The sequence below is a fragment of the Pezoporus wallicus genome, unplaced genomic scaffold, assembly GCF_028554395.1.
Source record: "Pezoporus wallicus isolate ANWC-B61680 ecotype Strahan unplaced genomic scaffold, APGP_CSIRO_Pwel_v1 contig_161, whole genome shotgun sequence".
In the NCBI taxonomy this organism is placed as follows: domain Eukaryota; kingdom Metazoa; phylum Chordata; class Aves; order Psittaciformes; family Psittacidae; genus Pezoporus; species Pezoporus wallicus.
This window is the reverse complement of record NW_026642654.1, coordinates 196,998-333,183: the sequence shown is the minus strand read 5'-3', so window position 1 is coordinate 333,183 and position 136,186 is coordinate 196,998. Positions and strand designations below refer to the sequence as shown.

General features: G+C 47.1%; 1 protein-coding gene and 1 long non-coding RNA gene across 2 annotated transcripts in view; one reads left to right on the top strand and one right to left on the bottom strand.

Moving 5' to 3' along the window:
* The first annotated feature begins 70,472 nt into the window (after positions 1 to 70,472).
* LOC130611215 (uncharacterized) lies at positions 70,473 to 111,069 on the top strand. The gene is made up of 2 exons (XR_008975193.1): positions 70,473 to 70,692; positions 110,959 to 111,069. It is a non-coding gene; the product is annotated as an uncharacterized LOC130611215 (long non-coding RNA).
* Positions 111,070 to 130,156: 19,087 nt separating this feature from the next.
* Positions 130,157 to 136,186, bottom strand: part of SDC1 (syndecan 1) — a 25,457-nt gene continuing 19,427 nt past the window's right edge. Inside the window, exons 2-5 of the mRNA XM_057431766.1 lie at positions 134,816 to 134,897; positions 133,307 to 133,797; positions 132,957 to 133,086; positions 130,157 to 132,422 (exon numbers count right to left, since the gene is read on the bottom strand). Coding sequence (XP_057287749.1) covers positions 132,256 to 132,422; positions 132,957 to 133,086; positions 133,307 to 133,797; positions 134,816 to 134,897 — 870 coding nt within the window. The 3' untranslated portion in view covers positions 130,157 to 132,255. The remainder of the gene's footprint in view (positions 132,423 to 132,956; positions 133,087 to 133,306; positions 133,798 to 134,815; positions 134,898 to 136,186) is intronic.

Below are 136,186 nucleotides of genomic sequence, written 5' to 3'. Positions count from 1 at the left end.
TGGAAGTAAAAATGCTGTTATGTGATTGTTGAGAAATATTTATTTAATGTCTTGGATAAGTTTTCAGGAAAATATGAGTGAATAAGAATTTTGTGTGTTTGTTTTTCTCATTCATAATATTATGTATGAATTAAAGTATCACTGTAAAATAACTTGTACAGATAGATTTAATTTTCCATTACTCCAACAGCAGTTCCAAGGACAAATTTACCTGCAGTTTTTATTTCTGATTTTCAAGTGCTCAAAATGTAATGAGTAATTAAAAGCTACCTGCAGAGAAAAAAAAATCAATAAATTCAATAAAACTAATTAAACTTTCTCCTTGCATAATTCTTAAGGTTTCACAATTCTTCAGCATTTCTCGTTTATATATGACAACAACTGAGTCAGAGACTTCAACGCACTTTGCTATAAGCTTATTTGGTGCACAGTCCCTGTTTGCTTTATGATTATGGTCATAAGATGATCTACATCCAATTAAATTTCTCAGTCTGTGAATTAGATATTCATTACACACCCCTGATGACTGCATACAGCAACATTGCATAATTCCTTCATAAATCTTATCTGAATGAATGAGTTGTTGAATAAAAAAGTGATGTAAAGCTTAGACCTGCCCTTTCATACATTATACTTCACTACACAGTTTCGAGAACCAGCAGCTGGGAAAATGAGACTCTGCTTTCCCCACAACACCTGGCGAGGTAATGAAGGAGCACTCAGGGTCATACTCTGACTCAGTGGTTATTATGCAAGCAAGGGACTTGTATAGGTACTTGTTAAGGAGCCAGAATTTAGGCATTTATATTGAAGCCCGTATTCTCTTGGCATTTATTTTGATTTCATAGCGTTTATTTTGGGGTCAATAAGGCTTCTGCCCACAGAAGGGAACTGTTGTAAAATCTAAAAATAAAATTGTATGCATGGCAACATCCTGGCCCTATAAATACAGAGAAAGCCTATTTGTTTCTGTGGATTTATGGCACGTGCATTTGCTGTGAAACTGGTATTCCCACGTGCATTAACCCATCATGCTGCCATTGAAAACTAGCATGCCTGATGCTGAGATCGTGTCAAACTACTTGTTTCGATGATACTGTAGAGGAATGAACTTTTAATAAGTAACCTTGCTTCTTCATGGTAGTCTAAGTCACAAGGTCCAGTAAATTTCCTACAGAGTGCTGTACCACATCGCTGCATTACATAAAATCTCATCTCTGGTGTTTCTCAGTACATTTCCAAGGGAAGTGAAAATAATGCTTACTGACCTGCCTTTGGGTGTGAGCTCTGCTGAAAGCAGTTACAGCTGTTAACAATAAGCCCTCAGAAACCTGTCCCACTTGAAAACCTGTCCCTTGCTTTTCACAAGACCAAACAGGCAGAACAGATAAGGGCAACGATTTCAGCTTCCCATCCTCTGAGTCTGCAGGAATGGCAGAATGGTCATAATCCATCTGATATTACTCACAATAGTGTATCCGATATCCAGCTCAATAAATTAAATGTGTTTACCTACAGGTAGATGCCCTGATACTCAAGTCTCACCAAAAGTCATTTCTTGGTGGTTTCTTCTATTTCCTTGGACAGTAAGAACGTCAAACCTGGAGGTTAATTTTGTCTTGCTTTCCTCTGGAATTAGTCCACAAGAGACTGTGCCAATTGTCTTAGATAATTCCTCTGCCACCTCTTTCTCTGTCAGCAGCCTGGTGAGATGCCAGAGGGCCAGGAAGTACATGTGGACTCATTGACAGTGTTCCTATTCATAAACTGCTTCCATGCATTGGTCAAGTGTTTAATGGGAAAGTAGGCTTGCAATGGTGTTCAATCCCCAGGGGACAGTGCACAGCCTGGCAAGAGCTCTGACCAGAAAAGTGGTTTCTTGTTTTGCAACAGGAGGAGACCAGTGTTTTTAAAGATGGAGAAAGAATATGAGCAAGTGAGAAGCCCCCCACTTACTCCAGCATAGCCAGATGGTCAAGGTCCTTATGCCAGGTGTGGTGAGAGGATGCTGACACATTTTACATTTAATTTTACAAACAGTACTTTTTTCCCCTGAGAAAAACCCAACCCACCTTTAGAAATGTCAAATCTATTTATAGATCTAGGTTAAGTTTGGCCAAAAATATTAACCCTGAAAATAATGGAGGCATATTTTTTAAAAATATTACTTTTATATTTGCCAATCACAACTTTTCACTTTTCATTATATTTTAAAATTTTCCTAAATTTACCAGAGAAAGCCTTTGAAAGGTTGAGTTCTATCTCTCACAAGAGTCTGAGAACATTGTGGTTTAGTCAAAAAATATCTTAGATGGTAGCAAAACTATTTATCTTCTTTAGAAACCCCAAATTTCTGTTTCCTTGGTTCAACCCAAGCCAAAACTTCCCCTCAAATTGTTCATTCAGCCTCTGACTAAATGGGAAATGTGTTTTATTTATACTCAGATTTAGGTTGCAGACAAAAGGTCAAGTCCCTGTCCTCATGTCCAGCTATTTGTAGGGAGGACATTTGAACTCTGGTCTAGGCAAAGGTGCCTGACACTGACCTGTTAGCTACCTCAGTTGAATATACTTCTCTTGTGTGAAGCAAAAAATCTCCACTTTTTTTCCCCTCCAAGGTAGATACACATGTTCTAGCACATGTTCTAGCAAACCATTTCAGTTCATACTAACCGAATCTTCAAATACAGAAGGTTTCTGGAGGAAACTTAACCATTTCTAGCTGCCAGGGTACTTGTGGGGCAATTTCACATTTCACCAAGGGAAGAAGCTGTCACAGAGGTGGTAAATGAAGAAATTGTTCCCCCAGGATTGCTCCCCAAAAAGCAGACTTGCTGGGGCAAGCAGAGATTCAAACCACCTTGACCCCATGGGAAGGGACAACATACCAGACGTCTGTCTGTCCTCGCAGCAATGCAACCAGGACTGTCAGGGCCAGCATTGCTTACAGTTCCTATAATTCAAAAAAGCACTTGACGTAATAGGTATCCCCATGGGAGTGTTTTCCCAAGGCAACACAATGTGAGAGTTCTGGAGCCCATGTAATGATAGCATTATATTTCTTAAAGTTTTTGAGAAGCAGTATGAGATGCAGAAGATAACCTGGGTAAAAGTTCAACCATTTCTGGCGAAACACCCTCACAATTAAAAAGAGGAATTAATTGCCCCACAGTCAGGAAGGATAAAGAAGTTCTCATTTGCTTTCCTCCTACATAAATAACAAAGAGAAATAAGGAAATGAGAATCTGAGAAAGAAATGGCTAACACGCTGATTTTATTTCACTACGTTGTTTGTTGCTAAGCTTAAGTGATGCAGATCCAGTGTACATGAGTGAGTTCACCACAGTCATTTACAGAAGGAAGAGGAGGTAGGATTTGCCCAAAGTGTTTTTTTTCTGGTGATAGAGAAACAGATTTAAATAGGATTTATTCAATGAAGCTGCTCCCCTGAAATATAAGCCCAAATTCACAAATTGCTAAGTCCCAAAATCTCTGCTCTGCCTGAGGATGGGAGGGAGGCCCTTTCACCACATACCCAGGCCAGGGTTTTTGTGCTGTGTTTTTCAAAAAGCATAATCTTCGATGCAATACACTTGAATTCTTGGATGCTTTCCCCTTCCCTGTAAAGTGAGGATGGGTAAAGACCAGATTTATGTGGTACACAGAGGACAGACAATGGGAAAACAAAGGCAAAACATCCTTTAATTCGTGCCTAAACACATAATAGCTGATGCCTCTGCAGCCATGAGGAGGGCTGCTCAAATATCACCCACAAGTTGTAACAGTTCCAGGCTATGCATGCAGCAGCAGATTGATATTTTTGTTGTTGTTGTTTTGGGTTTTTTAATATGAACCAGACTTCTTCAACAGCGAAAGTCTCCATTCCTTCCCAAGACTACTCCTGTCAACTGTTGGTCCAACCCGATCCCCCTTGGGCTGCCAGCGTGTCCCGGGCCCAAAGACAGCCTGTCCCAGCACTGGGTGCTGAGAACTCTTTGTTCTTCTCCCAAGTCATCCTCAGCACTGCTCCAATGCTTCTGTTCTCCAGTGAAAGACCAATGGTTGTTTCCTCGCTCTGAGAACACGTGATGTATGTGAGTGAGCTGCCCGCAGAACATGAAAACACACATAAGTAAAAAAGTAAACCCCACATTTTTTACTAGGAGAAGGTGAGGAGAACGTAAAATACTCAGCGTTTCTCTTGACTACTGTATGTCCATGAATCACATCCTTGGGAGCAAGGCAGCCTGAATGGGGGGCACTGCGAGACAAGTGTTCACAGGGTCCTGCTGTTAGGTTGGTCTGCCATGGATTTCACCTCCCAGCTTCTCTCACACTCCAGTATCTCCATACTCAAGAGAGACATTTCTTCACTCCCAGGCTGAGCCAGCATCAGTGCCTGTAATTCAGCTGCAACTTCAGCCAAGTCAGACCAGCCCAGATTTTGTACCGTGTCACATCTGCCACCCACAGAGAGCTCCAGATCCATGCTTGCACATGGGAGAAAACACGCTGAAAGCTACAATGACCATGGCCCATCTTTTAAAAATGTGGATGCTGTGAAGAGCTCATTTAATCCTGTGTTCATGGGGATGGGACACTGCTCAAAGGGAGCTTTTGTAGCACATAATAAGAGAGAGAATATGTCATTGGACCTGGTGGGGAGGTGTTGAGGAAATACAAATATGGATTATAATAGCACTTGGCAGTCCTGAACCAAATGCAATTAGTTCATGATGTAAGGACCTTCGAGGCTAATATCAGTGCCAAGTTATGCCGAGGGACAAGGAGGAGAGGTATCAGTTACAAACAAAGATTTCCAAGCTCTTTTAGATATCACTAGCGCTGGTGTCATTGCAGCTGTCCAGGCAAGAGGTGTCCTGGTCTGCAGTTTCAGGGGCATAGTGTGTGCTGGTAGTGAAGACTTAAAGGGAGAGAAGGGAAAGAGAGGGGTGTCCTCAGGAAACACTGTAGGTAGGAAATGGCTCTACCTTGTCTCAGGTTGGCTGTTTCTCTGACCCATCCTGCTTTCCTGCCCCAGCTAACATCTTGTGCTCTGCTCATCCTTTTCCCTCTTGCTAGTCCCTGTGTTTCCTTTCCTTATCCTCCTTTTGCATCATGCCTCACCCTGCACCTAAGCACGCATCCATCTTCTCAGGCATCAGATGGCTATCATCAACCACGTTCTCCATTGCAAAGGGGTCACCAATTCACTACCTACACTAATTTTTTAGCCAACATCTCTTTGCATTACATCAGTTTTGGACATTTGGTAGAGTTATAATCCTCTCATGGATCATGTATTATTTTATTACCAAAGCCATCATTGTTACTTACATTAGTCACAGCTGTAAACTTTACATTTTTTGGCCTTGTTACAGTGAAAACACATAATAGGAGACAACTGTTGCATCCAGAGGGCTTGTAAGTATAATGGCTGGTTTTCTTGAAAGTGTGGAGTCCACTGGTGAGCCTGGAGAAGAGCCACCTCCAGTTTCTCAAGGGATCTCTGGGCACATGGCCCTGAGCTGAGGAGGTGGCATGAGAGTGACGACCTTAGGTGGGAGCAGGTCCCCAGCTGTAAGAAAGAGATGTTACTGCATAAGCCACAGCAACCCATGGAAGAGCCGGCTGCATGGAGATTACCAGGCACCAGCCAGTAGCAACTGGGGATATCTGCCTAGCCTGAAGGTTCCATGAGGATATCATTCATCAGCAGTGAGTCTGGGATCATTGTCCATGGGATGTAAAGCCCTGGAAATGTCCTGACCAGTCACCCCACTGAACCATCCTGAGCACAGGCATGCTTCAAGGGGAATGTGACCAGGGTGGAGAGCAGCAGCTGTCCCTTTGGCAGCATCATAGCTGCAAGAAGGAAGCTGGGTCCAGGCTAATACTTCAGTAACTAGGCTGAGGATCTGGGCTGGGGCTTGTTGACTGTTAATTCAGGCTTCCCAGACTAATGCTTCCTTCTGTTTCCTTCCCTCTCTTCCCCTTAATAAAATTCTTCTCATTTAAAACACTTTGCTAAAGCTTGCTACTGTGTCTGGAAAACACTGTTTAATCCAGGATGCACAGAGATGGTCACTTAGCTTCCAAAGTTTCTGCATGGGAGGTTGAGTCAGGTTTGCTCCAGCTTTCGAGGAGGCATAGTTCAAAAATGGACCCAGCTTAACAGCACATGCTGAAAGTGTTACAAAAGTAATCAGACAAGACCAAAAAAATGAGATGACGATGATAAGGTGAGGGATACTCCAAGGATCCCTCACCAACTCAAGATATCCTTTGAGTCTCTGACCCAGCTATGGGTCCCTTCCAACTTGAGATATTCTATGATTCTCTCATCCAGAAGACCATCAACAGCAGAGTGCAAAAGATATCTTCTGCCTGACAAGATATCCATCACGAGGCTGAGTGGACAGGGACTGATCCTAATGGATCAGGTGTTTGGGCTCAGTTTGAATACACCCAGTAGTCTCTTACTCAGCTGTTTGAGAAGCCTCTTTCTTCTTGCTATTGTCCCTTCATTTCTTCTGTTGGAAGTTCTCACGCTGCAGTGCCACTACCTGAGAAGACTCACTGTCACTGACGTAAACGTGGCGGTAAAGGTAGGATGTTAGATATGTCCTGGAAATTTATTACCCTGTTTGCTTTCTGTGCTCTGCAAAAATGTTAAAAGATGATAGAAACCAGCGCTGCATCCACAGAAGTTATCCACCCATGAGCTCCTCTAAAAATGCAAAACTCACGTAGACAAAGTTTCAACACTTAGAATGGCAGAAAGAAGAGTAATACAAAATATGTAAATCAGCACTGGTAGCCCTTGATATTTGTACCTCTCTATGCTTTGAATAGAAGAAATAAGGATAGTATTCCTAATTTTTAATCATTTTAATTAAAACCAATATATGATTTTCTTTGTCTGTCTTTTTAAATTCAGGAAATTTATTGTGAATTTAAAGATTAATCCTTTAGGAAGTCAGGGTAGGTTTCAGCTCTGTATTAAGACTCCTGAACTTGTGTCTACAAGCAAACCATGCCTTTTACATATCATGGTCAGCAGACAGCTTGTAAGTACAGGCAGTGAAGCCCAATAAGCAATTCAGGTCACCATTCCCTAAGGCTATTTGGCTCAGTTGGGTTGTCCAGACACATGTCCTGGGGTCCACGAGACTTTTATGTGGTGCTGTGAGAAATGACACAGCACAGGAAAGGTCCAATGTCTTTTGCACTGTTGACCAGAAGCCAGAAAGGGCACCAAGAAGGTCTCAGGTGATAGGAACTGAACTTTTCCTTTGACTCACGTGTTGACACCTAGATGTAGACAGCCCAACTTAGTGTCATAAATTGAATCTTGCTTTTTTATAGTGACTTACTGCCTCCTGCTAAGTTCTGATGTCTGAACTGCTGCTGAGAGCCTCATTTGTTCTTATTCTCTCATGTCCTGGAAAAATGAATCTTACGATATGAATAAAAAAATAGTTCAAGGAATGCTTCTTGCCCCATAGACTAGAGTTGTGGCACACCTCATGGCCAAAGAAATAAGGAACCTTCTCCCCCAAAACTGAGCAGCCATATCCAAAATGCCTGCTGTCAATGGTGTCTAGTTCCTGAACCCTGCCTGAGCTGTGGCTGTGAAAGTGAAAGCTGACCTGGGTTGGGGATGAGTGATGGCCAGCCCACTGGCGTCTCTGCACTTTGCTAGTCTATCTGTATCCTCTGTTCAGAGTGATGCTTTTCAGTGTTACTGATTTCAGTGTTATAGCCACTTTTTATAACAACATGATTTTTTAAGGCCAGGATGATATGTGACTGAAATTTTCTAAAATATGTGTATTCTGTATAATGAAGGGAAAATCTCAACCACAGTGTTGCTTCACTTAAATCAGAAGCTTTCCATGGATACCCAGCAAATGACAACTTTACTCAGCTAAGGCAAACTTGCAAAGCCCAGGAGTACTGGGTTTTCTGAGAGCTGACTGGGTTTTGCCCTTTCATCCCACCTTGGCTTCACATTGTAAAAATGCAGATGCTTAGGAAATTGCCTCCAGGTGTTGAGTGATCCAAGTTTCACAAAAATAATAAACCTTAATCTGAGACAGATGACCTTGTTGTCAGCATAGGATCTCTGGGTCTGCAGAAGAGAATTTAAAACGGTCTTTTTGCTTTCCCTTGCTGCTGCTGTAGTGCTCTTTGGTGAGTCTCAGAGAGACTCAGAATTGCTCCATTTTCTTGGGCAAAAGAGTATTGCAATACATACAGAGCACAAGGCTGGTCTGAGGGTTTTTTGGAGATATGTGAACTAATGCTAAACCCCTCATTCAGATGCTGTCTGCTAAGTTAGTCCTGGCACTCCGGTACTCAGTGTGGAGGAAAATGTGTTTTGGAGGTATGCAGTTCACATAAAACCAGTGACCTGCCCTTCATTTCTCTGGACATCTTGTGAACCAAAAGCACCTTGGTGTCTTCTTTTCTTCAACTAGAAGAAAGGTTAATACTATTTTGTTTTCTTTTGAAGATTCAGTGTTGGTTGATTTATGAATGAAGTCGGAAAGTCTTTACATAGAAGCTCTCTATAATGCCAATATTTTCTCTAATGTCTCCCAACAGATCAAACTATGCGTTAGGGACATGTGGTGCACATCAGCAACTGCTGCCCAAGTGTCTTTATGGCCCATACAATATTTACTGTACTGAAAGTTTAACAGTGCTGGAAAACATGCATTGTAGATACAATTTCATTATAGAAGTTGTTTAGAGCCTGCTAAAACCTTAGTCAAAGTATATGGGTTTTTTTCCTCTATAAAATCCCTGAAGACTAGTATCAAATTAACATTCAGAATGCAAGAAATACTTCCAGCACTTGGAAAGAGTGAAGAGCATTCTTCTGGGATCCCCAAGATGAGATACTAAATCTGGTAATGAACTTGCACTTGTTTTGCTATTACAGCAGACATTGAGGAGTAGCAATTGGGTCCCTATACATCATCACCGTCAGTAACAAAACACATTAACTCAATGCTGCTAATGAGCACTGGATGAGCACTGGAATGGGAAGCTATGTTGACATTTAAAAGGTCCCTGTTATCAAGCTCTGTGCTGCCTAATTGCAAGGGTTGTGTGGGAAGCGCTGTTTCAATGTATCTAGTACGGACATGACTGGCAGGAATACACTACCCCTATGGAATGTCAGTTACTGCAGGAAACAATTATCCTTTCTGAATATTCAGAATATGTCAAAACATTCTTCCTTTTTTTCCTTTTAGGGCTCATCAAAGCTGTGAGCGTGTCAACATCATTCCACCTACTCGGAGGCGGTTCTGGAATATCTGATTCACAGGCATTTCTCTTGCTTGGTGTTGAACCTTGTGCAGCCATAACCAACTCAAGCCTCTGCCAGTAATGCAGGCAAAAATTTATTTTGCCAAGCAAAGGGCGGTCTGGTCAGCATACTCCACCATTACATTCCTTTCCCCTCCAAAATAGGGTGCCCGTGTCCAAATTTCCTATAGCCCTGGACTATGCTCATTCCCAGACTGTACTATGTGTCTGGGAGAGGGCTAGTTGACCAGGCCAACTGCATGTGAGGGACTAGCCTAACAATTTAATAATGTAGGTGGTCACATTCTAGAGTTTGGGTCTGGGTCCTTTAAGTTACTTTAACTTATTAGCAGAGATAGAGCTCATGAGTAATAACAACAGGATCACCCATTCAACTGGTCTGATGGAATATTATGGACTATTATGTCTCACATTACTTTCCTTCTTAGGGGTTTGCCTAGGGCGTCTCTACTAGGAAGATATCCAATCTTGATCTGAAAACATCAAGAGGCAGAGAATACAACCCTACTTTTGGTAAGTAGTTCCCAGGATTAATTGCTCTTACTATTAATAATGCATGCCTGAGTCTCTTTGTATGAATTCGTCTGGCTTCAGCTTCTAGCTGTTGATTCCTGCTATGCTTTCTCCACCAGATGAAGATCTTTTGCATACGGTATTATCTTCTTGTGGTGGTAGTTGTATGCTTTAATCAAGTCATGTCTCCATCTTTTTGATAAGGGAAGCAGAGAGATCCCTTCAAGGCTTTCACTAGAGAGACATTTTCTCTCATCCTCTCTCTGACCTGTCTCCAACTTTTTCCATTTAAAATATGTGCACCAGAACTTTTTGCACTCTGCCAATATTAGGCTTACCAGAGCAGTGGAGATAGATAAGATCAGATCCCCACTCCTACTCACTACTTCCTTGTTCATATATCCATGAATTACATTATCCCCTTTTGCTTTACACTAGGAGCTCATGCTGCTGCCCTTAAATTCAGTTTGCAGCCCATGACTTCCATGACTATCTAAACAGTAGGCTTCATTCCCTGTTCCTAAAGGAGTGCCTATACTAAAACACAGCTTTCAAATCAGTTCTTCTGCACTGTCTGTGTTACAATGTCCTGGGAGTGTGCTGCAAAGTTAAATCCTTGAGTTGCTCAGGTAAGATTATTGGGTATGGAATAAAGAAAATAAGTAAGAATTGTTCCTTAGGAAATGAATGGCAAAATTCACCTTAATATTGATAGCAGTGGGATCAGCTCATGGCATTTGTTTCACCAATATGAACCTGTAACTAAATTTTCCAGGTCTGCTAAAGGTGAAATCCATGCTGCTCTAATCCATTTCTTTACATACAAGGTCTTGTAAGTGCTGTAACCAGTGAACATATGTCTACTCCTTCCCACTGCTCCTGACAGTATTTTCTCATCTTAGAAAAGAATAAATCAAATCTAACCTGTCTTTCCAACGAAGATTTTCTGCTTGTTAAAATTTGAGAACTGCTGCATGGATTTCAGAGTGACAGGCAGAAAGTATGTAATTCATCCCAAAGGCAAGTGTAGTCTACATGGCAAAGCCAGCATTACAAAGGTTTTCAAGTCAAATCAGAGCTATTCTTTGAAGGACTCTGATTGTGCAATCATCAAGGCATTTTTCATGCTGGCAAGAAAACACAGAAAGCAGACTGATCTGGTGCTTTTTAACAGGTAATTTTAGATATGTAGATTGAAAGAATAGCCCTGAAACTTTTATGTGAGTGATCCTTACATCCTTCGTCTTACTGATTTTGATGGGAGTTTCTGCTCAGAAAAGGATTTCAGGATTTGACTTGTGCCAATATTTTCTGCTTGTGCTATTTTGCATTTAAATATGAGGTCACATTAATGTCATAACACCAAGAAATCAGTCTTGTGGCTCATTTACAGGGGACAAGCATCTAAAAGTCTACAGATTTTTGTGGCTAGCCAAGGATTACAGTGTAAACCCAACCGCAATACATATGGATGCATGAAAGAAGAAAGTACATTTAAGTTAATGTAAGTCTGTTGATTCCCCTGCACAATACACTTTATATGATATTGCAAGAGCTCACAAACTCTGCCACTAAACAGGAGCTGGTAATTCTGAGGAATGCTACAATTTGTGTCTGACACTACTTTTAGAGACTACCTGTGATCAGTTTTCATGTAGCTGTTATTGTCAGGTGCCCACATCAAATTATATGCTTATTATTCCCAAAGAACTGGGATGCACCTCACTGCACGTGGGAAGAGTGACATTTCTCCAAGCCTCATGAGGCAATGGCTCTTAGTGAAGACTGAGGACAAGATTAGGATGTTTGTGGAGACTTGTACCTCTGCAGTATGAATCTCAGTATGGTTTATTTGTGCTGTGCCAGGTCCCTGTAGCACACCCAGTATGCGAATGCCTCTCAGTGATACTAATCAGCTCCTTGTCAAATTGCATTTCAGATGCAGTTTGCAGTCAAAGAGGAGAACTCATCCCTCTCTGATGGCCAGTCCAACATGTTTCCATGCAGGCATGTTCTCTTGCACTTTCTAAAAGTTCAAAACCAGCAAGTAAAGACAATCCTGTTTTATATAAACACAGCAAGAACACAAACATGAAAACCTATGTTAATAACTGTTAATAACTGTAATCTATAAGCAAAGGATGCTTTTTTCCTGTCAATGCAGTCGTAGCTGTCCCAGTGGCTGAGTGACAGTAGGGTGTGCTAGCCCATGGGAAACCTGACCCAGGGAGTTCCCACACAGGTGACTGAAATGAGGCCACACTGCCTGGGGATCTGTTGAGAGATCAGTTATATATCTCAGTCCACCAAATTCTATCTTCCAAAGTAGTGGTGTCAACTCATGGTTTGGAAAACAGTTAGAAATAGTTTTTGGATTCCTCAGATGCTTAAAAACTTGGTGTAATTCCTCCACTGAGAAAGGAATCAAAATAGCTATATGCAGAGTATCACATACCAGCCACAGGCATGCCTGGGAAGCCAGTGCGTGGTGTTCTGTAGATGGATCATGTAGAGAGAATAAAATAAACCTGGCCAGCGGAGGTCAGATATGGATTTGAACAGTTTGATAGCAAAAGTTGTTCAGAGATATTCATTTGTCTTGATATTGTTTCTTAGTACTTGGGAATGGAGTGTTGTTTGGTGCTAGTGTGCAGAGCAGGTCTGCTTGTCCTTGAGCCATTTCAGTTTACTGCTGTCTGTGATTATATTTCCATCATTATGGTATTTGCTATGTTTCACTTCCTAAGTACATTTTTAATGTTAAATGTTGTATTTTGACTCAGTGATGAAAATTATGCCAAGTGGAAAGTCATAATTTATAAACAGGACATACAGACTTCACTCCCTTCGTCCTTTTTGTGTAATTTTTATTTTTATTTTTTATCTTTTCTTTCCTTTTCTTTTCTCTTTTCTTTTCTTTTCTTTTCTTTTCTTTTCTTTTTTATTTTTTTCTTTTCTTTTTTCTTTTCTCTTTTTTCTTTTCTTTTTTCCTTTCCTTTCCTTTCCTTTCCTTTCTTTTCCTTTCCTTTCCTTTTTTCTTTTCTTTCCTTTTCCCTTCTTTTCCCTTCTCTTTTCCTTACCTTTTCTCTTTCCTTTAACTTCCTTTCTCCCTTTCTTCCTTTTCTTCTTTTGTCTGTCTTCTCTGTCTGTCTTTCTTCCCTTATCTCTTTCTCTCTTCATGCCCTTTTCTCAGGCAGCTCACAGGCCTATTTTGTGAACTTGGGTACACTGGATGACATAGTTACACCCACAGATTCACCCTCCCTGAAACCATTCACAGTTAGACTTGTTGCTGCATGTTTCTCTCCTTTCTGAAGCTGAACAAATCACACAGAAAGAATTGAAATAACTTAGATTTCCTTTCTAGCATTATTCAGCTGCCACAATAACTGAGAATAACTTATTCTTGACTTACATATTATGCAGATACAGAGAGCAGCATACATTGCACAGAGGTGGGAAACTGAGGTGGGTTAGTCACAAGTTATAAATATCCCGTGGCTGTTCTAAAGGAGCCAGGCACCAAACAGGTCCAGGTACCCTAGCCAGGGCTGGGGCAGTGCCCGGACACCCACCAGCAGTGTGCAGCCACAGCTACCCAGCCTTTGCATTTGTGGTGTTTCTCAAATGTTTGTTTGAAAACAGCCCTGAAGAAAATGAAGACAATGTGCTAGCCTAAGCATCCACTTTTATGTGTGTGTATATATATATATATATATATATATATATATATGTATGTAAGTGGTGGGTACTGGTAAATATTGAAGCCAAAGTAATTTACTCCTTGTACCCCCAATGACAGAAGTGAAAATGAATGTTAGAATAGAATCATATAATACCATGTTGGAAGGAATATCAGGGATCATCTGGTCCAATGTTTCTTGGCAAAGCATGACTATATGTCCCAGTGCCTTGTCCAGCCACATTATAAATGTCCAATGCTGGAGAGCCCACCACTTCCCTGGGAGATTATTCTAATGGCTGGTTGTTCTCTGTGAAAAATGCTTATGGTCCACAGGGTGGTTTCTTTAATTTCCATCTTAACTGCAGTTCTTTGTGGAAATATCTACCAGCAACAGTTTTAAAAATGAAGTAGTGCGTTTGTACAGCAGTTATTTCCTTCTTACTTCAGATTCAGCATCTTTTGTAAGGCTGCAGGAGAACTATTTATTTTTTAGAAGAAGCGTACTCAGGCCAGGAAAGAAAGCGCAGCCCTGGGTGAAGGGCTGCCCTTGACAGCTGTTTGCAGTTTTCATCATGAGCATCCTAACAGGAAAGAAATTCATTCAATTTAAATTTCTCCTTTAAACCATGCTTTGTTTGTGTTATATATTTTCCTGATATAATTTCCTGACCTCAAGAATTAGAAGAATTAAGAGGAATTAATCTGGAAGAGTAGACCTCCTCTAACGTTTTATCCTTCTGCAAGTCACACTTAGAGAGAGTACCCAGATTTTTGTCTCTCAGAAAGTAAGGCTCTACATAACTAGGAATATAATATCTTGAAATTATAGAGCTGTAGGAAAGTCAGGGTAAGAGGGGAATAAAGGACAATGAGACCTTTTGGCTCCTTCTAGATTAGTAAGCAGCTCTCATTGCAGAGACCTGGAAAAGGAAATGCAGGTAGTTCCCACTTCCAAATGTCTTGTTCTGAGAATTTTATGTATGTGTATGTTAGGGTACTGCCCACAGACCTTAACCTACATTGGGACTACTTGGTGTAAGTGAGTGAGGAAGTAAGTCAGTGAGGAAGAGTGCTGGTCAGCCAGGACAACCCTGCTTTTCTGCACTTCCAGGCTAGTCTTCTGTAGGCCATGCCTGAAGAACATGTGAGGTGATGTCAGATGGACCTGGCTACTAATAAACAACTCCTGTTTGTGTATAAAGGTCTGAGAATTGCATTTCTAATAAATGCTTGAATTGTTGCCTTTATTATCCAGCACTTTAAATGTAGATTGAATACTTCAGTATGATTTACTACAGTACCTTATGCCTTGACTAATGAAGGCTGTAAGTATGTGTGAAAAACAGGTAATATAATTTGCAGAAAGAAACATCTCAGTAAATGCCTAATTACACCACTTAAACTGTGCTTGCTGGAGCCTTGGGCTATACTCCACTGCTTGAATTTTTGTAACTCAACATTACAGCTGCTTAAATCCATGCCAGGAGCAGCATTGGATCTGTCAACCAGAGAGGGAGGCTTCATTGTCCAAAATTATAGATGCGTGAAGCCTCAGATAGCTTTTCACTCTTAGCTGCTCTGCTTCAGTATTGGAAAGCCTGTGTGAAAGACCCAAAGCTCAGTTGTAGAGTCATACCCTCATGCAGTATGTACAATAGTGTCCTGGGTTCAGCAGTAGCAGTCATGGTTTTTTTCCTTTGTGTTAGCTGGTGCAGTGCTGTGTTTTGACTTCCAGCCTGAGAACAGTGTTGGTGAAGTCGATGTTTTCAGTTGTTGCTAAGTGATGTTTACCCTGACCAAGGACTTTGTGAGGCTCATGCTCTGCCAGGGAGGAGGGGAAGCCGGGAGGAAGCAGAGATGGGGCGCCTGACCCGGGCTAGCCGGGGAGGTATTCCATACCACAGCACGTCATGGCCGGGGTGGGGGGTAACTGGGAGTTACCCGGAAGGACACGGGCTTCCGGGTGGAACTCGTTTTCTTGGCCGGTGGTATCGTATTCTCTTCCCTTGTTATTTTCCCTTATCATTGTTGTAGTTGATAGTAGCGGTGGTGATTTGTGTTGTACATTGGTTGCTGGACTGTTCTTGTCTCAACCCATGGGAGTTGCACTTTTTCGATCCTCCTCCCCGTTCCTCCGGGAGTGGGGGAGAACCCCGGGGGGGTGGGGGGGGAGACGGACCTCGACTATTGTCAGCTCGGCACCACTCACTGGGAGTGAGTGAACAAGTTACCTGACTGGGTTTAAACCACGACAAATAGGTATCACTAGTACATGTCTGGGTTGTGCAGTACAGCAAAAAGGCATCCTGCTTGTGATTTTATTCATATTTTGAGGGTTCTGGTGCCAGTCCCACACCCTGAACAAATCAGTGAAGACATACCAGCCTAGGCCATTGTTGGAGTTTCAACTAAATTGGTAATTGGTTGCAGAAGTTTTCAGTACAATGCTAGAAGTGTTATCTGTATAATCATTGAGATCTCCTCTCCAGTGCGCTTCTCAAACCAGTTCTAGCTCTTTAACTCAACTAGCAGCACAGTTTCTTTCACCGTTAGATAAATTCTCCTAAGGTATCTTCAAGTTGGGAATATTTCCCTGAAAATAATTCCATGGGCATGACTATTCCAACTTCTTTTGGAAGAAAAAAAGTTGGTTGCAGAGAAAGTGATCAAGTAATGTGTCAACAGGAGAGTCAGAAATAGCCATAAACAAAGGAGTTTTACCCAGATCTCCACATTGTCTTTCACCTTCTCAGCATTTTAGAGAGTTTAGGGAAAAAAATTAATGAGAACATGTTTTTTTTTCAGTACTCCCATTAAATTATGCTTTCTCAGTCAAAACACTTGTTCTCAATTTACTAAAATTGAGCTGAAAATTAAATATTGCTCGTTCCATGCAACTTGCAGTGGTGGGTGATCATAAAACAAAGCTAATATGCTTTGACATTAAAGATAACCTTGGCATATTTTTATCACAAAAGACTCAGTATTTGGGGGATGTGAAATATCTTCCTAGAATTCCTTGCAGATGGAGAGTAATGATACATCCCTCCACTTCCTTGCATGGTTTAGGGTTGCTGCATGCTGTTTGAACAGCTGCACTTGTCCCATCCCTGAAGGTGGCTGCAAGTCAGTGGAGGAGGAAGCAATCTAAGAATATATCATTCTAAAGTGACAGACAAGATGAGTTATTAAGTTTTTATTCCACTCATAAACCCCTTGTTTCTGTTAGTGATACTGAACATGCTGTCATGACTGAAGAGTTTCAGCAACTCAGAGCAGTGCTCAGTGCATCTTGTCATGTAACAGAAAGGTTTATTTTCCTGTCCCAGCTCAGATTTCCTAATATACAGATCTCTCTAAACCCCCTTTAAGCCAGTAAATACATGATATGTGGCCCCTTAGAAAAATCCCTGTGTAATTTCTCCCCATATTTAGTAGCCTGAAAGGTGTAAGGCTCAAACCCATTATTTATTGTGAAATTCTTGCACAGGAACCTCTAAAACATACCTCTTCTTTGCTCTGGGCAATCTTACTGATTCACAGTGAACATCTCAGTGGAGAGATGTGCCCTTGGTGGAGATATTCACTGTCAGTCAGTTTAGTGGTATTTGGTTCAATCAGTGACTGGCATATGGCAATGAATTTAAGCAAATTTGGTTAGGTCTGTGACAGTTGCACTGATCTGGTCAACATCCCCAGGTCTGGACACCTCCCTGCCCTCTTTGCTGAAGCTCAGCTCACTGTTCACCTGTTTTCAGCTTTGCTGTGTCTCACTAGGACTCCTCATGGGACATGTCAGTCATAGACTCCAAGTGGAATCAGCTTCACCTAAATTTCAATATGAAAAGTTGGTATTCAGCTCTCTCTGTCACCTGTGGTGTCAAAGGAGCACTCTGAGGAGATATTTTTCCTATTCAAAGGGAAATGCCAAAGTTAGATAAGAAGAAAAGTTTCCTGCAGCTTCCTATTTTACCTCTAATGACTTTAAAGGATGCCCAGAAAAGCAGTTGAGACAGGGGATGAATTTTACGTATTTGAATGTAAGTGGTATGAGATCTGTCATCTGTGTCTCATATTCCTTCATGGAGGCACACAAGCCCATTGCTGCTGGCCCTTACCATACTCACAGCTCCCAGGCAGAACATTTCAGTCGTTTAAATACAGATAGCTATCCAGAGGAGGTGGTAAGTTTGTGGAGCCACAGCACACATCTACAGGAGCACACAGCAAGTTAGCACTTACATATAGAGACAGGCAGGCTTTGCATGGGGTTTGTGACTTTTCATCTCAAAGACTGAAAAACAGAGGTTCAGGTGGTTTAGGAAAAAATAAACTTACTATTTCCTTAAACCTTACAATTTCCAGAAGCTCATCTGCTGGAGGCCAGCAGACAACAGTGCCAGATGACAGCAGTTCCTGTCATTCCCTCTCTGCTTCTTGTTGATCAGCTCCAAGATGCTGTGATCCACAGCCCCTTCCCTCCCAGTTCCTCCACAGAAGTTCACATCTGAAGAACTAGTTTGCACCAGGCAGTGAACACTTTTTCTCTCACTGCCCCTTCTTTTAAAACCACAGAGGATCAGTAATTCCCCATGGCTGGTCCCATGCTCTCAAATTTTCCCTTCTCTTTGTAAGCTAGTTTAAAATTGAGGCTAAAAAATAGCAAAGCCTCTTCTCCCCTTACATTTATAAAGTGACATTTGTGACATAGAGTTTGTAGACTCCAAAATCATTTCCATCAGCTAAGGGAACACAAGGAGCTGCACAGACTCCCTGGGGAAAGGTAAGCTAGAGGGACGGACATCACATCACAGCGTTTGTGGTCTTCTGATGGCAATATAGACTATTGAATCCTGGGTTTAATACAGTCATCTGAAAAACTGCAGAAAAGTAATTTTTCTTTAAAACCCTTTTGGTCAGATATAAACTGAGTTTTCTACATGTATAGTGAATATTTCTTCAGCTTAAAGAAAATGTGAATGTATTGGATGCACAGGAAGATGTGCAGTGCCTTTACCCTAAAAGCTTATCTGAGGGTCACCAAAAAAAAACCCTGTTTCAGTTTTAAGAAAATAATTAAAATATAAAAACAATACATCCATGCAGTCTCTTTGACCGTGCACTTCACATCTTTTCAAAATCCATGTCAACCTAGCAAGTCTCCAAATACTTCAAAGCAATCTCTAATGCACCTGGCAAGTACTGGAGATACGACTATTATGGATATATAGTTTCTGGCATAATAATTTGGGTGTTGGATCTTAAAGAGATGAAAATTCTAAATTGAAACCCTTTCAATCACATCTGCATTTCAAAGATGTTTCAGATCTGTAGTATACCACTGTCCCACCACAGTGGACTTGCTAAAACTCCCAGCATAAATGCCACATACACTTTGGAATATATTGTGATTTAAACCAGCAACTAGAAAACAAAGCAACGTGTGTTTCTCAAATGGGTAATGTAGACAGATTTGATGCATATTATATACAAAAATAAATCCTTTTATGCTATTTTGCAATATTTTATTTGTTTATCAAGTAAAAGGTATCATAAAAGAAAGCCAAAAAGACAAAACTAACCAGAGCTAACCAAACCTGAAATACTGGAAACCCACTGGGAAAAGAGAAAAAAGGAATTTCAGTTATTTTACATAACACATGGCAGCATAACAGAGAGCAGCTGATGTTGGAAGCCTAAGGGAATTTTCCTGTGTCTGAAGAAAAATAAAACTTAGGATATATAGAACGCCCCATTAAATGAGTCTCATTAAAAGAGCGTCATACTTAATGTACAACTTAATGTACAGCTTTTTTCATATGAATGGTGGATTAAATACTGTCTGCAGCAGCATCCCTCTCCCACTCTGGATGTTCCTAGCTGGTTTGTCCCACTAGTCCCCATACACACATGACACTAGGCTTAAGGTTCATGACAGGAATAAGCCAAACCACTAAGGCAAATAGCTTGATTTGCCTCAGCAAAAGGTCATATGAAGCTAGGTACAGTAAAAGCTAAGATTTCTAAACCTGAGTGTCTTAGCTGAGCAAGATACATTATGTACAAAGGAAAATAAACTGCAATAAGGAAGCCCCGAAAAATAACAGCATAGAAAAAGGAAAGGCAAACATGAATAATCTCATGCAACAGCATGCTCGTGCTGCTTGGAGGTTGATGGGCTCAAGTCATTTTGGGCTACATGGGTATGAATGTCTGTCCCTGTGCACAGGGGGTTTCTGGGATGCCATTTGGAGTACAAAGAAAAAATAGCTGCTGATCTAGTGCCACTTTACCTAGCACTGAACATACCTCTGCTATAACTGTTAAAGTAATGGGTAGTAATTATTTCTCCTGAGTACCTTATTGCACCAAAAGAGAAAAGTGATTATTATTAACTAGATTCACTATTCAGTAAAAGCTACGTGGGGGAATTTTCCATGTACCAGTCTAACTCCATTCTTATTGAATCAATGTGTTATTTTTTTTTCCATGGATTCAACTAGAAGCAAATCAAGGCCTTATATCTTTTAAAACACCCAACTAAGGAAGGAAGCTTTGCCATGTTGAAAATGATTTTTCTAGACTTTGAAAAAAAGTGAAGATTGAGTAGCGTCAGAAAGAAATAGGATCAGTATAAAAACCTTGATGTCAGCATTCCTAATGGGGAATTCTTCTTCCATCCAAGTCATAAGAAGCGGTCTGTTGAGTGGTGCGCTCAGTATCATTTTATTCCCAATATAGGTTCCAGATGTGTGACTCTCATCCCAGATCTTACCCATTACTGAGACAAGGGAAGGGCACAGTTAGCTGTTGCAGCTGGCCATTTACAGGTAGAAATGCTCTGTTGTGGTGGTGCTCTGGCCACAGTGCTTCTCCTTTACAATTGCAAGGCTATACTAGCTCAAAGCTGATGTAGCTTATAGTGGGATTTTTCTTTTCTCAGGGATTAATTTTTCCACTCACTTTTCTCCCTTTTATTTCACCTCTTTACTCTGTTATTTTGGTTTGGTAATTTTCAGTTCAACTGATCTTAATGGAAAAACACTTGGAAACAACAGTACGGTTGTTTTTTAATTCTGTCAGTGTGCTTATCATGGAAACTAGCAATTCAAATAAATTTTACTCAATAAGTAACTTGTGAGCAACAAAGCAAATCCTATACAGGATGCAGGGATTTTTAACCAGTGTAACCTACCTAAAAGTTCAGTATGGAGCAAAGAGGGCTAAATCACTTTGACACACTGGACCTAAAGGTACCTTTCCAACTATCCTGTCTTCTTACTAGCTCTACAAAATCTTCCTCAAGACATTTTTCATAACCAAGACCAAGAAGAAATCCAAGAAAGCCCTGTGAAGACCACTGAAGAACAGGGAGGCCAAAACCATTCTGCACAAGATGCTCAGGCTTCCTCTGAACTTGTATTAGGGTGGTACAGGATAGTGGTCTCTGGGGGTTTTGGTTTGGACTCATCTTCCAGGTAGAGGAGGAAGGTGATGACAAGGAACTCTGGCATTATTATGAAACCATGGCAATCTGTATTCCCTCAGATTTCTAAATATTAGGAAAGTTGGATTAAAATGGCATTCTTTTTCTGGAAAGGAGGACAAGAAGAAAGTATGGGATGGACAAACATACATGGAAGGGGTGTGCAGTGTGCACCCCTTGCCTGTGGCAGAGCAGCAGACTTAGACTTCATGGAGGCTGTAATTTTGCCTGCTGTTGCCACTAGATCCTAATAACCAAACCGAGCAGGGATTTTTTACACCATCTGAGGCATTCCTGATCCCCCTCCACATCTAGTGAAAACTTAATAGCGTGAGAAAATGCCTTCCTGTAGCCTACTGTAAACCACATACAGAACAGGAGCAGATGGAAGCGGCCTGTCCTCTGACCAATGGAGGGGGTCCACCAAGATGCTCCCTGACAAAGGATGGAAGCATAAAATGATGACAACTTTGTAGGGTGCAGTCTTTAGTTGATGAGGGTGAAGCCAGCAGAAACTGCAGAGGCCATGGATTAATAACTCTTGGTACTCAGATGAACGTAAGCAGAGGGAGAGGGAGGGCTGCTTTTCCAAAGCCTTTCCCCCATACAGATGCTAGCAGTTAAGATTTCTGCAGGAGCCAGGAGCTGCAAAGTTAACACATCTGGAAGTTTCCTGATGCCTGAAGTCAGGCCTTGGCAAACAATGCTCGCTAGACCGAGCAGGCTCTGCTTGGGTGCTTTTATTGCACTTGGACTGATTCCAAGCTCTGCTCCTTGATTAATTGCACTTTTAAAAATAAAGCTCAAAACACTTCCCAGGAAGTTTGGGGAAGGCAGAGTGCTTCGGTGGCACCAGAAACTTAGTGTTCAGTGCAGTTTTCATTAGAGCAGCCCCAGATACAGCTTACATTAGCAACAGCTTCATCTGATGTAGGATCTTGAAATCCCATTTCATCATGGAAAGGGTGCTGAGGGTTTGGTGTCTCTCCTCCTTCCAAACCTCTCCAAAATCTTCCAGACACAGCAGGGCGGCAGCAGGTGTTGGCCAGGCTCTCTCTCCCCATCTTGTTTGTGCAGTTAAGTTTGGGACCAGGACTGTACTTGAGCTTGAGATTGCTCTGACCCAGGTGTAGGACCTTGCACTTGGCTTGGTTGAACTTCATGAGGTTGGCATTGGCCACCTCTCAAGCATGTCAAGGTCCCTCTGGATGGCATTCCTTCCCTCCAGTGTAGCAACCGACCCACACAGCTTAGTGCCATCAACAAACTTGCTGAGGGCACACTCAATCCCACTGTCCATGTCACCGACAAAGATGTTGAACAGTGCTGGTCCCAACACCTGAGGGACACCACTCATCACTGATCTCCATTTGCCATTCACTGACTGCATTGCTCTTTGAATCTCCATTGCTGCCACTGACTGCAGCTCTTTGAATGCAACCATCCAGCCAATTCCTTACCCACTGGGTGGTCCATTCATCAAATCCATGCCTCTCCTGTTTAAAGACAAGGATGTCGTGTGGGAGAGTATCAAATGCTTTGCACAAGTCTAGGTAGTTGACATCAGCTACTTTTCCCTTACCAGCTGACACTTTAACCCCATTGTAGAAGACCACCAAATTTGTCAGGCATTATTTTCCCTTAGTGAAGCCACGTTGGCTGTCACCGATCACCTCGCATTTTCTGTGTGCCTTAGCACAGTTTCTAGGAGGATCTGCTCGGGAAACGGGAGAGGTGCCTGAGGACAGGAGGAAAGCAAATGTCACTCCAGTCTTCAAAAAGGGCAAGAAGGAAGAGCCAGGTAACTATAGACCGGTCAGCCTCACCTCCATCCCTGGGAAAGTGATGGAACACCTTATCCTTGGTGCTATCTTAAGGCATATCAAGGATAAGAGGGTTATGAGGGGCAGTCAACATGGCTTCACCAAGGGGAAATCATGCTTGACCAATCTCTTAGCCTTTTATGAGGAAATAACACGGTGGATGGATGATGGCAGAGCGGTGGATGTGGTCTACCTTGACTTCAGCAAAGCATTTGACACAGTCTCCCACAGCATCCTCACAGCTAAATTGAGGAAGTGTGGTCTAGATGATCAGGTAGTGAGGTGGACTGTGAGCTGGCTGAAGGAGAGAAGCCAGAGAGTTGTAGTCTATGGGGCTGAGTCTAGTTGGAGGCCTGTAACTAGTGGAGTGCCTCAAGGGTCAGTACTGGGACCAGTATTATTTAATATATTCATCAATGATTTAGATGAGGGAATTGAGTGTACTATCAGCAAGTTTGCTGATGACACTAAGCTGGGAGGAGTGGCTGACACGCCAGAAGGCTGTGCTGCCATCCAGCGAGACCTGGACAGGGTGGAGAGTTGGGCAGGGAATAACTTGATGAAATATAACAAGGGAAAGTGTAGAGTCCTGCATCTGGGCAGGAACAACCCCAGGTTCCAGTATAGGTTGGGGAACGACCTGTTAGAGAGCAGTGTAGGGGAGAGGGACCTGGGGGGTCCTAGTGGACAACAGGATGACCATGAGCCAACGCTGTGCCCTTGTGGCCAAGAAGGCCAATGGCATCCTGGGGTGTATTAGAAGGGGAGTGGTTAGTAGGTCGAGAGAGGTCCTCCTTCCCCTCTACTCTGCCCTGGTGAGGCCACATCTGGAATATTGTGTCCAGTTCTGGGCCCCTCAGTTCAAGAAGGACAGGGACCTGCTGGAGAGAGTCCAGCGCAGGGCAACTAAGATGATTAAGGCAGTGGAGCATCTCCCTTATGAGGAAAGACTGAGGGAGCTGGGTCTCTATAGTTTAGAGAAGAGGAGACTGAGGGGTGACCTTATTAGTGTATATAAATATATAAAGGGGGAGTGTCACGAGGACGGAGCCAGGCTCTACTCAGTGTCAAACAATGATAGGACAAGGGGTAATGGGTACAAACTGGAACACAAGAGGTTCCACTTAAACTTGAGAAGAAACTTCTCAGTGAGGGTGACAGAACACTGGAACAGGCTGCCCAGGGAGGTTGTGGAGTCTCCTTCCCTGGAGACATTCAAAACTCACCTGGACACATTCCTGTGTAACCTTATCTAAGTGTTCCTGCTCCGGCAGGGGGATTGGACTAGATGATCTTCTGAGGTCCCTTCCAATCTCTAGCATACTGTGATACTGTGATCTTGCCAGGCACCAAGGCAAGATGACCAGCCTGTAGTTCCTCAGGTTGATGGTGGAGAGGCCAGAGGCAAGAGTGAGAAAAAGAAGACAGTGGGTACTTTTCATCTTCATACTAGGATGGAAGAAGGCTTGATCTCTTGGCTATAAAAACAAACATGTATTTGTGGTAGAGAAAGGGCCAGCTTCTCCAGGTGCTGTTGCTATTGGTGGAGGTCTACAGATTATGCTGCCCGAGTGGAACTGGTGTGAATTGAACAGAGGCCTGAAAGCCAGGGTCATGGTAACTCATTAACACGTAAGGCAACGGGCTGTGAAGGGCCACTGTATATCTGCTACAGCCCCTCCGGGGCATCTGCATGAGATGATCTGCATTTAGTGTCGACTAAAACTCATACATCCACAAAAAAGCCCCCCTGCGGCCAGTCACTCGCTTGCACAAGGAATGCTCAAGGCTTTTTAGCACTCTGTTAGCACCCAAAGTTGCTCCAGGAGCTGGAGAGCTACCTGTCAGATCTGTGCAAGGGTCTGCTTTACTGTAAAACACAGAAGCTGTATTTTTGTACAAAGGTCAGCAGGATGAACAACAGAAGATGTGCTGAACCACTGGAAAATTTTACAGGCAGGCAGCAAGAAAGGGAGCAGCGGACTGCAGGCACCCTGTGCTTGCCCTGACATTCTCTGCAAGCACAACAGCAGCACACACGCAGGCTTCCAGGTTGTGTTGTGCCAACACAACACAAAGCCTGCGGGGCCCTGCCACCACAAGACATTGCTGCACATCACACACTGAAGTGAGAAAGAGGTTGCAGATGCATGAGAACCAGGCAGCAGATTGGTCATCCTGTGGGCCTGTGGCAGGCTCTCGGTATCCCTGGGCTTCTGGCATTTACCTCCTTTATCTGGTATGTCTGAAAAAACACCCAGATTGGTAGACATCAAGTCAGGAGCTCTGTGGGTTTATTTTGCAGCACATCCTGAGATCTGCTCCCTTTCTCCTCTAGCCCCTTAGCTTCTTTTACTAGACTGACTTTGCATCTTGTATCATGTTAGGACCTGATTCAGAAAATACTTCAACCTACTCAATTTTAATACGCTGCAAGTCATTGTGTTGCAATCACAGCTCACTGCGTGTAAAGCTCATCACATGTGCTGGCACTGGCAGAAGAGTTGCATGCTCACAAACCCTGGGGTAGGGGTTCTGCCTCCCCTGCAGCAGCTGGTCAAGAGCGGTCTCTTGCAATGCTTTTTTGGATACACCACCACCCAGTGAGCAATTTGGCTGGGGGATTCTGGGCCACTGTTTGCAACGCTACTGCATTATTTCAGGTTTGCTTGCACCTCCGGTGTCTTTTGTAATCTCAGTTTGGCTCTTTGCTGCATCCACAAGCTCTTTACTCCATTTTTACAGGGCACCAAGCCCCAGGGTTGGGTGTGGGGTCAATGTCCGGGTGGGTACCTGCATGTTGGTGCAGCTGACTGAAATACCATTGGGAGAGCATGCCTTGTCCCAGCGACTGAATCACACAGCATGTATGGCAGGCTGTGTGGTAGCTGCTTGCAAATAATAGTTTCCTCATTACAGAGCGCTTTATTTTTAGCTATTTAACCATCATGCACAGATGCCTTATCAAGGTGAGGTCTGGAGTGTATGGGCCTTTGTATGGACAGTGCTCCTTCAGAAATGCCTTCTGGCTGCAAAGTGCCCAGAGGAAGGGACTCATAGAGGGACTTACCCAACTCAGCACCACCAAAGGATCTGGTCCCATTACCCTTCTCTGAAAATCCCTAAGCTGGATTTTCATGGGTTTATCCAGCAGTAGGGCCACACTGCTGAAGGATGCTTGACAGCAGACACCTCCTGTGTGTAGTTACAGTTCCATGCACAGCTGGACCTATGAATGCTACCACAGTGTTGGTAATCATGACAAAAATAATACCAGGGACTGCTCTGGAACCAGGGTGTTCAGCTGTTAGCTTATTTCTCTCTCTAGTTCATCCCTGAGTACTCTTTCCTTTACCTGCAGCCCCGAAGGCACGAGTCTCCAAGGATTGAGGCCATGTTGTATGCTGTTTTGCATATATATCAAATAATAAATTAACAAGGAAGGGATTTTCCTGAAGCAGATCAAACTTCTTATTAGAGGCATCTGGTAAGATATCAGCAATCACTGTACACATGTAAAATTGCAGGTGGAACAAGCCCACACATGGAAACACCACTCTTTGTAAGTAAGAAATTACAATGTTGTTTTGTTTTTCTGTTTCACTTTCCTCTCAGGAATTTCTTTCTGCTTCCATGCTTTATCTTCTGACCAAATTTCATAGTGCATGGAGTAGATGAATGTGCATGGGAAACACTTGGCACAGCCTGCCCTCTAGCCACCCAGGCGTGAAGCCCTTCCCACTGCTCAAAGTCACTGTCACACATTTCACCTGTGGGTCACTAATGTTCATGATGTGGCTTGTAAGCGATTAGTGCTTGTTCACATAGCTTTTATTTTTTTCCCCTGCTCCTTCTGATTCAGCTGATTTAGATGGCAAACGGCTTCCTTGCTCACTTACCCTGCCATTAGTCACAGTCATGCAGTTAAATCGCCATCCTTCCAGGGGTGGAGAAAGGACAAGGAGACAGAGGCAAGTGTTTAGTAATCAGGGATGGGAAAGCTGCTCTAGGGGTAGTCAATCACTCTGTGATTTCATAGCACCTTAGAAGGGAGCTCAAGCCACTATCTGGCACTATCTGCCTGAGCATTTCACACAGGAGGTGCTAAAAAGGGATGCTGCAGATTTAGGTATAAGCATGAGTTGGAAATGAGCACCAGCACACCAGGGAAACAGGCTCTGCTAGCTGTCTTGGAAGGTGGGGAGCTACTGAACAGATCTCCACGCATGTCTTTGAGAAATAAATTTCTGCTTCTCAGTTTGGAGCAAGCTACCACCTCTTGCCATATTGTGGCCTTCAGATGCATGGGGCTGGCACGGCTGTGGGCATCCATGCCATATGAAGAAACCATTCCTAGTCTATTTGCTGACGGCTGGGGCTTGTGAGGCCAGCCCCTGGGCATGGCAGGAGAGAGTACTGAATGGTCTCATCAGGCAAGATGGCAACCCCTTCTCCAGCAGGAACAAAATTGCCCAGGGGAGAGTCCAAGAATGGAGCACACAGGCAGCATTGTTCATTGCAAATGGTTTGCATCTCTGGGACTCATCATACCATGGGGAGTTTCTCTGTATTTAAACAAGTTTAGAGCACTTGGGAACTCTGCTTTAGCAGAGTGAGCTGCCTGCAGGCATACACAAGGAATGCTGGAAGGGCCCCATGTTGACCAATGCTGACTCTTAAAAGCCCCCTTGAAGTTTTCCTTGTCTCCAGTTCTCAGGAAGGTCTGCTACCTTCTTACTGACAGCAATGAAGGTCCTTCCACCACAGCACACAGGAACAAGACATCCTAACCACGCGCTTGCATTTCTTTCTTAGTGTTTAACTGGGATTGCAGCCAGATGGGTACTGAAAACCAGTTTCCAAGACCAGAATGTGGGTCAGCAATAATCTAACCTGACCTCCTGTGTAATCCAGGTCAGCCAGTTTAACATGGTAATTCCTGCAAGGGAAGCATTAGTCTTTCTGGCTGTGCCATGAACTCTGTTCAGCCCAGTAATATGTGGTTGAATTAGGTATATTCAGTCTTAGGTCTGAAGCAATGATGACTTTTCTTCTCCCATGTTAGATAAAGGTCTGGTTTGTTGCACTAGATTTTTCTCTCCAGCTACATTCAAGAAATGTTCAACAGTTAGATTAGAAGAACTATATCCCACAAGTTAGAGGTATAATTTGGATGTGTACAAATATATTATGCCACTAAAAGTTTAACCCTGAAAATTCCCGAGTAAAAAAAGACAATGATTACAATTGTGGTGATTTCTTGCAGATGACTGCGAGTTATTTGTGCACACAGTTGTGATTCAGAGACTGTAGGAGTTGGGTGCAAATAATACAAAAGTAAATTTATGACTTCCTTCTCCACTTCACCCCTCTGACCTTGCTTTTCTCCTGCCTCCTCTGATGTTCTGGTTACCTGAAGACTTGTGAAGGGTGCTGGCAAAGGGACTGAGTGCACCTCAGTGAGTTTACTGATGACACCAAGCTGTGTGGTGTGATCAACATGCTGGAGGGAAGGGATGAAGGGGATGCCATCCAGAAGGACCTGGACAGGATGAGAGGTGGGACAGCGCAACCATCATGAAGTCCAACAAGGCCAAGTGCAAGGTCCTGCACCTGGCTTGAGGCAATCCCAAGCACAAATACAGGCTGGGCAGAGTCTGAATTGAGAGCAGCCCTGAAAAGAAGGACTTGGGGGTGCTGGTTAATGAGCTGGGCTTGTTCAGCCTGTAGAAGACTCCAGGGAGACCTTAGAGCAGCTTCCAGTACCTGAAGGGGGCATATAAGAAAGCTGGAGAGGCACTTTTTACAAGGACATGTAGGGATAGGACAAGGAGGAATGGCTTTAAGCTGAAAGAAGGGAGATTTAGATCAGATATTAGGAAGAAATTCTTTACTGTGAGGGTGATGAGACCAGGTCTAGTGGAAGATGTCCCTGCCCAAGGCACGAGGTTGGAATTAGATGATCTTTAAGGTCCCTTGCACGATTCTATGTTTCATGGAGTATCCACTTGTGAAAACTGAGTCATGTTCTCCCACAAGAAGTTTTTTGTTAGAGTGTCTCATTTCTTGCACATTATGAGAAAGAAAGGTTGTAGTAAGGAGATCAAAGATCTTAATATGACTGCACCACTTGTTAAATGACCAGAAGGACAGAGTCTTTCCAGCAGAAAGATACTCCAGAGTCTGCTCCCTGCCTGCCTTTCAGGATAAATGAGTTCATATAGAAATACATCACCTTGAATGCACCACAGCCATATGTGCAAGTTTTGTATATATCTACGGTCATATTTACTCGACTATTGTATGCAAACAGATCCCTGCGAATACCTGTGCTGCTTGAGTTTGAACAAAGAGCTGTCCGTGCCTCATAGCCTCCAGTAGAGGTGATCTGTACGTGTACTTGCACACACACATACATGCATCAGCTTTCCCTCTATTAAATGCCAAAGAAAGGGATCCCTCCTCCGTTGAGCAGCAGGAAACATGTTTCCATCATGTTGGGCTGGATAGACCAGAGAGAGGTGCAGACATAAAACAAAGCTACCCTGATTTTGAAAGAGGACAAAATCTAATTCAGCAAATATACACACAGGGCCCAATACTGCCCTTAGTACACCTGTGATCTCCCTTTGTGTCATTGGCAGAATTTAGTCCATAAAGTGAGCTGGTATATTTTCTTTTGGTCTTTTCTAATTCCTCTCCTTCCCATAAACATGGCTGCATTTTACCTAGAAGGTCACGACTGCTCAATCTGTGGCCTTTGGCATCTGTGTAAGCATCTGAGAAAACAAGCCTATTACCAGTTAGCTTAAATTACTAAAGCAGAATCTTTCCCTCCACCAAGGCCAGTGAACTGAGAAAGGCTGAAATCCTCCAGAGTGGTTTTAAATTTACAGGTCACATTGCTGGGGAAAGAGCCTGCAACAAAAGCCAGGGGAGGAATGAACGGAAGGTGCCTTCTCCTTTCATATTCATCCTCTAACTCCTAATTTCTCATTTCATTTCCTTTTCCATGAGCAAATGGGGTGAATAGGTCTCAGGTCATCTGAGATCAAGGAAATCCTATTGCAATATATATCACTTGTGGTATATTTTGGTCACATAGGCCTTGCGACATTCAAGGAAGGAAACAACTGAAACATCCTAAAAAAAATAACTTGGAGAAACCAAAAAGAAGCAGCACTCTATAGAGTATTTCAGGCAGGAATTACACAGCTTTCCTAAAAAGCCATTTTGCCTCTTATTCATGGCATGGGGAAGGAAGAGATGGGAGGCTTTTTGTTCTGCACAAGCTGGTGATGAACACAAAACGCATGCTTAAATCAGGAATCGGAGCCAATTTTTTTCTGAAACCAGCACCCTAGGCGGTGGGTCAATCTTGCTATCCCAGCTTTATGTGTGAATGTATAATAAACATTTAGGATAAAGGGAAGGGGTTTGGGAAGGGGCTGACTATTATACTCCCTTTGCCCTGTACTTGTTTTTCCTGGGGCTTTCCTGGTCCCACAGGGTTGCAGAACTGGGTCTGGCACTTAGGCTGCTTGGCTCCTGCTCCCAGTGGCTGAGCCTTCATTTTTCACAATAACTCCACTACTGTGGGTTAGACTGTGGTCTTCACACCAGGCTGTGTAGTGATTTATCTCACAAACAGCCATGTCACCTGCAGCAGTGGACATTGCCCTGCTCAAAAAGGGAGAGTGAGCACATTGGTGACTAAATCCCCCTTAACATAGCACCTCTCCTCTTCAGCAACCCATGCCTGGTTTTAGACATGCCTCACAGTCCGGAGGAGAAGTAAAAATTAGAAGGTTATTACCTGGAATGTTTCCTTCAGCAGCCGACCTGGTGTAGAAGTTCCTGCCGTACCACCCTCTGGCTCCTGCTTGCTTATCTTTGCTGTCTCTTCTAGGATGGCAGTCTTGATGCAAGGCTGTGCTTAAATGCAGCATCACTGAAAACATCCCTACTGCAAATAGAAATATCCTGTTCTGAATCAACACAGCTGAATGGGTAGTGAGCTGCTGCAGGTGAAAGCAAGCAAGTAGGATTCACATGAAGGGCCAATCTGAAGCCAAACAAGCAGTATATAGGTGCTCACTGCGGTTGCAGTGGGTCCCTGCAATAACCCTTCAGTCAAGAAATATGTTTCAAATAATATGGTGGGCAACTGGATGTTGGATATTTTACACCTCATTGTTCAGCAAGATTTCTCTGTAAGGATCTCTAAGGGGGTGTTATAAACTGTTCACACTGTGCTTGTTACCAGGCCCCATGGCAATATATCCTACAGGGGTCTTCAATAAAATTAAGGTTTTAGCCTTCTTCAAAATAACTTTTGACAAGCCCTGTATATAGCCTTGCTCCTCCAAGATTTTCATGGTCCTGTGTCCCATAGGTTCACAAATGGACACATACACTGATCCTCATAGCACAAATGCTTCTGAAAAAGAGGGTTCTGCCATCGTATAGTTTTGCCAGTTTTCAAAGGACACTGGACACCAACTGCCATCTTTTTTGAGGAAGCATTCATTCATAGACCTTCAGTAAGAAATGCTGCAGGTGCCCCGTAAAAGATTGGTGAGATTTTTTTCTCAAGCCGTTCCAATCACTGCAATAACAGCTGTATCCAGGCCTGAAATCCTGGGTTTAGGGATGCAGCTGCACCCCTCTGTATAAAAGCAGTGACTCTGCAGGCATCCTGAAGTCACTGAGTGCTAGAGGGCTTTCTATCTTCTATTCTTCCAGGAGACTGCAGCATTGTCTTGTATTGGAGCTGCAGCCACAGGCATTTTCTAGGGATAGAACTGGTGCCAGAGATTTGGAGACATGCTGATTTCCACTGTGCTTTTCTGGACTTTGTTACCTTATAAAAGAAGCAATCAACTTTCTTGCAAGAGAACAGGGCTTTGCATTATTGCAGTATTTTTCACTTCCAAATCACTTTGCAAACATTAAGCAGTGCACCCTCAGAACACACCTCCAGGGGGCTGTTGGTATGCTTTATCTTAACGTTACAGTTGTATTTAATCAAGCAAACAGGAAACTAGTTTCTCATCAAATCTCCGTTTTCTGGCCCTCAGGTTAGACCCACAGGCACAGTCCCATTCTCTGTCTGGCTTGGGGTTGGTCTCTAATTAGTCTGGATGGCATCACTACAGAAAAACATCCTAGAGAATAATCTAGGGGCAGGCTGCGAATTCCAGCACCAGGCTGCAGTGACTGCATCTCGTGGTTTTAATTTCAAGCGCAAATGTTCAAGCTCTTGGGCCTTTGCAACCTTCTCCTGTCAGCCAGTCCTACATGGTGCATTCACTTTGCAGCTGCAGCTCAACCTCCTTGACAGAATGGCTTGTTTTAAAGGCATCTATTCCCTGTAGTTTATAACCACACAGGACAACAGAAAACGACCTGGTGATAAAATGTGGTGGTAGTAATCTCTCCCAAAGCATACTTTCAAGCTCCATTAGCTATATAGTCAATAGTGAAGAACAAGTACAGATGTCAGGGAAGCAGCAGGATGGGGGAACTGACACCTTGGCTCCAGAGGACAGCAAAATGTCCCATGTGCTGCCAAGCTGCTGCTTCACACTCTTTGGAGAATCTAAATAATTTTTAGTGACCACACGGTGTTTTCTCACCCATCCTGCATCAGTGTATTCATGTGTCCATATGCAGAGCTGGTTTTAATTTTAGTGAATAAAATATAGCCATCTGACCACCGTCTGAAGCTCCTAAATAACGTTCTTTCTGACGAAGCACACTCACTTTTTACATTACGTTGTGATGTGATTTTCCTGGTGCTTAGAAAACTGAATGAGTCACCAGCTTCAAGTCCCATACTAGTTGTTCATATCTCCTGGTGAGGATACACAGCAGCAAAACACTCTGGGATCATTTTCACATTGCATTTCCCAGAGGCTCTGTATAAGTAAAAGGGCTGTGAAAGCCCCCTGACTGTTCATGACTGCTTTCATGAGGGCAAAACCCAGGAAGCTGGAGTGCTTAGTCTCTATGTCTTGTATGTCAATAGCCTTTTAACACGAGATTTTGAAAAAGGCCAATGGCTCACTTCAAAGGAAAATCCCACCATGGGATTATAGTTCCCGATTATCAGAGACTCTTTAATCTGAACATCATGGTGTATCTGCTGAGAGGTTAAACCCATTAATACTGTCCAGGTTTCTATTTAACATTCAGAGTCCAAACATCACATCGGAAAACATGCCAGTGCTGTTGTCCTTGCTCCTGTACCAGCCTTCATGATTAACACATCCACCACGTGTGTTTGTACAATGCATAAGACAAATAAAAGCTGGATTTCCCAAACTGCAACCACAGCAGAGTCAATGAATTTACAAAGATTGGTGGAAAACTCCACGTCAATGAATGTCTTGCTTATGCAAGATCATTCGCATATCTGTATTTCCTACTGCTGTTAAGAGTTATGGCTGTAATCCTACATGAATAGTATTTAGTGTTTTAACTGCTGCTAACCATCAGGCAGGCAAGATGGTGCAAACTTCATGGACTGGGCTAGTGTGTGATCTCACTTCATTACACAATAGTTTTAGTAGCCCCAGTGGTGCAATGTTGCATAGAACAAGCTCCAAGGAGTTTTGGGGGTTATAGGCAGTCCTGAGGAGTTATTTTATGTCATGGGAGAGAGAAGTGGGAATGAAGAGGAGTTCAAAGTCTGGATTACCATAAGGCCAGCAAAACACATTCCTGTAGCCTGCAAATGTATGAAGACATCATACTTGGCTCATTTCCTTTTCTCTTGCCTGTAGCAGGCACTGCTTTGGCTCTGCTTTATTTGTGGTACATCAATGTCTCAATCACACGTGACTGTGGGGCCTGATCCTCACCTAGTAGGTAGCTCTCTTGATGCTGGCAGGTCTGTCTGAATGCTAGCCAGTGATCAGGCTGGCAGCTCTGTACTAGGCAGGGAAACACTATTTCCATGACTTTATATCTTTTGCTTATTGGCTTTTTCCCCCCTTTAAAGGCATTTACATTTCAGACATAAAATAAGCTCAGATTCAAACTTATTTTGGATCAGGTCTCTTCCAAAATGTTTGTATTTTAATTTTCTATTCAATTTTCCTATAAAATGGATATGTCTGTCAGGAAGAAGTGTGAAGGGCAGGCTGGGCTTAAATCCACCAAATTCAGTTTGGATTTATATCAGCACCAAATGGCTGCTGGGGTGTGAGGCAATGGCACCTGAAGGCTGAGGGAAGAACCCAGGTCCTGGGGGAGATGGGATGACAAAGAAAGACCAAGAGCAAAACCAGTGCTCTGCAAAATGGGGTTCCTGCCCTAATAACAGGAAGGTACAGAAGGAAACAGTACTGTTAACCCGCCCCTCCCAGGGAGTGCTGATCAAGACACACAGCAGGTATTTTGCTCTCCAAGCCTTTGCCAGCCCTTGTGTTTCAGAGCCCCTCTGCTGTTTCAGGGCTGACCCCAGCAGCTTCCTGCTGCTGAGGATGGGGCTGGTTTGGATGCCCTGGCCAGTGTCTGCACTTGCCTCTGCTGCCCCTGCATATCATACGCTTCCTCCCTGAAAGGTTTGGGTCAAAATGAGCCAACTTCTGCAGTCCTGCAGTTTAAACTCTTCAGACCACTGCTACTAAAATCCATTGAAAAGCAACTACCCAAGCACATGAGCTGACCTGAGAGCACAGCTTCTTACCTTTTTCCTACCAAAACAGCTGCTCCAGCATTTTAATCATTGTCAGTTCAGGATCCAGTAGCTAATATCAGAGATTACTTTTATCTACTGCATAATACCTGCATTTTTTATGCCATTTGACTGGATTTTTGATGATGTCTCGTGTCATAATGATGTAGCATTGCCATGGTGAGCACAGTCTTTAAAAGAAATCTCACTCCCATGTGTGTGCTCAGTGCTTTGCAGAGCTTTCATGTTTACCAAAACATATCCTAATGTCCCTTCTGGACCTCCCTGAGAGCCTCCATGCAGTTCTTTAGTTATCTGTATACATTTGTCCTTGAATCAGATGACTTCTCCGTTCCTAGACAGATTACACAAACTGTTCCTTACCCAGACGCCATAAGTCTTTCTGCCCACAGAAATTGCCACACAGATCTTTGCTGAGTCTCTCTTTGTATAAATGAAACATGCCCATATTTCTCAAACTCTTGGTCATTTTCCCTGATTCAGCTACATGTCAATGACCTCTGTTATGACATGGACATAATTTCAAACAACGTATCTGCAGCTGAAATCCTATTTAATAACTTTTTTCTTATTAAAAATGTATGCTCTAGTGGGTGAAAGAATGAAATTACTATGATGGGTTTTGTGCTCTGTTAGCAGCTCTGAGCTGATTTAACACAGGCCGGCTCACATAGCCTCTTACTCAACGTTTTCCATGGATGGGGTGCAGGCCAGCCACGTATGCGGAGCTTGTGGGTTTGTGTCATGTGCGATGAGGCAGGAGAGGATGGAAGGAAATTCATGACACCTAACTGAGGTGCTCTAGTTATAACCCTAATTACCCAGTCTCTTCTTCTAATCACTGTCTAACCTGACTCCCTTCCCTCTCTCAGAAGGACATATTTGTTTTTCCCACATCATTCCCCACAGCTGGTACAAGAACAGCTTGACTGTAAATGTGGTGACCTGAGAAAAGGCATAGTATATGGGGTCCATCTTCATAGTATAGACCACCTCCATGGGTGCCGTAACAGAAGTGAGATTCCCATGCTCAGCCCAATGAAACCCAGTTGTTGTGGTTTAAACCCAGTCAGGTAATTCGTTCGCTCACTTCCCCCCCTTTCTTGCCCTCCCCCTGCTCCCGGAGGGATGGAGAGGAGAATCAAAAGAATGCAACTCCCACGGGTTGAGATAAGAACAGTTTAGTAACTAAGGTATAACACAAATCACTACTGCTACCACCAATGATAATAATGATAAAGGAAATAACAAGGGAAGAGAATACAACACCTCAGCACCAGCCGACCGATAACTCACCCCCCCAGCCCCGACCAAGCTCTGACCGATACCTCCTCCAACCCTGCAGTCTCCCAGCCCTTCCGGCTAACTCCCAGTTACATCCTGGGCATGACGTGCTGTGGTATAGAATACCTCTTTGGTCAGTTTGGGTCAGGTGTCCTGTCTCTGCTTCCTCCCGGCTTCCCCTCCTCCCTGGCAGAGCATGAGGCTCACAAAGTCCTTGGCCAAACCAAAACATCGCTATCAGTTCTGTTCCCAGGCCGAAAGTCAAAACACAGCACTGCACCAGCTACCAAGAAGGAGAAACATGACTGCTACTGCTGAACCCAGGACACCAGTGGAAACAATGAGATTGGGAGCAGTAGCACACGACAGTCATTCCAGTTTTACCAGTAAAGCATCGGTTATTGAATTAATGGTGTTCAGTTTTCTCCACAGAATGGTTTCCTCCAGAAGATGATCTCCTTTATGTTCATAATGACTTTGTTTCCAGAATGGCTCTCTCCCTGTGAAAAGGTAGCCTGTCTCATACTTGTTATGGTCAATAATACACACATCCTTGAGGAGAAATAAAAGCTTTTTCACAACTTCTTTACCCTTACTGAAGCCTCCTCTCTCCCCATGCTATGATGTATATTACATCTGCAATACAGTACTGTTGTGTTTATAACCTGGAGTATCTGCTTTCCCAAATCTCTGTCTTTTGAAGTTCTGCTGTTGTCCCATGTCCTGACCTGCTCTGCTCCCACGAGCACAGCATTCTCCTTGCCTCATCCTCTCTATGTGGGTAGCTCATGGTCCTGCTACACTCCAGTGTTTATCTTGCAACTTGCATAGTTCACAGAATCATAGAATAGACCAGGTCAGAAGGGACCTCAAAGTATCACCTAGTCCAATTTTCTGTAGGAAAGGAAATCTAGACCAGGCTATCCTATCCAACAGCATCCTGTCCAACAGCATCTTGAACACCTCCAGCAATGGAGGCTCTACCACATTCCTGTGGAGGTTGTTCTACTGTAAACTGTTCTTTTTTTTACATCATGAAGAAATGTCTCCTGGTGCAGTTTGTACACTTTGGCCCTTTTCCATGTTGCTCCTTATAAGAAAGACACTCCATCCTCTTTGTAGCAGCCCTATAAGTATATAGGAATACTGTGATGAGATTCCCCTGAGCCTTCTCTTCTCCAGGGAGAAGGGACCTACCTCTTTCAGTCTTTTTTTGCAGAAGTCCTGTGTTCACAGTGTCTGCTGCTAGAAGTATCATGTTTATACAGGATCTCCTTGCACAGCCTGTGTTTACTGCCCATGACTCTGCCATTACCCCATGTTTATATTCTGTGACCCATATTTACATACTGTGACATCCGAGGCCCTGCTGCCTGTTCATGGTTTTGCCTTCCAACATCTGTCGTTCAGTGCACCTTTGCTCTTGGGTTCAAAGTTTAAAATGAAATGTAGTCATAAGTGGAAGATAAAGAAACAAAACTGAAACAAGACACCTATATCCTTGCATACTTCTGCTGATGTCCTTGATATGAAATGATCTTTCCATCCTCCTTGATATGCAGCCAGTGGACCCTTTGTACTGTGTGGGATGCAGAGATCAAAACAAGCACATTTAATGAGCTCATTCCTAATAATATTTTGAAGTTGTCTTTTTCTAGTGTATCTGTCTATCTGCTAAATTCTCTCTGGCTATACTTTGCATTTCTCTCATTAGAAACATGCTCTTCCAGGCAGGCCACTGACATTGCAAAGAAAGTTAATGCCCTCAATTGGAAGCTAAAACATAATTTGAGGGGCCTAAACTCACATTCATGCACACACAAAGTTACATACACACAGAGTTAAAGCTCTCAAACATGCCTCTATCTCTTTAACCCAACCATCTCACCAAAATTTAGGATCTTGTAAAACATTTCAGTTACATGGAGAAAACTGAAGACAAGTTCAAACATTTTTACACCATCTTGTTTGCTGTAAGAAAGTACAAAGTCCTGAACACAGGAGCAGTTAAGTTACTGTTCATGCACAACTGGCTTTATTTTAATCACAATTCCCAAACTATGTGAGCTCTTCTGAGATTTTTTTTCCCTGTGCTCTTTCCCCAGCAATACGTGGCTGTGATTTCTCAGGCTGTTTGCCTGCCTTTCCTGCAGCTTCAGAGCTGGGGGTCTCTGCTGCTCCTTCTCAGTTTCATCTGTTGCTCTAGCTGCACATCCAGAGTCCAAATGGCCCCTGGAAAAATTTCTTTACTGGGATCTATCAAATTCCCATGTTATCAGTGCCTTTCTCTGTGCTTACATTGGGCTTTTGAGGCTCCTAGTTTCCTAAAAGACCTTAATGGCATCTCACAGTTAAATTAAACAAAGGCTGGGGAAGATGTGCTGGCTGGGAGCTTTAGCTAAACCTTCATCACAGGTTTATGGTCTCACAGCCAACCTGCGCAGTGGCATCCCTTTCCATGTGCTGGGGACACACTGGAAAGGCTGCAGCCAAGTCTCATTCAGTGTCCTATCATGTTGTGGCTGCTGCCAACCCTCCCAGAGCCTGCTAGAGCAGGGCTCTCTATAATACCTGCTCCCCCTGTTATTTCCCTGGAACTTGTAGTTTCTATTAAAATGCTCTCAGTCTGTCTTTTGGGGGGCTGAAAAGAGATATAGACAGCTCATGCAAGACACAGATCTGACACAGTCTTCCCACAACAGGGCTAGGCCAGGAAGGGGTTGAATGATTTCTGCAGCCACTGTGGTGGTTGGGAGGGATGCCCATAGCTCCCAGCACTCAGGGAGCAGAAAACGCCAGATTTCAGTCAGACCTGAGCTCTGGCTGTAATGAGGATAATGACCTGTACTTTAAAGAGCTTGAGTTCGTCAACATTTGCAGTGTGTTGCTCTCAAACTCAATTATCATTGCTACACATTGTCCTGCTACTTGACCTAACTTACAAATTGCTTCTTTCCATCCCACAATGATTTGGAGCTACAAATAAGCCAGGTTTCATGAAAGCATGAAGGGTGCATGCTCAGAGGCATCATCCACACCTCTGGTCACACATATCCCATGCCATCACTCACTTATCTTTCCTCAGAGCCCTGCAGCTCACATGTGGCTGAGGGGTGTGTAGTGCATAGTGCCCATTGGGTACATAGACCACAGGTTGCTTTTTCCAAGGCTGCATCACAAGTGCTGTTAGAAATGTGCCTTTTGTTTCCTCAAAATTGACGTGGATACAGTGTGCAGCCATAGCTTTCATTATGTGCTCTTTTTTTCCCCCACACTGTGGAAAACTGTACTGTAATCAGAATCCTTTCACTCTTAGTTTTGATAATTTAAGAGGATTGAGCTCACATTTCTCATTGGAAGAGTTTTTTTCTCCAGTGCTCAACTAGTTCCCATGACACATTTCTTGACTTTTCCAGTTTGCCAGTGTACTTTTAAAAAGGACACCAGAGCTGCAAGAATTTTTCCCAGATCAGCTTTAGGCAATTAGAGAGAGGCAAGATGTCTTCTCTGCTTCTACTAAACAACTTCTTTGCTTGTACAGACAAAAACTGCTTTATCTTGTCACTTTGGGAGCTCATGTTGAGTTGCTTGTCAGATAGGACCCCTAAATCCTTCCAGCTTTTCAGAGGCAGCCTCATTCTGCAGATGGTCAGCTCTCTTTGCTATGAAATCTGTAATTTTCCATATCTCTGATTTAAAACACATGTTGTTTGAATCAGCTTAATTTAGCACTCTCCGAATGATTCTAGATGACAGCCTTATCTTCATCACTATTTATCATTCTGTCAAACTTCATGTCATCTACAGTAAATTATCTCAGCAGTGTTTCTTATACTTGCTTCCAGAACAGTGCAGAAAGTATCAAATAGCATTGAGCATATACTGATCACTGCAGTTCATCATTAAATGATTCCCCATTGACAGTCATTTCTTGAGTTCTATCAATTACCGTGTTCACAATCCAATTCATGCGTGCTTTATTCGTGTTGTATGCTCTTCCTTTTAATTGTTACAGGAGTACCAAGCTCTAAAAAGCTGTGTTTATCATCACCACTCAGCTCTGCAGTCCCCCCAGTAATGAAATCAAACTAGTCTGAAAAAGACAGTGCACCATGTGTCTGCTTTTAATTGCGTTTGTATTGTTCCCTTCTTTGCTAACTGAATCTTGCGAATGGAAGCATTCCCGTTACCTCCTCTGAGAGTGGTGGGGTAGCTGGCTTGCAGTTACACAAATAATCTTGATTTCCATGTGACCACCTTCACATGGGCCCATTTCCAGCCCACTTGAACTTTCCAGCTTTTCCAGTATTTATCAACATTGTGCCAGGTCTACCTACCCTACCTCCTTTATGGCTTTTGAGTTGAAGTTATCTGGACCTGCTAATTCTCAAGCATCTTCACCATTGTGCTGTTAATGGACTGAGAAGCCATAGAAACCCACTGTTCTTTTTCTTGCCAATACAGAAGTACTTATTGAGTGTTTTCACTTTCTTCTGTGGAGCTCCCAAAAAGAGATTTCTGACTGCAGTTTTACAAGGAAGTTACGAAGTCTGGTCCCTATGCCAAGTTCCCTGTTCATTTAGTGTGTTTTTGTCTGGCTCAGCTCTATCTGGATATAAGCATGTTGGCAAATAGGACTGGCAGAGACTTGCTGTGATATAATCTTGTGGCATTATGATATAATCCCTTTCACAAACTGCTTAAACTTAAAAGTGACTGGATTGTTTGTTTCTCTGGGAAAGGCTCAGAGAACCTCATTCCTCTGGAAGAAACATCCTTCCAATTTCCAGCCTAACCTTATTCATGGCTAGCTTACAAATATTTTGCTGCACCAACATTTTCCTTCTTCTTAAGCATCTTTTCCATCCCTCTTATGTACTCCTGGATTGTATAGCAGCCATATTATACAACACAGTCTTTGATGTGATCAGTTAAAGAACCAATGTGTTTTGGTTTCTCCATGTCTAATAGACTCCCTGTTCTTCCAGCCATTCAAGCTATTCTTCTCTGAACTTGTTCCAGTTTGAATTCTTATTTCCTTGGCCTTAGAATGACCAAATGAGGTCTTATCAAGGCTTTGCATAACAGTACTGGTATTTCCATTTTTTTTGCTGGCAATAAAAAGTCCGTCCCACTTTTATCTTAAACACCCTAACACATGTGTTCTTGCTTCTCACTATGGGGTGGAGACACTAAGGAGATGGCAAGAAGCGTAAATGTACAAATACTTATGAAATAAATCATGGACTGTGATTTCCAAAATCTCCACAGTATCTTAGGCCCTAATCTCAGTTTCAAGGGTGTTTCAGCTCTAGTGCAGTTCTCTGTAGTGTTTAGGCATTGGATGCACATATGGGACTTAAAATCAAATTCTGGTAAGACCCCACCTGCACCTTTAGGTCCCTAAAACAGCTGACCTTCTGCACATGGAGTACCTTTTAAAAATGATTTCAGCTTCTAGGTCACTTAAACATTTTATTAAATAGTTCCTTTAGAGGTCATACAGTGGGCATGGTGTATAAGTCTAAGAGCAGTTTAAACAGGATGCATTAGTACTGACTAATCATGACTGTACGGAAAGTCTTCAAAGTATTTGAGTAATAAAAGCAACAGCAAAATTTTCCTTAAATAGTCTTATACCAGGAAAAAGCTAGCAGGGGTTTTCCACTGAAGACTAAAGGATAGTTCACTGACAGACCTTGACACAGGAAAGGAACCTTTGTAGGTTCCCTGGTCTTCTCATTTGCGTCTACTCTGGCAGTTGAGTGCCCAGTATTTTCGTGCTATTGGTTTTCCTCTTTTTATGTCATTCTTAAATCATAGAATCATAGAATCGTTAGGGTTGGAAAGGACCTTAAGATCATCTAGTTCCAACCCCCCTCCCATGGGCAGGGACACCTCACACTAAACTATATCACCCAAGGCCTCATCCAACCTGGTCTTGAACACTGCCAGGGATGGAGCATTCACAACCTCCCCAGGCAACCTATTCCAGTGCCTCACCACCCTAACAGGAAAGAATTTCCTTCTTATATCCAACCTAAACTTCCCCTGTTTAAGTTTTAACCCGTTACCCCTTGTCCTGTCACTGCAGTCTCTAATTAAGAGTCCCTCTCCAGCATCCCTACAGGCCCCCTTCAGATACTGGCAGGCTGCTATGAGGTCTCCACGCAGCCTTCTCTTCTTCAGGCTCAACAGCCCCAACTTCCTCAGCCTGCCTTCATACGGGAGGTGCTCCAGTCCCTTGTGGCCCTTCTCTGGACTTGTTCCAATAGTTCCATGTCCTTTTTATGTTGAGGACACCAGAACTGCACACAATACTCCAGGTGAGGTCTCACAAGAGCAGAGTAGAGGGGCAGGATCACCTCCTTCGACCTGCTGGTCACGCTCCTTTTGATGCAGCCCAGGATACAGTTGGCTTTCTGGGCTGCAAGCGCACACTGAAGCTGGCTCATGTTCATTTTCTCATTGACTAGCACCCCCAAGTCCTTCTCTGCAGGGCTGCTTTGAATCTCTTCTTTGCCCAGCCTGTAGCTGTGATTCTTATCACCCTATACCTTGCAGAAAATTGTCCATTCTCCCATTTAGCAGGATTCAGGTTCCCCCACATAGAAAAGGAATACCCGAAGGCCAGCAGGGAAGAGCAGAGGCAGAGGATGGTCCCTGTGTGATGAAAGCATATGTGTGCCTTAATTCAACTTCCAGGGAAAGCAATGGAGGGCTTTGAGATACACATCTGTAAAATCATGAAGAAAGAGGGTCAACTGAGAATTGTTTGCTTTCACTGTCAATACAAGATCAAAACAAAGACAAGAGATGTAAATTCAAAACACATAGAATGACATACTTCCTTACACTGCGACACTGTGTTTGAGTCTCTAAGCTATGGGCATGTGTAGGCTGATAGAGTACATGGGGCAAGCATCACTGTACGTTTGCATTTTCCTTATATTTTTTCCAAGGTGTTCATTTTTGTCACTATTGTCCATTTTTGTCACTATTGGAAATACGATTATAGGCTAGGTGAGCCTTTGTTTGGAGCTGGCATGAATGTCTTCTGGTGTGGTGTAGGTGGATGCCTGCTCGGCTTTGGCTGTGCTATGGTGTCAAACACAGACTGCTGACCTACTTCCTTATAATGCTGCATGAATGGTGAAACATGAGGGAGATTTTGGTGGAGCTGTTGTTGTGTCTGGCTCCTGTCTGTGGCAAATCAGTATTGTAGCAGGTCACTGAGATCAGATGCATTTCCTGTCACAACCAGCTTGTGTTGCCATTAATTATCTTGTCTTTGCTTGACCATAGTGTGCCATGGTGTTTGCTGACTCCTCTTCATCTCTGACAGCACAGCTTCATGTTACAAATAAACCAGTTTTGGAAGCAGTTGGTGTTTAAAACAGTGCACAGAGCAGCTTTGCTCTCCCCTCCATCCTTGGCTGCACAGTCCCTCTCCACCTCTCCCCTGCCCTGGCACTTACCTTACTCCACAGTAAGCTGATTCAGGGATTCAGTCCCTCAGAAATTATTCCTTATTTTGTGGGGTTACTGTTCCTATGGGTTTGCAGCACAAGGTGGTTCACAATGAGGTCAGAGTCCTGCCACTGGTTTACAGGAAACAGTGGGAGAGGATGGGAAAGGGGAACAGGAGCACACTTTTCATGAGCCGTTGCTGTTAGTTTGGCTCTGCATCATGAGCCCTCACCCCAGAAAACTCTGATGGAGAGTTAACATCTGTGTCCATACCACTTTGCTGTGAAGGTTGCTTACTACAGTCCTTTGAAAGATGATTTTGAAAAAAAAAAAAAAGAAAGGATCTTTTCCTTTCTTTTCAGCCCAGGCATTCATTTCCTAGAGACAAAGACAATTGTTAGTCATGTCTGCATGGAAGACCTAGGGAAATTAACACTATTTTAACATACAACTATTCTTAAATTAATGTGGATAATTAAACAGCCCATAATGAACTTTATGGTAATATTTTTCAAAACAGACAATCAAACCTTAACTACACTTCCATTAAAATATTGATACAAAGCCTCTGCTCTAATAATGTCATATATCTAACTGCAATTTCAAGCATTTAATCAGACTAGTTCTTCAGGTTAATAGATCAGCTTGTATTTTATGTTATTATCTTTATGTTATTTGAAAACAGCAATTATTGAAACTTGATAATACTCCTGCCAAGTCATTTAATAGCATTATACCAATGATAATGGTATTGATAATGAGGTCCAAAGGGGTTTGACAGTTTTCCCTCCCATTATAATTCCCTGAGGGGGCAAAGGTGGCTATACTCCAACATTGTGCATCTCTGCCTGGTGCTTAAAGCTGGTGACAGTGACCTGGGCCCCGAAGTAAGGTGACCAAATTATGATAAAAGAGTCAATGATGTCAAGCTCAGTGTGCTTGGACTCAAGCAAAAAGTAGGTTGGGACAGTTTATACCGGGAAATCTGATCACCTAAAGGTGGACACTGCTGGAACCCTATTGCATTTCAGAAATACTTAGGTACTTCTAACTGGTGTAAGACAGAAAAGAGGAGTGGGATCAAATAACACAGAGCAAGGTCCAGACTGCTGGCACTGATGTCTGTGATGGGCTTGGGCAGGACCCCAGTGCCATGAACTGGCAGGTGGCTGCAATGGTGCCAGCCTAGCATGGGCACCAACATCGGGATATGCTCCAAGATGCTCCAGGATGCAGGACCTTTCCATAAACCTGCTCCTGTGGCAGCCAGGGAAAGCTTTATATGGGATTATGGATATGACTACCTATGCGCACTGTTGTTTGTTATCTTCATTAATTTCTCATGCCATGTCGTGTGGTTCTGCTCATCCTACTCAACCTCCTCTCAAGCCATGGTCTACTTAAGGGCCTGGTCATTTGTCTGCAGCCCTAACTCAAGGTGAAAAGGCCAGGAGACAGTCCAGAGAAACCACACTATAGCATCCTCAGCACTTGACTGAGTGCAAAAACACCACAGCTTGAAGAGGAGCCGGCAGTGCTCTCAGCAGGAGCTAAACCAGTCTAGGTCTGACCTTGTTCTCACCATGAGCAGATGGAAACACATCTTTCCCTTGCCAGGAGTATTTCGTATCATTAGGCAAAAATAAAGCTAGATGAGGAAGGCAAACCCAGGTCTTGTCACCTGCAGCTGTGTGTCCTACAGTGTCCAGCTGCCGCTAACTCATTTCTTCCTTCTCCCAGCAGAACATCTCTTGTCTGACAGCAGCAGATTGCTGTAAGTTTGTAACTCCTCTGGGGACTTGAGGGGTGATCCCCAGTGTTTTGGCCTGCCGTGGCCAAGCAAAACAACTCTCACTCCCAGTTTCTCCAATGCCTGCATTTTAAACCAGATTACCCCTGTTCTGCTAGTCATCCATGTCCGGTGGAGTGCCTCACTCTGGAATCTGAATGCTGAAAGACTTTTGAATGTCAAAGCTCAGTATCTTCCACTGTCCCAGCTTTAGACTGGTTTAGATAGGGCTTAGAAGGTCTGAATTATGCAGTTTTGAGCCCCCAGACAACCTTCTTGACTTTTCCAGCACATGCCAGTGGTTGACTGTCTGCTTTACCAGATCATTCTGTGATTTGGTTGTGACATTGCTGCCAGAACTTGCCAGAGTGGCAGGGGATGTAGTGAGTGCTTACAGGAACTACAAGGGTGATTTGATGGAGGGTGCTTGAGAAGTATAAAGTGATATATAACCTGCAAAACAAGTTTAATGAAATGCTTTAAATTGCTGTGTTGTGTAACCACATTAACACAGCAGCACCAACACCAAAACACTCAGCTGAAGCTAGGATTTTCCAATCTGGGGTAGGCAAAAAGTGCTAAGAATTCAACCACCTCACCCACATTACTGAATATGCAGAAGACAAGGAATCAGTTGCTGATTTTTCTGGTAAAATAGTCAATACAGCTTGATAATTACTGCTACTTATTTCAGCAAGGTGCACCAGACTCCCCAGGGCATGGTTCTTCACTTTTCTGCATCACAGAAAGAAGGAAGAGGATGGAGAAGGGTATCTCCCCCACTGACCTGCCTGAGCCAGAGCTTTCCTTTTTCCCATGAATGAGGGTCTGAATTAGCCCACATCATATGAGTGACTCCAGATAGCTGTCCTGGATGACCTATACTTCTCTCCTAATTCCAAGTCCTCCCAACTAGCCAAGTACTTTTTGCAATGTGTTCAACTCAAAGGTACAATTTTTCTCTATTTGGATTATACTCATCTGCATTGATGAGAAATGATATGATGGATATTTTAGAAATTCCTGGTTTGGGAGGTAACTTTCTTGCACAGGTAACAGTCCAGATTTTGGTATCGTGTCTAAATCCATATACCTTACTCTGATTTAAGCTTAACACTGTGTTACCTGAACATCTTTCTACAAAAGACTGCTGATTTTCATCGTCACTACAAAGGGGCAATGGCTGGATAAAATCAATTTCCCATTCAGTGAGATGGAAGGAGACCTCGGGCTGAAGCTATGGCTGGAGATGAGCCTTTTTTTGCCCTTTGACAGTCTAATTTAGAAGCAGGAAATTCCTCAAAATAACCATCTTCGAGTCCAGCTGAGAGCTGGCTGATAAAAGTGCTGTGAAACATTTAACTGTGCATAGCAGCAGAATATTAAGAACAGACGTGGTCTAAAAAAATCAGCTACACCTAGAATGAGCACAAACCTCTGCACAGCATCCCTGCCTCCAGCTGCATCCAGCAAGGGCTCTGCCCATCAGCGCTAAAGTGACTGGAGCTGCTCTCTTCCTGATGGCACATGGGAAGAGCTGATGTTACCCCTTTACTTGGGAGCTGCTTTTATATCTGGTTGCCTGTGATGTAAATGCTCTCAGTCTTAGTGCCTGAGAGCACAGACAGGTGATCATGCTGCAGGAGCCATTCTGCCATGGCTGTTAGCACCCAAGGACACACGAAGAGCATGAGCTGCATGGAGAGGTAAGACAAACTGACATACACAGCCCTGCTGTTGCAAGGGAAGAAGCAGGCTGGCAGTTCTTCCCATAGGATTTACTGCTCTTTATTTACCTGGAAATGCCCTAATCATTGGTTAGATACGAATAGGAACTACCTCGAAGTTGGGAAGTGTTTGGGATTGAAACATCATTTGAGGATCATTACAGGAACTGGGTGGAATGTGAGTACACAAAACCACACTTAAGTTGCCCAAAAGACGACCCTATTTTCCAGGGTGCCAATTATTGGGGTTTTCCAGGTACTGACAGCTCAGAGCTTTCAGTGACTCTAGTTATTCATTACAGCATTTCTGACAGTTAAGTTTCTTTTATCTGGATGCCTTGAATAAGGATTCAGGAGTTTGGAATTTCACTCCAGGTCCTGGAGTTTGGGAATTCACCCACTCATAGTATTTCCTTGCTGCCTGGCTCTTATTCCAGGGCCTTATGCTTCAGACGTACATTACTTACTTTCTCAGCAGACTAAGTTTTCGTATCTTTTAGGTGTTACCTAGCAGATATTTTTTTAGAAATTTTGTTTAGTTAAACCTATCAAGTGTTTTCATAATGAATTCAAGAAAAAAAATAATTGAGAGTTTAATTTCTTTGCGCAGAGGTTAGAGTAGCTCAGTCAATTGTCTCCTTATGAACCAGTGGATGGGAATGGGATGGTTTTGATTGCTACCCAGAGCTGGCTGGCTGGCTCTGACTCACTGCAGGCAGTTTTAAGTACAGCCACTGAAGTATTCTGAGTTATAAGGAGACGCACAGCATCTGACAGTGAGAGGTAACCATGCAAAGGATGTTACAACCACGAAGGCACCTTAGGCATAGTTCCTGGTGGACAGCAGGAAGAGGGCACAAATATACCTATGTAATTCTTAATTAACTACAAAAAGCGGCTGGGTCCCTTTGCTCCTCCCTCCCCCTCTTCTTTCCCAGACCATAAACCAAATCTTCAGCAGGTATACACTGGCACAGGCTCTCTGACTTCAAAGGAGCTGCATCAGTTTGAATCAGCAGAGATTCTGGCGCCATATGGCCCTAATTATGTTAATGTGAGGCCCAAAGGATGCCGTGCAATAATAAAAAGGAAATACTGTGTAATCCATCATAGCTTTGGCACTCAGGACAGGACTTTCAAAGGTATTTAGGCACCAAAAGAAGCAGATAGGTGTGTAGGAGATTTTCTGAGTTCCATTTCCCCACGATAAAAGTTTATTTCCTTTCTACCCCAAACCAGGCTTGAGAGTCCCTGCAAAGGGGGAGAAAGCACTCTCCAAAAGTGACCAGGGAGAGATATTTTATTTTTATCACCAGGGAAATGAGAGATACGTTTCCAAAGTGGACCTCTAACTACTTTGTCTCTAGACTTATTACCTCTGCAAGTGCTCAGCAGGGTACCAGCACTTGCAGCCCAGTGCAGCACCAGTGCCTGCTGACACCTACAAGGGGACGGGTAAGTCTGATGCAAGGCATAGCTGGAACGAAACCTTGGCAGGAGGTAAGGATCTCAACAACATGAATGATTCAAACCAGGCTGCCTCACCCCAAGGAGCATCTGCTGCAGCATAAGACCATTAGCACAGGTCCTTGCAGTTCCATCCTGGTGCACGGAGCTGCAGGAGGATATTAGGAGGACAACTGCAACATGTTCCTGTGTTTCGGCAAATGGAAACCTTCCGCATCCTGAGTTCTCCCAGGCCTATTGGTATGGAACACTTCAACATCATGGAAACTTCCTTTGATTTTAAATCCAAACAACTAACCACTGCTATTCTTGGACATTTATATTAAATTTTCCTCATATTTTCCATCTCATGGATGATTAAAAACAAATTATTGCATTAAGGTGTTTGAAGTTAGGATACTCTGTGCAGCACTTGTTTGTTTCTAAGTCCTCGTCAGGAATTTCCTGCTCATCTGGTTTTACATTGTCTTTACCTAAAACAAATTTTCATGGAGGACTGAAATAGTCCCTAAATAGTTTAAAATGGGTTCTCCCATTTCAGGCTGTTTTCTAAAACCTGTGTAATCTTTGTCTTGCCAGGTAATGAAGCAAGATTGCTGAAAGCATACTCAGTTGCCCTAAAGGAGTGGGAAACAGATTGCTTAATACGGCAAGAGTTACATTCCACATAATGATTTTCATGGTCATTTTTCATTGTTCTGATGCCTTTACATTGGTGTTTGCTTATAGTGTACTTAGGAATTATGCAGCTCTGATGCTGTAATAACCTGGTAGGCAGCTGGATAAATTCCCCTTAAAAAATAAAGTCACCATTTCACAAAGACTTCCTAGCATGAAAACATGTTTATTGACTGCTTGCATTTGGTATAATTTGTATTTTAGATACATCAGTGTTAAGAGGTTAGATGCAAAACCAGTGCATGGATGCACTTGCTGTGAGATGCTGCTGCCCTTCTGAAGAGCATGCAATAGCAGATGCTTTTGCTTCAGTTCCCAACATGTACTAATGTGTCAGAGGCACACATTACCCTTAGGACTAGCCAGAAAATGTGGAAAGTGAAGAGTAGGGTAAACCAAGCAGTCAGGCTGCTCTCCCTGTACATGCGAGGATAAGGTTTAAGTCTCTACTCTGCCTGAGCCAAAACAGTTAATGGAAATAGTGTTCCTGAAAGCTGGCAAACACTTGTCTGCTCTGCTAGTCTGCAATGAGCCTCTCTAAATTTAATCACTTTTTCTTCTTTTTTTTTTCTTTTTTTTTTTTACTGTTAAAAGCAGCTTTCAAAGGAGGGTTGATCAAAACCAACATATTACTGAAAAATACTGGATTTTGTGTTTTGACATGGTGAACAGACTTTTGTTGTTATGATCCCAGATCAGTTCTGGGCAAGTGCAGAGAAACATGAGGGAGATTGACCTGTATTCCTTCATGTAGAAGGTGCAAATAGCCCTGCCACCTGGTTGCAATAGAGCTGCTTTGATAATAAACCATTAAATTACTGATGGTGCCCTATGAGATAAAATATCCCAAAGGACATTGTCAAAATGTACACTGCTAATAGGATCACAACTTCTTACGATTTTAATTTCAGCAAGTGAACATTTACAAGATGAAACCCCAGTCATGCACATTTTTTGATTGTAACACATGTAAGCAATGTTTCCCCTTTGACTCGTTATTTATTGGCATAAGTGTTTTCAAGATCAGAACAGTAACACCTAACTAACATGTTTTAAGAGAAAAATAGCAACAACTCATATGCAAATCTGTATAGTTTCTGAATATTTCTATAAAGTACCTGAAGTTTCTATATACTGCACAGCACGAAGTAACACACACCTGCCTTTAAAAATTCACAGGACTTACTGACTTTTACTCAACTGAGAAAAAATGTGAGGAAAAAAAGTTACAGCAAATTCCTCAAATATTTACCAGGCGAGACATCAGTAACAAGACCTTAAATAGGCTTTTAGTTCCGCAGTGAGGTATTTAAACAGTGGCTTGATTTTAAAAACTGCTGGCAACAGCACTGCTTATTGACATCTTTCCTGAAGATCAAACCACAAACTTAGTTTGTTACTATAGACTAAACCCCTATAATATTTAGGCATCCATTTGGAACATTTTTGTTGCTCCTTCCCTTATGTGACATTTCATCCTTGTGTTTGGGTAGCACATGATCACCTAATTATCACAAATGTTTTGCAACACCCAGCTATTGTGTTTCCTTAATTCCCCAACCTTCTTGGTTTTACAATACACAGACAAATACTGCACTGAATAGCTACTGGGGACCTGGACAATGATGGTCCATTATTACGGAGAGCAAGTGTATGTAAATATCTCTTTTGCATTTCCCATATTTTGCAACCACTTTCTTTTCCTCTTCTTATGTCATAATCTCTGCAGAGAGCTCTGTGACAAAATCCTTAGTACAATTAAGATAAATAATTCATTATGATTCATCCAGAACAGGAATAACTGTGTGGACTTAAACTAAAACCAGAAGTTTTTTCCCTAGCACAGGCTTTATCAAAAAACAGACATTACCTCCCCTCTTGCCTCAAGACTCCTGAGATTCGTAAATCACATGGACAAGTGTAGGCTGAATTTCAGGTATCTCTAACCTCAGTGAGAGACTGGGGGTGAATCCAGGCATAACATAGGAGTTTCACTTCTGGCCCCACTCCTGGAAAAACAAGGGATTTTAGCTTTTATTTGATATGACATGGATCATACCTTCAAATCTGACACATGAAAAAAGGTAAGGGCTCCAGCTGAATGAGAAGGGCTGTAAGGAGTCTAAAATACGAGCAAATCCAGGACGCTGCATTGTAGTCACTACACAGTGTAACTTCCCTTACAAATGTATTCATTATCATATTAAAATCAGCTAAAGTTTTTGCCCCCACAGTCATACTGGCACACTACAAGAGAGCATAAGGATGGCTGCACACAACCACTTGGGATCAGACATTCACCTGGTGCAGTGTCTTCGCACTGTTACTGTCCCTGTCTGCTCCAGGCAGGCAATGGGACCAGGGCAAACATTCAGCCAGCTTGCCCCACTGTGGTCTCCAAGCCCCTCTTCTCATGGAACAGGGCCTCCTGGTCATTTAATACACATTGTGGACTTTCATCTCACACGAATTGGTTCAGCTACTGTTTTGAAATCACGTAAACGCTTAATATCCGTAAGGTTTCATGGATAGGTTTTTTTTTCTGCTTAAATGCACCTTGTTCAAATACCTGCTGAGGGGGCCCTTCCACTTCTACTGTGTTCTCTAGGAAAAAAAAAACAGGAAAACTCTTCTTTGTGGATACCAAAAGGGAGTTTTTAAAGCTTCAAGCCATGATTTGTATATTTATGGGCCCATGGAAAAGGCAAAAATATTCCAGAGCATTGGAGGGAGCAAGCAGAGGACTGTGAGAAGCCCACTAGATTCCATCACACAACAATGCCAGGAGCTCATGGAAAAGCAGACCCTGTTCAGGTCGCCAGCTCCAGGTGAGCTGGTACTGGCAGAGGTGCAGCACTAGCCCAGATGACTGCTCACAGAAAGGTAAGACCTTCTGGGTGGATGGTAACAGCAGAGTTTCTCAAATGGAGCAAATCAAAACCTTGGAGAGGTCAGGAGGAGTTATTTATGCTGAGAGGTAATGTTAGCTGGAGAATAATTGCTTTCAGATTGCTTTTGGACAATTACTTTTTGGCTGCTCTTAAGACATTGCTTTTAGGTTGACCTCTCCAGGTTCATCTGGTGCTGTTCTGCCTCTTTATTAGTTACTATTAGTAACTGTAGCCTGTAGCTATGGGGCAAAGGAGCACAGGGGAGAAATAAAACACAGGAAGAGATGTAGAGGGAAGAGCTGTAGTCGGGAGGGTCTGCTGCAACATTGCCTTGGCCAAAACGTGGCTATCTCTCTCTGCAGAGCAGAGACATTCAGACTGACCTGTAGCTATGCCCAAAGCTGAGACCACCAGACTGGCAGGAGAGGCTGAAGTGATGCAGGCTCACCATAAGCCACCTAAGAGTAAATTGAGATGGCGGAGGTAGCTTAGGAGGATAAATGGCAGCCTTGGCGAGCTCAGAGCTGTGAGAGCAGCAGCTAAGAGCCTTCTGTGGTTGCTGCTGCTGGGGCAGAGGTAAATCCCTGGTGCAGCTGCTGGGGACAGGCAGTGGACTAGACATTACCCAACGAATTTTAGCTTGTTTTCAACCTTCAAACTCATTGTAAGTGCCAATTGGCACCAAGATGGACGTGTCATTTGTTTCCTAGGTATCTGATATTTGTGTGAGGAATATCTAGTGGTTGAGCACGGCCTGTCTGGATTGGGAAACAGCCGCTGCCAGAAAGATTTTATTATTTTGACTTGGTTTGATGTGCTGATGTGCGGTGATGTGCTGATTTCAGACCTCTCTGATTTAGCAATGACATCTCAGACACGCTCCTGCGGCAAGCAGCTCTGCTGGGGGAGGTTGCTACTGTCCCCAGCAACTGGTATTGCTCCCGCTGCTGGACATCATGGCTTCTGCTGGGCTGCTGGCACCTGAAGTCCCCTGAGCTCCCAGATGTGGGACCTTGTTGATAGGCTGGTGTCATACATAGACAGCTTTGACAGAAAAGAGCCAGGCAGCTCTCACATGGCTCTGCAGGGGACAGCATGGTCCAAGGGCTGCCCAGTGAGACAGGGACTCTGAAGGACTCCTGTAAGCGGCGAGGAGAAGCAGACAGGCCAACCCAATATGGGTGATAAGCAAACTTCTACCTTATTTGTGACGCAGTTCACATATATATAGGAGTGGTATTCAGCCACTCCTCCTTGGCACAACAGTATTGGTTAGCCCCACACAGCTTCCTCCACATTCTTCTCCCATGTCCGCTTTCTGGTTACCTGTGGGGGCCACCCCCTGCCTTGCTCGCACAGTCCTCCAGGGCTCTATGGTCCTGCTCTTAGAGTCATTCTGCAACAATTCCCCCCTTTTTCTTTGTGCGAGCAAGGCATTGTGGGTTATTCTGTTCACCTGTTTTATCACACAACTATAAACAAGTCTAATAACTACAATGATTAACCTAACAATGATACATAAGTGCAATAATTTAAACAGCAGTGTTTGACTCAACCTGTAATGCCCCGTGAAGACAACCATCTAGTTATTCTTAGGATATTGCCCATTTACTATTGCTGGGTAAGCTGAGCCAGGGTTCTCAGCTCTGCGTGTATCGAATTAGCATAATCAGAGAGACTTATACAACACATTCCATCAAACTCTTCACATCCATGTCCCTGTTCCAACAACAAAAGGTTCTGCAGTGTTGCATGTCTTACAGAGTCAACATTAAAACAAATCAGAAATTGCCTTCGATATAGAATTGTCTGTTTTAGCAACTCAGCAACCCAGTCTGCTTAGTTGCGCCAAGGCCCCAGCTGAAGCACTTCCAGTGATTTGGCATATTATGATTGGATACATGTTTTGAAGACCCTTAGTGACTAAAATATAATTGGTTAAACACAGGTGTGAGAACTCAACCTTGAAAGCTTGCCAACAGTCCACAGTCCTCATTAACTTGGTGAAATGTCTGTACACCAATGTGCGCAGCATGGGAAATAAGCAGGAGGAGTTGGAAACCTGTGTTAAGTCAGGAGACCACGATCTGGTGGCAATTACAGAGACGTGGTGGGACAGCTCACATGACTGGAATATAGTCATGGAGGGCTATGTCCTTTTCAGGAAAGACAGGCCAGCCAGGAAGGGTGGTGGGGTTGCTCTTTATGTGCGGGAGGAACTACAATGCACCGAGTTCTGTCCAGGGACAGATGATGAGCTAGTTGAGAGTCTGTGGGTGAGAATTAAGGGGCAGGCTGGCAGGGGGGATACTGTTGTAGGTGTCTGTTACAGACCACCGGATCAGGGTGAGGAAGTTGACGAGGCCTTCTACAGGCAGCTGAGAGCAGCCTCACAGTCACAGGCCATGGTCGTCGTGGGGGATTTTAACTTCCCTGATGTTTGCTGGAAGGACCACTCGGCAACCCAGCCACAGTCCAGGAGGTTCCTCCAGTGTATGGATGATAACTTCCTCCTGCAAATGGTGGATGAGCCGACCAGGAGAGGGGCGCTGCTGGATATCATCCTCACTAACAAGGAGGATCTGGTTGAAGCAGTAAAGGTTGAGGGCTGCCTTGGTTGCAGCGACCACGAGATGGTGGAATTCAGGATCTTGTGTGGCAGGACCAGTAGAGTAGCAAGTAGAATTGCAACCCTGGACTTTAGCAGGGCAAACTTTGGCCTTTTCAAGCAATTGCTAGGGGAAATCCCATGGGCAAGGCTGCTTGAAGGTAAAGGGGCCCAAGATAGTTGGTTGACATTCAAGGACTGCTTTTTCCGTGCTCAAGATCGGAGCATCCCGACACGTAGGAAGTCAAGGAAGAGGGCCAAGAGACCTGCATGGCTAAATAGGGAATTGCTGGGTATGCTCAAGTGGAAGAGGAGAGTTTACAGGTCATGGAAGGAGGGGCTGGCCACTTGGGAGGAATATAAGGCCGCTGCTAGAGGATGTAGGAAGGCAGCTAGGAGGACTAAGGCATCCTTAGAATTAAACCTGGCGAGAAGGGTCAAGGACAGCAAAAAGAGCTTTTTCAAATACATGGCAGACAAAACTAACACCAGAGGCAATGTAGGCCCACTGATGAACGGGATGGGTGCCCTGGTGACAGAAGATACAGAGATGGCAGAGTTACTGAATGCCTTCTTTGTCTCTGTCTACTCTGCTGCAGGCAGTCCTGAAGAGCCCTGTACCCCTGAGACCTTAGATGAAGTCAGGCTGACGGAGCGGTTTGCCTTAGTCGATGAGGAATGGGTTAGAGATCAGTTGAGCAATCTGGACATCCATAAATCCATGGGTCCAGATGGGATGCACCCGCGGGTGCTGAGGGAACTGGCGGAAGTCATTGCTAGACCACTCTCCATCATCTTTACCAAGTCTTGGGAAACGGGAGAGGTGCCTGAGGCCTGGAGGAAAGCAAATGTCACTCCAGTCTTCAAAAAGGGCAAGAAGGAGGACCCGGGTAACTATAGACCGGTCAGCCTCACCTCCATCCCTGGGAAAGTGATGGAACACCTTATCCTTGGTGCCATCTTAAGGCATATCAAGGATAAGAGGGTTATGAGGGGCAGTCAACATGGCTTCACCAGGGGGAAATCATGTTTGACCAATCTCTTAGCCTTTTATGAGGAAATAACACGGTGGATGGATGATGGCAGAGCGGTGGATGTGGTCTACCTTGACTTCAGCAAAGCATTTGACACAGTCTCCCACAGCATCCTCACAGCTAAATTGAGGAAGTGTGGTCTGGATGATCAGGTAGTGAGGTGGACTGTGAACTGGCTGAAGGAGAGAAGCCAGAGAGTTGTAGTCTATGGGGCTGAGTCTAGTTGGAGGCCTGTAACTAGTGGAGTGCCTCAAGGGTCAGTACTGGGACCAGTATTATTTAATATATTCATCAACGATTTAGATGAGGGAATTGAGTGTACTATCAGCAAGTTTGCTGATGACACTAAGCTGGGAGGAGTGGCTGACATGCCAGAAGGCTGTGCTGCCATCCAGCGAGACCTGGACAGGCTGGAGAGTTGGGCAGGGAATAACTTGATGAAATATAACAAGGAAAAGTGTAGAGTCCTGCATCTGGGCAGGAACAACCCCAGGTTCCAGTATAGGTTGGGGAACGACCTGTTAGAGAGCAGTGTAGGGGAGAGGGACCTGGGGGTCCTAGTGGATGACAGGATGACCATGAGCCAACACTGTGCCCTTGTGGCTAAGAAGGCCAATGGCATCCTGGGGTGTATTAGAAGGGCAGTGGTTAGTAGGTCGAGAGAGGTCCTCCTTCCCCTCTACTCTGCCCTGGTGAGACCGCATCTGGAATATTGTGTCCAGTTCTGGGCCCCTCAGTTCAAGAAGGACAGGGACCTGCTGGAGAGAGTCCAGCGCAGGGCAACTAAGATGATTAAGGCAGTGGAGCATCTCCCTTATGAGGAAAGACTGAGGGAGCTGGGTCTCTATAGTTTGGAGAAGAGGAGACTGAGGGGTGACCTTATTAGCGTATACAAATATATAAAGGGGGAGTGTCACGAGGATGGAGCCAGGCTCTACTCAGTGGCAAACAATGATAGGACAAGCGGTAATGGGTACAAACTGGAACACAAGAGGTTCCACTTAAACTTGAGAAGAAACTTCTTCTCAGTGAGGGTGACGGAACACTGGAACAGGCTGCCCAGGGAGGTTGTGGAGTCTCCTTCCCTGGAGACATTCAAAACCCGCCTGGACACATTCCTGTGTAACATTATCTAGGTGTTCCTGCTCCGGCAGGGGTATTGGACTAGATGATCTTTCGAGGTCCCTTCCAAGCTCTAGCATACTGTGATACTGTGAATTCCAGCCTCTTATCTTGCTTGCTTAAGCTTCTTTGGGCCTCTCATGGCCTTGCTGTATCTTTCAGGACTATTCAAAGTTTATGTACCAATTATGCATTCTCCCGTGAGAACACTGTCTCCACATCTTCCCCCTTTACGCTTTATATACGGTTTGGATGACCCTACTTGAGCAGGGGATCTGGGCTAGATTATATCTCCAATATATGCCAACTAGAGGCTGCTGGGCCTGCCCCTTTTTTCTGCTGTGTGGCTCTCTGGTAACAGGCTGTATAGCTCTCTGATCCTTCACATCAAGGTCTGGCATGGCATGTGTCCCCACCGCTCCGCGCCTGCTGGGTTGCGGCCAACAGCGGAGCTAAAGGTTCTTCTTGGTGGCAAACACAGAAGCCAACCCCATCTTGCCCTTGATTGTGGTAGCAGGCATTTGGTCAGCCTCAGTCCTTGCACCTTGTTGTCAATGCACAGTTTCACCTGCTTCATCCAGTAACAAGTCGCTACTACAGCAAGGCACACACAAATTTACATTAGCAGAGTAACTATTACAGGGTGCAGCAGCATGTTGAAGATGCTGATGGCAGTGAGGGACTAGCCAAAGAAATTTCTTACCAGTAGAATTCTCCCCCCCCCTCTTAAATTTGTTCCATCACCTGTTTTATAACACTACCATTGTATTAAAATTTTTCTAGCTTTTGCCTTAGCATTTTTCTAGCAGCTACTGCGAATTTCCATACTCTAACATATCTTTTACAAGTGACAAATCTATACAAGGTGCAGTTTCTTATTAGCAACTAGCTAGTAAATACAGGTGGTTTTATACACAAAATCACAACCTCTAATAATAGCTACTTTACAAGCACACATATTCAGGATGTTACTTTTCATTTGTCCCCAAGTGATGTTTTGCAGTTATTTGTTCTTTCTCTTCCTCTATATCATTCTGCTTGGGGTATTCACGGTCAGCTCCTGTAGCTGAGGCATCAGGTTTTTCCATTCGTCTGTCCAGCTCATGGCAAGGCTTGACAAACTTTGCAGGCAGTCACCATGGACCTGTAGGCAGGAGGACACAAATATACCCCCTCCCCCAGGTTATCAGTTCTTCAGTTCTTGAGAAGTAGACAGGTTAGACAGTTAATGTAGCAAGTTAAATGTAGCATCATTACTCTCTCTCTCCCCCCCATTTTTTTTTTTTTTTTTTTTTTTTTTGTCCTGCTGGGCAGCAGCTATAGCGGCCTGCCTGCCTCAGCAGCAACCATAAATACCCGCCGGCAACTGCACCTTACGTTAACCCTTTCATGCCCGAAATGTTAAACAGCTACCCATTGAAAGCTTTTACATGAACCCAACAAGAAAAATACGCAGAACACCGTCTGCCCTCAGCACACACACACACACACGTATGGGATCCCACAAGCACACGCCACACAACTACAATATTTGAAGCACAAAATCCAGACAATCATTACTCCCACTACAGTCCCACGTACAGAACGTGGCACAAGGACCCTGTGGAGACTAACAGAAAAACGGCTCCGAGAAGCATCATTGCAGTGCGAGGTGGCAGGCTCAACCTTAGCGGGCGTCCCCGCAGAGGCTCTGCCTCCCCCACATCGTATGAGGCTTGGGCTTTTATACTGACCAAAATGCACACTCATTCCGACACAGGTGGCCAGCCTGTGCTGGAAGAAGTGGCCAGCAGTATCTACAAAGGTCTCCAAGGGTTGATAGAAACCTGGACATACTTATAGTTACCAACTTCTAGTTCATAAGTATCACAGAGAAACTGTATGGGCTCCCCCTGTCACTTGCAAGAAAAAATCATAACATATACAGCTTGAGTATGAGAGGATTTTAACGCATACGTGGTCACTGCTTGTCAGGCCTCCTTAACTATTTTGAGATCAAGAGCTTCCCACTCTTTAGCCCCCTGCTGTGTAGCAAACACAGGATATGCAAAGATGCCCATTGCAGAAAATTCCCCAGTAATGATCGCATCCTTGGTTACCCATTGTTACAACTGAGAGTCTCCAGGGCCAGTAAGTCTGAGCAGACCGACCCGGGAGACAAAGAGTCAGGGTCTGGAAGCAGAGGATATAAATCTGGCTCGGATTCAGGGGATTCGGGGGCTGATCCTGCGCCGAACTCAGGGTCTCCGTTGCTCGCAGCTGTGTCTTTCTTATCAGATGTATCTCTTTCGGTATGTAGCCATCTGCAGACCTGGCTCCTCCGTGACTGAGTTAAAAATTTTTTCACTCTAGGGCGTAGTGGGTTGGAGAGGCTCGCGGTTCCTTTAAATCTCCCGCTCGCGCATGATCTCTGTTTTCTACTGCGTGCTTCAAAATGGCGCTACAATTGATCCGGCGCCGAGGCACCGCCCTCTTTCTTTCGGATTTCTCGACATTTATCATGTGTATACCTTCTAATATACTTTCTCTGTCCATTTCAAAGTCCCTACTTTCGGAACTGGGGTGGTGGGGGAGCAGGGGGTTACACCTCCTCCGCGGCACCTTCTGATGGAGGGGGAGAAAAGGAAGGGGGGGGGGGGGTGGGAAACCATGTGCTCCCGCGAGTTGGGGGGGGGAAATGAGTTGTAATCTTCCCCCGGTTTCAACCGACCGGGGACGTCTGCTCCTAGTTTCTCCGTTGCTACCGCGGCAGTTTTCTTTTCCGCCTTGTAACTTTTTATACAGTTTATTACTTCTCTCCGTGGTTTACCAAGTTTCTTTGCCGTTTTATCATTATTAAGCATTGAGGCAACTAGTTCTTCACCAAACTTTCGCCACTCACTCTCCTCAAAAACTGTATTAGGATCTACAAAAAATCTCTTAGCCTTCCCTACAGCCAGTAGACCTGCTAGCTGCTTTAGAGTCTCAGGCTCAATTCCCCGCTTTTATAAAAAGCACTGTAAAAAGTTCAGGGCTCAATTCCCCGCTTTTATAAAAAGCACTGTGATAAGTCCAGGGCTACCTCTCGGTCCATTTTCATGGCCAGCCTTTTCCGGATCATCTTCTTCTGGATCATCCTGTAACCTCGGTCTCCGGATCGGCCTCCTGATGCAGCAGTGTCGGGTTCGCCCCAGCGGTGGATTCCTTTCGGTTAGTCCAAGCACCCGGGTCAGTCACGCCACCGCAGCAGCATTGCCCGCGCTTCCCGGCCGCTGCCGCCGGTGCCGCTCACTCGCCGTTCCGGGTCCCCGTTAAACCGGGGCCCTGTATCCAGATCCCCATTAAGCGGGGCCCTGTATCCGGGTCCCCGTTAAACCGGGGCCCTGTAATCCGGGTCCCCGTTAACCGGGGCCCTGTAATCCAGGTCCCCGCTAGTCGGGGCCCTGTAATCCGGGTCCCCGCTAGTCGGGGCCCTGTATCCGGGTCCCCAGTGACCAGGGCCCCGTAGTCCGCGTCCCTGTTCGGGTGCCATTTGTAAGCAGCGAGGAGAAGCAGACAGGCCAACCCAATATGGGTGATAAGCAAACTTCTACCTTATTTGTGACGCAGTTCACATATATATAGGAGTGGTATTCAACCACTCCTCCTTGGCACAACAGTATTGGTTAGCCCCACACAGCTTCCTCCACATTCTCCTCCCAGTTTCTGGTTACCTGTGGGGGCCACCCCCTGCCTTGCTCGCACAGTCCTCCAGGGCTCTATGGTCCTGCTCTTAGAGTCATTCTGCAACAGACTCCTAACTCTTCATTATGGAAGGGGACATGCTGAATGTTTGCAAAGCCATGCACAGCTTATGGGGCAGGCAGGGATGGATTATGTCTTTCAGCACAAGTCCTTCATCATGGGACACAGAGTGAAGGGTGGTGGAAAACCAGGGGACAGACTTGGCCAGGCTGCAGTGGTGGGATGGCAGTGACACCCCCATATTGACAGCAAAGGAGGTGTAGAAGCAGCAGAGTTCCCAGTAGTGGTGTCAAGCCCTAGCTGCATTTAAAAAAAACCTGTGGTCAATAGAAAGATGACTCAGTATCCTCCTTCATCACTAACTAGAAGCATCAGGGGATGGTGCTTGCCTCTGAATAGAAAAAGAATCTAGTGAAATTTCCAGGGAGGTCTCTCTATTTATTACTTCTGCAATTTACCTAAAAACACCCAGCCTCTTTAATGCAAGCTGCAAGCACTGCCATTTTTAAATAAAAGTGGCACTAATTCTGCTACAGGAACAGCACCTTGGCATTACACTGCTCCAGCATGCAACATACACACTGCTTAATCCTTCACTAAAGCATAACTCTTCAGCAGAACGGACTCTCCATTTTCTAAATGTGGCTTCCTATAGCTACAGCTGTAGCAGCTCAATCAGGATGTGTGTACACACGTGTGCTTCTGTGCAGGCATACATGAATCTCTCAAACTTGTTTCTAAATCTTCCTATATGAAAGAAAATTTATTTTGTGGCAGGGTGTAAAAAAAAGAGAGGTCATTTATTTTGTATAGTAATTCTATGGGAGATGAGCGCAGACACTCTTCAGAGGCTTCCTGAATCGAATTGCTCAGCTTCTTTTCTTTATGCTTACTAATTGCTCTGTGCAGCTGGTTTTATTTAAGAGGTTAGCATTTTAAAGTTGAAATGAGGACATATTGCAAATTTTGCCCAACGTTCACTGTGCTATATACTCTGCACAGCAGGTCAGACTTTTAATCATAGGCAAGGGCTAAAAAAGACAACTGGTGCAACTGCAGAGACACATGAGGATATGGCCAGACAGAGGAGCTTAGAGCTGTAAACAAAGCTACTGTGCCAATGAAGGACTTGCATATTGCAAAATATGTTAGCTCGATACACCCCTTTGCACTGAAGTAAGCAAGCAAAAGTACTGTTGCAGGTAAGGAAACCCTCTAATGCCATCAGGAACACACGCTTGACTTACTTGCTCTGTCTGGTAGAAGATTTGGACAGGCTTTTCACCCAGAGTCAGGAGGTGCTGACTCACAAGTTTGGTGTGGTGCTATAGGAGTGTCACTGGAGCAGATGCTGAACACACAAACCCCAACCTTTTGATGCTGTTCCCAGGCAGCAATCCTGCCCCCAGTAAATGTATTGCACGTGGAGGGGCTCCCTGCAGCACAGAGCTGTCTGAACAGTTTGGGGTCAGTGGAGAGCTGGTCTGTGCTTAATAGTCCAAATGCAATCCAAACAATATGAATGCATACACCACCTCCAAAAAAAAAAACTAGAAAACTAGAAAATCTTCAGGTTATGGATCAGATGACACCAAATCATAGAATCAGAATGGCCTGGGTTGGAAGGGGCCTTGAAAATCACCTAGTTCCCCTGCCACCTTCCACTAGACCAGGTTGCTCAAAGCCCTGTCCAGCCTGACCATGAACACTGCCAGAGATGGGGCAGCCACAGCTTCTCTGGGCAACCTGTGCCACTGCCTCAGCACTCTCACAGTGATGAATTTCTTCCAAATGTCTAATCAAAATCTACCCTTTTCAGTATAAAGCCATTACCCCTTGTCCTTTCACTACATGTCCTTGTAAAATGTCCTTCTCCAGCTTTCTTGTAGGCCCCTTTAGGTATTGGAAGACTGTTACAAGGTGTCCCCTGAGCCTTCTTTTCTGGGCTAAACAAGCTGAACTCTCTCAGCCTGAACCCATGTCTCAGCTTGAAAACGCCATATACTTTATTTTTTGTTTTCCTATGACTCCTGTTATTTCTGGTAAATACATTCAATAGACAAGTCATTCAGGAACAGAAAAGTTTTGATACAGCTTTCCTTTCATATGGCCCCTCCTTCCCACCCACTTTTTGAAATTGTGCAAATACATTAACAGATTACAGGCTTAAAACAAAAAAAAAAACAATTTCTCCTTCATCGAGATAGTTCATACAGTAGATGGTATAGGTGTGTCATAATAAGTCTGCTACAAGACAGCAGCCTTATTATGAATCCAAAATTATTTCACCAGTCCAGCCAGTAGTGCTTGCTCATATTGAAGGCTGTAGCATTTCTACCACTCACAAACAGGCTGCTTTGCCCTTGGGAAAATGACAGATCAGGAGAACCAAGTATGTGCAGCCACCTTCCTTCTCTGTTTAGCACTGTCCAAGGAACTGGTAATGTAAAAGGAATTAAAGGAATCAGTGTCTTAATCCCTTGAGGATTTTCAGTCTGTAAGTGTCGTGGTTTAAACCCAGTCATAAAACAGACCCACGCAGCAGCTCTCTCAATCCCCAACCTTTCTCCCCCCTGCTCCTGGAGGGATGGGAAGGAGAATCGAAAGAATTCAAATCCCACGGGTTGAGATAAGAACAGTCTAGTAACTAAGGTATAACACAAAACCACTACTGCTAGTACCAATAATAATAATGATAAGGGAAATAACAAGGGAAGAGAATACAACCACTCACCACCCACCGACCGACACCCCGAGCAGTGATCTAGCCCTTCTGGGTAACTCTCCCCAGTTTATATACTGGGCATGACATGCTGTGGTATGGAATACCTCTTTGGCTAGTTTGGGTCAGGTGTCCTCTCTCTGCTTCCTCCCGGCTTCCCCTCCCCCCTGGCACAGCATGAGACTCAGAAAGTCCTTGCTCAGAGTAAGCATTACTGAGCAACAACTGAAAACATTGATGTTACCAGCGCTGTTCTCAGGCTGAAAGTCAATGACTGCTGCTGCTGAACCCAGGACAGTATCCACCCCTTATTCCACACTATTCATGTCATGCTCAGATCCCACATTTTCAATATACCACAACTCTTATCTCATATATATATACACATATATATACATCCACAGAGAGAGAGTGAGATCATTCCTTAGTCCATGGACCAATCCCTAAAAAAGCTGCTGAGTCTATCTGGTCCATGATGTCGGGCTCCATCTCTTGTAACAGTCTTTCAGAGCAGGAGAGGCTGTGTGCAGTGTTGGATTGTTGCCTGCTGATGCTGATTGCTCCTTTACTGCAGAACTCGTCTGGTTCTATCAAAGTTCCTTCTTTGCTGAGATGATGGTTGGACGGAAGTCAGGGCCGGGCGCTGGTGACCTGAAGACATCTAGTTGGTGGGCTATAAAAGCGCTACATAGCAGGCAACAGCAAACAATTGAGTTCATTGGCTGTTTTCCCCTAAAATCAAATCCCCTTGAGGTACATATCAGACTTCCCCATCTTCCCACATTACCCACCAAGTATATCCAGGTCCCTGAGCAAAAGCAATCCCACGAGTGGGTTTGCCTTTACCTGAAGCGGGAATAACCCAGACTGTCTTCCATTCTTTAAGTGCACCACAGGAACTTTGTTGCCCTTTTACAGTATGCAAAAGTTTAGACTGGGCTGAGCCAGCCCTGTTAGCAGATCCTCTGGTGTTGACCAACCAGGTGGCTTTTGGTAAACATGTATCCCAGTGTTTGAAAGTTCCCCCACCCACTGCTGTCAGTGTAGTTTTTAATAGCCCATTGTACCGTTCAATTTTCCCAGAGGCTGGTGCATGGTAGGGGATGTGATATACCCACTCAATGCCATGCTCTTTGGCCCAAGTGTCTATAAGGGTGTTCCAGAAATGTGTCCCATTGTCTGACTCAATTCTCTCTGGGGTGCCATGTCGCCACAAAATCTGTTTCTGAAGGCCCAGGATAGTGTTCCAGGCAGTGGAGTGGGGCACAGCATACATTTCCAGCCAGCTGGTGCTTACTTCCACACATGGCGCTTGCCTTGGTGGGTTGGTGGGAGTGTGATATAATCAATCTGCCAGGCCTCTCCATATTTATACTTCAGCCATCATCCTCCATACCAAAGAGGCTTTAACCGCTTGGCTTGTTTAATTGCAGCGCATGTTTCACACTCATGAATAACATGGGCAATAGTGTCCATTGTGAAGTCCACCCCTTGATCACAAGCCCATCTGTGTGTTGCATCTCTGCCCTGATGGCCTAAAGTGTCATGGGCCCACCAGATCAAAAATAATTCACCCTTATGTTGCCAATCTAAGTCCATCTGAGCCGCTTCAATCTTAGCAGCTTTATCCACCCTTTGGTTGTTTTGGTGTTCCTCAGTGGCACGGTGCAGAAGCCCAGGTGGGTTTACCTCTGTGTTGACAGTTGCTCTGCTTCCATTTCTGCAACCACCCCCACAGGGCATTTGCCACCATCCATGAGTCAGTATAGAGGTAAAGTACTGGCCACTTTTCTTGTTCAGCAATGTCCAGGGCCAGCTGGATGGCTTTCACCTCTGCAAACTGACTCGATTCACCCTCTCCTTCAGCAGTTTCTGCAACTTGTCACTGGGGACTTCCACCTCCGACGCTTTCCCACAATAGGGCAGGACCCATCAGTAAACAAGGCATATTGCTTTTCCCTTTCTGACAGTTGATTATATGGTGGGGCCTCTTCAGCACACATTACCTCCTCCTCTGGTGACATTCCAAAATCTTTGCCCTCTGACCAGTCCATGATGACTTCTAGAATTCCTGGACCACTGGGATTTCCTGTTTGAGCTCGTTGTGTAATTAGTGCAGCCCACTTACTCCATGTAGCATCGGTTGCATGATACGTAGAGGAGACCCTGCCTTGTGACTTCCAGCCCAGCACGGGCAACCAGGGTGGCAGGACGAGCTGTGCATCAGTTCCAATCCCTTTATAGCAGCTCAAGCCCCTTCATAGGCTGCCAGCATCTCTTTTTCAGTTGGGGTATAGCTGGCCTCAGATCCTCTCTATCCCCAACTCCAAAAGCCAAGGGATTGACCTCGAGTCTCCCCTGGAGCTTTCTGCCAGAGGCTCCAGATTGGACCATTCTCCTCAGCTGTGAGGTAGAGTACATTTTTTACATCTGTCCTGGTCCTGCCTGATCCAAGGGCTACTGCATGAACTATATCTTGTTTAATTTGCTCAAAGTCTTGCTGTTGCTCAGGGCCCCATTTAAAATCATTCTTTTTTCCAGGTCACATGATAGAGAGGGCTTACAATCAAACTGTAATTCAGGATGTGCATTCTCCAGAACCCCACTGCACTCAAGAAAGCTTGTGTTTCTTTCTTATTAGTTGGTGGAGACATTGCTGTTATCTTGTTGATCACATCTGTGGGGATCTGTCTACATCCATCTTGTAATTTTATTCCCAAAAATTGAATCTCCTGTGCAGGTCCCTTGACATAACTCCATTTGATGGCAAAACTGGCTTTCAGCAGGGTTTGGATTATTTTCTTCCCTTTCTCAAAGACTTCTTCCGCTGTATCGCCCCACACAATAATGTCATCAATGTATTGCAAGTGTTCTGGAGCTTGCCCCTGTTCCAGTGCAGTCTGGATCAGTCCATGGCAGATGGTAGGGCTGTGTTTCCACCTCTGGGGCAGTCAGTTCCAAGTGTACTGGACGCCCCTCCAAGTAAAAGCTAACAGTGGCCTGCACTCTGCTGCCAAAGGAATTGAGAAAAATTCATTGGCATTATCAATCATGGCATACCACTTGGCTGCCTTTGAATCCAGTTCATACTGAAGTTCTAGTATGTTCGGTACGGCAGCACTCAATGGTGGTGTGACTTCTTCAGTCCACGATAGTCTACTGTTAGTCTCCACTCTCCATTAGACTTTCACATTGGTCATATGGGGCTATTAAAGGTTGAGCGGGTCCTACTGATCACTCCTTGACTCTCCAGACTATGGATCAGCTTATGGATGGGAAGCAGAGAGTCTCAGTTGGTGGAATATTGCCACCGGTGCACTGTTGTGGTCGCAATTGGCACTTGTTCTTCGACTTTCAGCAACCCCACAACAGAAGGATCCTCCGAGAGACCGGGCAAGGTGGACAGCTGCTCAATATCTTCTGTCTCCAAAGCAGCAATACCAAAAGCCCACTGATACCCTTTTGGGTCTTTGAAGTAGTCTCTTCTGAGGTAGTCTATGCCAAGGATGCATGGAGCCTCTGGGACCAGTCACAATGGGGTGCTTTTGCCATTTTCTCCCAGTCAGGCTGATTTCAGCCTCCAGTACAGTCAATTCTTGGGATCCTCCTGTCACTCCAGAAATATAGATGGGTTCCACCCCTTGACAGCTCGATGGCATCAGGGTACACTGTGCACCAGTATCTACTAGAGCCTTATACTTCTGTGGGACTGATGTGCCAGGCCACCTGATTCACACAGTCCAGTAAATCTGATTGTCCCTTACCTCCACCTGGCTGGAGGCAGGGCCCCTCTAATAGTCATCACGTTGGTTACTTACATCTTGTTGACAGGGATTAGTCTTTATCACAGGAGTTGAAGTAAAATCAGATCTTACACTCCACCTGAGAACCTGCTCACCAGAGACTGAAGCCACAGCTCTCATCAGCCTTGACCTTTGTTCTCCTCTTCAATTCATGCACCCGTTCCCCCATAGCTGAGGTAGGTTTTCCATCCCACTTGGTCATGTCTTCCCTGTGATCCTACAGGTAAAACCATAGGGTGGCGCGTGGCGTATACCTTCTATATCTTCTCTCTCGAACAGTAGGATGACTTTTGTTAATAGCTGAAACGTGTTGGTACACGTGAGGAGCTAGATAAATCAGATCATCTCTCAATTGTTTGAGGTCCTGGGACAGTTTTTTCACAGCTGAAATGATGGAAAATGTGAGATTGTTTTCAGACTCTCAGAGTTTATGAATCATTTCATCCACTGTTAGTGGTACTATGTCATTCCAGGTTACTGTTGCCAATGAATGGGCATATGATGACAGTGCATTCCATGTAAATTTCCACCACATGGGTCATGTACATTCGACTTCATCTGGATCTATGGGTACATTCCCATTATTCAGCTTGATGTGATAGATCGTCTCTACAATGGCTGATTCCCTCAGAGACTGGATGCCTTTCTCTAGAGTAGTCCACTTGGCCAAATGACTCATAACATTATCCTTGTATGGAAAGCTTTCTTTCACAGCTGCCAAGATCTGCTTCCAAAGGCTGAAGGACATATTTCCTGTTGCAATTGCTTTTTCAATTCTCACTTCTCTAGCAAGTGATCCCAGCTGCTTGGCTTCCCTACCTTCTAGTTCTCTTTTTAGAACTATGCTCACAGTCCAGGGATTATACCTGTGTCGTGGTTTAAACCCAGACAGGTAATTTGTTCACTCACCCCCCCCTTCTTTCCCTCCCCCTACTCCCGGAGGGACGGAGAGGAGAATCGAAAAGAATGCAACTCCCACGGGTTGAGATAAGAACAGTTTAGTACCTAAGGTATAACACAGATCACTACTGCTACCATCAGTAATAATAATGATAAAGGAAATAACAAGGGAAGAGAATACAACACCTCAGCACCAGCTGACCGATAACTCGCCCCCCAAGCCCGACCAAGCTCCGACCGATACCTCCTCCAACCCTGCAGTCTCCCAGCCCTTCCGGCTAACTCCCAGTTACATCCTGGGCATGACGTGCTGTGGTATGGAATACCTCTTTGGTCAGTTTGGGTCAGGTGTCCTGTCTCTGCTTCCTCCTGGCTTCCCCTACTCCCTGGCAGAGCATGAGGCTCACAAAGTCCTTGGCCAAACCAAAACATCATTGTTATCAGCTCTGTTCCCAGGCCTAAAGTCAAAACACTGCACTGCACCAGCTACCAAGAAGGAGAAACATGACTGCTACTGCTGAACCCAGGACAACCTGTCATTAAAACAGTACAATCTGCATTCAGATAAAATCTAAATCTAACTGCTCAGCAGAGACAAAAGGAAGAATAAATAGACCTCTCACCTGTGAAACATCACCCATCTGCTGGGTGGGGGGGAAGTTCTCAGGTTCCATCTGATCTCCCAGCTTATCTCAACCACTCATCACACCACTTGATGTTTTTCATGTTTACCTTTATGCAGCTTCAACAGAGCTCAATATAACACATTTCCGTAAAGGGACAATAAGTAAAAACACTCCACACTATATCAGAAATACACAGTACACATAAGAGTTTATTATTCACATATTTCCTATATATGACTCTGGGATCATCTCAGGATTACTTTTCTGTTTCTTCCTCCAGAACTTACAACCTGGATAATGTGAAGGTGACCCAGAGAACTACAGACCAGTCAGTCTCACCTCTGTGCCTGGCAAAATCTTGGAGCAGATTCTACTGGAAGGCATGCTAAGGCACATGAAAAACAACAAGGTGGTTGGTGACAGCCAGCATGGCTTCACTAAGGGGAAATCCTGCCTGACCAATTTGGTGGCCTTCTATGATGGGGCTACAGAACTGATGGACAGGGGTAGAGCAGTTGATGTCATCTACCTGGACTTGTGTAAAGCATTCAACACTGTCCCACACGACATCCTTGTCTCTAAATTGGAGAGATATCAATTTGATAGGTGGACCACTCGGTGGATGAAGAACTGGCTGGATGGCCGCATGCAAAGAGTTGTGGTCAATGGCTCAATGACCAGCTGGAGACCAGTAACGAGGGGTGTCCCTCAGGGATTGGTGTTGGGACCGGTCGTGTTTAACATCTTCGTCGCTGACATGGACAATGGGATTGAGTGCGCCCTCAGCAAGTTTGCGGATGACACCAAGCTGTGTGGTTTGGTTGATATGCTGGAGGGAAGGAATGCCATCCAGAGGGACCTCGACATGCTTGTGAGGTGGGCTGATGCCAACCTCATGAAGTTTAACCATGCCAAGTGCAAGGTCCTATACCTGGGTCGGAGCAATCCCAGGCACAGCTACAGGCTGGGCAAAGAAGAGATTCAGAGCAGACCTGCAGAGAAGGACTTCAGGGTGCTGGTCAATGAGAAAATGAACATGAGCCAGCTTCAGTGTGCCCTTGCAGCCCAGAAAGCCAACCATATCCTGGGCTGCATCAAAAGGAGTGTGACCAGCAGGTCGAAGGAGGTGATCCTGCCCCTCTACTCTGCTCTTGTGAGACCTCACCTGGAGTATTGTGTGCAGTTCTGGTGTCCTCAGCATAAAAAAGACATGGAACTGTTGGAACAAGTCCAGAGAAGGGCCACGAGGATGATCAGGGGACTGGAGCACCTCCCGTATGAAAACAGGCTGAGGAAGTTGGGGCTGTTCAGCCTGGAGAAGAGAAGGCTGCTTGGAGACCTCACAGCATCCTTCCAATATCTGAAGGGGGCCTATAGGGATGCTGGGGAGGAACTCTTCATTAGAGACTCTAATGATAGGACAAGGGGTAACGGGTTAAAACTTAAACAGGGGAAGTTTAGATTGGATATAAGAAGGAAATTCTTTCCTGTTAGGGTGGTGAGGCACTGGAATAGGTTGCCCAGGGAGGTTGTGAATGCTCCATCCCTGGCAGGGTTAAGGCCAGGTTGGACGAGGCCTTGGGTGATACGGTTTACTGTGAGGTGGCAGGGGGGTTGGAACTAGATGATCTTAAGGTCCTTTCCAACCCTAACTATTCTGTGATTCTATGATTCTATATATAGTTTGAAACCAATTGTTAGTGCAGAATGTTAACTGTTCTTTAACTGTTTATTTGCTAGGCCAGGAGCACCAGTGAAAAAATTGCATTAAGCATGTTTGTTTTTTTTTTGTTTTGATAAGCTTATCATTTCTTATTAATCGAGCCCTTAAGCAGGTGTTGATAGTGAATATGCAAAACAAAGAAGGGGGAGATGTGGGGAGTAAAGGCAATAAGATTTGCTTGAAACGGTCCTATCTGGAGCCTCTGGCAGAAAGCTCCAGGGGAGACGCAAGGCCAGCCCCTTGTCTTTTGGAGTCGGGGATAGAGAGGATCTGAGGCCAGCTATACCCCAACTGAGAAAGAGATATTGGCAGCCTATGAAGGCGTTCGAGCTGCTTTGGAAGTGACTGGCACTGAAGCACAGCTCGTCCTGCCACCCTGGTTGCCCGTGCTGGGCTAGAAGTCACAAGGCAGGGTCTCCTCTACATATCATGCAACCGATGCTACATGGAGTAAGTGGGCTGCACTAATTACACAACGAGCTCAAACAGGAAATCCCAGTGGTCCAGGAATTCTAGAAGTCATCATGGACTGGTCAGAGGGCAAAGATTTTGGAATGTCACCAGAGGAGGAGGTAATGTGTGCTGAAGAGGCCCCACCATATAATCAACTGTCAGAAAGGGAAAAGCAATATGCCTTGTTTACTGATGGGTCCTGCCCTGTTGTGGGAAGGCATCGGAGATGGAAGGCAGCTGTATGGAGTCCCCAGTGACAAGTTGCAGAAGCTGCTGAAGGAGAGGGTGAATTGAGTCAGCTTGCCAAGGTGAAAGCCATCCAGCTGGCCCTGGACATTGCTGAATGAGAAAAGTGGCCAGTACTTTACCTCTATACTGACTCATGGATGGTGGCAAATGCCCTGTGGGGGTGGCTGCAGAAATGGAAGCAGAGCAACTGGCAACGCAGGATTAAACCCATCTGGGCTGCTGCACCGTGGCAAGGTATCGCTAACTGGGTGCAGAATCTGGTGGTGAAGGTACACCATGTAGATGCTCATGTGATGCAAAGAGTTAACAAATGTACACAGAGGTGTTAGGGTTGAACCACTTGCTTAACAATGTTTCTGCTTGCTCATGCTTATCCTAGGTGGTATTTGCAATGTACAAGAGGATAGGTCAAACCACTTACTTAACAATGTTACTTCTTGCTCATGCTTATCCTACTTACAATGTACAAGGGGAGTAAATCAAGACGCTTGCTCAACAATATGATTGCTCACTCATGATTATGCTAGAACAAGATATAAGGACATAGCTATTGTCAAGAAGAAGGGACTGTATCTTGATTCCCGTCCTTTGGACGCCTCCGTGTATGCTAGAACTAGATATAAGGACATAGCTATTGTTAAGAAGTAGGAACCGTGAGTTGATTCCAGTTCTCTGGAAGCCTAGGCCCACTGAAATTGGCGCTGCACTTTGGAAAAAGACCAAGCCTCCAGAGATCATGCGTAACGACCAGAGGTGAAAAGTTCCGGCTCGAGGAAGACTCATTTACTTCATCTTGAGACCCTCGCTCGCGACCAGCAGAAGCCACTGCGCAGGTGCAAAAGACTTCTTAGCTCATAATACGAAGCGGGGATAGGACATGAATATGTACGGGCTTGTTGTGCAACCTCATGCATACGTATAACGTTAGAGGATAAATGTTAAGGGGAAAGAACGCTAAGGTGCGCATGCTTTTGGAGGAATTATCCCCCATGCGCCTCAGCGCTGAATAAAAAGCATACCTACAACTTTAACTAGTTGTGGAGTCTATCTGCGCATCACGTGTTCTCAAGAGTCGGACCACTGAAGAACACCAGAACAATCAATGGGTGAATAAAGCTGCTAAGATTGAAGCGGCTCAGATGGACTTAGATTGGCAACATAAGGGTGAATTATTTATGACCCAGTGGGCCCATGACACTTCAGGCCATCAGGGCAGAGATGCAACACACAGATGGGCTCGTGATCAAGGGGTGGGCTTCATAATGGACACTACTGTTCATGTTATTCATGAGTGTGAAACATGTGCTGCAATTAAACAAGCTAAATCATTAAAGCCTCTTTGGTATGGAGGATGATGGCTGAAGTATAAATATGGGGAGGCCTGGCAGATTGATTATATCACACTCCCACCAACCTGCCAAGGCAAGTGCCATGTACTTACTACCATGGTGGAAGCAACCACTGGCTGGCTGGAAACATACACTGTGCCCCATGCCACTGCCCGGAACACTCTCCTGGGCCTTGGCAAACAGATTTTGTTGTGACACGGCACCCCAGAGAGAACTGAGGCAGACAGTGGGACTCATTTCTGGAACACCCTTATAGACACTTGGGCCAAAAAGCATGGCATTGAGTGGGTATATTACATCCCCTATCATGCACCTGTCTTTGGGCTGTTAAAAACTACACAATAGGTGAAGGAACTTTCAAACACTGGGATACACGTTTACCAAAAGCCACCTGGTTGGTCATCACCAGAGGATCTGCTAACAGGGCTGGCTCAGTCCAGTCTGAACTTTTACATACTGTAGAAGGGGATAAAATTCTGGTGGTGCACTTAAAGAACTTGTGGGGGAAGACAGTCTCGGTTATTCCCGTTACAGGTAAAGACAAACCCACTCGTGGGATTGTTTTTGCTCAGGGACCCAAATATACTTGGTGGGTAATGCGGGAAGATGGGGAAGTCTGATATGTACCTCAAGGGGATTTGATTTTAGGGGAAAACAGCCAATGAACTCAATTGTATGCTGTTGCCTGCTATGTAGCGCTTTTATGGCCCACCAACTAGATGTCTTCAGGTCACCAGTGCCCGGCCCTGACTTCCCTCCAACCATCATCCCAACAAAGAAGGAAATTTCACGAAACCAGAGGAGTTCTGCAGTGTCATCAGCAGGCAATGATCCAACACTGCACACAGCCTCTCCTGCTCTGAAAGACTGTTACAAGAGATGGAGCCCGACATCATGGACCAGATGAACTCAGCAGCTTTATAGGGATTGGTCCATGCACTAAGGAATGATCTCTCTCTCTCTTTGCATGTGTGTGGATGTATATATGTATATGAGACAAGAGTGGTGATACATTGAAAACTGTGGGATCTGAGCATCATGTGATGCTCATCATGGAATGAGGGGTGGATACTGTCCTTGGTTCAGCAGTAGCAGTCATTTTTCTCCTTCTTAGTAGCTGGTGCAGTGCTGTGGTTTTGACTTTCAGCCTGAGAACAGCGCTGATAACACCAATGTTTTTAGTGGCTGCTCTGTAATGTTTACTCTGAGCATGGCCTTTCTGAGTCTCATGCTCTGCCAGGGAGGAGGGGAAGTCGGGAGGAAGCAGAGACAGGACACCTGACACAAACTAACCAAAGAGGTATTCCATACCCATACAACACGCCCAGGATATAAACTGGTGGCAGTCACCAGGAAGGGCTAGATCACTACTCAGGTCGGGCTGGGTATCAGACAGCAGGTGGTGAGCGGTTGTATTCTCTTCCCTTGTTATTTTTCTCATCATTATTATTATTGTTGGCAGCTGCAGTGGTTTGTGTTATACCTTAGTTACTGGGCTGTTCTTATCTCAACCTGTGGGAGCTACATTCTTTGGATCCTCCTCCCCATCACTCTGGGAGCGGGGGGTGGAAGGGCGGGGAGTGAGCAAGCGGCTGCGTGGTTCTGCGTTGCTGGCTGGGCTTAAACCACGACACCTTTGAGAGCTGGGACCTCGTTAAGTAGACAGGAAAGCCTTTTAAAAATATTTAGTTTGAATACACAGTCCTTGTTGGCTGTGAGATTTCCTGAGCTATCAAATAGTAGATTTGGTCTGGATTCAAAGCCTGATCTCCAGCACAGTCTGAGACAAGGTGTGACGTGTTCTCCTGCAAGAGATCCCAGCCTTTTTACTAGACTCTGGAGGGCCGGGAAGGACGCATGGGTCCTTTTGCACCTGGACTTGGCACTACCCTTCTTGGTGAAAGATTCTTGGGAAAAATGTCTGCTTGATTTCAGCAAAAATTAACCAAGCAGCCCTGGCTTCACTGAACGGTTGGGCATAGCCGGGGGGGTGAATGTGGCTGGTAACCCTTTGTCACTAATGAACTCATAAACCATGAAAACACACATTTGCCAAAGGGAAGGTTTCAGGAAGGAAACAAAAATTACACTCAAGTGCTGTGGTCATAGGAGGACCTATGCCTATTTTTTGCACCAGAACTTGCCCCTAGTGCCCAGATGGGTCCTTGCATGCAGTATGCTCTGTTCCTCCTGCGGTCCCACGTAAATATCACTTCCTCTCCTGAACTGCTGGGAGCCTGATTATACACTGCTCATGTTTGCTTTTTCAGTTCAGCACTTGCCTGCATTTCAGAAACAGGTGCTGTTACTTAATGGTCAGTATGATTTCTGCTGTGTCTATATGCAGAGCTAGAAACGATGCAGCGATGAGGTAGAGATACCATGATCTGAAAATGAGATGGTGAGCTTGGAAGGCCTACCTCAGTCCTGCCTCCACACATACCAGCAAGTATAGTACCCTTTGCATTCTGCTACTCAGTATATAAAATAATGCAGTCCCTACACTGACAGAATGCCATCAATTATAGTATCACAGAATCAACTAGTTTGGAAAAGACCTGTAAGATCGTAGAATCAACTAGGTTGGAAAATGCCTTCCTCAGCTAGGTTGGAAAAGAGCTGTAAGTGCAACCTTTACTCCAGAACTGCCAAGTCCACCACTAAACCATGTCACTGAGGGCCTCATCTACACGGTTTTGGAACCCTTCCAGGCATGCTGATTCCACCACTTTCCTGGGCAGCCTGTTCCAACGCCTGACCACCCGCTCTGCGAATAAATTTTTCCTAGCATCCAGTCTAAACCTCCCATGGTGCAGCTTGAGGCCGTTACCTCTTGTCCTGTCACTTGCTACCTGGGAGAAGAGACCAGCCCCCATCTCACTACAACCTCTTTTCAAGTAGCTGTAGAGAGCGATAAGGTCCCTCCTAAGCCTTCTTTTCGCCCTCCCTATTATATTAGTGACATTCATGGAGACATATATTCTGTTGTTCGTTCCAGAAAACAAACGTGTTTTAAGAAGTCCCTGTACTGTAAGTACATGGGGTTACTGGACCAGCACTAGCAGCCCCATGAGTTGGAAGTACCCGAGATGTGCCCTGTCTGAGCTGGGCCAGAAAGGTGCTGCTTCCTCTGCTGCGCCTCCTGCCGCAGCCGTGCTGCCCGGGCCGCTGCTCTAGGGCATGGGCAGAGCCCTCTCTGCCCCCCGCGGGCTGCACCAGCCCTGCCTACTTTCTTCTCTGCTGAGGGGCGTTGATAAGGGACGTTCCTGAGGGCCGGTGCTCAGGGGTGTTGCTACGGGCCGTTGCTAAGGGACGTTCCTGAGGGCCGGTGCTCCGGGGTGTTGCTACGGGCCGTTGGTAACCCTCTGTGCCCTCCTGCGTGCTAGGGCGGGTGCGCTTACGGTGACACGCGCTCCTCCCATCCGCTCAGAGCTGCCATGAACTCCCCTGATAGGCTGAGCTCCAACTGCCTCCTGTCTGTTGTGGAGGCTTCTGGAGAGAGCTGGGGCAGGCAGCACAGGGCAGGCCTCAATCCCCTCAGAGGTCTCCCCTGCGGCCCCGGCACTGCCCGGCACGATCTCCGTGCTGCTGGCTGTTCCCCAGTGCTGCCCTCTGCAGGGGCTGGCTCCCCGTCCTGCTGAGGTGTCTCTTATGCTCCTCCCAAGAACGCTGCTGTCCCAGAGTGGAGTGCAGCCTGTGTCCATAGCAGGCATGTGTCCGCAGGGTCTGCAGGCTCTTCTTGCGGGACTCTCCTCCCCCAGCTGAAAAGGCACCATTGGGCTCACTGCAGAAGAAACACATCTTGTGGGAGACCTCCTGCTCCTGACGGGGCCTGGAGATCTGGCGGAGATGTGGGGCTTTGCTGCGCTGGGGGCAGAGTCTCCTGGAGCTGGCTGTGTCCTGAGCACTTCCCTTGACGTTCTCGGCTCCTCTGTGGCGGTGGCTCTGCAAGCCACTGGGGAGCTCTGTGTTGTCTGGGTTCTGCTCCTACCATAAAGGCCTCAGCTGACTGCACAGCCCCTCCGCAGCATGCTTGGTCCTGAAGTAATCTGTGAGGATGGAGGCACGGCCCCAGAGGTAGAGTGCAAGGTGTATCGTTTATTGCAAAGATTACACGATATTTATATGCTCCCAAGCAATTAGCCAAGCACATCTGTGTTTCCCTTGCGGTTACATCGGGTGAAAGGTCTATCTGATTTTCGTATCGACATCCTCTTTCCAATTCCGACGTCCAGCCTAGACTGGGGTATCCCAGGACTGAACCAGAGAAACAGCCCAGCAGCAACAGGAGCCCAACAGGAGCTGGACACAGTGTTCAAAAAGGGCTATATGTTGTTACACAGCCATTATCACCTCCAGCTTGCCATCTCCTGCAGCCATCAAGCTTACACAGGGATTGTCTGGTAGTTACTTCAGAATGTATAAACTCATAGAAATGCTATAGTCCAAACTCCCACACTGGAAGGGATAAATCTGTCAGGTTTTGCAGAAAGTGGACCCAACAGCTGCTGGACTCCGGAGGCTGTTGTGCTTCCCAGTGTGACACTGGGGATGACCTTGCTGCGATGGAGGAGGGAGGATGAGCTCTCTCACACTGGGTTGGATTACAGTTGTCCAGTGCTCTAGAGACTTGTCACTTCCCTCGGTTGAGCTCAGCTCAGGGAGGGCCACCTCCCCCTGTTGTCACTGTCCCTGCATGAGAAACGTTGCCAGAGCTGAGTACTGGTGACATCACAGCTCGTGACAGCCCTGCCACGCCTGCATCACAAACACCAGCAGCTGTATGCGTGGCACCAAGCATGGTACAGCAGGCTTTGCCGCCAAGCTGCCCGTGAAGTGAGAGGGTCTGGAGCTGGACAGGAAGAGCAAGTGGACGCTACCTGCGTCCGGCTGCTCCTAGTCAAGCTCTCCTTGGCTCTCTCTCGCATGCTACAGGTATAGCTGGCATGCTATATGAAATGAGCGGGTTGCTCAGCCAAGTGGCCCTCCCTCTTTTCCTGCTGTTTCTGTTGCCGGTGGTTTGCTACTGCTTCACAGTGGCCATGGGGAAGCCCCAGGTAGGAGTCATAGCTGGTGCTGAGCCGAGCTCTGGCTGGCAGGGTTTGGGATGCAGCAGGAGCCCAGGAGCAGCCCCAGGGGTGGGCTGAAGGGTTCCGGCCTGGCAGGGGAGGCCATTTCCCAGCGGGGCCTGACCAGCCTGGGCCAGGAGACACAGGGCTGGTCTGGCCCTGGATGGGCTCGGGTTTCTGCGGGTGGCACTGGGCTAGTGGGGAATGTCCACTTCTTACGCACTGCTTCTTGTGCCTATTTAGGAAAGAAGACCAAAGAAGCAACAAAGCAAAGGCAAGAAGAGACATGCCAGAGGTGAGCAGCCCCTGGGCAATGGCAGATGCCTTGCAAAGACACACTCTGACCCCATATCCCACCATCCTGTCCGGGGATGTTCCATCCACTCACTCTCTATCCTCTGCAACCAGGCTTTGTCTTCCTGAAGTCTTCACATCTATCAAGGAAATGGTAAGTGGAGCCATCCCTCCTCAAACACCACAGACCCCTCCAGTATTCTCCTGCCAAGGGAGGTCCTACTGACAGTGCCCTCTGCTCCTCTGCAGCTGCTCCGTAGACCTGGAGATGAAGGCCATATATAAAACAACCTGTCAGATCATAAGAATCACGGAGGACATAACCGCATACCTAGACACGTGAGGCCACTGAGAAGGGGATGGGAGGAGGGGCATGGACAACCAACTGGGGAGGGTATGGGGAAATCCATGGACCTAGAATACGAGAGGACATGCCCTTGCAGAGGGACTGACCCCCATGGGACAAAGCTGATGCTTTTCACCCTTTTTTTGGGTGCAGAGGAAGATACTGTGCCCAGCAGGCGAGGAGGGGGACTTGGGTACACAGTGAGTGGGATCCCACAGCGGTAACAGAGCCTGCAGTCTCCTTCAGTGCAGGAAGGATGGGCCCAGGGTCCTGGGGAGTGCTGGGCTTAGTCTTTTTCTCCTCCTCACAGGCTAGATTGTGGGATGTCTGAGAGGAGCAACAGCTCCTGGACTACCATCACAGACAGTGAAGATGAGTCCTGTTCAAAGGTTTCTGTGTCTCCTTTGAGTGACAACTCGTGGCATTCCATCATGGCAAGAAATGTTGAAGTGGACAGATGCCTCGAGGCAGGCAGCATGCATCAGCACAAGCAGGATCTCCAGCTCCAGTGGGGTGCTCCCAGTACAGCTCCAGAGGAGAGGGACATGGAAGGAAGGAAAATGGAGATGCCCATGGCACAGCGCAAAAGCCAGAATACCGTGGAGGCCTTCAAAGCAGAAAAGAAACTGCAGCAGAAACAAGGCGTGCCAGCCAAGGTGGATCAGACTCTGCAGGATGCCAAAGCATCAGCTTCTCCATCATGGAAGCCACAAAAAACATGTGACATGAGTCCGTTGGTGCTTCCCAACATGCGAGACCCACCCTTCCTGGAGAGGGATGTGAAAAGTCAGCTGGAGAAACACATTGTAAAAATGAAGATCCGGCAGTGCTACGGGATGCCAAGCAAGGTCCTGGAATATGAGTGTAACTTTGGAGACCTGGCCTGGATACAAGAAGCTGCGCAGCCTCTCGCTATGCTGACGTGCAGTGTGCTGCCCTACCTCTCTCACTTTGAGCCCTGGGACAAGCGCCATCAGGGCATGAAGGCAGCAAGAGAGCACCCAGGTCCACGGGAAGAGTCTGCAGATTCGGTGGACACGTGCTCAAGAAGGATACCAACTCCGTCAGCTAAGCCACAAAAAACACATGACATGTTGGTTTTCCCCATTGTACGAGACCCACCCATCCTGGACAGAGCTGTGAAATGTCAGCTGGAGAAGCACATTGTAAAAATGAAGATCCAGCGGCGCTACGGTCTTCCAAGCAACGCCCTAGAATATGAAAGTAACTTTGGAGAACTGGCCTGGATACAAGACGCTGCGCAGCCTCCTGCTGTGCTGAGGCACAGTGTGCTGCCCAATCGCTCCCCCTTTGACCGCTGGGACAAGGGCAGTCAGAGCAAGAAAGCAGCAAGAGAGCACCCAGGTTCAGAGAAAGAGTCTGCGGACCCTGTGGACACGTGCTCAAGAGGGATGCCAACTCTGTCAGCTCAGCCACAAAAAACACGTGACATGTTGGTTTTCCCCATTGTACGTGACCCACCCTTCCTGGACAGGGCTGTGAAATGTCAGCTGGGCGGGCACATTGTAAAAATGAAGATCCAGCGGCGCTACGGTCTTCCAAGCAACGCCCTAGAATATGAGAGTATCTTTGGGGACCTGGCCCTGATACAAGAAGCTGCACAACCTACCGCTATGCTGAGGCGCAGTGTGCTTCCCTACCTCTATCCCTGTTACCCCTGGGACAGGTGCCCTCAGGGCAAGAAGGCAGCAAGAGAGCACCAAGGTCCACAGAAAGAGTTTGCAGGTGCTATGAACATCTTCTCAAGAGAGATATCAGCTCCGTCACCTCAGCCACAAAATACACGCGACGTGTTGGTTTTTCCCGTTGCACAAGACCTACCCTTCCTGGACCGGGCTGTGAAATGTCAGCTGGGGGAGCACATTGTGAAAATGAAGATCCAGCAGCGCTACGGGATGCCAAGAAAGGTCCTGGAATATGAGAGTAACTTTGGAAACCTGGCCCAGATACAAGAAGCTGCGCAGACTTCCGCTATGCTGAGGCGCAGTGTGCTGCCCTACCGCTCTCCCTGTGACGGCTGGGAAAGGTGCCCTCAGTGGAAGAAGGCAGCAAGAGAGCACCAAGGTCCACAGAAGGAGTTTGCAGGTGCTATGGACATCTTCTCAAGAGGGATACCAGCTCCGTCACCTCAGCTACAAAAAATATGTGACGTGTTGGTGTTCCCCATTGTACGAGACCCACCCTTCCTGGAGAGAGCTGTGAAATGTCAGCTGGAGGAGTGCATTGTAAAACTGAAGATCCAGCGGCTATATGGTCTTCCAAGCAACGCCCTAGAATATGAGAGTAACTTTGGAGACCTGGCCTGGATACAAGAAGCTGCGCAGCCTCCCGCTATGCAGAGGCAGAGTGTGCTGCCCTACTGCTCTCCCTTTGACGGCTGGGAGAGGTGCCCTCAGGGCAAGAAGGCAGCAAGAGAGCACCAAGGTCCACAGAAAGAGTTTGCAGGTGCTATGGAAATGTTCTCAAGAGGGATACCAGCTCCGTCAACTCAGCCACAAAAAACACGCGACGTGTTGGTTTTCCCCATTGTACGAGACTCACCCTTCTTGGACAGGGCTGTGAAATGTCAGATGGAGAAACGCATTGTGAAAATGAAGATCCAGCTGTGCTACGGGATGCCAAGAAAGGTCCTGGAATATAAGAGTAACTTTGGGGACCTGTCCTGGATACAAGAAGCTGCACAGCCTCCCGCTATACTGAGGCGCAGTGTGCTGCCCTACCGCTCTCCCTGTAACGCCTGGGAAAGGTGCCCTCTGGGCAAGAAGGCAGCAAGAGAGCACCAAGGTCCACAGAAGGAGTTTGCAGGTGCTATGGACATCTTCTCAAGAGGGATACCAGCTCTGTCACCTCAGCCACAAAAAATACGTGACATGTTGGTTTTCCCCATTGTACGAGACCAACCCTTCCTGGACAGAGCTGTGACATGTCAGCTGGAGGAGCACATTGTAAAAATGAAGATCCAGCGGCTCTACGGTCTTCCAAGCAACGCCCTAGAATATGAGAGTAAATTTGGGGAGGTGGCCCTGATACAAGAAGCTGCACAGCCTCCTGCTATGCAGAGGCATAGTGTGCTGCCCTACCGCTCTCCCTGTGACCCCTGGGACAGGTGCCCTCAGGGCAAGAAGGCAGCAAGAGAGCACCAAGGTCAACAGAAAGAGTTTGCAGGTGCTATGGACAGATTCTCAAGAGGGATACCAGCTCCGTCAGCTCAGCCACAAAAAACACGTGATGTGTTGTTTTTCCCCATTGTACAAGACCGACCCTTCCTGGACAGGTCTGTGATCTATCAGCTGGAGAAGCACATTGTGAAAATGAAGATGCAGCAGCGCTACGGGATGCCAAGAAAGGTCCTGGAATATGAGAGTAACTTTGGGGACCTGGCCCTGATACAAGAAGCTGCGCAGCCTCCCGCTATGCTGAGGCGCAGCATGCTGCCCTACCTCTCTCCCTTTGACCGCTGGGGCAAGGACGGTCAGAGCAAGAGAGCAGCAAGAGAGCAGCAAGGTCCACAGAAAGAGACTGCGGACCATGTGGACACGTGCTCAAGAGGGATGCCAACTCTGTCAGCTCAGCCACAAAAAACACGTGACATGTTGGTTTTCCCCATTGTACGCAACCCACCCTTCCTGGACAGGGCTGTGAAATGTCAGCTGGAGGAGCACATTGTGAAAATGAAGATCCAGCAGCCCTACGGTATGCCAAGAAAGGTCCTGGAATATGAGAGTAACTTTGGGGACCTGGCCCTGATACAAGAAGCTGCGAAGCTTCTTGCTATGCTGAGGCACAGTGTGCTGCCCTACCGCTCTCCCTGTGACTGCTGGGACAGGTGCCCCCAGGGGAAGAAGCCAGCAAGAGAGCCCCAAGGTCCACAGAAAGAGTTTTCAGGTGCTATGGACATCTTCTCAAGAGGGATACCAGCTCCATCACCGCAGCGACAAAAAACACGTGATGTGTTGGTTTTCCCCATTGTACGAGACCTACCCTTCCTGGACAGGGCTGTGAAATGTCAGCTGGAGGAGCACATTGTAAAAATGAAGATCCAGTGGTGCTACGGGGTGCCAAGAAAGGTCCTGGAATATGAGAGTAACTTTGGAGACCTGGCCGTGATACAAGAAGCTGCGCAGCCTCCCACTATGCTGAGGCGCAGTGTGCTGCCCTACCGCTCTCCCTGTGACCGCTGGGACAGGTGCCCCCAGGGGAAGAAGCCAGCAAGAGAGCACCAAGGTCCACAGAAAGAGTTTTCAGGTGCTATGGACATCTTCTCAATAGGGATACCATCTCCATCACCGCAGCCACAAAAAACACGTGATGTGTTGGTTTTCCCCATTGTACGAGACTCACCCTTCCTGCACAGAGCTGTGAAATGTCAGCTGGAGGAGCGCATTGTAAAAATGAAGATCCAGCCGCGCTACGGTCTTCCAAGCAACGTCCTAGAATATGAGAGTAACTCTGGGGACCTGGCCTGGATACAAGAAGCTGCGCAGCCTCCCGCTATGCTGAGGGGCAGTATGCTGACCTACCGTTCTCCCTTTGACCGCTGGGACAAGGGCGGTCAGAGCAAGAAAGCAGCAAGAGAGCACCCAGGTTCACAGAAAGCGTCTGCAGACCCTGTGGACACGTGCTCAAGACGGATACCAACTCTGTCAGCCCAGCCCTCCAAAACACGTGACATGTTGGTTTTCCCCATTGTATGCGACCCACCCTTCCTGGACAGGGCTATGATATTTCAGCTGGAAAAGTACATTGTAAAAATGAAGATCCAGCGGCGCTACGGTCTTCCAAGCAACACCCTAGAATATGAGAGTAACTTTGGAGACCTGGCCTGGATACAAGAAGCTGCGCAGCCTCCCGCTATGCAGAGGCACAGTGTGCTGCCCTACCGCTCTCCCTGTGACCCCTGGGACAGGTGCCCTCAGTGGAAGAAGGCAGCAAGAGAGCCCCAAGGTCCACAGAAAGAGTCTGCAGATGCTGTGGACACGTGCTCAGGAGGGATACCGACTCTGTCAGCTCAGCCACAAAAAACACGTGATGTGTTGGTTTTCCCCATTGCACGAGACCCACCCTTCCTGGACAGAGCTGTGAAATGTCAGCTGGAGAAGCACATTGTGAAAATGAAGATCCAGCAGCGCTACGGGATGCCTAGAAAGGTCCTGGAATATGAGAGTAGCTTTGGGGACCTGGCCCTGATACAAGAAGCTGCGCAGACTCCCGCTATGCTGAGGCGCAGTATGCTGCCCTACCGCTCTCCCTTTGACCACAGGGACAAGGGCGGTCAGAGGAAGAAAGCAGCAAGAGAGCACCCAGGTTCACAGAAAGCGTCTGCGGACCGTGTGGACACGTGCTCAAGACGGATACCAACTCTGTCAGCCGAGCCCTCCAAAACACGTGATGTGTTGGTTTTCCCCATTGTACGCGACCCACCCTTCCTGGACAGAGCTGTGATATGTCAGCTGGAAAAGCACATTGTAAAAATGAAGATCCAGCGGCTCTACGGTCTTCCAAGCAACGCCCTAGAATATGAGAGTAACTTTGGAGAACTGGCCTGGATACAAGAAGCTGCGCAGCCTCCTGCTATGCAGAGGCACAGCGTGCTGCCCTACCGCTCTCCCTTTGACCCCTGGGACAGGTGCCCTCAGGGCAAGAGAGCAGCAAGAGAGCACCAAGGTCCACAGAAAGAGTTTGCAGGTGCTATGGACATCTTCTCAAGAGGGATACCAGCTCCATCACCTCAGCTACAAAAAACACGTAACGTGTTGGTTTTCCCCATTGTACGCGACCCACCCTTCCTGGACAGAGCTGTGAAATGTCAGCTGGAGGATCACATTGTAAAACTAAAGATCCAGCGGCTCTACGGTCTTCCAAGCAACGCCCTAGAATATGAGAGTAACTTTGGAGACCTGGCCTGGATACAAGAAGCTGCGCAGCCTCCCGCTATGCAGAGGCACAGTGTGCTGCCCTACCGCTCTCCCTGTGACCCCTGGGACAGGTGCCCTCAGTGGAAGAAGGCAGCAAGAGAGCCCCAAGGTCCACAGAAAGAGTCTGCAGATGCTGTGGACACGTGCTCAGGAGGGATACCAACTCTGTCCGCTCAGCCACAAAAAACACGTGATGTGTTGGTTTTCCCCAGTGCACGAGACCCACCCTTCCTGGACAGAGCTGTGAAATGTCAGCTGGAGAAGCACATTGTGAAAATGAAGACCCAGCAGCGCTACGGGATGCCAAAAAAGGTCCTGGAATATGAGAGTAACTTTGGAGACCTGGCCCTGATACAAGAAGCTGAGCAGACTCCCGCTATGCTGAGGCGCAGTATGCTGCCCTCCCACTCTTCCTTTGACCACTGGGACAAGGGCGGTCAGAGCACGAAAGCAGCAAGAGAGCACCCAGGTTCACAGAAAGCGTCTGCGGACCCTGTGGACACATGCTCAAGACGGATACCAACTCTGTCAGCCCAGCCCTCCAAAACACGTGACATGTTGGTTTTCCCCATTGTACGCGACCCACCCTTCCTGGACAGGGCTGTGATATGTCAGCTGGAAAAGCACATTGTAAAAATGAAGATCCAGCGGCTCTACGGTCTTCCAAGCAACGCCCTAGAATATGAGAGTAACTTTGGAGAACTGGCCTGGATACAAGAAGCTGCGCAGCCTCCCGCTATGCAGAGGCACAGTGTGCTGCCCTACCGCTCTCCCTGTGACCACAGGGACAGGTGCCCTCAGTGGAAGAAGGCAGCAAGAGAGCCCCAAGGTCCACAGAAAGAGTCTGCAGATGCTGTGGACACGTGCTCAGGAGGGATACCAACTCTGTCCGCTCAGCCACAAAAAACACGTGATGTGTTGGTTTTCCCCAGTGCACGAGACCCACCCTTCCTGGACAGAGCTGTGAAATGTCAGCTGGAGAAGCACATTGTGAAAATGAAGACCCAGCAGCGCTACGGGATGCCAAGAAAGGTCCTGGAATATGAGAGTAACTTTGGAGACCTGGCCCTGATACAAGAAGCTGAGCAGACTCCCGCTATGCTGAGGCGCAGTATGCTGCCCTACCGCTCTCTCTTTGACCGCTGGGACAAGGGCGGTCAGAGCAAGAAAGCAGCAAGAGAGCACCCAGGTTCACAGAAAGCGTCTGCGGACGCTGTGGACACGTGCTCAAGACGGATACCAACTCTGTCAGCCCAGCCCTCCAAAACACGTGACATGTTGGTTTTCCCCATTGTATGCGACCCACCCTTCCTGGACAGAGCTGTGATATGTCAGCTGGAAAAGCACATTGTAAAAATGAAGATCCAGCGGCTCTACAGTCTTCCAAGAAACGCCCTAGAATATGAGAGTAACTTTGGAGACCTGGCCTGGATACAAGAAGCTGCACAGCCTCCTGCTATGCAGAGGCACAGTGCGGTGCCTAACCGCTCTCCCTGTGACCCCTTGGACAAATGCCCTTAGGGCAAGACGGCAGCAAGTGCGCACCCAGGTCCACAGAAAGAGTTTGCAGGTGCTATGGACATCTTCTCAAGAGGGATACCGCCTCTATCAGCTCAGCCACAAAAAACACGTGACGTGTTGGTTTTCCCTATAGTACGAGTCCCACCCTTCCTGGACAGGGCTGTGATATGTCAGCTGGAGAAGCACATTGTAAAAATGAAGACCCAGCGGCTCTATGGTCTTCCAAGCAATGCCCTAGAATATGAGGGCAACTTTGGAGACCTGGCCCTGATACAAGAAGCTGTGCAGCCTCCCGCTATGCTGAGGCACAGTGTGCTGCCCTAATGCTCTCCCTTTGACCGCTGGGACAGGCACCGTCAGAGCAAGAAGGCAGCAAGAGACCACCAAGGTCCAAAGAAGGAGTTTGCAGGTGCTATGGACATCTTCTCAAGAGGGATACCAGCTCCGTCACCTCAGCCACAAAAAACATGTGACGTGTTGTTTTTCCCCATTGTGCGAGAACCACCGTTCCTGGACAGAGCTGTGAAATGTCAGCTGGAGGAGCACATTGTGAAAATGAAGATCCAGCTGCTCTACGGTCTTCCAAGCAACGCCCTAGAATATGAGAGTAACTTTGGGGACCTGGCTCTGATACAAGAAGCTGCGCAGCCTCCCGCTATGCTGAGGCGCAGTTTGCTGACCTACCGCTCCCTTTTTGACCGCTGGGACAAGGGCGATAAGAGCAAGAAAGCATCAAGAGATCACCCAGGTTCACAGAAAGAGTCTGCAGACCCTGTGGACATGTGCTCAAGAGGCAAACCGGTTCCTACCCAGTCTGGGACAGCAGCATTCCTGGGAAGACCAGAAGAGATGGCCCACCAGGATGGGGAGACACCCCTGCGAAAAACGAGCTCACTCCTGTCATTGAGATAACAGTGTTTTATTGAGGGGCAAAGTCAATAAAGCAAGAGCAACAGCCTTGGGCTCGTGACCTTAGCCAGAGGTGCACTGATTAGCATTTGTTACAGGTTTATGTACTTTCACTATTGCATTAGTCATATACATATTCTAATTCCCGCGTATAAGCGGGGAATATTAGGACTGGCTCCAGGAACTTATTAGCATAATTCTCCTCCTCTTGGCGTCTGCGCACTGCTCTCTGGTGACTGTGGGCAGAGGTCTTGCGGATGAAGTAAGCGGTCTTCCTCACGGTGTACTTTTCACCTTTGTCACAGTCGGATGTCCCAGTAATCACAAAACTGGCTGAAACCAGGCATAACCCTGACTGTCAGAAATTATTGCCGCCACTAAGAGATCAGCATAGATGTTAAATGCTTGTATGAATGTCGGGTCTAGACAACACAGTCTGTCTCTGATTGCGGAAGCACTTGTGACATTGTCGGCTAAGTCACAGCAGTGCTTGTTGTGCGGTCAGTACGGCCATTGGAAAAAACACTGTCTGAAAATAAAAGCAAATAGTAAAACGGGAGCACTTGGAATTTGCTAGCGCTGTCGTAAAGGGCGCCACTATGTAAGTCAATGCTGATCAAAATTTGACCAGGATGGCCAGCCTTTAACTTTAGCGAGAAACCCCAAGCAGAGCGCGGGGAGGGGCCGCACCATGAGGACAAATTACCCCTCCTCATGGCCCCCTCGAGGAGCTGCCGCTGTTTGCCCGCCGGCACAAATGGGGATGCCGGAGTGGACCTGGCCACCTCAAGAGCGACAATAATTCAAGACACATTAGTTGTGCTTATTCCAACAGGCACATGGCCCACTCGGGCATGGAAAGGCAGCACTGTTAATTGGACGATCCTCTACAGCCATAAGGGGTCTTTTTGTGCTGCCAGGGGCCATTTGCAAGGAATTGTTGATAGTGGAGCATATGTTACAGTCGTTTCTGCATCACAATGGCCCGATCATTGGCCTTTAATGGACCCTCATGCCTCACTAGCGGGAATTGGTGGTCCAACCTCTCCAATGCAGAGCAGACAGCTTGTTGCTATTTTTGGACCAGAAGGGAGATCTGCCTCGATTAGGCCTTTTGTGTTACCTGGATCTCCTACCCTATGGGGCAGAGACTGTTTAAGCCAATGGGGAGTACGTTTAAGTAGGGATTTTTTCCTAGGGGCCACTATTTTGCAGCAGGTCCCACCTTTAACCTGCAAATCAGATGAGCCTGTGTGGGTCAATCAGTGGCCCCTCCCAAAAGAAAAATTGCTGTATGGCAGCTGTATGGAGTCCCCAGTGACAAGTTGCAGAAGCTGCTGAAGGAGAGGGTGAATTGAGTCAGTTTGCCAAGGTGAAAGCCATCCGGCTGACCCTGGACATTGCTGAATGAGAAAAGTGGCCAGTACTTTATCCCTATACTGACTCGTGGATGGTGGCAAATGCCCTGTGGGGGTGGCTGCAGAAATGGAAGCAGAGCAACTGGCAACGCAGGATTAAACCCATCTGGGCTGCTGCACTGTGGCAGGATATCGCTAACTGGGGGCAGTCACCTGGAAGGGCTAGATCACTACTTGGGTCGGGCTGGGTATCAGACAGCGGGTGGTGAGCGGTTGTATTCTCTTCCCTTGTTATTTTTCTCATCATTATTATTATTGTTGGCAGCTGCAGTGGTTTGTGTTATACCTTAGTTACTGGGCTGTTCTTATCTCAACCTGTGGGAGCTACATTCTTTGGATCCTCCTCCCCATCACTCTGGGAGCGGGGGGTGGAAGGGCGGGGAGTGAGCAAGCGGCTGCGTGGTTCTGCGTTGCTGGCTGGGCTTAAACCACGACACCTTTGAGAGCTGGGACCTCGTTAAGTAGACAGGAAAGCCTTTTAAAAATATTTAGTTTGAATACACAGTCCTTGTTGGCTGTGAGATTTCCTGAGCTATCAAATAGTAGATTTGGTCTGGATTCAAAGCCTGATCTCCAGCACAGTCTGAGACAAGGTGTGACGTGTTCTCCTGCAAGAGATCCCAGCCTTTTTACTAGACTCTGGAGGGCCGGGAAGGACGCATGGGTCCTTTTGCACCTGGACTTGGCACTACCCTTCTTGGTGAAAGATTCTTGGGAAAAATGTCTGCTTGATTTCAGCAAAAATTAACCAAGCAGCCCTGGCTTCACTGAACGGTTGGGCATAGCCGGGGGGGTGAATGTGGCTGGTAACCCTTTGTCACTAATGAACTCATAAACCATGAAAACACACATTTGCCAAAGGGAAGGTTTCAGGAAGGAAACAAAAATTACACTCAAGTGCTGTGGTCATAGGAGGACCTATGCCTATTTTTTGCACCAGAACTTGCCCCTAGTGCCCAGATGGGTCCTTGCATGCAGTATGCTCTGTTCCTCCTGCGGTCCCACGTAAATATCACTTCCTCTCCTGAACTGCTGGGAGCCTGATTATACACTGCTCATGTTTGCTTTTTCAGTTCAGCACTTGCCTGCATTTCAGAAACAGGTGCTGTTACTTAATGGTCAGTATGATTTCTGCTGTCTGTCTATATGCAGAGCTAGAAACGATGCAGCGATGAGGTAGAGATACCATGATCTGAAAATGAGATGGTGAGCTTGGAAGGCCTACCTCAGTCCTGCCTCCACACATACCAGCAAGTATAGTACCCTTTGCATTCTGCTACTCAGTATATAAAATAATGCAGTCCCTACACTGACAGAATGCCATCAATTATAGTATCACAGAATCAACTAGTTTGGAAAAGACCTGTAAGATCGTAGAATCAACTAGGTTGGAAAATGCCTTCCTCAGCTAGGTTGGAAAAGAGCTGTAAGTGCAACCTTTACTCCAGAACTGCCAAGTCCACCACTAAACCATGTCACTGAGGGCCTCATCTACACGGTTTTGGAACCCTTCCAGGCATGCTGATTCCACCACTTTCCTGGGCAGCCTGTTCCAACGCCTGACCACCCGCTCTGCGAATAAATTTTTCCTAGCATCCAGTCTAAACCTCCCATGGTGCAGCTTGAGGCCGTTACCTCTTGTCCTGTCACTTGCTACCTGGGAGAAGAGACCAGCCCCCATCTCACTACAACCTCTTTTCAAGTAGCTGTAGAGAGCGATAAGGTCCCTCCTAAGCCTTCTTTTCGCCCTCCCTATTATATTAGTGACATTCATGGAGACATATATTCTGTTGTTCGTTCCAGAAAACAAACGTGTTTTAAGAAGTCCCTGTACTGTAAGTACATGGGGTTACTGGACCAGCACTAGCAGCCCCATGAGTTGGAAGTACCCGAGATGTGCCCTGTCTGAGCTGGGCCAGAAAGGTGCTGCTTCCTCTGCTGCGCCTCCTGCCGCAGCCGTGCTGCCCGGGCCGCTGCTCTAGGGCATGGGCAGAGCCCTCTCTGCCCCCCGCGGGCTGCACCAGCCCTGCCTACTTTCTTCTCTGCTGAGGGGCGTTGATAAGGGACGTTCCTGAGGGCCGGTGCTCAGGGGTGTTGCTACGGGCCGTTGCTAAGGGACGTTCCTGAGGGCCGGTGCTCCGGGGTGTTGCTACGGGCCGTTGGTAACCCTCTGTGCCCTCCTGCGTGCTAGGGCGGGTGCGCTTACGGTGACACGCGCTCCTCCCATCCGCTCAGAGCTGCCATGAACTCCCCTGATAGGCTGAGCTCCAACTGCCTCCTGTCTGTTGTGGAGGCTTCTGGAGAGGGCTGGGGCAGGCAGCACAGGGCAGGCCTCAATCCCCTCAGAGGTCTCCCCTGCGGCCCCGGCACTGCCCGGCACGATCTCCGTGCTGCTGGCTGTTCCCCAGTGCTGCCCTCTGCAGGGGCTGGCTCCCCGTCCTGCTGAGGTGTCTCTTATGCTCCTCCCAAGAACGCTGCTGTCCCAGAGTGGAGTGCAGCCTGTGTCCATAGCAGGCATGTGTCCGCAGGGTCTGCAGGCTCTTCTTGCGGGACTCTCCTCCCCCAGCTGAAAAGGCTCCATTGGGCTCACTGCAGAAGAAACACATCTTGTGGGAGACCTCCTGCTCCTGACGGGGCCTGGAGATCTGGCGGAGATGTGGGGCTTTGCTGCGCTGGGGGCAGAGTCTCCTGGAGCTGGCTGTGTCCTGAGCACTTCCCTTGACGTTCTCGGCTCCTCTGTGGCGGTGGCTCTGCAAGCCACTGGGGAGCTCTGTGTTGTCTGGGTTCTGCTCCTACCATAAAGGCCTCAGCTGACTGCACAGCCCCTCCGCAGCATGCTTGGTCCTGAAGTAATCTGTGAGGATGGAGGCACGGCCCCAGAGGCAGAGTGCAAGGTGTATCGTTTATTGCAAAGATTACACGATATTTATATGCTCCCAAGCAATTAGCCAAGCACATCTGTGTTTCCCTTGCGGTTACATCGGGTGAAAGGTCTATCTGATTTTCGTATCGACATCCTCTTTCCAGTTCCGACGTCCTTGTTCCTTGCCAGTTCCAACATCTTCCAAATAACAGTCAGGGACGGGTCACTCTTAATTGCCTGCTGTAGTTCGTCCTTCCCATGGTTTCTGACAGGTTCGATACATTCCAACCCCCACAGTAATCAGTGAGGACACTGAGGAATGGGGTCATAGGGTTGGTCCCTGCAAGGTCTGGAAACAGCCGCAGAGCTGAGGGTCTCTTCTCGAGGGACGGTCTTTGTGCCTGTGAGGAGCTTTTGGTTAGTGGAGCGGCTGCATTTGACGGCAGCTCAGGTGTCCCCACATCCTCACCGGAGTTGCTCTGGTCTTCCATGGAGTGGTCTGCTTCTTGCACAGGGACGCTGTTCTCAAGTGGCAGTTCTGGTGGCCCCATGTGCCCCTAGGAGATACTGGGGCTCTCAGATCCCTGGCCCGATTGCCCTTGTGGGGCTCCCTTGCCCTGTGGCAGTGCCCACTTTGCCTGGCCAGAAAGGGGACGGCTGTGCCCGTCACCTTGTGTCCCAGGGCCCTGTTCCTTCCCAGCGGTGCCTGGCAGGGTCTTGCTGCCGGCTTTGCTGCCACCAGCTAATTCCCCATGCTTCCTTTTCCAGGGGGGGTGTCTCCCCATCCTGCTGGGCCATCTCTTCTGGTCTTCCTAGGAATGACCCAGCTGATTCCACAGGTCCACAGCAGCTTGCTTGGTCTTCAAGTAATCGGTGAGGACATTGAGGGCCTCTTCCAGAAGGAAGATCTGAAGTCCACTGCCTGCAGAGTCTAGAGACAGTGACAGAACTGAAGGTTTCTTCTCATGAGAGGGACACTCTTCTCCAGTGGCAGCTCTTGTGGCCCTTAGCCTGCAGGAGATACGTGGCCCTAATACTGAGGAACACTGCTAGTGAGTTGTCACCAACTAGATGTGGCACCGTCTACCACTACTCTGGGCTAAGCCATCCAGCCAGTTTCCAACCTAGTGAGAAATACACGTACCCAAGAAAAAAAACACAATTTTCACCCCAACATGAGGAAGACTGGGCCCGATTCCTGTGTTTTCGCTCACATGCTTTGTGATCTCACTCAGGATGACCTGCTCCATAACATTCCCTAGCACTGAAGTCAGGCCTCCCTGCGTCCTTGTCCCCCTCATGGGCTGATGGTCCCTTCTCCCACAGGTGTAGGGAGATAGCCCTCCCTGTCCCTGAGCTCTGCTCACCCACATTCTCTGCTGAGGAAGAGGCTACAATGTGAGTTCAGTCTATGTTAGGTAACTGAATTAAAAGAGGAAGAGCTTTGTGATGAATGCTTTGAATGCAGGAAAAGACCAGTTAATCCCACTGCTTACAGGATGACTTGTTTTTCCTGTCCATGCTCAGAAGACTTCTGAGACAGAAAAGAGACAGGAATGATTTGTACAAGCAGGCAGCTTAGACTCTAGCAACAGACCCAGGAAGTCCTGTTCTATGTCAAAAGGTAGCCCAGTGATGACAAAAGCAGCTGCGTTTATGACAGATTATGGCCACACACAGAGCTCCTGAAACCTAAAGCTATTTTCTGTCCACTTGCATGGTATGGAAAGCAGGACCTTGACAGGGGATGCAAATCGTGGGGAACCCATTTGGTGAACTGAGGGGCAGCTTACCTCTCAGCTCCTCTGGAAGATGTGTGAGGTACCATTTTAGGTAGTACGGAAGTTTAAAATTTTTACTTCTGTGGCTAAAATTGTGACATCCTGCTGTTCAAGATCATGTTGCCAGGCTAGAAATGCCCCTGTTTTTCTTTGTCACAGGGAGGGCCTTGTATGAGATGCTCAGAAATTAAAGGCATAGGCTGTGAATTACATGAATTGTTTTCTAGCTCTTCCTTTTTCTTTTTTTTTTTTTTTTTTTCCAATTAAATAAATACACTACTTTGAAACCTGCTTCTGCCCACCAGTGTACAATCTATTCGCTGTGTGGGATGCCAGCCACGTTTTAACTGTTAATTCAGTAATGCTTTTTCTGTGTGTGAACGAGAATTATGCAAGAAATGACAGATAATGCATCTCCAAGCTTTCAGCCCTAGTAATTCCTGAGTCCTAAAAATGGCTACAACTGCCTGCAGAGGACAGGCTCATGTGGTCTGAGCTCTCTGGACTCCAAAACCCGCACACTATACAGCAACCACAGGACAGACAGACAGGACATGCTACCAAGCGCGGCGGCTGCTGGCACAAGCTGCTCTCGTGCCCCTCATGAGATTGTTTCCTACCCTCTTCTAATTCATCACCGCCAGCTGCTCACATCTTCATGCACTGTCCTCCTTGATGGCCCTGCTTTATTTATTCCAGCATGAGAGTTCCATCCTGAACTTCAATTATCATTTTTCTTTTCTTGTTCTTTCTAATCAGATATAGACTTTATTTTGCAAAGGTTATTGTAAAAATACTTCAGTTCCTAGCAACAAAGTCAGCAAATACTAGCAGATTTGTTGTCCATCATGGTGGGGTGTGGCAATTCCTGAGAAGCAAACATTTACTACATCTGAATGGGTTCAGACCTCACAGCACAGGTGATGCATACTGGGTGCATGAAACAACTTCAGTTTTCAACCAAGCAAGCCAAAGGAAAGGACACTCCAAGCAGAGCATGACTGGTTTGAGGCTTTGCATTCCTTTAGTCAGTTCAGGAGGAGCCTCAAGGAGGTAATCAGATGCCTGGATGAAAGGCCACTGAGGAGGGGATGGGATCATAGCTGCAAGCAACCATTTGGAGAAGGCATGAGGAAATCCATCACCCTAAAATGTGAGGGGAAATGCTCTTACAGAGGAATTCACCTCTGTGGCACAGAGGTTGCAGTTTCCCTGCCTTTTGATGAGACAGAGATGGATGCAATGCCTAGCAGGCAGAAGGGGGCTTTGGACACACGGTGCTGGGACCCCACAGCAATGATGCAGCCTGCCATTACCATCAGAACAGGAGGGAGAGCCCCAGGACACTTAGGAGTACTGGACTTTCATCACTGCAAGTGACGCTGGCTGCTCTTCAGGGAAGTTTCTCTCCACTTGTGGATGAAGCAGACGTGGTTCATACCTCCAGCATCCAGCCTAGACTGGGGTATCCCAGGACTGAACCAGAGAAACAGCCCAGCAGCAACAGGAGCCCAACAGGAGCTGGACACAGTGTTCAAAAAGGGCTATATGTTGTTACACAGCCATTATCACCTCCAGCTTGCCATCTCCTGCAGCCATCAAGCTTACACAGGGATTGTCTGGTAGTTACTTCAGAATGTATAAACTCATAGAAATGCTATAGTCCAAACTCCCACACTGGAAGGGATAAATCTGTCAGGTTTTGCAGAAAGTGGACCCAACAGCTGCTGGACTCCGGAGGCTGTTGTGCTTCCCAGTGTGACACTGGGGATGACCTTGCTGCGATGGAGGAGGGAGGATGAGCTCTCTCACACTGGGTTGGATTACAGTTGTCCAGTGCTCTAGAGACTTGTCACTTCCCTCGGTTGAGCTCAGCTCAGGGAGGGCCACCTCCCCCTGTTGTCACTGTCCCTGCATGAGAAACGTTGCCAGAGCTGAGTACTGGTGACATCACAGCTCATGACAGCCCTGCCACGCCTGCATCACAAGCACCAGCAGCTGTATGCGTGGCACCAAGCATGGTACAGCAGGCTTTGCCGCCAAGCTGCCCGTGAAGTGAGAGGGTCTGGAGCTGGACAGGAAGAGCAAGTGGACGCTACCTGCGTCCGGCTGCTCCTAGTCAAGCTCTCCTTGGCTCTCTCTCGCATGCTACAGGTATAGCTGGCATGCTATATGAAATGAGCGGGTTGCTCAGCCAAGTGGCCCTCCCTCTTTTCCTGCTGTTTCTGTTGCCGGTGGTTTGCTACTGCTTCACAGTGGCCATGGGGAAGCCCCAGGTAGGAGTCATAGCTGGTGCTGAGCCGAGCTCTGGCTGGCAGGGTTTGGGATGCAGCAGGAGCCCAGGAGCAGCCCCAGGGGTGGGCTGAAGGGTTCCGGCCTGGCAGGGGAGGCCATTTCCCAGCGGGGCCTGACCAGCCTGGGCCAGGAGACACAGGGCTGGTCTGGCCCTGGATGGGCTCGGGTTTCTGCGGGTGGCACTGGGCTAGTGGGGAATGTCCACTTCTTACGCACTGCTTCTTGTGCCTATTTAGGAAAGTAGACCAAAGAAGCAACAAAGCAAAGGCAAGAAGAGACATGCCAGAGGTGAGCAGCCCCTGGGCAATGGCAGATGCCTTGCAAAGACACACTCTGACCCCATATCCCACCATCCTGTCCGGGGATGTTCCATCCACTCACTCTCTATCCTCTGCAACCAGGCTTTGTCTTCCTGAAGTCTTCACATCTATCAAGGAAATGGTAAGTGGAGCCATCCCTCCTCAAACACCACAGACCCCTCCAGTATTCTCCTGCCAAGGGAGGTCCTACTGACAGTGCCCTCTGCTCCTCTGCAGCTGCTCCGTAGACCTGGAGATGAAGGCCATATATAAAACAATCTGTCAGATCATAAGAATCCTGGAGGGCATAACCGCATACCTAGAAACGTGAGACCACTGAGAAGGGGATGGGAGGAGGGGCATGGACAACCAACTGGGGAGGGTATGGGGAAATCCATGGACCTAGAATACGAGAGGACATGCCCTTGCAGAGGGACTGACCCCCATGGGACAAAGCTGATGCTTTTCACCCTTTTTTTGGGTGCAGAGGAAGATACTGTGCCCAGCAGGCAAGGAGGGGGACTTGGGTACACAGTGAGTGGGATCCCACAGCGGTAACAGAGCCTGCAGTCTCCTTCAGTGCAGGAAGGATGGGCCCAGGGTCCTGGGGAGTGCTGGGCTTAGTCTTTTTCTCCTCCTCACAGGCTAGATTGTGGGATGTCTGAGAGGAGCAACAGCTCCTGGACTACCATCACAGACAGTGAAGATGAGTCCTGTTCAAAGGTTTCTGTGTCTCCTTTGAGTGACAACTCGTGGCATTCCATCATGGCAAGAAATGTTGAAGTGGACAGATGCCTCGAGGCAGGCAGCATGCATCAGCACAAGCAGGATCTCCAGCTCCAGTGGGGTGCTCCCAGTACAGCTCCAGAGGAGAGGGACATGGAAGGAAGGAAAATGGAGATGCCCATGGCACAGCGCAAAAGCCAGAATACTGTGGAGGCCTTCAAAGCAGAAAAGAAACTGCAGCAGAAACAAGGCCTGCCAGCCAAGGTGGATCAGACTCTGCAGGATGCCAAAGCATCAGCTTCTCCATCATGGAAGCCACAAAAAACATGTGACATGAGTCCGTTGGTGCTTCCCATCCTGCGAGACCCACCCTTCCTGGAGAGGGATGTGAAAAGTCAGCTGGAGAAACACATTGTAAAAATGAAGATCCGGCAGTGCTACGGGATGCCAAGCAAGGTCCTGGAATATGAGAGTAACTTTGGAGACCTGGCCTGGATACAAGAAGCTGCGCAGCCTCCCGCTATGCTGACGTGCAGTGTGCTGCCCTACCTCTCTCCCTTTGAGCCCTGGGACAAACACCATCTGGGCCAGAAGGCAGCAAGAGAGCACCAAGGTCCACGGGAAGAGTCTGCAGATTCGGTGGACACGTGCTCAAGAGGGATACCAACTCCGTCAGCTAAGCCACAAAAAACACATGACGTGTTGGTTTTCCCCATTGTACGAGACCCACCCTTCCTGGACAGAGCTGTGAAATGTCAGCTGGAGAAGCACATTGTAAAAATGAAGATCCAGCGGCGCTACGGTCTTCCAATCAACGCCCTAGAATATGAGAGTAACTTTGGGGACCTGGCCCTGATAGAAGAAGCTGAACCGCCTCCTGCTATGCAGAGGCACATTGTGCTGCCCTACCGCTCTCCCTGTGACCCCTGGGAAAGGTGTCCTCAGTGCAAGAAGGAAGCAAGAGAGCACCAAGGTCCAGAGAAAGAGTTTGCAGGTGCTATGGACATGTTCTCAAGAGGGATACCAGCTCTGTCACCTCAGCCACAAAAAACACGTGACGTGTTGGTTTTCCCCATTGTACGAGACCCACCCTTCGTGGACAGAGCTGTGAAATGTCAGCTGGACGGGCACATTGTAAAAATGAAGATCCAGCTGCTCTACGGTCTTCCAAGCAACGCCCTAGGATATGAGAGTAGCTTTGGAGACCTGGCCCTGATACAAGAAGCTGCGCAGCCTCCTGCTATGCAGAGGCACTGTGTGGTGCCCTACCGCTCTCCCTTTGACCGCTGGGACAAGGGCGGTCAGAGCAAGAAAGCAGCAAGAGAGCACAAAAGTTCACAGAAAGAGTCTGCGGACGCTGTGGACACGTGCTCAAGAGGGATGCCAACTCTGTCAGCTCAGCCACAAAAAACACGTGACGTGTTGGTTTTCCCCATTGTACGAGACCCACCCTTCCCAGACAGGGCTGTGAAATGTCAGCTGGACTGGCACATTGTAAAAATGAAGATCCAGCGGCTCTACGGTCTTCCAAGCAACGCCCCAGAATATGAGAGTAACTTTGGGGACCTGGCCCTGATACAAGAAGCTGAACAGCCTCCCGCTATGCTGAGGCGCAGTGTGCTGCCCTTCCGCTCTCCCTGTGACCCCTGGGACAGGTGCCCTCAGGGCAAGAAGGCAGCAAGAGCGCACCCAGGTCTACAGAAAGAGTTTGCAGGTGCTATGGACATCTTCTCAAGAGGGATACCAGCTCCGTCACCTCTGCCACAGAAAACACGTGACGTGTTGGTTTTCCCCATTGTACGAGACCGACCCTTCCTTGACAGGGCTGTGATCTGTCAGGTGGAGAAGCACATTGTGACAGTGAAGATCCAGCAGCACTACGGGATGCCAAGCACGGTCCTGAAATATGAGAGTAAGTTTGGCGACCTGGCCGTGATACAAGAAGCTGCGCAGCCTCCCGCTATGCTGACGTGCAGTATGCTGCCCAATCGCTCTCCCTTTGACCGCTGGGACAAGTGCCGTGAGGGGAAGAAGGCAGCAAGAGAGCACCCAGGTTCACAGAAAGAGTCTGCGGACCCTGTAGACACGTGCTCAAGACGGATGCCAGCTCTGTCTCCTCAGCCACAAAAAATACGTGACGTGTTATTTTTCCCCATTGTACCAGACACACCCTTCCTGGACAGGGCTGTGAAATGTCAGCTGGAGGAGCACATTGTAAACATGAAGATCCAGCGGTGCTATGGTCTTCCAAGCAACGCCCTAGAATATGAGAGTAACTTTGGAGACCTGGCCTGCATACAAGAAGCTGCACAGCCTCCCACTATGCTGAGGCGCAGTATGCTGCCCTACCGTTCTCCCTGTGACCGCTGGGAAAGGTGCCTTCAGGGCAAGAAGACAGCAAGAGAGGGCCAAGGTCCACAGAAAGAGTTTGCAGGTGCTATGGACATGTTCTCAAGAGGGATACCAGCTCCGTCACCTCAGCTACAAAAACCACGTGACGTGTTGGTTTTCCCCATTGTACGTGACCCACCCTTCCTGGACAGAGCTGTGATATGTCAGCTGGAGGAGCACATTGTAAAAATGAAGATCCAGCGGCTCTATGGTCTTCCAAGCAACGCCCTAGAATATGAGAGTAACTTTGGAGACCTGGCCTGGATACAAGAAGCTGCGCAGCCTCCCACTATGCTGAGGCACAGTGTGCTGCCCTACTGCTCTCCCTGTGACCGCTGGGACAGGTGCCCTCAGGGCAAGAAGGCAGCAAGAGCGCACCCAGGTCCACAGAAAGAGTTTGCAGGTGCTATGGACATCTTCTCAAGAGGGATACCACCTCTATCAGCTCAGCCACAAAAAACACGTGACGTGTTGGTTTTCCCCATTGTACGAGACCCACCCTTCCTGGACAGGGCTGTGATATGTCAGCTGGAGAAACACATTGTGAAAATGAAGATCCAGCGGCTCTACGGTCTTCCAAGCAATGCCCTAGAATATGAGAGCAACTTTGGAGACCTGGCTCTGATACAAGAAGCTGTGCAGCCTCCCGCTATGCTGAGGCACAGTGTGCTGCCCTAATGCTCTCCCTTTGACCGCTGGGACAGGCACCGTCAGAGCAAGAAGGCAGCAGGAGAGCACCCAGGTTCACAGAAAGAGTCTGCAGACCCTGTGGACATGTGCTCAAGAGGCAAACCGGTTCCTACCCAGTCTGGGACAGCAGCATTCCTGGGAAGACCAGAAGAGATGGCCCACCAGGATGGGGAGACACCCCTGCGAAAAACGAGCTCACTCCTGTCATTGAGATAACAGGGTTTTATTGAGAGGCAAAGTCAGTAAACAAGAGCAACAGCCTTGGGCTCGTGACCTTAGCCAGACGTGCACTGATTAGCATTTGTTACAGGTTTATGTACTTTCACTATTGCATTAGTCATATACATATTCTAATTCCCGCGTATAAGCGGGGAATATTAGGACTGGCTCCAGGAACTTATTAGCATAATTCTACTCCTCTTGGCATCTGTGCACTGCTCTCCGGTGACTGTGGGCAGGGGTCTTGCGGATGAAGTGAGCAGTCTTCCTCACGGTGTACTTTTCACCTTTGTCACAGTCGGATGTCGCAGTAATCACAAAACTGGCTGAAACCAGCCATATCCTTAGTATTTCTGAGAGCTGGCAAAGATTCAGGACAGTGTTACCTTACTGCAAAATTTATTGCAGGATGGGCAGACAAGGTGTATCCATAGCTAGCACATGTTTGGTACGCACTGTCTCTAAGCTAACTGATAAGTAGAAGGATGGTGTGAAATAATTTACTCATGTTTAGTGGGGCCACTAAATTCCACAGACTTACAACGTAAACATTGTTCTTTATCTTTGACCTATGTTAAGCTAAAAGTACTTTAACCCTATGTTTTCCAGGCACTAGCTTTCCTCATATCAAGCTCCCTCCACCCCTTTTCTTTTACCTTTACAAATTCTTCTGCTATGTGACTCCATTTTGCTCAAGAGTTCTGGCCATTTTCAACTTTTTGTCTAATCTTGTCTCTTTAGCAAGCTTTGCGAACTCATACAGTTATATCCACATAGCAACACCCATGCTTTGCGAAAGCCAGTACATTTATGCGTTTATCACACTGGGCATCAAAAGTCAATCCATCTATTAATTCCACTAATATTTATACCCCAGAGCTTTGGGACAAAATCGGTGTTAATTTGTGGGACTGTGCTACAAACAGTGGTAAAGTTGCCGCCACTTTATTGAGCCCATGGCAAATTGTTTCTGAAATTTTAAAACTTCATGCCGGCTCACAAGCACAGGGGGTAGAAGCGGCACCTTCGGCTCCCTTACCACTGCCCTCTTTGTTGGACTCTGCTGTGTGATCAAAAAATCAGTCTGCTGTTGTTGCTCCTGTGGTTCTGCCACCTGATATTTCTGATGATGACCTGGATGGTCCTTTTGACCCGGGGCCTATGGATCTGGAAAAGGAGTCTGATTTATATCCCGCAAACCCCCATGACAAATGAGAAGCTGTAAAGGGAGAAGTGAAACGGGTGGGGGATGCAGAAGTGTTGTGTGCTCTGAAGTTCTTAGACCGACTTAATGAGGCTCTGGAGAAACAGATTGGTAAGGAGGTAGCACGTGAATATGTTTTCAAACAACTTGCTATTGAGAATGCTAACCCTGACTGTCAGAAATTATTGCAGCCACTAAGAGATCAGCATAGATGTTAAATGCTTGTATGAATGTCGGGTCTAGACAACACAGTCTGTCTCTGATTGCGGAAGCACTTGCGGCATTGTCGGCTAAGTCACAGCAGCGCTTGTTGTGTGGTCAGTACGGCCATTGGAAAAAACACTGTCTGAAAATAAAAGCAAATAGTAAAACGGGAGCACTTGGAATTTGCTAGCGCTGTCGTAAAGGGCGCCACTATGTAAGTCAATGCTGATCAAAATTTGACCAGGATGGCCAGCCTTTAACTTTAGCGAGAAACCCCAAGCAGAGCGCGGGGAGGGGCCGCACCATGAGGACAAATTACCCCTCCTCATGGCCCCCTCGAGGAGCTGCCGCTGTTTGCCCGCCGGCACAAATGGGGATGCCGGAGTGGACCTGGCCACCTCAAGAGCGACAATAATTCAAGACACATTAGTTGTGCTTATTCCAACAGGCACATGGCCCACTCGGGCATGGAAAGGCAGCACTGTTAATTGGACGATCCTCTACAGCCATAAGGGGTCTTTTTGTGCTGCCAGGGGCCATTTGCAAGGAATTGTTGATAGTGGAGCATATGTTACAGTCGTTTCTGCATCACAATGGCCCGATCATTGGCCTTTAATGGACCCTCATGCCTCACTAGCGGGAATTGGTGGTCCAACCTCTCCAATGCAGAGCAGACAGCTTGTTGCTATTTTTGGACCAGAAGGGAGATCTGCCTCGATTAGGCCTTTTGTGTTACCTGGATCTCCTACCCTATGGGGCAGAGACTGTTTAAGCCAATGGGGAGTACGTTTAAGTAGGGATTTTTTCCTAGGGGCCACTATTTTGCAGCAGGTCCCACCTTTAACCTGCAAATCAGATGAGCCTGTGTGGGTCAATCAGTGGCCCCTCCCAAAAGAAAAATTGCTGTATGGCAGCTGTATGGAGTCCCCAGTGACAAGTTGCAGAAGCTGCTGAAGGAGAGGGTGAATTGAGTCAGTTTGCCAAGGTGAAAGCCATCCGGCTGACCCTGGACATTGCTGAATGAGAAAAGTGGCCAGTACTTTATCCCTATACTGACTCGTGGATGGTGGCAAATGCCCTGTGGGGGTGGCTGCAGAAATGGAAGCAGAGCAACTGGCAACGCAGGATTAAACCCATCTGGGCTGCTGCACTGTGGCAGGATATCGCTAACTGGGGGCAGTCACCTGGAAGGGCTAGATCACTACTTGGGTCGGGCTGGGTATCAGACAGCGGGTGGTGAGCGGTTGTATTCTCTTCCCTTGTTATTTTTCTCATCATTATTATTATTGTTGGCAGCTGCAGTGGTTTGTGTTATACCTTAGTTACTGGGCTGTTCTTATCTCAACCTGTGGGAGCTACATTCTTTGGATCCTCCTCCCCATCACTCTGGGAGCGGGGGTGGAAGGGCGGGGAGTGAGCAAGCGGCTGCGTGGTTCTGCGTTGCTGGCTGGGCTTAAACCACGACACCTTTGAGAGCTGGGACCTCGTTAAGTAGACAGGAAAGCCTTTTAAAAATATTTAGTTTGAATACACAGTCCTTGTTGGCTGGGAGATTTCCTGAGCTATCAAATAGTAGATTTGGTCTGGATTCAAAGCCTGATCTCCAGCACAGTCTGAGACAAGGTGTGACGTGTTCTCCTGCAAGAGATCCCAGCCTTTTTACTAGACTCTGGAGGGCCGGGAAGGACGCATGGGTCCTTTTGCACCTGGACTTGGCACTACCCTTCTTGGTGAAAGATTCTTGGGAAAAATGTCTGCTTGATTTCAGCAAAAATTAACCAAGCAGCCCTGGCTTCACTGAACGGTTGGGCATAGCCGGGGGGGTGAATGTGGCTGGTAACCCTTTGTCACTAATGAACTCATAAACCATGAAAACACACATTTGCCAAAGGGAAGGTTTCAGGAAGGAAACAAAAATTACACTCAAGTGCTGTGGTCATAGGAGGACCTACGCCTATTTTTTGCACCAGAACTTGCCCCTAGTGCCCAGATGGGTCCTTGCATGCAGTATGCTCTGTTCCTCCTGCGGTCCCACGTAAATATCACTTCCTCTCCTGAACTGCTGGGAGCCTGATTATACACTGCTCATGTTTGCTTTTTCAGTTCAGCACTTGCCTGCATTTCAGAAACAGGTGCTGTTACTTAATGGTCAGTATGATTTCTGCTGTCTATATGCAGAGCTAGAAACGATGCAGCGATGAGGTAGAGATACCATGATCTGAAAATGAGATGGTGAGCTTGGAAGGCCTACCTCAGTCCTGCCTCCACACATACCAGCAAGTATAGTACCCTTTGCATTCTGCTACTCAGTATATAAAATAATGCAGTCCCTACACTGACAGAATGCCATCAATTATAGTATCACAGAATCAACTAGTTTGGAAAAGACCTGTAAGATCGTAGAATCAACTAGGTTGGAAAATGCCTTCCTCAGCTAGGTTGGAAAAGAGCTGTAAGTGCAACCTTTACTCCAGAACTGCCAAGTCCACCACTAAACCATGTCACTGAGGGCCTCATCTACACGGTTTTGGAACCCTTCCAGGCATGCTGATTCCACCACTTTCCTGGGCAGCCTGTTCCAACGCCTGACCACCCGCTCTGCGAATAAATTTTTCCTAGCATCCAGTCTAAACCTCCCATGGTGCAGCTTGAGGCCGTTACCTCTTGTCCTGTCACTTGCTACCTGGGAGAAGAGACCAGCCCCCATCTCACTACAACCTCTTTTCAAGTAGCTGTAGAGAGCGATAAGGTCCCTCCTAAGCCTTCTTTTCGCCCTCCCTATTATATTAGTGACATTCATGGAGACATATATTCTGTTGTTCGTTCCAGAAAACAAACGTGTTTTAAGAAGTCCCTGTACTGTAAGTACATGGGGTTACTGGACCAGCACTAGCAGCCCCATGAGTTGGAAGTACCCGAGATGTGCCCTGTCTGAGCTGGGCCAGAAAGGTGCTGCTTCCTCTGCTGCGCCTCCTGCCGCAGCCGTGCTGCCCGGGCCGCTGCTCTAGGGCATGGGCAGAGCCCTCTCTGCCCCCCGCGGGCTGCACCAGCCCTGCCTACTTTCTTCTCTGCTGAGGGGCGTTGATAAGGGACGTTCCTGAGGGCCGGTGCTCAGGGGTGTTGCTACGGGCCGTTGCTAAGGGACGTTCCTGAGGGCCGGTGCTCCGGGGTGTTGCTACGGGCCGTTGGTAACCCTCTGTGCCCTCCTGCGTGCTAGGGCGGGTGCGCTTACGGTGACACGCGCTCCTCCCATCCGCTCAGAGCTGCCATGAACTCCCCTGATAGGCTGAGCTCCAACTGCCTCCTGTCTGTTGTGGAGGCTTCTGGAGAGGGCTGGGGCAGGCAGCACAGGGCAGGCCTCAATCCCCTCAGAGGTCTCCCCTGCGGCCCCGGCACTGCCCGGCACGATCTCCGTGCTGCTGGCTGTTCCCCAGTGCTCCCCTCTGCAGGGGCTGGCTCCCCGTCCTGCTGAGGTGTCTCTTATGCTCCTCCCAAGAACGCTGCTGTCCCAGAGTGGAGTGCAGCCTGTGTCCATAGCAGGCATGTGTCCGCAGGGTCTGCAGGCTCTTCTTGCGGGACTCTCCTCCCCCAGCTGAAAAGGCTCCATTGGGCTCACTGCAGAAGAAACACATCTTGTGGGAGACCTCCTGCTCCTGACGGGGCCTGGAGATCTGGTGGAGATGTGGGGCTTTGCTGCGCTGGGGGCAGAGTCTCCTGGAGCTGGCTGTGTCCTGAGCACTTCCCTTGACGTTCTCGGCTCCTCTGTGGCGGTGGCTCTGCAAGCCACTGGGGAGCTCTGTGTTGTCTGGGTTCTGCTCCTACCATAAAGGCCTCAGCTGACAGCACAGCCCCTCCGCAGCATGCTTGGTCCTGAAGTAATCTGTGAGGATGGAGGCACGGCCCCAGAGGTAGAGTGCAAGGTGTATCGTTTATTGCAAAGATTACACGATATTTATATGCTCCCAAGCAATTAGCCAAGCACATCTGTGTTTCCCTTGCGGTTACATCGGGTGAAAGGTCTATCTGATTTTTGTATCGACATCCTCTTTCCAGTTCCGACGTCCAGCCTAGACTGGGGTATCCCAGGACTGAACCAGAGAAACAGCCCAGCAGCAACAGGAGCCCAACAGGAGCTGGACACAGTGTTCAAAAAGGGCTATATGTTGTTACACAGCCATTATCACCTCCAGCTTGCCATCTCCTGCAGCCATCAAGCTTACACAGGGATTGTCTGGTAGTTACTTCAGAATGTATAAACTCATAGAAATGCTATAGTCCAAACTCCCACACTGGAAGGGATAAATCTGTCAGGTTTTGCAGAAAGTGGACCCAACAGCTGCTGGACTCCGGAGGCTGTTGTGCTTCCCAGTGTGACACTGGGGATGACCTTGCTGTGATGGAGGAGGGAGGATGAGCTCTCTCACACTGGGTTGGATTACAGTTGTCCAGTGCTCTAGAGACTTGTCACTTCCCTCGGTTAAGCTCAGCTCAGGGAGGGCCACCTCCCCCTGTTGTCACTGTCCCTGCATGAGAAACGTTGCCAGAGCTGAGTACTGGTGACATCACAGCTCGTGACAGCCCTGCCACGCCTGCATCACAAACACCAGCAGCTGTATGCGTGGCACCAAGCATGGTACAGCAGGCTTTGCCGCCAAGCTGCCCGTGAAGTGAGAGGGTCTGGAGCTGGACAGGAAGAGCAAGTGGACGCTACCTGCGTCCGGCTGCTCCTAGTCAAGCTCTCCTTGGCTCTCTCTCGCATGCTACAGGTATAGCTGGCATGCTATATGAAATGAGCGGGTTGCTCAGCCAAGTGGCCCTCCCTCTTTTCCTGCTGTTTCTGTTGCCGGTGGTTTGCTACTGCTTCACAGTGGCCATGGGGAAGCCCCAGGTAGGAGTCATAGCTGGTGCTGAGCCGAGCTCTGGCTGGCAGGGTTTGGGATGCAGCAGGAGCCCAGGAGCAGCCCCAGGGGTGGGCTGAAGGGTTCCGGCCTGGCAGGGGAGGCCATTTCCCAGCGGGGCCTGACCAGCCTGGGCCAGGAGACACAGGGCTGGTCTGGCCCTGGATGGGCTCGGGTTTCTGCGGGTGGCACTGGGCTAGTGGGGAATGTCCACTTCTTACGCACTGCTTCTTGTGCCTATTTAGGAAAGTAGACCAAAGAAGCAACAAAGCAAAGGCAAGAAGAGACATGCCAGAGGTGAGCAGCCCCTGGGCAATGGCAGATGCCTTGCAAAGACACACTCTGACCCCATATCCCACCATCCTGTCCGGGGATGTTCCATCCACTCACTCTCTATCCTCTGCAACCAGGCTTTGTCTTCCTGAAGTCTTCACATCTATCAAGGAAATGGTAAGTGGAGCCATCCCTCCTCAAACACCACAGACCCCTCCAGTATTCTCCTGCCAAGGGAGGTCCTACTGACAGTGCCCTCTGCTCCTCTGCAGCTGCTCCGTAGACCTGGAGATGAAGGCCATATATAAAACAACCTGTCAGATCATAAGAATCACGGAGGGCATAACCACATACCTAGACACGTGAGGCCACTGAGAAGGGGATGGTGGAGGGGGGAGCATGGATGACCAACTAGAGAGGGTATGGGGAAATCCATGGACCTAGAATACGAGAGTACATGCCCTTGCAGAGGGATTGAACCCCCTGGTACAAAGCTGATGCTTTTCACCCTTTTTTTGGGTTCAGAGGAAGATACTGTGCCCAGCAGGCAAGGAGGGGGACTTGGGTACACAGTGAGTGGGATCCCACAGCGGTAACAGAGCCTGCAGTCTCCTTCAGTGCAGGAAGGATGGGCCCAGGGTCCTGGGGAGTGCTGGGCTTAGTCTTTTTCTCCTCCTCACAGGCTAGATTGTGGGATGTCTGAGAGGAGCAACAGCTCCTGGACTACCATCACAGACAGTGAAGATGAGTCCTGTTCAAAGGTTTCTGTGTCTCCTTTGAGTGACAACTCGTGGCATTCCATCATGGCAAGAAATGTTGAAGTGGACAGATGCCTCGAGGCTGGCAGCATGCATCAGCACAAGCAGGATCTCCAGCTCCAGTGGGGTGCTCCCAGTACAGCTCCAGAGGAGAGGGACATGGAAGGAAGGAAAATGGAGATGCCCATGGCACAGCGCAAAAGCCAGAATACCGTGGAGGCCTTCAACACAGAAAAGAAACTGCAGCAGAAACAAGGCCTGCCAGCCAAGGTGGATCAGACTCTGCAGGATGCCAAAGCATCAGCTTCTCCATCATGGAAGCCACAAAAAACATGTGACATGAGTCCGTTGGTGCTTCCCATCATGCGAGACCCACCCTTCCTGGGGAGGGATGTGAAAAGTCAGCTGGAGAAACACATTGTAAAAATGAAGATCCGGCAGTGCTACGGGATGCCAAGCAAGGTCCTGGAATATGAGAGTAACTTTGGAGACCTGGCCTGGATACAAAAAGTCGCGCAGCCTCCCCCTACGCTGACGTGCAGTATGCTTCCCTACCGCTCTCCCTTTGACTGCTGGGACAGGCGCCGTCAGGGGAAGAAGGCAGCAAGAGAGCACCAAGGTCCACAGAAAGAGTCTGCAGATGCTGTGGTCATGTGCTCAAGAGTGATACCAACTCTGTCAGCTCAGCCACAAAAAACACGTGACATGTTGGTTTTCCCCATTGTACGAGATCTACCTTTCCTGTGCAGGGCTGTGAAAAGTCAGGTGGAAAAGCACATTGTAAAAATGAAGATCCAGCAGCACTATGGAATGCCAAGAAAGGTCCTAGAATATGAGAATAACTTTGGAGACCTGGCCTGGATACAAGAAGCTGTGCAGCCTCCCACTATGCTGAGGCCCAGTGTGTTGCCCTACTGCTCTCCCTTTGACTGCTGGGACAGGTGCCCTCAGGGCAAGAAGGCAGCAAGAGAGCACCCAGGTCCAGAGAAAGAGTTTGCAGGTGCTATGGACATGTTTCCAGGAGGGAAACCAGCTCCATCACTTCAGCCACAAAAAACACGTGACGTGTTGGTTTTACCCATTGTACGTGACCCACCCTACCTGGACAGGGCTGTGATATGTCAGCTGGAGGAGCACATTGTAAAAATGAAGATCCAGCGGCGCTACGGTCTTCCAAGCAATGCCCTAGAATATGAGAGTAACTTTGGAGACCTGGCCTGGATACAAGAAGCTGCGCAGCCTCCAGCTATGCAGAGGCACAGTGTGCTGCCCTAATGCTATCGCTTTGACTGCTGGGACAAGCACCGTCAGGGCAAGAAGGCAGCAAGAGCGCACCCAGGTCCACAGAAAGAGTTTGCAGGTGCTATGGACATCTTCTCAAGAGGGATACCACCTCTATCAGCTCAGCCACAAAAAACACGTGACGTGTTGGTTTTCCCCATTGTACGCGACCCACCCTTCCTGGACAGGGCTGTGATATGTCAGCTGGAGAAGCACATTGTAAAAATGAAGATCCGGCGGCTATACGGTCTTCTAAGCAACGCCCTAGAATATGAGAGCAACTTTGGAGACCTGGCCCTGATACAAGAAGCTGTGCAGCCTCCCGCTATGCTGAGGCACAGTGTGCTGCCCTAATGCTCTCCCTTTGACCGCTGGGACAGGCGCCGTCAGAGCAAGAAGGCAGCAGGAGAGCACCCAGGTTCACAGAAAGAGTCTGCAGACCCTGTGGACATGTGCTCAAGAGGCAAACCGGTTCCTACCCAGTCTGGGACAGCAGCATTCCTGGGAAGACCAGAAGAGATGGCCCACCAGGATGGGGAGACACCCCTGCGAAAAACGAGCTCACTCCTGTCATTGAGATAACAGTGTTTTATTGAGGGGCAAAGTCAATAAAGCAAGAGCAACAGCCTTGGGCTCGTGACCTTAGTCAGAGGTGCACTGATTAGCATTTGTTACAGGTTTATGTACTTTCACTATTGCATTAGTCATATACAACAAGGTTGGAAAATGCCTTCCTCAGCTAGGTTGGAAAAGAGCTGTAAGTGCAACCTTTACTCCAGAACTGCCAAGTCCACCACTAAACCATGTCACTGAGGGCCTCATCTACACGGTTTTGGAACCCTTCCAGGCATGCTGATTCCACCACTTTCCTGGGCAGCCTGTTCCAACGCCTGACCACCCGCTCTGCGAATAAATTTTTCCTAGCATCCAGTCTAAACCTCCCATGGTGCAGCTTGAGGCCGTTACCTCTTGTCCTGTCACTTGCTACCTGGGAGAAGAGACCAGCCCCCATCTCACTACAACCTCTTTTCAAGTAGCTGTAGAGAGCGATAAGGTCCCTCCTAAGCCTTCTTTTCGCCCTCCCTATTATATTAGTGACATTCATGGAGACATATATTCTGTTGTTCGTTCCAGAAAACAAACATGTTTTAAGAAGTCCCTGTACTGTAAGTACATGGGGTTACTGGACCAGCACTAGCAGCCCCATGAGTTGGAAGTACCCGAGATGTGCCCTGTCTGAGCTGGGCCAGAAAGGTGCTGCTTCCTCTGCTGCGCCTCCTGCCGCAGCCGTGCTGCCCGGGCCGCTGCTCTAGGGCATGGGCAGAGCCCTCTCTGCCCCCCGCGGGCTGCACCAGCCCTGCCTACTTTCTTCTCTGCTGAGGGGCGTTGATAAGGGACGTTCCTGAGGGCCGGTGCTCAGGGGTGTTGCTACGGGCCGTTGCTAAGGGACGTTCCTGAGGGCCGGTGCTCCGGGGTGTTGCTACGGGCCGTTGGTAACCCTCTGTGCCCTCCTGCGTGCTAGGGCGGGTGCGCTTACGGTGACACGCGCTCCTCCCATCCGCTCAGAGCTGCCATGAACTCCCCTGATAGGCTGAGCTCCAACTGCCTCCTGTCTGTTGTGGAGGCTTCTGGAGAGGGCTGGGGCAGGCAGCACAGGGCAGGCCTCAATCCCCTCAGAGGTCTCCCCTGCGGCCCCGGCACTGCCCGGCACGATCTCCGTGCTGCTGGCTGTTCCCCAGTGCTCCCCTCTGCAGGGGCTGGCTCCCCGTCCTGCTGAGGTGTCTCTTATGCTCCTCCCAAGAACGCTGCTGTCCCAGAGTGGAGTGCAGCCTGTGTCCATAGCAGGCATGTGTCCGCAGGGTCTGCAGGCTCTTCTTGCGGGACTCTCCTCCCCCAGCTGAAAAGGCTCCATTGGGCTCACTGCAGAAGAAACACATCTTGTGGGAGACCTCCTGCTCCTGACGGGGCCTGGAGATCTGGTGGAGATGTGGGGCTTTGCTGCGCTGGGGGCAGAGTCTCCTGGAGCTGGCTGTGTCCTGAGCACTTCCCTTGACGTTCTCGGCTCCTCTGTGGCGGTGGCTCTGCAAGCCACTGGGGAGCTCTGTGTTGTCTGGGTTCTGCTCCTACCATAAAGGCCTCAGCTGACTGCACAGCCCCTCCGCAGCATGCTTGGTCCTGAAGTAATCTGTGAGGATGGAGGCACGGCCCCAGAGGCAGAGTGCAAGGTGTATCGTTTATTGCAAAGATTACACGATATTTATATGCTCCCAAGCAATTAGCCAAGCACATCTGTGTTTCCCTTGCGGTTACATCGGGTGAAAGGTCTATCTGATTTTCGTATCGACATCCTCTTTCCAGTTCCGACGTCCTTGTTCCTTGCCAGTTCCAACATCTTCCAAATAACAGTCAGGGACGGGTCACTCTTAATTGCCTGCTGTAGTTCGTCCTTCCCATGGTTTCTGACAGGTTCGATACATTCCAACCCCCACAGTAATCAGTGAGGACACTGAGGAATGGGGTCATAGGGTTGGTCCCTGCAAGGTCTGGAAACAGCCGCAGAGCTGAGGGTCTCTTCTCGAGGGACGGTCTTTGTGCCTGTGAGGAGCTTTTGGTTAGTGGAGCGGCTGCTTTTGACGGCAGCTCAGGTGTCCCCACATCCTCACCGGAGTTGCTCTGGTCTTCCATGGAGTGGTCTGCTTCTTGCACAGGGACGCTGTTCTCAAGTGGCAGTTCTGGTGGCCCCATGTGCCCCTAGGAGATACTGGGGCTCTCAGATCCCTGGCCCGATTGCCCTTGTGGGGCTCCCTTGCCCTGTGGCAGTGCCCACTTTGCCTGGCCAGAAAGGGGACGGCTGTGCCCGTCACCTTGTGTCCCAGGGCCCTGTTCCTTCCCAGCGGTGCCTGGCAGGGTCTTGCTGCCGGCTTTGCTGCCACCAGCTAATTCCCCATGCTTCCTTTTCCAGGGAGGGTGTCTCCCCATCCTGCTGGGCCATCTCTTCTGGTCTTCCTAGGAATGACCCAGCTGATTCCACAGGTCCACAGCAGCTTGCTTGGTCTTCAAGTAATCGGTGAGGACATTGAGGGCCTCTTCCAGAAGGAAGATCTGAAGTCCACTGCCTGCAGAGTCTAGAGACAGTGACAGAACTGAAGGTTTCTTCTCATGAGAGGGACACTCTTCTCCAGTGGCAGCTCTTGTGGCCCTTAGCCTGCAGGAGATACGTGGCCCTAATACTGAGGAACACTGCTAGTTTTCCTGCTAGGACTGTACTTGTATATATTGTATATATGTGTGTGCATAAGAACTGCTTGTGCTTTTGCGTGGATACATAATGATATTGAAATCATGACTGGGCATTCTAGAAGTCATCATGGACTGGCCAGAGGGCAAAGATTTTGGAGTGTCACCAGAGGAGGTGGTGATGCGTGCTGAAGAGGCCCCACCATATAATAAACTGTCAGAAAGGGAAAAGCAATATGCCTTGTTTACTGATGGGTCCTGCCGTATTGTGGGAAAGCATCGGAGATGGAAGGCAGCTGTATGGAGTCCTGGACGACAAGTTGCAGAAACTGCTGAAGGAGAGGGTGAATCGAGTCAGTTTGCCAAGCTGAAAGCCAGCCGGCTGGCCCTGGACATTGCTGAACAAGAAATGCCAGCTGATCGGAGCTAGCCTAAAGTAGAGCCACAGCTGGCACGCTTCAGCGACCGCGAGGGTCAACGAAAATTAGGAAAATCAGACGGGATAGCACAGAGGCATCGCAATTCCCGACATCTCCCGATCCCCGAAGCCCCAGCAGCCCTTGCGAGAGAGCAGCTGACGTGGCGGGGGGCGTTCCCACGGAGACGGCGACCACCCCTCTGCCCCTTGCCTTGAGAGAGCCTCTGACATGTCGCTGCCCACCAGGCACAGGGAGGAACAAGCAGGTCGTGTTGCTGACCCTGTTGCTGGTGTCCGACTGCTGACCAATATGGTCACCTCCAGAAAGCGAGCTTGCAGTAAGATGACTGCAGCAACTCAGACAGAGACCCCGTCCCAAACCGTGGCTGTTCAGGTCTCTGGATGCAGGGAGTGCCAGAGCCTGCTGCTGCCGGGGGAGGGAGGACAGCATTCCACCTGCGTGAGGTGTGAGCAGGTAGAAGATCTGCTTAGCCTTAGGTAGCAAAACTTAAGGAGGTTGAGACGCTGAGGACCATCAGGGAGTGTGAAAGGGAGATCGACTGGTGGAGTAACTCCCTGGCGTGCCAGTTGGAACGGCTCCAGGGAGATACCCCCCAAAAGGGGAAGGACCCCCTGCCCTCTCAGTCAGAGGGGGATGGCCCGAGACACCCCCTGCCCTGTAGCTGTTGCGCAGAGGTAGGGGACCAAAACGACAACGAGGGTTGGAAGGGAGTCCCAGTTCGGCGTCGTGGGAAACCCTCCCCCCTTCCTGCCCTGCTTCCCCAGGTGTCCCTCTGTAATATGTTTGAGGCCCTGGATCTTGAAGGAGAGGTAGGTGAGAATGTGGTGCAAGGCCAGCCTGCAAGGCCAGCCTACAAGGCCACATAGGAAAAGGTGGTCGACTTTGCACCTCAAGACTGCCTCTGATGAGAAAGAAAGAAGGGTCATTGTAGTAGGCAATTCCCTTCTGAGAGGAACAGAGGGCCCGATATGCAGAGTTGACCCTCATCATAGGGAAGTGTGTAGTCTGCCTGGAGCCCGGATCTGGGATATCACTAGGGCGCTCCCCAACCTGGTGCACCCGACAGACTACTACCCGCTGCTGGTCTTCCAGACAGGTGAGGGGGAAGCTGCTTCCCGCAGTCTGAGGGGGATGAAGAAAGACTACAGGGCCTTGGGGCGGATGGTGAAAGAGTCTGGGGCTCAAGCGATCTTCTCCTCACTCCTTCCATCTTCCACTGATGATGTGGGACAGAATGGGAAAATTCAGTCCATAAATGATGGGCTTCGAGACTGGTGCTACAGGCAGGGCTTTGGATTCTTTGATAATGGCTGGTTTTATAGGGCACCATTCTGGACAATGACAAGTGGGAAAGGTTTATCTCACAGAGGCAAAAGGATGCTGGGGCACGAATTAGCAGGGCTCATTTGGAGAGCTTTAAACTAGATTCAAAGGGGGATGGGGTTGTAGCTGGGCTTGCCGCAGTGGGGCAGCACTCCAGAATTGATGAAGACTGGGAGGCCTCCTATAATCCTAGAGTGAAATGGGTGTGCTCAGCTGGTTCCCTGGAATGTCTGTACACCAATGCGCGCAGCATGGGAAATAAGCAGGAAGAGTTAGAAACCTGTGTTAAGTCAGGAGACTATGATCTGGTGGCAATTACAGAGACATGGTGGGACAGCTAACATGACTGGAATACAGTCATGGAGGGCTATGTCCTTTTCAGGAAAGACAGGCCAGCCAGGCGAGGTGGTGGGGTTGCTCTCTATGTGCGAGAGCAACTACAATGCACTGAGTTCTGTCCAGGGACAGATGACGAGCAAGTTGAGAGTCTGTGGGTGAGAATTAAGGGGCGGGCTGGCAGGGGCAATACTGTTGTGGGTGTCTGTTACAGACCGCCAGATCAGGGTGAGGAAGTTGACGAGGCCTTCTACAGGCAGCTGAGAGCGGCCTCACAGTCACAGGCCATGGTCGTCGTGGGGGATTTTAACTTCCCTGATGTTTGCTGGAAGGACCACTCAGCAACCCAGCCACAGTCCAGGAGGTTTCTCCAGTGTATGGATGATAACTTCCTCCTGCAAATGGTGGATGAGCCAACCAGGAGAGGAGGGCTGCTGGATCTCATCCTCACTAACAAGGAGGGTCTGGTCGAAGCAGTAAAGGTTGAGGGCTGCCTTGGTTGCAGGGACCACGAGATGGTGGAATACAGGATCTTGTGTGGTAGGACCAGTAGAATAGCAAGTAGAATTGCAACCCTGGACTTTAGCAGGGCAAACTTTGGCCTTTTCAAGCAATTGCTAGGGGAAATCCCATGGGCAAGGCTGCTTGAAGGTAAAGGGGCCCAAGATAGTTGGTTGACATTCAAGGATTGCTTTTTCCGAGCTCAAGATCAGAGCATCCCAACACGTAGGAAGTCAAGGAAGAGGGCCAAGAGACCTGCATGGCTAAATAGGGAATTGCTGGGTATGCTCAAGTGGAAGAGGAGAGTTTACAGGTCATGGAAGGAGGGGCTGGCCACTTGGGAGGAATATAAGGCTGCTGCTAGAGGACGTAGGAAGGCAGCTAGGAGGACTAAGGCATCCTTAGAATTAAACCTGGCGAGAAGGGTCAAGGACAGCAAAAAGAGCTTTTTCAAATACATGGCAGATAAAACTAACACCAGAGGCAATGTAGGCCCACTGATGAATGGGATGGGTGCCCTGGTGACAGAAGATACAGAGATGGCAGAGTTACTGAATGCCTTCTTTGTCTCTGTCTACTCTGCTGCAGGCAGTCCTGAAGAGCCCTGTACCCCTGAGACCTTAGATGAAGTCAGGTCGACGGAGCGGTTTGCCTTAGTCGATGAGGAATGCGTTAGAGACCAGTTGAGCAATCTGGACATCCATAAATCCATGGGTCCAGATGGGATGCACCCGCGGGTGCTGAGGGAACTGGCGGAAGTCATTGCTAGACCACTCTCCATCATCTTTACCAAGTCTTGGGAAACGGGAGAGGTGCCTGAGGCCTGGAGGAAAGCAAATGTCACTCCAGTCTTCAAAAAGGGCAAGAAGGAAGACCTGGGTAACTATGGACCGGTCAGCCTCACCTCCATCCCTGGGAAAGTGATGGAACACCTTATCCTTGGTGCTATCTTAAGGCATATCAAGGATAAGAGGGTTATGAGGGGCAGTCAACATGGCTTCACCAGGGGGAAATCATGTTTGACCAATCTCTTAGCCTTTTATGAGGAAATAACACGGTGGATGGATGATGGCAGAGCGGTGGATGTGGTCTACCTTGACTTCAGCAAAGCATTTGACACAGTCTCCCACAGCATCCTCACAGCTAAATTGAGGAAGTGTGGACTGGATGATCAGGTAGTTAGGTGGACTGTGAGCTGGCTGAAGGAGAGAAGCCAGAGAGTTGTAGTCTATGGGGTGGAGTCTAGTTGGAGGCCTGTAACTAGTGGAGTGCCTCAAGGGTCAGTACTGGGACCAGTATTATTTAATATATTCATCAATGATTTAGATGAGGGAATTGAGTGTACTATCAGCAAGTTTGCTGATGACACTAAGCTGGGAGGAGTGGCTGACATGCCAGAAGGCTGTGCTGCCATCCAGCGAGACCTGGACAGGCTGGAGAGTTGGGCAGGGAATAACTTGATGAAATATAACAAGGAAAAGTGTAGAGTCCTGCATCTGGGCAGGAACAACCCCAGGTTCCAGTATAGGTTGGGGAACGACCTGTTAGAGAGCAGTGTAGGGGAGAGGGACCTGGGGGTCCTAGTGGACGACAGGATGACCATGAGCCAACACTGTGCCCTTGTGGCCAAGAAGGCCAATGGCATCCTGGGGTGTATTAGAAGGGCAGTGGTTAGTAGGCCGAGAGAGGTCCTCCTTCCCCTCTACTCTGCCCTGGTGAGACCGCATCTGGAATATTGTGTCCAGTTCTGGGCCCCTCAGTTCAAGAAGGACAGGGACCTGCTGGAGAGAGTCCAGCGCAGGGCAACTAAGATGATTAAGGCAGTGGAGCATCTCCCTTATGAGGAAAGACTGAGGGAGCTGGGTCTCTATAGTTTAGAGAAGAGGAGACTGAGGGGTGACCTTATTAGTGTATATAAATATATAAAGGGGGAGTGTCACGAGGATGGAGCCAGGCTCTACTCAGTGGCAAACAATGATAGGACAAGGGGTAATGGGTACAAACTGGAACACAAGAGGTTCCACTTAAACTTGAGAAGAAACTTCTTCTCAGTGAGGGTGATAGAACACTGGAACAGGCTGCCCAGGGAGGTTGTGGAGTCTCCTTCCCTGGAGACATTCAAAACTCGCCTGAACGCATTCCTGTGTAACATTATCGAGGTGTTCCTGCTCCAGCAGGGGGATTGGAGTAGATGATCTTTTGAGGTCCGTTCCAATCTCTAGCATACTGTGTGAAGTGGGCAGTACTTTATCTCTATACTGGCTCACGGATGGTGGTAAATGCCCTGTGGGGGTGGTTGCAGAAATGAAAGCAGAGCAACTGGCAGCGCAGAGGTAAACCCATCTTGGCTGCTGCACTCTGGAAAGATACTGCTGCCCGGGTGCAGAACCTGGTGGTGAAGGTTCGCCATGCAGATGCCCATGTACCCAATTCCTCGGGCCACTGAGGAATACCAGAACAACCAAAGGGTGGATAAAGCTGCTAAGATTGAAGCGGCTCAGATGGACTTAGATTGGCAACATAAAGGTGAATTATTTTTGGCTCGGTGGGCCCATGACATTTCAGGCCATCAGGGCAGAGATGCAACATATAGATGGGCTCTTGATCAAGGGTGGACTTAACAATGGACACTACTGCGCATGTTTTTCATGAGTGTGAAACATGTGCTGCAATTAAACAAACTAAACCATTAAAGCCTCTTTGGTATGCAGGATGATGGCTGAAGTATAAATATGGGGAGGCCTGGCAGATTGATTATATCACACTCCCACCAACCCACCAAGGCAAGCGCCATGTGGAAGCAATCAGTGGCTGGCTGGAAACATATGCTGTGCCCTATGCCACTGCCCAGAACAATATCCTGGGCCTTGAGAAACAAATTTTATGGCAGCACGGCACCCCAGAGAGTACTGAGTCAGACAATGGGACTCATTTCCGGAATAACCTTATAGACATTTGGGCCAAAGAGCATGGCATTGAGTGGGTATATTACATCCCCTACCATGCACCAGCCTCTGGGAAAATCAAACAGTACAATGGGCTGTTAAAAACTACACTGACAGCAATGAGCGGGGGAACTTTCAAGCACTGGGATACACACTTACCAAAGGCCACCTGGTTGGTCAACACCAGAGGATCTGCTAACAGGGCTGGCCCAGCCCAGTCAGAACTTTTACATATTGTAGAAAAGGATAAAGTTCCTGTGGTGCGTATGAAGAATTTGCTGGGGAAGACAGTCTGGGTTATTCCTGCTTCAGGTAAAGGCAAACCCACTTGTGGGATTGCTTTTGCTCAGGGACCTGGATATACTTGGTGGATAATGCAGGAAGATGGGGAAGTCCGACGTATACCTCAAGGGGATTTGATTTTAGGGGAAAACAGCCAGTGAACTTAATTGTATGCTGTTGCCTGCTGTGTAATACCTTTATAGCCCATCAGTTAGATGTCTCCAGGTCACCAATGACTAGCCCTGACTTCCCTCCAACCATCATCCCAACAGAGAATGAACTTTGATAGAACCAGATGAGTTCTACAGTAGAGGAACAATCAGCATAAGCAGGCAACGATCCAGCACTGCACACAGCCTGTCCTACCCTGAAAGATTGTTACAAGGGATGGAACCTGACATCATGGACCGAGTAGACTAGGCAGCATTATAGTGATTGGCCCATGCACTAAGAAGTCATCTCTTTCTCTTGGTCTGTGTGTGCATGTGTATCTATGTAAGAGTGATGGCATATTGAAAATGTGGGATCTGAGCATGATGTGAATGGTAAGGAATAAGGGGTGGATACTGTCCTGGGTTTAGAAGTAGCAATCATTTTTCTCCTTCTTGGTAGCTGGTGCAGCATTGTGTGTTGACTTCCAGCCTGGGAACAGTGCTGATAACACCAATGTTTTTAGTGGCTGCTCTGTAATGTTTACTCTGAGCATGGCTTTTCTGAGTCTCATGCTCTGCCAGGGAGGAGGGGAAGCCGGGAGGAAGCAGAGACAGGACACCTGACCCAAGCTAGCCAAAGAGGTATTCCATACCACAGCACGTCATGCCTGGGGGGGGTAACTGGGAGTTACCCGGAAGGACACGGGCTCTTCTGGGTCGGACTCGTTTTCGGCGGGTGGTATTGTATTCTCTTCCCTTGTTATTTCCCTTATCATTATTATTATTGGTGGTAGCAGTAGTGATTTGTGTCATACCTTAGTTAGTGGACTGTTCTTATCTCAGCCCGTGGGAGCTACATTCTTTCAATCCTCCTCCCCATCCCTCTGGGAGCAGGGAAGTGTGTGGGGGGCGGGGGGGGAGAGGGGAAAGAAATAGGAAGGAAAAGGGGGGGAGTGAGTGAACGAGCTGACTGGCTGGCATTAAACCATGACAGGTTCTCTGGTGTTGAAGGCTCCTGTCTGGAACTGCTTATCTGTCAGAGCGGCGAGAGCCACCGAGGGAGCCTCAAGTCCTCGACAGGACCTGCCCAGGAGCCGGCAGCTCAGCTGAGGAGAGCAACTGACTCACAGGGGGCGGAGCCAGGAGGAGCGGCGCCAGCCCTGACTGGTTAAAAACCTGCCCCAGGGAGCGCGGCGAACAGAGCGGATCGAGGCAGTTTGCACGGGCAGGCGAGCGGGATGGGGAGCACTCGTCGTATGATCAGGGCCCGGACTGGGAGCTCTGCTCTGGCTGCCCTGGCAGTGGCCAGCGTATGCACCCAGACAGAGGCGATGAGAGGGGAGGCTGCAGCGCAGAGCTCGGAGTGTAGACAGTGCCTGCACTGGACTTGTGAGGGGAGGGTGCACGATGGGCAGGGCTGCACTCGGTGCTCCCTGGTGGAGGTCCTCCTGCAGCAGGTGGCTGAGCTGCGGTATGCTCTTAATAGAACGTGAGATGTCAGGGAAGCTGAGAGTAAGCAGAAATGCTTGCTCCTGGCCCAAACTGTGCAGGGGCCTCAAGCTTCCCCTCTAGCTCATGAAGGAAAGAAGGAGGCTGTTAACCTGGAAAGGTGGGAATTAGTGACAAAAAAAACCCAAACAAAACAAACAAAAAAAAAAAGGAGGAAAAGGACGATCAAAAGCAAGGGGCTTCCCCCTAAATCTGTTGTCCCCACGCAGAACCGCTTTGCTATCCTGCAGGGGGCTAATGAGGAAACGCACTCGAGCCAGAAAGAGCCGGCTGATGCCCTGGTAAAGAAGATCTCTACTGGTGCTGCCAGGAAAAAGCGGCGGGTCATAGTAGTAGGGGACTCTACATTGAAAGGGACAGAAGCACTCATCTGTCAGCCTGACCCAGTCTCAAGGGAGGTGTGCTGCCTATGAGGGGCACGGATCAGGGATGTGGCAGAGAGGCTGCCTGCTCTAGTAAGTCCCACGGACTATTACCCACTTCTGGTGATACATGTGGGTGCTAGGGGTATAGATAGTAGTAGCCTGGGGAACATAAAGAAGGACTACAGAGCCCTGGGGGAGGTGGTTAGGGACTCTGGAGCTCAGTCTTTTCGTCAGTTCTCCAGGATACAGGGGAGGACCTAAAAAAAGCTAGGAGGATTAACCAGGTTAATAAATTGTTAAAAGGGTGGTGTCATAGTCAGGGGTTTGTGTGCCTTGAACACAGGACCCAAGTTTGTAGGCCAGGTCTAGTGGGGGCTGGTGGAGCTGGTCTGATAAAGAAGGGAAAGAGCAGTTTGGTAGGAGGCTTGCCAGACTGTTCAAGGAGGCTTTAAACTAGATGTACTGGGGGAGGGGGGCATCATTCCATCCCAACACACCCAGTCAGTTGCCAGCACCTGTAATAAATGCTCGAAGCAATGTAGAGATATCCCAGCTGCTCCAGCCAATGAGCCGGCTTCAGTTGGAGCTCGGCTCAGATGCCTCTATACAAATGCCCGTAGCATGGGGAACAAACAAGAGGAATTAGAGATGTGTGCACATCTACGGGGTATGATATAATAGGCATCGCAGAAACATGGTGGGATGGCTCCTATGACTGGAGTGTTGGAATGGAAGGTTACAGGCTCTTTAGAAAAGACAGGCCTGGCAGGCGGGGATGGCGGGTTGCCCTTTATGTTAGGGATAGGCTGGAGAGTATGGAACTCTGTCTGGGGACAGGTGAGCAGTCCACAGAGAGTTTGTGGGTCAGGGTTAAAGGGAATATAGCTATGGGAGACATTACTGTGGGGATCTGTTACAGACCGCCTGATCAAGGAGAACCTGCGGATGAAGCACTCTATAGACAGATAGAAAAAGCCTCACGCTCACAGGCCCTTGTTCTCATGGGTGACTTCAATCACCCTGACATCTGTTGGAAGGACGGTACGGCCTGGCACAAGCAATCCAGGAGGTTCCTCGATTGTGTGGAAGACAACTTCCTTCTGCAAGTAATAGAGGAGCCAACAGGGAGAGGTGCCATGCTTGACCTCCTGCTCACCAACAGGGAAGGGCTTGTTGGAAATGTGGTGCTCCAGGGCAGCCTTGGATGCAGCCATCACGAGATGGTCGAATTTGAGATCCTCAGGGCAGTGAGAAGAGCGTGCAGCAAGCTCACTGCCCTGGACTTCAAAAGAGCAGACTGGCCTCTTCAGGAACCTGCTTATTAAGGTTCCATGGGATACAGCCCTAGGGGGCAGGGGGGCTCAAGACTCTTGGTTCATATTCAAGGATCACCTGCTACAAGCTCAGGAGTGTTGCATCCCAACTAGAAGGAAGTGCAGCAGGAGGGCCAGGAGACCTCCTTGGATGGATAAGGAGCTCCTGAGGAAAATTCAAATGAAAAAAAGAGGCTTATAATAAGTGGAAGCAAGGACAGGCGGCCTGGGAACAGGGATGTTGTCTGGGAAGCTAGGGACCAGGTTAAGAAAGCTAAGGCCCAGTTAGAATTAAACTTAGCTAGAGGTATTAAAGATAACAGGAAGGGATTCTACAGGTACATAGGAAAGAAAAAACAGACAACGGACAACGTAGACCCCCTCAGGAAGCTCTCAGGAGAACTGGCTACAGAGGATTTGGAGAAGGCTGAGGTTCTGAATGACTTCTTTGCCTCAGTCTTCACTGGCAAAGGCTCTGACCAAACCACCCAAGTCTTGGAAGGCAGATGCAGGGTCTATGAGAATGAAGACCTTGCGCCCACTGTAGGAGAGGATCTGGTTCGAGACCATCTAAAAAATCTGAAAGTGCACAAGTCCATGGGTCCTGATGACATCCATCCACGGGTCCTGAAGGAGCTGGCGAATGAAGTTGCTAAGCCACTGCCCATCATATTTGAGAAATCATGGCAGTCAGGTGAAGTTCCTGACAAGTGGAAAAAGGGAAATATAACCCCCATTTTCAAGAAGGGGAAAATAGATGACCCAAGAAACTACAGACCAGTCAGTCTCACCTCTGTGCCTGGCAAAATCTTGGAGCAGATTCTCCTGGAAGGCATGCTAAGGCACATGAAAATCAACAAGGTGCTTGGTGACAGCCAGCATGGCTTCACTAAGGGGAAATCCTGCCTGACCAATTTGGTGGCCTTCTATGATGGGGCTACAGAACCAATGGACAGGGGTAGAGCAGTTGATGTCATCTACCTGGACTTGTGTAAAGCGTTCAACACTGTCCCACACGACATCCTTGTCTCTAAATTGGAGAGACATCAATTTGATGGATGGACCACTCAGTGGATAAAGAACTGGCTGGATGGCCGCACGCAAAGGGTTGTGGTCAATGGCTCAATGACCAGCTGGAGACCAGTAACGAGCGGTGTCCCTCAGGGATCGGTGTTGGGACCGGTCTTGTTCAACATCTTCGTCGCTGACATGGACAATGGGATTGAGTGCGCCCTCAGCAAGTTTGCCGATGACACCAAGCTGTGTGGTTCGGTTGATACGCTGGAGGGAAGGAATGCCATCCAGAGGGACCTTGACACACTTGTGAGGTGGGCTGATGCCAACCTCATGAAGTTTAACCATGCCAAGTGCAAGGTCCTACACCTGGGTCTGAGTAATCCCAGGCACAGCTACAGGTTGGGCAGAGAAGAGATTCAGAGCAGCCCTGAGGAGAAGGACTTGGGGGTGTTGGTTGATGAGAAAATGAACATGAGCCGGCTTCAGTGTGCACTTGCAGCCCAGAAAGCCAACCGTATCCTGGGCTGCATCAAAAGGAGCGTGACCAGCAGGTCGAAGGAGGTGATCCTGCCCCTCTACTCTGCTCTTGTGAGACCTCACTTGTAGTACTGTGTGCAGTTCTGGTGTCCTCAACATACAAATGACATGGAACTGTTGGAACAAGTCCAGAGAAGGGCCACGAGGATGATCAGGGGACTGGAGCACCTCCCATATGAAGACAGGCTGAGGAAGTTGGGGCTGTTCAGCCTGGAGAAGAGAAGGCTGTGTGGAGACCTCATAGCAGCCTTCCAATATCTGAAGGGGGCCTATAGGGATGCTGGGGAGGGACTCTTCATTAGAGACTCTAGTGATAGGACAAGGGGTAACGGGTTAAAACTTAAACAGGGGAAATTTAGATTGGATATAAGAAGGAAATTCTTTCCTGTTAGGGTGGTGAGGCACTGGAATGGGTTGCCCAGGGAGGTTGTGAATGCTCCATCCCTGGCAGTGTTCAAGGCCAGGTTGGACGAGGCCTTGGGTGATATGGTTTAGTGTGAGGTGTCCCTGCCCATGGCAGGGGGGTTGGAAGTAGATGATCTTAAGGTCCTTTCCAACCCTAACTATTCTATGATTCTATGATCTTAAGGCCCTTTCCAGCTCTAACTATTCTATGATTCTATGATCTCTAGTTGCCACTAATTTGTAGAACCACTTGTGCTCAATGTCTCTGAAGACTTGGTCTTCAGAGGTTGTTCAATGCATTAGTGAAATGATCATCAAATACTGATGTCCTCTTATTCCGTTGAACTTCAATGGAAATACGATTGACATCAGTATAGTCATGTGTCAGTATGTTTCATTGATAAAAAACTTTATTTTCAAAATTCCTTCTTATTTGTGGCTACAAATTCATTTTTGTATTGTTTGCATAGCTGAAAAGCAGTATAGTGTCAGTGACTCATGAAGGGATATTAAATGCATTACTGTGGGTGATAATAGAACCTGAAAAGGCTAGGTACATATAACACCCAGAAAGCAAATTTATCATATTTTTTTCCACAAAAGATCAGCTGAACTTTGTGTTTCTCAGTCAGGAACATAACAAGTTCTGGCTAGTTCCTATGATTTAGAAACTTTTCACCCCGCAGTTTCGATGCTTTATTTCCAAGCTCCACGGGAGAATTTAATTTTAAATTTTACTTAATGTGGATTCTGTTATAGGTTCTTAGTTGTTGTGGTTTAAACCCTAGCCAGACAGCTTGTTCACTCACTCCCAGTGAGTGGTGCCGGGCTGAGAGCAATCGAGGCCCCCCCCCCCCCCCCCCCCAGGGCTCTCCCCTTCCCTGCTCCCAGAGGAATGGGGAGGAGGATCGAAAGAGTGCAACTCCTACGGGTTGAGACAAGAACAGTCCAGCAACCAATGTACAACACAAATCACCACCGCTAACACCAATGACAACAATGATAAGAGAAAATAACAAGGGAAGAGAATACAATACCACCGGCCAAGAAACGAGTCCCACCCGGAAGCCCGTGTCCTTCCGGGTAACTCCCAGTTACCCTCCACCCCGGGCATGACGTGCTGTGGTATGGAATACCTCTTTGGCTAGCCTGGGTCAGGTGCCCCGTCTCTGCTTCCTCATGGCTTCCCCTCCTCCCTGGCAGAGCATGAGCCTCACAAAGTCCTTGGTCAGGGTAAACATCACTTAGCAACAACCGAAAACATTGGTATCACCAGCAGTGTTCCCAGGCTGGAAGTCGAAAAACAGCACTGCACCAGCTACCACGAAGGAGAAACATGACTGCTACTGCTGAACCCAGGACATTAGTATAGAACAAAAGCAGAACTTTTATTTCAGTGATTTCAGTGTGGTATGTTTTTTAGGTTTTTCTTTTTTTCATGAAGAAATCCCGTGATGAAGGTCTAACTCCAAGGCGTTACTTCTCAGAGCTGCACAGCATTTCACATCTGTCTTGACTTGCGTAACATACTCTATGCATTGAACAACTATCTTTAATGAGGGAACTGTTAAAATGTACTATATTCTTGTACTGAGAGATGTGGTCAAGAAAAGGAAAGATTCTCAGCTGTCATTATGAGAATTCTGGCTTCCTCTGACTTACATCGTCTTTCTTTGTCTTTTGAATTTCTTATAATAAGCTCCTCCATCTGCCTTTGGGAAGACAGGTCACATCCCCATCCCCCTCTTTATTTCCTTCTGTCTCTATGACTACTTGCTTACAAACATCCTGTGTAGGGGAGAACAAAAGTAAATTCCTGCACCATGGTCACTTTTGGTTTGTGCTTTGTCCCAGTGAAATCTGCATACATTTATTTTCCTGTGTGTGCTGTGGTATTACGTGTGTTTTTTCAGGGAGTGGTATGTTGTCCACAGAAACACGCCTCCCAGGGGAAGGTTTTCACTCTTTAGAGCAAAAGGACATCTGGATTATCTATGTGCATCTGGGATAGCTGTTGCATTTATCCTCCTTCTATGTTGCAGTCAGCTAAAGTTACTATAATCGCAGAGCCCTAAGTCATCATTTGTCTCCACCTGCTTTGCCTCAGGTAGCGATGAAATAGTGTGGCTAAACGCTGTGACAGTGTAGATGACCACCCCCCTGCAAGACCTGACTGTTTAGTAACATTGGCTGACTCAGCTCTACCTGTGAGACCTCAGTAGACCATAGTCCATTTAAGTGGGGGAGGTAGAAGACTGCCAGAGGAAAAGCTGTGATACATCATGATAGCAAAGTAAACAGGCCACATGCAGGTAGCACAATGCTGAAGAACAATGGAACAGAAACCCACCTCCTCAGTAATAAGCAGCAGGGTCAGAGGCCCTCAGTGTCTGGATGTGATTTTCCCATAGACGTGTTTTTACAGCTGTGGTTAATGTGTGACTAATCCTTACTGTGGAGTAACCACAAAACCACTCCTTAGAGCTGTGCAAGCACACGTAGCTGTGCTTCAGCAGTAGGGGTTTTGTTTGAAAGTTGAAATGGTAACATATGAAAAGAATACTTAAAACCAACACCTCTCTTGAACAGGACATCATTTATGTCATGCCCAAGAAAGTTGCAGCTACGCTCCAGTTTACATATATAACAAAAAAGACAAACCACCTCCCAAGAACAATAAATAGTTCAAAGGCTTCTTTTTTCAGGCAGCTGCCATCAAACATTAACTGCAGTATTTGAGCAGGAAGAGCAGACTCAACCAACATTTTCAAGAGTATATGCAGACTGTCTTTCCCTCCATATGTACGTTAGTAGCAATTATAATAAGGCCACATTTTCAGTCTGCATAAAAAGCAGGTAATATAGCTCCAAAACAACTGTATTTTTCCTTGTGCCACCCTGAGAACAATAAAACTCCGAGAAGACCTTCTTGTCCCATTGCTCAGGGTCATGAAGACTGAACACTCAACTGGTATTTTAAGTTATTAATAAAGTTGGCTTCAGGCCTGGATATACAAAATGAGAAAGGACTGATTCCTCCGTTAGCAAAGCTGTTCTGCATGTAGCTGCAGTCATAGTCATACTCATCTCACCTCACCTGGTGAGCCCTGGTGTCCATTCAGAGCTGGGGTGTGAAGCTCTCTCACCATAGAGGGTGGATAAGATTATTTCCAATTGCCAACAAAGGTAGCTTTTTAGGTATCCTCCAGGTATGGATGGACAAGTAATTAGATGGGCCAGCCACTCACTTGGTTGTGATACATGGCAAACTGTTTATGCAGATCTCAGCTTTGAGGCTTCTAATCTGTGTTGGTTTTATATATTTGGGGGTTGTTTGTTTTTTGTTGTTATTGCTTTGTTTTGATTTGGGTTTTTTTAAGACAATGATGTTCTATGGCTTTTTGGAATTATTTCAGTCTTAATTCCAGGTGGTTTGATTTTGGGCTGCAGAGAGAATATCCTAAGTTTTAACACTTTTAAGCTTTCCTCAGCTAAGGTCTTGATGAGGAAGTCTAGGTCTGTCTGTTAGAACAACAAAAAACCCTGTGTGATTCCTATAGGCCACACATTGGCTGGTGTGATGCAGCAGGAAGTGGTATCTGGCACACTGCCTAGGCAGGGCAGCAGCAGGTTTCTGAACAGCATGTGCTCATGCTCAGGGAGCCACAGCAGCCTGGAGCATAGAATCATAGAATCAACTAGGTTGGAAAAGACCTTTATGACATCAAGTCCACCACTAAGCCATGTCACTGGGGGCCTCATCTACATGGTTTTGGAGCACTTCCAGGGATGGTGATTCTACCACTTCCCTAGGCAGCCTGTTCCAATGCCTGATCACCATCTCTGTAAAGAAGTTTTTCCTGATATCCATCCTAAACCTCCCCTGGCACAGCTTGAGGCCATTACCTCTTGTCTTATTGCTTGTTACCTGGGAGAAGTGACCGACCTCCCCACCCCACTACAACCTCCTTTCAGGTAGCTGTAGAGAGCAATAAGGTGCCCCCCAGGTCTTCTCCAAACTAAAGAACCTCAGTTCCCTCAGCTGTTCCTCATAAGACTTCTCCCAGAGGAGCAGCCTCTTGCTCTTACCAATTCCAAATCTGATGGGAGTCAGGAGCCACTGCCTTGCGGAAAAGATACCTTGTTCAGAAGCTGCATTTCTCAGCTACAGCAGAGTTTCTGCTTGCTTTATCACACTAAGAAAACAGCCAGTCACCTAAACCACAAGTTTCCAGACTTTGTTTAGAGGGAGAAGTGCACTGATGGCATCAGAAGTTTCTTCCATGCTATCCCAGTCCTTTTCTCAGCATTTCTCCCTATCTTAATCATCTGCAGCAGTTTCTAGCTGTGTGTACAGGATCAGGCTGGCTCCTGCCTGTCAATTCCAGAGATAAGGCAGGTGTGACAGGTTTTGGTGGTGGATTTTTGGATTTGGTGTTTTGGTTGGGGTGGTTTTGTTTTTTTTTCCTGCATACTATTTGGAAATACATTGCAAACCACAGTGGTACATGTACCACAGTTTGGGGACCCCTGGCTTGGTGGTGCATCTTAAGAATGCATAATCATAGAATGGGTTGGGTTGGAAGGGCCCCTGAAGATCATCCAGTTCCAACCCCCTGCTATAGGCAGGGACACACTTCCACCAGGTTGCTCCAAGCTCCATCCAATCTTGCCTTGAACACTGCCAGGGATGAGGCAGCCACAGCTTCTCTGGGCAACCAGTGCCAGGGCCTCATAGTAAACGAAAGGGTTCTCAAGGTTGTTAGTTAATATCAGTGTTTATAGTTGCCAGTTTCTTCTTATTTTTTCTTTTTCTTGCTTCCATATTATTCTTTAGCTTAAATTGCTCATCTCCGTCTTTTGTATTGTCCTGTACCATGACAAGCATGCAGAGAGCAACTGTAGGACCTGTGTTTCCCCAAGCTGAACAAACAAAACACCCTTAGTGTACTGTGAGAAGAGACTCTCCACTCCCACATCATTTTAAAGTTTTTCCTCTCTTCCTTCTCAACATGAATTAATCCTAAAGCATGTAGGTGAGAATAAGTGAAGGGCTCACTAGTTTCTTGTATAACAATACCCACGATGATGAGAATTCTGTTTGCTAGAAATGCCTTGGCTGCTACATCCTGTTTGTTTTTTTTTATCCTTTCTTACAGCTGCATCCCACAGATAATTATTCTAAAATTGATGAATTAACCTAATCCTTTCTTCCCTTCTATTATTCCTAGGTCAGAGCAGCAATCCCTGTTGTTACCCCTGCCAATGCCTGAACTTGTCCTGTTGAAGTCGATCCTGTTACTTATCAGAACATTAAAATATTCTACTCTTGATATTCCATTGCTGAGGCTGCCCAGATTCCCAGCAGCAGTTGTAATTCCTTGTACTCCCTTCCATTTCAGACAATACTTAGAAAGATGTCCCCAGAATGAGGCCTTTTCTTCCTACTAACTCCCTGTCTTGCACAGCCTGCTGCAGGCTCCTCCCTAGTCCATTCCTCACCACTTTACAATTTTTCCACTAATCCCCAGATTCTTCCTTTTGATTATTCATTTCCTGTGTGCACTGATAAATTTCTTTACTGAAGTTCAGTTAGATTAGATTGCCTTTGACTGAAAAACCGGCTATCAAAAAGCAGGAGATCTGTTTAGTTTGGCACAATCTATGCTGGGTAAATCTATTTTATATTTTATCCCATGTATCAGCATTCTTTTTTCTATCCATCAGATCCTTTTGTAAGATCCTGCATACTGCAGGGGCCATATCTTTTCTCCCCTCTTTTCTTAGTGCAGACACTGCACTTAAGCAGTAAAATCTCTGCCCTCTAATTTGACAAGCTTATTAAAAATACTGTCCATCAGGCTTCCAGTTTTGTGAGCTAAACACCACCCCAGAATGCCAAGCTTGCATTTGAATTTCTATCTCATTTCCTGCATAGCTGAAGTTTCTTTGATTTTTGCTGCTACCGCAAATGGAGCAAATTTTACCCTGCACCTTTATCCCACTACTCATTTTCATCACTATACATACTAGTCCTGATAAATACTCAGAGAAGGCATTTATGCAATGTCTGAAATAGCTTTTCTTCTCAGTACACCCATAGAGTGGCCCTTTTTTTTCCTGTTCTCTATTGCAATTACAAGATTATACAGCCTTTTAGATTTGCTTCAGCTTCTTTTATAGGCTCTAATGCAACCTAACAAAATGAGAATTGTGAAAAGTTTGCCTTCCTTGACATTTGGTCCATTTACACCCTCCAGCTCATTTTTCCAGAACAAACGGGTCAGATTTTCTGCCAACCACATTCTTTGCATCTCACTTGTGAACAAGAGCAAATGTGATAATTGCTCTAGCATGGATGAAGACGTCAGGAAGCACAGTGAACAGAAAAATGACTCGGGAAAACCCAGCCTAACCTGTGCCAGAATACAGAAGCAGGCTACCCCTTCTACAGATCATTTTGTTAGTACTCCAAAAGTTTCTCTTAAGCGCACACTTAGGATCAGACACTGTTTTCACTTGTAAGGGTTTTCACATAGAAATGTCCCGCTTCCCCAGCACTTCATTTTTTCCCTCCCTGACACTTGCCACATTATCACTGACTAGAAGAGTGGAGACAAAAGTCTAGGGAATTCCCAAGGAAGAGAACTCATAGCAGATAAAATACTGCTACGCAAAACAGTCAACTCTGATCTTGTGTCACAAGTGTTTTATCCAGTTTAAGGGACTGGCAAAGTTGGCATGCAGTTCAAAACTTTCCAGCTTCACTTAGCTAAGGAAGCAAAGTCTTCTAATCTCAATCCTTCGATCTGTTTGCCTGATCTCAAAACCTTCTGATTACCAAAATTCCTCCCCAAACATTTTCTGATGGGAAAACACACAGCCCACATGGCCCCAGTGCAAGCAAGAGATTATAAACTGAAAATACAGTGGCTAGTTTACAGCTCAGAAAAGTAAGTTTCGCACAGCTCAAAGCCTTGTAATAGAAAAAATTTGTAAACTGCAATAAGGCCCACTCGGGCAGCAACTTCTGACTTCCCTCTTCTGTGAAGGATTTTTCTCTACTTCTGTTTTGCCCCATCCCCTGCCACACAAGCTGCAGCACCCCATAGTAATTGATGTTGCACAGCAGAATAATTAGGACAGGCCTGCTCTGTTCTTCCTCCTTGGAGGTATAATCTCCAAGCTTGTCTTGGTAAGAACATTTTAATACAAAGACTTGGAGCTGCCCGTCATGCAGCCCTTGCTGCTCAAACTCCTGGAGGGAGAACACAGGTGGCTAGAGGGAGCCCTGTGAAAGATTTAGAACTTTTTTCACCTTTCTGAGGATGGCGACATACTGTACAAGCACAAAGAGCTCCCAAAAATCACAGGATCATTAGGGGTGGAAAGGACCTCTGGATGTCTAGTCCAACCCCCCTGCCAAGGCAGGGCAATCTAGAGCAGGATACAAAGGAACGTGTCCAGATTGGTTTTGTATGTCTCCAGAGAGGGAGACTCCACAACATCCCTGCGCAGCCTGTTCCAGTGCTCTGCCACCCTCAACGTAAAGAGTTCTTCATGTTGATGTGAAACTTCTTGTGTTTTAGTTTATCACCATTGCTCCTTGTTCTGTCACTGGGCACTACTGAAAAGAGTCTGGCACCATCCTCCTGGCATTCACCTTTGAGTTATTTTATGCATTAATGAGAACCCCTCTCAGTCTTCCCTTTAGACTAAACAGGCCCAGCTTACACAGTATCTTCTCATAGGAGATGCTCCAGACCCCTGATCATCTTGTGGCCTCAAATGGACCCTCTCCAGCAGCTCCTTGTCGTTTTCGTACTGAGGAGCCCAGAACTGGACACAGTACTCCAGATGTGGCCTCTCCAGGGTCAAGTGGAGGCTCACCTCCCTCAATCTGCTGGCCACACTCCTCCCGATGCATCCCAGGATAAGGAACCAGCCCAAAATGTTGCAGGGCTCTAATAAAGAGATTTCATTGAAGTCTCCACTACAGCCCATTCATACTCTGCTCCACTGCCTCAGGGTATAGCAGCCCACCCCAACCCAGACATCTGGGGCAGGGTAAAAGGGAACAGGCCACACTCACACCCTTCGAATTCTTAGCTGAACCTCCCTATGTTTAGCACCAGGACTCACATTTCATACTTGGAATCCAACTTCCTTGAAGACCACCTGGACAGTCTTAAAAAACACATCTACTTTGTGAAGTATTATACAGAGTAATGTTCACAGATCAGACACATTCTTGCCAAAATGCCATTTATTGCAGTATACATTTAAATGGCATACAGATAACCAAGTGTTGCATCTTCTGTTAGAACTCATATTTCATTTGTACCACTTAAATAACACAATGTCATGTTTGTTTCACAAACTGTCAGTTTAGACTACCAAAATATACAGTTTTTTCCTTTCCCCCTAGCCAGGTTGTGAGGTACAACTAAAGTTTACCACTTTATTTTCCTGTGCTTTACAAGAACCTTTTTGTAGATAAACCTATCAAACAATGTTTCTACATTCCTATACAAAGCAAAGAATTACAGCTGAAATTAACACCGTCTGGTCATTGCATTAACCTATAAAAATTCATTCAGTTAAAAAAAAAAACAAACAAACAAAAACCAGATAGACATAATGGACTTTGCAGCTTTACTTAAAACCAGCCAGATACACGTATGCACAAGTTTTCTTTGTGCATAAAGAAGTCTGGAATCAAGAACTGTTTGGTTTTTTTTCTCCTGGATTTGCACAGAAGGCACCAATTTTGGCTGCATAGCAGCTCAGGAGTGTTTTATACTTCATTTAAATTACACAGGTCTTTAAGTTTTACTATCGATGTGCAACATTTATATCGGCTGCTGCAATAGTCTCCAATCATTCCCTCTGGCTCAACAGTACAAGTATTTATATCAGTTGTAAACACTCCTTCTCCTACCCCATACCTTCTAAGTGATGAGGAACTGAACTTGCAAGAAGCTAACCAAAGGCAGAGCAGAAGTAAGGCTTGTGTAGACCACCACACTTTTCTTCTCACTCGGTTTGAGATACTGTGGAGAACTCCAGACCCTCGGTGAGGCCTCAGTGCTTCACATCTGGCAGCACACTGACCACCAACAGCTTCAGGCATCCAGACTTTCCTCAGAAGGTGTTTTTCTGCCCTTGCTAGTCTGACATTCCTGGAGTTGCTTCTCTCCAAAGTGCAGGAACAGCTACTGAAGAGCCATTCGGGAGTCACGAGAGTCAAGCACATCAACTGTTGTGTATATTTAAGGTCATCTACACTTAGCCTTCATCAGGCTTGTTTCAGATGCTACGCTGCTCTACTCCTTAACTGCAGAGTCATGATATGCTGCTACCTTCTACCACTGTGTGCCAAGGTATTCTGTGGCATAGATGGCAGACCATGTTCCAAGACAACCGTTGTAAACAGTGCACAGAGATGTAGGTGCTACAACACGTCACAGTCACCTTGCGACTACACAATAGTGCAGGATAAGAGCATCTGCAGTATGACAGCCCAGCCTATTTGGCACCTAAGAAGAGGGAATGTCTGAGATGAGACTCCTTAGAATAATCTATTTCTTACCTATGCCTAGAAAGAGCAAGAAGGTAGTGGGACAGTCCAACACTGCTGGCAAAATGAACTCACCACTTAATCTGGGGGTCTTTGGGGTTTGTTTTCCGTTTGTGTTTTGCACCAGCTTCTTAGGAGCTGGTTCTGGGTATGGCATAATGCTTCCAAAACAGAAGTTATTCTAAACTACATGACAGTCATTTGCTTACCCTACTCGTAATACCTCCTCTCACTAGGAATCATGTTCAGCTTGATGTTTCATAGGCATTAAGTGCTCCAAATACAGCAGTTAGAAAGAGCTAGAGGGTTGCAGTGTACCAAATGTCTGCCCAGCGCAGCCATTCATTATGCTTAAAACACATCTATGAGTTAAATAGGAGGATCCCTGCTATACAGAATTTGAGCACTGGTAACTTTATTCTTGCTAGCCCTTTCCCTAAATATCAAGAGTTTTATGCATACAGTGCTCCCTTATCTTCTCCCCCACCGCCTGCCCCAGCAGTCTTTAGATAAACCAAAGTGAATTTAGGAACTTGCAGTCCCACTTCTGTTAAAAAAAAAAAAAAAAAAAAGGTTGTGCACGAAAGCAGGGAATGTTCAATGAATCCAGATCTACTTTGTAGTTATCAAATCTCAATGGCAAAGTGGTAAGGGCAAACAACCCAATGATCATATGGCTTAAGTTTAATGCAAAGCAGACTAGGAGGTCCATGTGCAGGGAGAGAAGAGTCCAAGAAAAATGAAATAAGTGTCCTGAAGAGCAGTGTTTATGCATAGAATTCTTCTTGTTTGTGTGGTTTTTGGTATCCTCCGTTAGACTGCTTTGGCTCATCCAGTGAATAGCTGCCTTCATCTTTTTTCTTCATTCTGTACAGCATAAATGCAACTAGAAACACTGCAAACACCAGGCCTACTAGTCCTCCAGCAATAACACCTAGAAGGGGGAGAAAGCCACAGATTAAGACTCCAGATAATGCTAGTGTGACTGTAAGTTTCTGACTGTTCCTTTCTGATTTCATGACTTCCAGAAATTAATTTGTCCTTTTCCCCCACTCAAATCATCATCCTTCCATTAGTAGATGAGCTTGCTCACCTACACAAGGTAAACCTAGAGAAACACATTTCCCACTGAGCCGTGCTGCAAAGCACAACAGGCTGTGTTGTTCAGCTCTAGTAATTTGACTGAGGCAGCATTAGAGCAGTTTTACTGTAGTTTTTGAGAGAAATAATAGGTTTAAACAAAACTTAACTGATAACTAGTAGTGTCAGCTCTGCTATTAGCTGATTAGTATTTGTCCCTGTTAGGGTTTTGACAACACAGAATCATGAATAACCACCCTAATTTCAGAGGTCTAACAGGGTTAGCTTTCATGCTCAGAGATGTACTTGCAGGACTGCAGCTTCTGCTGCCTGGAAGATTCCTACAACAGTCTGCTTTTGCCAACTAGAAATCCAGAATATCAGGTACCTCCAAGAACTTCTTTTCTGTCCATAATTCCCGAGGCTCCTGCAGCTTTGGCATTCCTCCCAGAGTCAGCCAGTACTTCTGAGTTTTGGGTGGGGACCAAATCCTCATCTTTAGTTAAGATGAAGTCTCCCTGTTGGGACATACAAGACAGGTTAATCACGTTTCTCATCATGTCTGCTACTGGAGATTTTCCATAGCTTGGTTTTCTTCTCATCTAACCCCCTCCACCAATATAACCTATTAAATCAATCATCACTTTTGACAAATTACCACCCTTTCCTGCAAAACCAACTTACTACATAGTATTCAAACCATCCCCTGGAAAGGCTATCAGAGCTATTAATCCTCACCGGATCTCCAGAGCCATCCTCAGAAACCTCCTCATGTGTAGGAACAACATCCTTTGGAGCTGCTATTGTGGGAGTGGCGGCAATGTCTCCCTCATGATGGATGGTAGAGGGGGACTCAGGCACATCTTTAGTGTCTGGCACATCAGAGCTGGGGATTTTAGGTTCGAACCTATGGTCTGGGCCTGAGGCTTCTGGAGAAGTTACATGAACCACTGAAGGAAAGTGAGTAGTGGGGCTTCTAACTGTTGTAACAGCATCATTTGTTGGTTTCTCATCAGGTGAGCTCAGGATGGGTACTGTGTCCTTCAGAGCCACAACTGGCTCCTCTGTCATGACAGTACTAGTTGCAGAAGGAGACTTTACTTCCTTCTCAGGTTGGCTCTCAGTCCCAGGAAATGGCTGTTCATGAAAATCTATCGGTGTTGCCAGTAATGAGGAATTAGTTGATTCTCCTGGGATTCTCCAGGTGTGAGACTGTTCAGTCACAGGACCTGCAAAACAAAACAGTATTATCCTTGGCCAGTTTAGAGACCTGTTAATAGTATCTCCAGGATGGTGGTCTAACAAGGATGCTGAACCTGCATTGACAATTTCTGGAACAACAGCAGTTCAGTTCGTAATTCCTAATCTTTTTCAATGGCATAAGGAAGGGACAGACACTGGTACTTTATTAGTCATCTGCTTCTCCACAAGGCACAAGTGCTAGTCTGTTTGCAGACAGGTTGACAAGGGGGCTGTCTGATTTCAGCATACTGGTTGCTCAGGATGATTATCTGATTCTTTTCCCCGTAAGTATCTGTTTCAGAGCAGTACTCATATACTCAACACCTTTAGTCACTGGCACACCCAATTTCAGAGTTTTATTCCGGCAGAATTCAAACTAAAACACGAGCATGTAGCTAGAAGGAAGCAGAAGGATGCCATGGTTTAGTTTTCAACAGCTTGCTCATTCCTCAGTAGCATCTCCTCAACTTGAGCACTGGACACCAAAGGTCTCTCTCATGCATTCCAATAGACTTTTTCCCCTACCCTAAAACCCTTTTATTCTGCTTTTAAAAAAGTATGGCCCATGGGAACTTGCACACCTGATGACAGATAAAATTTGCACTTGATGTATGTTGGCAGTTTGGGGGTTACACACCCTCAAATGGTACCTCCTACCAGCTCATATGAGGGCACAAAGGCCCTTCTTACAGTTTCTCTCCCCCATGAATAAACAATCACTTCAGTTCCATAACATTCTTCACTCAGTTTCTCATATTAGTAGTCACATGGAGCATACCTGCTTCTGCTCCCTTTCAAGTCTCCTACAACTCATTTTCTGCTAATTGTTAGCATCTGACGCAATACAAGATGAATAGATTAGGCCCTTTCTCTGTTCCCAGCTCTCATATTCTGAGGCAGGTGCGCATGTGTGTGTGATTCCTCCCTCCCCCTTTTAGTGTGGATGCTCATCAAGATCTCAATTGCCATATTCAAGCACTAACAGTACAAGTGCTATTAACTTACCTGCACCTGAACCTGAGAATGCATCATCATCATCACCAGATGAATCAAAATCTTCAGGAGGAAGGTTCAGATTTGTAGTTTGCTTTAAAGAGAAGGGAAGAAGGTGTGTTAGTGATGAGATTACTATGTTGCTTGCATAGTCTCCTCTAAGGGCTCCTGAAGGTTACCCAAACTCTCTTTGTTCAGAATGCATTTTCTTATCTTTCTTCATTCCATCTGCCCTAAAGAGTAGGTCTATTAGTGGTTAGTCTATTCAGTGTTGGAAGGGTCAGTCTTGCTGCTTCCAAGCTGGACTTGTTTTGGTAAGAAGAAAGGCAAGGAATCTGTTCAGAGCCACATCCTGGCACCAGCCAATGCTCTGCTCTTGCACAACATAACCATTCTGTTCCAGGTTCTGACTTGTCATGTCTCGCTATTTACCAGTTACTGCATTACTTCTAAGGAACAGAAAAGAAGAGGAGACAAAGTAGTTTGGCTTCTCTGCCTTTTTGAACCCTTCCAGTACTGTTCACATATCTGAAATAACAGCATCTCAGTGGAAGTAGAATGAGATCCCCTTTTTATAAGTGTGGGCACTCAAAGTCCTGAGATAGCAGGCAGCCTTCCCTGTAGGAGAATACAGCCCTCAGCTTTCTCCATTTATGCTTCAATGAGTACACTAATCAGAAGTTCAGTTGCTGAAACAAGAGGCCAAACGCCTGTTCTACTGCACCAGTTTGTCATAACACACAACATTCAAAGCTATTCAGGCTATCCAAAGACAAACAGTAAATAAAGCAGAGTGATTACTTCATGCATCTTGTTGGCCTCTGCTATATGTACTATTGGTACAACATGCTTGACACTCAACTCGTAACTAGCCCCCAGATTTATTTCTGCAGGGCTACCATTATCCAACCAGTCATTCTCCCTTCTGAGATTTCAGACCAAAGCCCTGTACGTCACTTCTCTTGAATTTAATCTTTCCCTGTCCAACCACATTCCCCGTTTTTCAGAATTTTTACTTTTATTCCATCCTAAAAATGCCCTTGTCACACCTTCCCTGCACTGCCCTGAGATACTGCACTGCATCATCCATGCTGATCATGGTTCTACTGAGAATGTGAAATCTCTTTTTATTATGTAAAAAGAAGAGCATGCATTCTTGCCAGCTTTGCAACCGCTGTATTTCTGTAGCTTGCATTAATACAGTGTCACTTAAAAATTGATATTCATTTTCATCCTAGGAACTAGTACGATCTGTCAGACAAAGCAATTGAGCTCTCTCATTGTCTCTCACTGGGCTGCATTTACTGGCCCAATCTCCTTTTCATTCTTTTAAGGTATCAGGTTTATTCAGTTTTCTCTTCCATCCTTAATACTTTATTCATT